This window comes from Phascolarctos cinereus, unplaced genomic scaffold (assembly GCF_003287225.1).
Source record: "Phascolarctos cinereus isolate Bilbo 61053 unplaced genomic scaffold, phaCin_HiC Scaffold_726;HRSCAF=1367, whole genome shotgun sequence".
NCBI classification, from domain to species: Eukaryota; Metazoa; Chordata; class Mammalia; order Diprotodontia; family Phascolarctidae; genus Phascolarctos; species Phascolarctos cinereus.
Window position 1 is genome coordinate 393,841,473 of NW_027556098.1, and position 144,179 is coordinate 393,985,651.

Consider the following 144,179-nt stretch of genomic DNA (forward strand, 5'->3'; position numbering starts at 1 on the left):
GGTTCTGGGGATAAGAAACTAAAGGTTAAATAGTCCGTGAACTTACATTCTAATTGGGCCGTAGGGGGGGAGAACGGAAATGAAATATATGCACAGGGAAGTATGTGATTATTTGAGCACGGAGAATGTACCAGTAATTCTGGCTGAGGTTATTTCTGGCTGAGCAAGCCAGCAACAAGAACCAGACAGGCCCCAGTTCTGCCATGTCCCAGAAACGAGAACCTGAGGACAAGCAGGACAGGCAGAAGGATTGTCCATAAAAGAGCTGAAGAGGTGAAATTGAAGACCACAAAAGCGTGGGGTCTGTGGCTTCCTCCAGAAAACGCTGCAGAAGGGGCAAGAGTCCTTTGACTTAGGAGACTACAACATTGGGGTATCTACATTGGGAATGGGTCCAAGTTGGCCAAGCTTCATTCTCCTCTGGCTAAGGTTTTTGTCACTCAGCTGCCCTTTCATGGAAGTTCCCTCAGTGCCTGGGGCTTTCTTACCCTGGAATATCCCTCTACCATGCTTGCCTCTTTCTCCCACTGGTGAGTTCCTTTTGGGTTCTCCATTTTGGGGATGGGCCCAAGATGGGCCATTCCCTGGTGGGAGGAGATTAGAGAAAACTTCCTGAGCTGAGCCTTAAAGAAAGACACAGATTCTAATAGGTAGAAACGGGGAGAGAGCATATTTCAGGTATGACAGAACAGCTTATACAAATACACAGAGGTAGCGGAAGAAATGTTCAGTGAAGGGAACATTACATTTCCTCCAAGGTGTGGGGGGGGGAAGGAGTGGTTTCCTGCCCAACAGAGCCCTGCTTTCCTTTGTCCCCAAAACCCCATTTTGCCCCCAAGCCCTCCTCTCTTCCTACCATCCCTCTTTCTGACCATCCTTCCAGTCACTCAAGTTTTCAGACTTGGAACCATCCTTAGACTCTTCCCTCTCAGTTTACATCATTTCCTTGCGTTTTAATTTCTTCCTCTGCAGAATGAAGAGGTTGGACTACGTGATCTCTAAGGTTCCTTCTAGCTTGAAATATAAGATTCTGTGATCCCACCCCACCCACGTTTCCCTTTGTCAGAGACCGTCAAACAAAAACCAGATGATTGTATAATCACAGATCCCTAGAGGACATTGTCCAAATCCCATTCTACAGATAGGAAAACTGAGATCCAGAGAAATTAAGTGACAAGGTTACTTACATAGGTGGTAAGAGATAGGGTTGGGATTCAAACCAGGGCTGACTGCCTGTCAGATATGCTTTAGAGATAATAACTATTTAGGTGCTTCTTAGACTAGATGGCTACTGAAATCCCTTCCAAATCCAAAATTCTGGGATTTCTTGAACTCAGGTCTTCCTGAATCCAAGACCAGTTCTGTGTGTACTATGGTGCACTGACCTCTCAATACTTTGTGCATTTCTCCTAAGGTATAAGTGTATAAGGAAGAGGGGAGGGGGAAAGTGAGAAACCTTTTCATTTTATAGATAATCTCTAAAAGCTCCCCTTTGTGACTGACATTCCATGATTCATTCTAATATGCTAACGACAGTAATGGATTGCTAAAGGTCAGATGAGTCACAGAACAAGGTGCCTATGACAAATCCCAAAACTTTAGGGCTAGAAAGTACCTTGGAAATCATCTACTCTTTTGAGTGAGGAAACAGGAACAGAAAGGTCCAGGGAACTGGCCCAAAGTCATTCATCAGATTAGAATCAGAAACTGAACTTGAACTTGACTCTTATCCCAGGGTTTTTGTTTTTCCAACCCCAAACACTTCATCTTTACCCATTTCTGAACCTTTTCTTGACAACATGGCATTTCTGGACCACTTCAATGATACAACAAATAGTGTGCTTTTTCTTCACGTTAAAAAAAAATAAAGTTACTAAATCAGCCCATTCCAGTGACAGCAGAAATGATATGTAAAGCTAAATTAAGGAACAGAAACTTCTTGTGGTACAAAAATAAAGCAACCTCACCCAGATCTATTTTTCAGATTAGTTTTTTTTTATCTCAGTAAGAAGGGCAAATGGACTTGCGATATATATATCTGAGGCTTCTAAATTAAAACTTGCAAAATTAGCGGTACTGTGGGGTAATGCTAAGGAAACAGACCTTCCTCCTCTCTAGAGAGAAGAGAGGACTACAGATGTGGAATGTGGCATACAGTGGTCCAACAAGGTCCCCATGGCTTTGTTCAAATGCTTTCCTTTGGTATGAGGAAAGGTTCAGCAGGAGTTGGGGAAATTTGTTATTGTTGTTATTCAGTCATTTTTCAGTTGTGTCTGACTCTTCATGACCCTATTTGGGGTTTTCTTGGCAGAGATGCTAGAGTGGTCTGCCATTTCCTTCTCCAGCTCATTTTACAGGTAAAGGAGCTGAGAGGCAAATGGGGTGAAGTGAGTCCAGAGTCATATAGCTAGTAAGCGTCTGAGGCTGGATTTAAACTTACAAAGAAGAGTCTTTCTGACTCCAGGCCTGGCACTCTATCCACCTAACTGCCCCAAAGGATAGCTGTGGCATAAATGTAAAGTGCAACAATAAAATTAAAAAAAAAACTCATACGGTGAAAAATTTCCAGTTGTATAATTGTCAAAGAATTTCAAGAGCAAACACCATCTCTTTGCAATACATTTATTTTAAGAAGGAAGAGCAACAGGACCATTGGAAAACATTCAAGGAGTTTAAAATATTACCAGCACCTTTTCTAAAGGCAATGCAGTACTACATACCATCCAGATGAAGGACAGACACACACATGCTACTTGACAGAATGGGTTTATATGTTCAAAATAAAATAAAATAAAATAAATAAAATCTTTTTGTGTATGTCACCCATGTCAAAGGCAATCAATCGTCCAGGTGCATCTTGAGAGCAAATTACTCCATGCAAATATTATGTTACACTTTGGGGTACTCTTTGACTCATCATACTCTTCAGCCTGTAATTCCTGGTAGACCTCTCTAAACTCTTTTATTTGAAGGGAGTAGTTCTTGGAAGGATCTTGTGATAAAAAAAAATCCTGGGTATTTCTGTGACCTGTCTCCTTTTAATGATCTCTTCTTGAAGGAGATGTGCCACATGATGTTTGTTATTAGAGTCCAAAGAAAATCAGATTTTTCATAAAGCACTAAGGTCCTGGTCAGGCTTCTGGACTCCAGCTTCTTCCTAATGCCTCTAGAGGTCATTCCTCTCCTTCCCACTTCAGGCTCAGTTTCCTTCAAGGTTCAATTTTCTTCACAGGAACTTCTCCTGATCTTCCTAATGCTTTGCCTTCTTCCTTGATTTCTCATGCATCTACTTCTCTGTGTATAGGGCATACAGTTATTCCTTCCACATTACAATTTTCCCCATCATGGTTTTGATATAGTATGGGTCAGCATAAGAAATTAAATAGAAATTTATTGAGAGTTTTGCTGAAGCCATAGCCAACATGCACAGGCCAGCAGATGACACTGAGCCTGAACCGAATAACCCAAATTTTACAATAAAGTACTGTAACTACCCCATAAAAGAAAAAGACAAAATCCAGATTTCTTCTCTGTTACAAATGGAGGGCCAAAAAGTTTTATGTGGATTTTCCAGATTATGGGGGTACCATGCCCCTAACCCCTACCCCTACCTCCATTCCCATGAGGAAGGGATAACTGTATTCCTCCCACAGAAAGTAAACTTTTTAAGGTCAGGGATTGTATTTTGTTGTTGTTATTTTGCCTTTGTATCCCCTCTGCCTGGTATATTGCCTTTGCATGTAGCATCCTCTTAATAAATACTTGTTAGATTGAACTGGCTAGTTCCATTCTAGGTTAGTCTATACTTTGTTCAAAGTACAAACTTATCTTAAAATTATTGTTCCATATACAGGCATTTTTTCAAAGACTATGAGACACACGCGGGCACTTGACTTCCTATTTCTGTTCATAGATGGGATTTCTTCAACTGAATTGTTATTGATGCTACTTTCTGGTAATAGGAAATCTGGAGCCCAAAGTAGCCAGGAAATGGATTTATTGAAGTGAGTACAGTTTCCAATTTCTGCTCTTGGGTAATGTGTTTCTCGCTTCCTCCCTGTACTCAATTTCATTTTCATTTCCTAGAAATATATTTTCCAAAAAATATAACTAGCACAAGTTTGGCCAAAGTGAAGAAACACCAGCTCTGAGCTCCCTTAAAATACACTGAGGAAATATCTGCATGAAGCACAAGGCATTTAATTTTGTAAATGGTGCGAGAACTAATTTCATATAGATTTGTGTTTCTAGGAAATACATAGGTCTTACTTACCCAGTCACAGAGATAACTAGAGGAAAGAACAACATGCATAGAATAATGGGTATCAGTGGGGGTATAATGGGTAATGGCTAGTTCCCATATTTTTTCTTCCAGGGGTACAGCACATTTATTATTTAAACCTTTATAGTTTTCACACAGTAGGTAACTAATGAATGCTCATTGGTTTGAAGGATGTTTGATAGAAAAGTCTATCGGGCAGCGTACAAGACCACCCACCCCTCTGAGGACTTTTTAGTGAGTCCCCATATTTTCATTGACTTCTTCCTTCAAACTAGACTAATACGCTCTGAAATAGACATATGGTCCCCAGAGCCTCCTGATGACTTTGGAGTTCAGTGCTAGAAGAGAGAGAGAAAGGTGCCATGTTGTATGCAGTATTTCAGTGGAAGAAACCAGGGAGAGGATGGTTTACTAAAAGAGGCGCCATGTTCTTTCAGTTAAGTCCTCCACATGGCACCAGGATGATTTCACTCCCATCTAATTTATGAAATCCTCTGCCACCCCTAGCCCCATAAATCCAAGATCAAGAACTGCTTGACCTTTGATATTTTTAAAGCAAATATGTCACAGGTAAAAAAAGAGAGAGAGAGAGAGAGAGAGAGAGAGAGAGAGAGAGAGAGAGAGATGACATCTTCAAGAATAACAGAAGCATTTACATACAGCGCTTTAAAGACAATCCCAAAAGGTAAGTGCTATAATGATCCCATTTAACAGAAGAGGAAACCGAGGCAGGTAGAGGCTAAGTGACTTGCCCAGGGCCACACAGCTAGTAAGTGTCTGAGGCTGGATTTGAAGTCAGGTCTTCCTGATTCCAAGTCCGGTGCTCTATCCACTGAGCCATTAGCTGCCTCTTTATTCATCAAAAGCATTTTCCAAACACACACACACACACACACACACACACACACACACACACACACACACACATATACAAACAATAACTTAGGAATAAAGGTGTCCCAATATGGCCATGAGGCATGAAGTCATTGAAGGACATGGCAAAGTAGTTTTTGTGGTCCAGGGTTTGATCCAACATGAAGTCTAACTAAGTCTCCCTTTGGGGAGGGGGAGGTTGAAAAGGTGACAGGAGAGGAGTAGGGGAGGGGGCAGAGTGGGGAGAGGGAGAAGCTTTGTCTCACTGTTGCTTGCAGGCTTCTTTCTTGTCTTTGGTTTTCTGTCGTCCTGACTGACGCTTGGTGGGTGAAATAAAGGCTGCTTCGGGGCTCTCCTCGTTGTACTCAAAGAGTCCCTCCACTGGAACTGTATGGGCAAGAGCTAAGAGTAGGAAAGGGGAAATAATGAATGTAAAAGAATTAGCCAATGGTCAAGAGTGCGTCTCTATGCATCTGTCATGTATGGATGGAGCGCCAGTCTTGAAGTTAGGAAGTTAACAAACTTTTTTTTGGGGGGGCTAGGCAATGTGGTTAAGTGACTTAGCCAGGGTCACACAGCTAGCAAGTGTTATGTGTCTGAGACCGGATTTGAACTCAGGTCCTCCTGACTCCAGGGCCGGTGCTCTATCCACTGCACCACCTAGCTGCCCCCTCAACAAACATTTATTAAGTAGCTACTATGTGCCAGGCACTGTGCTAAGCACCAGAGGCACAAAGAAAGGGGGGGAAAAAAGAACAAAACTCAAGGAGCTCACAGTCTAATGGGGGAAAAGATGAGAATGACAATAACTAACATTTTTTAAAAAAATTAATTAATTTATTTTTAGTTTTCAACAATCACTTGCATAAGTTTTTCTGTAAGTTTTAAATTTTCCCCCCTCCCTCCTCACCTTCCTCCCTAAGACAGTGTTCAATCTGATATAGACTCTATGTATACATTCCTATTAAACATATTTTCACATTAGTCATGTTGTAAAGAAGAATTAGACTCAATCGTAGGAACCAAGAGAAAGAGGAAACAAAACAAAACAAGAAAAAAAAAAGAGCAAATAGTATGCTTTGATCAGCATTCAAACTCCATAGTTCTTTCTCTGGATGTGGATAGATAACTAACATTTATATGGTGCTTACTATGTGCCAGGCACTGTGCTAAGCACCAGGATTACAAAAAAGGGGGAAAAAAAACAGAACAAAAGTCAAGAAGCTCACAGTCTAATGGAGGAAAATAATGATAATAATAATAATGATAATAGCTAACATGGATATGGTAGCAAAGTAGAGTGCCAGGCCCGGAGTCTGGAAGCCTCATCTTCTTGAGTTCAAATCTGATCTCAGACGCTTGCTAGCTATGTGATCCAGGGCAAGTCACTGAACCCTATTTGCCTCAGTTTCCCCATCTGTAAAATGAGCCAGAGAAAGAAATGGCAAACCACTCCAGCATCTTTGCCAAAAATACCCCAAATGGGGTCATGAAGAGTCGGATATGATTGAAAGAAATGACCAAAGAACAATATGAAGGATAAAGACTGTGTGTGATGATTAAAAAAATAGGAGGAAGCATAAGGATGACGATAACAGCTAACATACGGTTACAAAATCAGGAAAAAAATCCAATTCAATGGTCACTTTGATTAATTGATCATTAAGGTCCAGTTTACCCTGGGAGAAGATAGAGATACAAAGATAAAATGAAAAATAATCCTTGTCCTGAAGGAGCTTACATCCTACTGCAGAGACACAGATTGTAAATTAGTTAAAATGTATGCTTAGTTAAGGAGGGGGGAAAGTACGAACAACCAGTGGACTGGAAAACGCTTCCAAGGCAGGAGGTGGCACGTGGACTGAGCCTTGAAAGATTCTTAGAAGCAGAGGTGAGGAGGGCAAGCATTCCAGGCATGGGAGACAGCGTGAGTAAAGGCAGGGAGGTGGGAGTAACTTCCTCTATTGTGGTGTTATTGGTTTTAATCATCACACATACACTTCATCCTCCAGGAGAGCCAGACTATTGGTCTTTTTTATATAGTGTCTCTCTGGTTGCCTTTAAGAAGAGGAAGAGATAGGGACAAGTACGTGGCGCTAGATGGCGCAATGGACAGCACTCCAGCCCTGAAGTCAAGAGGACCCGAGTTCAAATCCGCCTCAGACACATGACACTTACTAGCTGTGTGACCCTGGGCAAGTCACTTAACCCCAATTGCCAAAAAAAAAAAGGGAGGAAGAAATAATGCCCAGCTCAGGGAACAAGAGCAAATGGGCCAGTTTGGCTGGAAGTAAGAGTATATGAAGGGAAGTAACAGGTAAAAAGGCTGGAAAGGAAGCCTGGAGCCAGATTGTGACAGGCTTGAAATGCTTCACACCTAGAGTTTTACAAGAATGGAGAAGGTCATCTGGTGTGGTATGGGATGCCCAATCACTGAGGGTTTTCTGAAGAGGCCAGACTGACACTGAGGCTCGGAGGGGGCTGGACCAGGTGACCTGGGTTGTGCCAGGGCATGGGCTGCATGCTGGGCTGTGGATTATTTCACTGAGTACGGCAGAAAGAACATACCTTGAGAACTGACATCAATGGGCGGGTCTGCCCCACTTGACTTAAATGTTGGGTCCAGTTCTTCAGCAATATTCCGAGAAAACAGTTGTCTGGAAAAGTGTTTAATAGAACAGCAAGTGTTATCAGTCTGATTTTCTAATCGAATTCATCTAATTTTCCTTCTGCTAGGACATTGATTTGAGGGGGCTTTGCTGCTGTTCTTGTTGAGATTGGATCTCCCTAACTCAGCCAGGTTGGCATGAAGCTTTAACCTCCTCTGGGGAAGGAAGGAAGAAAGGGAGGAAGGAAAGAAGGCAGGAAGAGAGGGAGGAAGGAGGAGAGGGAGGAAGGAGGAGAGGGAGGAAGGGAGGAAGGGAAAGCAAAGAAGAGGGTAGAAGGAAGAAGTAACGTGGGAAGGAGAAAGAGAGGAAAGGAGGAAGGAAGGAAGAGAAGGAGGGAAGGAGAGAAAGAAAGAGAGGGAGGAAAGGAAGGAAGGAGGAAGGAAAGGAGGGGGAAAGAAAAGGAAGAAAGAAGGACTTTTCTTGTTGGTTTTGAAATGAATTATTATTACAAAGGGAAGACAGTAACTTGGAGAAGATTTTTCCCTATCCAAAATACCCTTCTACCACAGGAGCACAAAAATATAATCCACCCCCCCCCCCAACATAGGAAAAGAGTCTGTGAATGAGTCAGGGGGAAGAAATGTGAAACTCTGGTTTGAATAAGGCCACCTACTTTGCACTGTGTCCCTCCGATCCTTGGGCTGGGAAGTCGGAGCAGGCCAGAACTGGATCTCTAATAAGGGGCACAACCTCAGAGTCCGGTGGTACTTGAGTCTGTCAGAAAAAAGCAAAAGATGCTTGTGACGGAATTATGGCATAGCGGACATACAGCATGGCCTTTGCCATCCAGAGGGATCTGTGGGTGAGATCAAGAGTTAGTTATCTAATCCCCGCCAGCCTCGGTATTCAGGCTATCTAACTCTGGGTCCAGAGTGCTTTCCCACTGTTTCAGGCTACCTCCCCTCTCTGCGTCTCAATTATCCCACATGAGACCCTCCATCTTCCAACTCCAAGAATTTTTCCCTGGCTGTCTCCCATACTTGGAACGCTCACTCTCCTCTGAGTGCTGAATTCCTGGAGAGCGGGGACTGTCTTTTACCTTTCTTTGTATACCCAGAGCTTAGCATGGTGCCTCACACCTAGTAGGCACCAAAAATTTTTTGTTGATTCTTTTTGCTCAACCGTATATTAACTGTATCTATTTATTATAAGGCTCCCATTCTTCCTTCAGGGGGAGGGGGAGTGGAAGGAAGAGAAAAATCAATTTTTATTAAATGAAAAAATGAAATTTGATTAAAAATATATAAAATGCATCCTCATGCAAAGAATTCAACGGAGAAATAGTAGGCAGGAAGTCCACCACCCCACCTTCCGCTGTCCAGGGGACTGCTGATGATTATGATAAAAAGCATTGAAGGAGAAATTTGTCAGCAATGTTACTGTAAATGAGCATGTAGAATCTGGAGAAGTCCTTCAGCTAAGGGTGGTCAGGGACGTAACACCAGCCAACCCTCCCTGAGATGGGGCTGGCCAAAACAGGAAGGTTCATGGATCTTAAGTGCCTGGGACTCGTTAAAGCTCAAGTGAGTATTTCCTTTCAATGAGTGGAAAAATGTCCTCTCTCTTGTCACAAGTTTAGAAACATCTTGGCATGTATGATTTAACCATTTGGGGTCCGCTGCTTAGCTTGGACTAGCTCAGTCATGAAATAAACTGAAAAAGACACCCTTCCCCACCCTCTTTCCCCCCACAAATCATAGAAGCTTATCCTAACATTCCAAACCTTTATATAATCAACCCTTGAGCTGGAAGAGACCTCAGGGACCATGTAACTCTACACCCTCATTTTATAGGTGAGGAAACTGAGGTCAGGGTGGGGGCAGTGACCGTCAAGGTCACACAGTCAGCATGTAGGCTTGAAGATTTAGAGCTGAATGGGACCTCAGGGGGATATATAATCCAACTAATCAACCCATTTTACGATGAGGAAACTGAGGCTCAGAGAAGGGACATAACCTGCCCAAGACCACATAGGTAGCAAGTGATCAGGCCACAGAATTCGAACTCAAGTCTGGTGATTTCGAATTCAATGTTATCATTCCTATCATTCTTAAACTGCTGGGGTTTTTTGTTTTGTTTTACTTTCTTCCTCTAGCTTTAAGGAAGTGGTTTACTTCTGTATTTGATTTAGCCACAGGAGTGAAAAAGCAATGCCTGAGAGAATTTTTTTCCCTAGAGATATCTAGAGATAGTTATTCTATTTTCATTTTCAAGCAGTAATACTGCTTTTTTCACCAGAGCTAACAGTACGTGTGACAGCCACATATTTGGTTAATGAGTAAAAGTTATAAAAGAAAAATAGGAACATAGAATGAGTCATCCTCCCCCAAAGAGCATCAGTCAGCAGTCAATCAAAGCTGATTAAAAAGCCCCCTTCCTGTTAGTTTACAAAATTAAATAATTCATTTTTATTACAGCAGCATAAAATCACATCAAGAAGGAATCTCACTGCCCAGCCCATGCCAGGAAAGAAGTTCCCTGTGGTATGCTTGACCAGTGGTCATCCAGTCTCTGTAACACCTCCAAAGCGGGAAGATTCACCACCCCATTCCGCTCAGGGACAGCCCGAAGCAGTGGGAACCCTGACGTAGAGCCTGTATTTGCCCCTTTGAGATGGTTACTCGTGGCTTCTGATAATGCCCTCTGAGCTCAAGCAGAGCAAGTGAATCCCCCCCTCCCCCCTTCAGTCTATAACCTCCATTGGCTTCCTATTATTTTTAGGATTACATATAAAATTCCCTTGTTTGGCTTTTAAAGCCCTACATAATTTGGTCCCTTCCTACTCTGTCCAGTCATCTTCTTCTTCTTCTTCTTCTTCTTCTTCTCCTTCTCCTTCTCCTTCTCCTTCTCCTTCTCCTTCTCCTTCTCCTTCTCCTTCTCCTTCTCCTTCTCTTCTTCCTCCTTCTTCTTCTTCTTCTTCTTCTTCTTTGTTTTTTTGGCTAGGCAATGGGGTTAGGTGACTTGCCCAGGGTCACACAGCTAGTAAGTGTCACGTGTCTGAGGCGAGATTTGAACTCAGAGTCTCCTGAGCCCAAGGCTAGTATTCCATCCACTGTACCACCTAGTTGCCTCCCTTTCCAATCTTCTTAACTTTACTCTTCTCCACCTAGTCCGTGATCCAGTGATGGTGACCACCATGCTGTTACCTGCATAGGACACCCTGTCTCCGGATTCTACCCATTTTCACTGGCTCTCCCCCGTGCCTAGAACTCTCTCCCTCTTGTCTCCCCCTCCCCTTCTTCCTGGTTTTCCTGACTTCCTTCAGGTCTCAGCTAAAGCCCCACCTTCTGCCACAAGCCTTTCCCATTCTTCCTAAATCTTAGTGCCTTTCTTCTGGACTGCCCCCATTATCTCGTAAATATCTTATCTGTACATGGTTGTTTACATGTTGTCTCCCCGCAAAGATTCTTGTCTTTTCCCTTTTTTTTTCTCCCCCCAGGGCTTAGCATAATGCCTGGCACATAGTAGGTGCTTAATAAATGCTTGATTGATTGTCCGACCCCTTCACAGCTTGGAAGACTCATACTGGAAGACAGTTATCAGGTTCTCCTGGATATAGCCTGATTCTTCTCTAATCTAGGATAAGACCCCTACTTCATTCAAACCATCCTCAAACAGTATGAACTAGAGACCCTTCAGCTTTCTGGTAGTCTCCAGTTTGTTAACAGCCCTTATCTTGTGATGTCCAGAACTGAACGCAGTATTCTAGATACGGTCGTTCTAGGGCTTCTTACTCCTGGAAGCAATGTCTTCTGTGGCAGCTAGGAAGTGAATAATAGGATTTATCAAATAAGTCACTTAATCTCTTGAGCCTCAGTTTCCTCATCTGCAAAATGAAAGGATTGGACTTCACAGCCAGGTTATTTCCAGCTCTGGATCTATGATTCTATGATCATGGAGATGCTTAGGTTGTGCAGTGGAGAGAAAATGGAGCGTGGAGATAGGAAGACCCGAGTTCAAATCCAGCTTCAGACACTTACTAGCTGTACCACCCTGGGCAAGTCACTTACCTACTGCTTACCTCAGTTTCCTCATATGTAAAATGGTGATAATAACAGCACCTACCTCCCTGGGATGTTGTGAGGACCACATGAGATAATATTTGTAAAGTGCTTTGCCTGGAGCATAATAAATGGTATACAAATGCTAATTATTATTATTATTATTATTGTTAACTGTGATAATATTTGTAAATGCTTAGCACAGTGCCTGGAGCATAACAAATGGTATACAAATGTTAATTATTATTATTATTAAGTGAGATAATATTTGTAAAGTGCTTAGCACAGTGCCTGGCACATAGTAGGTGCTATATAAATGTTAGCTATTATTAGCTATAATAATAATTATTATTATTATTACTCCTGGAAGCAATGTCTTTCTTAATGTAGTCTAAGGACCCATTCAATTGTTCTGTTTGCCACCTCACTCTACTGAGTCAGAATCAACTAGAATGTGTTAAGAAAATATTTATATATCGTTTGAAACAATTAGTGTAAGTTGGAAACCCGAACTCCTTTAACTTCTTGAGTGGAGATGTGGTTGCATTTGAAATTCTCTGACACCCTTTTCTGGTGGAAGGTCTCACTCTCTAATGGAAACTTCTGTAGGTCTGCAGCACACCTTCACCAAAGGCCCTGGTGAGTGACTTGGGTGCGCGTCTACCCCACAGCAGAAAGGAAGTAAACATTTCCACTCGTGGGTGGAGTGGTACAGATGCCGCAGCCAAGGTGGGTGGGCATATTGAGGGGGCTTAAGAATCATCAACGACATTAACTAGGAATCAAAATCAGATTGAAACTGATCATTTTAATAAAGTCTCTAAAAATAGCATGACTGTTTTTGGAACCAATTTTTTTAAATGTTCTTTTTGGTGTCAGCTTCAGCATCACCAGGCAGAAAAATAAAAATGAGGGAGAAACCTTTAGAAAGAAGAGAGGATTCATAGGATAATATGATAATAAATTACATTATATGTAATTATATAATAATAATAATTTAAAGCTAGAAGGGACCTTAGAAGTCATTGATCCAACTTCCTTGTTTGACAGGTGAGGAGAGCCAGAGCTGGAGAGGTGAGTGGTTTGGCCAACGTCACCCAGGTAGAAAGTCAAGCAGCCAGGATTTGAACCCTCATGGCCTCTGATGCCAGACTCATTGCTCCTTTCGTCCACTCTTAGCTGTCTTTTCCCAATCAAGGACTTCACTGCTGCCCACACATGACTAATGGACATGCACATTTCCTTTATCCTAAGTGACCAGTCCCAAACAGAAGCAATAGACAATTTTTATGCTTTGGTGACTTCAGGGATAAAGACATGGGATGAGATGGCCCAGTAAAGAGAGAGCAAGATTGGTAGTTAGGAAGATTTGGCTTGGCCAAATCATTTAAACCTTCCATTGCCCAGGACATACTGTGACCTGATGATGGAGGGAATTTCCATGCAGAGGAAATCACAAATACCTGGGTGAGCTGGGGCGGTATTTCTGGACCTCAGTTTGCTCCTCTGTAAAATGAGGAGGTTGGCTTCTAAGGTTGCTTAGCTGTCATCTATCAGTGGATAGAATGTAGGACTTGGAGTCAGGAAGACCTGAGTTCAAATCCAGCCTCAAGACACTTACTAGATGTGTGACCATGAGCACTGCCTGCCTCAGCTTCCTGCGAAAGAGCACCTACCTTCCAAGGTTGTTGTGAAGGTCAAATCAGATAATATTTGTAAAGCACTTATGCACTGCCTAGCACGTGGTAGGCACTCAAGAAACATTTGTTTAAAAATAAAGTTAAGAAAAAATCTAGGCCAATCCCTCTCTTTCAACAGTTGGGAGCAGTGAGGCTTTGACTTCTCCAAGGTCACAAAATAAAAAGCAGAGCTTCTGTCTCACCTAGTCCAGCCTCTTCAAATGACCAAGAAGGCTGAGATGTTGGGCAGAGTGCTAGACCAGAATCCAGAGGGCTTGGCCTCAACCCCAACCTGAGACATTTCCTATCTGAGCCTTTTGCCTCATCTGTAAAATGGGGATAAATGTACTTCTCAGCCTCACTGTTAGGAGGTTCAAGTACAGAATGTTTCAAGCTCTTTGCAAATTGTCTTTTGTTGTTCAGTCATTTCCGACTCTTCGTGATCCCATTTGGAATTTTCTTGGCAAAGATACTGGAGTGGTTTGCCATTTCCTTCTCCAGCTCATTTTATTAATGGGAAAACTGAGGCAAACAGGGTTAAGAGACTTACCCAGGGTCACACAGCTAGTAAGTGTCTGAAGACAGATTTGAACTTGGGTCCTCCTGATTCCAGGGCTGGTGCTCTATGTACTGCCCCACCCAGCTACCCTGATTTTTAATGCTCATCTTTATGTACTCTGAATTCCAATCAAACTGGCCTATCTGTGGTTCCCTGTACATGAGTCTATTTCCTATCTCCAAACTTTTACACGGGAAAATCCCTATGTCTGGAGTGCACCCAATTCTTCACCTAGACCTCACAGAATCCTTTGCTCCCTTCACACTTCAAATGCCACTTTCCAAGGAAACTCATCCTAATCTCCTACAGCAGAGAGGGCCCTATCCCAAGAATTAATTCCATACCTACTTTGAGCAGATTTCATATTATATTTTCTATGCATGTGTTGTTTTCCATCAGTAGGAAGCCCTTGGGGTCAAAGGCAGTTTTCTTTTAGCCTGGCACCCACCATGGCGCTACAACAGGCCCTTAACCAATTGAGTGAAAGTACAAAAGAATACAACTTGTCAGAGTGGAAAGAATCCTTCATTTGGCTTTTTTTTTTGTAGGCAATTTGGGGTTAAGTGACTTGCTCAGGGTCACACAGCTAGTAAGTGTCAAGTGTTTGGTCTGAGGCTGGATTTGAACTCAGGTCCTCCTGATTTCAGGGCTGGTGCTCTAGCCACTGTGCCACCTAGCTGCCTCTCCATTTGGCTTTTAAAGCCTTTTTGCCCTTGTCCCTTCCTGTCTTTCCAGTCTTCTTATACCTCTTACCCTCTCTATCTCTGCCATCTGGTGACACTAGTCACTTTCCTGTCCTTGTACAGGACACTCCATCTCCCAACTGGGAACATTCTCACTGGCGGCCCCTCTCCCATACCTAGAACCCTCTCTCTCCTCCTCTCTGCCTCCGGACTTCCTTGGCTCCCCTCAAGTCCCAGCCAGAGCCCCACCCTGTATCAGAAACCGTTCCTATTCCCCTTTAAACTTCATGCCTTCAGTGCAAATCTCTTAAAATTTGGTATTTTGTTTTTGTTGTCTTAAAGCCTAACGTGATAGGTGCTTAATAAATGATAAACTAATTTAATTCAAAAATAAAATAAAATAAACTTAATTCCTTCCCTCTGAGATGAGTTCCAGTTTATCCTGTACATATCTTGTATGTTGTCTGCACATTGCCTCTCCCACTGGACTTGGAGATTCTGGTGAGCAAAGACCGTCTTTTGCCTTTCTTCATTATCCTCAATGCTTAGCAAAGTACCTGGCACATAGCAGGTGATTAATAAATGCTTGTTGACTTGACTTCATCTATAGGTTCTGGTTTCCTGGGCAAACACCGGCGGTTTGGGAGAAGACTGAAGATAATGAAAGAAAAACACCATTACCCACCTGCTTGCTCCTGTTCTGCCTTTGTTCGGAAAAGCTGAGGCTTCTGTTTCTGCTTTCCCTTCTTAGCTCCCATTCTCGCACCTCTCTCTGATGGTACTTCAGCTCTTCATCTTGCATGTACCTGGCAATCTCCTGAAAAAGGAAACAGGTTAGGGGCATACCTTCAGGATCAGAGATGTTGAATTGTTTCAGTCATGTCCAACACTCCGTGACCCCTTTTTTGGGTTTTATTGGCTAAGATACTGGAGTGGTTTGCTATTTCCTTCTCCAGTTCATCTTACAGATGAGGAAACAGAGCTAAGTGACTTGCCCAGGGTCACACAGCTAGTAATTGTCTGAGAGTAGATTTGAACTCAGGTCCTTTTGACTATAGGGCTGGTACTCTATGCACTGCGCCACCTAGCTGCCCTAAAAAAAGGACCTGAGATGTCATCTGTTCCAACCTCTTCACTTGACAGACAAGGAAACTGAAGTGAATGGATACTACAGATGCTACTGAAGAGGAAATGAAGTGATTTCCCCAAGGTCACAGAGCTGAGATTCGAACCCAGATCCTCTCACTCCAAGCATTCCTTCCACCAAACCATATTATCTATATACTTTTTCCTCCAGCTTGGAAGATACCGCCAGAGTTGTTGACTATCTGACTTAGAAATATACATTAAGATTTTCTGAAGCACAGATAGGGCAAAATGAATATACCTCATTGCGGTAGATAATTTCAATGTTTTCTTTGTGTTACCCTCTCTACCGGTATTTAGGTCAGACATATGATGTCATGCTTTAGGGAACTCTCAGTACAGAAACTCCCTTAACTGATGCAGATCAGCAGTTTGGCTGTAATTTATAATCTCAGGGACTTACTTGCCTGGGTTACTGAGAAGTTAAATCATAATGAAGATTAAGTCTGGCCCTGCTCAGTTCACTAATAGAATCCCTTTTTTTTTTCTCTCCTTTTTTTGAATTGAATTTTAAATCGAATCTCCAGGTACATTTTGTTTTGACCCAATTCTTAGACAGATCTCTGGTCTTTTTTTAAAATTTATTTATTTATTTTTAGTTTTCGACATTCACTTCCACAAGATTTTGAGTTACAAATTTTCTCCCCATCTCTTCCCTCCCCCCACGGATCTATGATCTTACTGAGGTGGCTATTCCCTCTTGATGTTAATTCCTCCCTTTCCATCCTGTCCCACTCTTTTCCTCATCCTCCGATAAATCCACCGCAGAGGGCCCCACTCAACATGGTGGAGGCTTTTACTTGGAAGTATACTGGAAAGTATTTGTTGGGTCTTCCTCTAAATGATGCAATAGATACTTCCCAACAAACAGACAAAGAAATACCTTTACGAAGTATATTGGATGAAAAGAAATGGGTTGTTCAATTGCATTCAATAAGCAAATATTAAGCTCTTCTTATGCACTGGATTCTGGGTATATAAAAACAAAAAGGACAACAATCTTTGCCCTTAGAGAGTTTCCATTCTACCAATGCCTTTGCACTGGTCTTCCTCTGTGCCTGGAATGCACTCCCTCTTCACCTGCCCCTTATAGAATTGCTGTCTTCCAGACTCAGCTCAAGCACCATATATATATTCTACATGGAGTCTTTTCTGAACCCCTCTCCCCAATTTCTAACACCATCTCCTTGGACAGCCCAGGAATAGCCTTAACTGCAAAATGGGGATAATAATAGCACCTATCTCTCAGGGGTGTTGTGAAGATTAAATGAGATAGTATTTGTAAAAAGCTTAGCACAGTGCCAGGCACCATTTAAATGCTAGCTAACATTATTGTTGTTATTATTGCCCTGACCCTGACTCTTCTCAGGTTGAAGATGGCTCATTCATCCCACTTGAACCAACATTGGCAAATTGAGGTGGCCCCACAGGGTGGTTGCCATGCAACTAGTATTCTAACTCCTTCTGAATGACCATCACCATCAATACTGTATCTTACAGAGTCCTTTTCATCGGTGTACTTTTCATGAATAAATCAGTAGTAATACTCAATCTTAACTAAAACATTTACTGAAAATGCAAAGCAAATATATATAATTCTTACATGGCATTTTACTCATACACCTCAATTATACTCTCCCATCAATGCACACAGAGTCCATTCAAAGAGTGGACACCCACCTAAAGTCCCAAGGTTAGTAAAAAAATATATGTAAGAGGAGAAGCTAGGTGGCACAGTAGATAGAGCACCAGGCCTGGAGTCAGGAGGACCTGAGTTCAAATCTGACCTCAAACCAGAAACTTGACACTTACTAGCTGTGTGACTCTGGGCAAGTCACTTAATCCCAATGCACTTACTAATAACTTTCCCTTCTATTCCCCTTCCTTCCTTCTTTCCTTTGTTCCTCTCAGCAACAACAGGTACCGATGAGGAGAATTGTTTTCTTCTCAGCAACAAATCAGAGTATTATCTTCTTCTTCTTCTTCTTCTTCTTCTTCTTCTTCTTCTTCTTCTTCTTCTTCTCTTCTTCTTCTTCTTCTTCTTCTTCTTCTTCTTCTTCCTCTTCTCCTTCTTCTCCTTCTTCTCATTCTTCATCCTCTTCTTCCTCTTCTTCTTCTTCTTCTCCTCCTCCTCCTCCTTCTCCTCCTCTTCCTCTTCCTCCTCCTCCTCCTCCTCTCCTCCTCCTTCTCCTCCTCCTCCTCCTCCTCCTTCTCCTCCTGCTCCTTCTTCTCAGCAAGTCACAATACAGACGTCTATTCCTTCTTCTCAGAAGCACATGGCAGAAGAGAGCACTTCAGCCTCTTACTGGCTAACTAATCATTCCAGCAACAAGTGACAATGAAGAGTTACAGTCTTTTCTTAACACAGCTCTGCAATCTGTCTTCCTCTTCTCACCTTTCTTGGGTCAGTAGCTAGTTCTCCCTACCAATAGCCAACCCCATATTAGCTTATGAATAGTAACCAAAGTTCATCTTCAATCTATAATAAGGTAAATTACATTTGTCCCATAATCATAAAACTGTTCTGGTATTCGTGTTTCCCAAGTTATTAACAGAAAAGATCTCCAGTTTTTCATATGTAAATCACTGAAGTAGACTGTTTTCCATTTACTCCAGTGTTCTACAGTTTGTCATAGACAAATGAGCAACTGTTATCTCAGAACTCTGAGTTAGATTTAATTTAGTAACTGCTTCTTTTAGAAGGCAGACATGCCTCAAACAATTGAACTTTCAAGGGTCATTCCCTAATCCTTATATTTTTTAAAAAACTATGTTCGTTTTGAACATATTTCTTATTGTCATCCTTTGTAATCAAAGAGGACCAAAATGACAACATGATGTCAGAGTCAATGTACCATGTGTCCAACTGTGGCTGATCAAACTAATACAAGCTCAGAAGGCTCTACCACAGGTCAGACACAAATAGTCCATATGAACATTTGGGAAGGAGATGTCTCTAAATTTGCATTATTCTATATACTTTTTTTTTTTGGCTAGGCAATAGGGTGAAGTGATTTGCCCAGGGTCATACAGCTAGTAAGCATCAAGTGTCAGAGGCCAGATTTGAACTCAGTTCTTCTTGAATCCAGGGCTGGTCTCTATCCAAAAATACAGGCACTTTTTTTTTATCCCATATACTTTTACACGTGTGTGTTGTATATGAGCTTGCTTCTTCTGTATATATTCATATACATATACGTTGTCTCCCCAAAAGAATGTAAGCTCCTTGAGAGGGGAGGTTGTTTAAATTTTTAAATCTTTATGCCAGTGCTTGGTACAATGCTTGGCACATAGTAATTGATTAATAAATTCTTCTCGATTGACTGATTCTGTTGGAGAGAAGCACTGTGTACACAGATTAGTAAACAATAAACACAAAGTAATTTTCTTTATAAGGGAACATGGGCAATGGGAGGGGTAGAGAGAAGAGTCTTATATAAAAGGGGCCACTTAAACAGTACCCTGAATGGATCTAGAAATGCCAAGGGGCAGATGGGAGATGGGAGAGTGTTTCAGGGACAGGGGTAATACTCTATGTGGGGAACAGCTTTCACATCCACCCTGCTCACACGACCACCATCGTGGTTAAGCCTTTCATTGCCACCTGCCTGGACTATTACAATTGCCTCCTAATGGACCACCCTACATAAGATCTCCCTCTCATATCCAACTCATCCTCCACACAGCTGTTTAGGTGATTTTCTGGAAGCATGGGTCTGACCATATCAGTCTGCTCTCAGTAAGCTCTGTGGCCCCCTGTTATCTAAATGTTCAAATACAAAGTCCCTGTTTAACATTTAAAGCCCTTTCATAGTCCCAAATTACCCTTCAAGCCTTATTTCCCTGCTTGCTCTCTGTGGTCTAGTCAGCCAGGCTGGTGCCTCTGCCCTGGCTGTTCCTTTGCCTGGAAGGCCCTCCTTCACCTGTACCTCTTAGAATTCCCTACTTTCTTTTCATACTTGGCTTAAGAACCACTTTCTGAATAAAGCCCTCCCAGATCCACCCTGCTGATGGTCAGGATCACACTCTGTCATGCCCTGCCCACCAAAATCATCCCTTTTGGAGATACTCACGTTTGTGCATGTTGTCTCCTCCGACAGAATGTAAGCTCCTTGAGGACAGGAGCTGTTTCACTTTTCTTTTTGTACCCTCAGCACAGTGGCTGAAGCATGGTGAGTGTTTACAAATAAGTGTTGGTTGACTGACTATGAGAGGGAAGAATTTGTAAAATCAGACTAGAAAGATAGAATGGACCAAGATTGGCTTTAAGTGCCAAACGAAGAGTTTTTATTTTATACAGTGGTCAATAGGGAGCCAGTGAAGGTCTTTAAGCAGAAGAGTGACCTCATCAGACCTGTGTTTTAGAAGTACCCGTTTTGATGATTGTCAGAAAAGAGGAATATGCCCCCTTTTATTTTGGGCATGATACCAACCATACTAATAACTGCATTGGGCACCAGTTTTGCTGTCTCTAGAAACTGTTTTTATTGATGTTGTTATGGTCACTGGGCATACTGTTCGTTGGGTTCTGCTTTACGTCATGCAAGTCTTCCATGTCTCTCTGAATCCTTCATATTCATCATTTCTTACAGCCTAATAATATTTATTGCTTCCACTTGAGAAAATAGGCTATGGTTCCCATTTAGAGGTTTCTGATGATGGTCCAAGATATTCATGCTAAAAATTCTTAATAGTGACTTAAGCAGTAAATAACTGTAAATAATATTATGAATTGTAGATTAAATTACCCTAGAGGTTCACAACACATTTTTGTTGTTGTTATTATTGAAAGGGGTTCCTGGTACAAAAAGAGTTGGGAACCATTGACCTAGGCCAGTATCTTCTCAGCAAGACATCCCCCTCGTCGGTCTTCTTCAAGAACAAAGGATGGTAGGGCAGCTAGGTGGCACAGTGGATAGAGCACCGGCCCTGAAGTCAGGAGGACCTGAGTTCAAATCTGGCCTCAGACCAAACACTTGACACTTACTAGCTGTGTGACCCTGGGCAAGTCACTTAACCCCAATTGCCTTTAAAAAAAAAAACAAAGGATGGACAATAACATTTTCTCAGAGTAGATCCCATCTACAGAACCATAATGTATAAGAAAAATTGGCAGCTGAAGTCTCTGCCCTCACCTCATCCTGGGCCACTTGTGCGGTCCGATAGTCATCATTGCGCTCCCGATTCCTTCTTGTTCTCTGCCAAGAAATGAGAAGTTACAGTTAGTACTACTTTCTTTCTCCTATTAGTTACATCTTGTCTACTGAGCACATGAATTCTTCACTCCAGCCTTCCATCAAGGTCTGTTTGAAGCATGGTGGTGAACCTAATATTCTTGAAGGCTCTGTCAATGAAGCATAAGACCTGAGGTGGGGGATGGGGACAGGCACTTTGAGTTGGAATGACTCAGAGTATAAGCCCAGAAACACAGTGTGTCTGCCAAACTGGTATCATCCTGGTGAGGCTGAAAGAATTTAAATAGAGGGAGTTTGCGACAAGGTAATGAATTTTGGAGGCAGCTAGGCGGCACAGTGGGCTTGGAATCAGAAAGACTCATCTTCATGAGTTCAAATCTGGCCTCAGACACATAGTTAGCTGTGTGACCCTGGACAAGTCACTTAACCCTGTTTGCCTCAGTTTCCTCATCTATAAAATGAGCGGAAGAAGCCAGTATCTTTGCCAAGAAAACTCCAAATGGAGTCATGAAGAATCAGAAATGACTGAATAGCAACAAATGAATTTTGGAAGCCATAGCAAACACGGTAGGCTGGAAGAATTGGATATGGAGTTAAGAAGAAATGGGTTTGAATCCCAGGTCAACCACTGTCACCTGTATGACCTTGGTCTAATCACTTTAGCCTTGATGGTCAACTAAAAAACCACAGGGTTGGATTAGACAGTGTTGTGTTGGTAAATATTTAACAACCAACTCTCCCCTCCCCTCCAAAATCCAAAATATGCACAAGACATACTTTTAAATTTAATCTGCATTTTAAACATTTCCTCCATCGCTTTTTAAAGTCTCTACAATCAACAAAACAACAAGTCTGATTTGCATTTGTCAATTTCTGAGCTGTAAATGCTCATACTGAAAATTTAGTTGAGCTTCCTTCAGCACATCCCTAATTAGACGGTCACTGAGGTCCCTTCTAACTCTACGTGGTTCTTTTTCTTTAAAAAATTTTTATTTATTTATTTGTTTGTTTTTAGGCAATTGGGGTTAAGTGACTTGCCCAGGGTCACACAACCAGTAAGTGTCAAGTGTTTGGTCTGAGGCCAGATTTGAACTCAGGTCCTCCTGATTTCAGAGCCAGTGCTCCATCCACTGCGCCCCCTTGATACCCCCTCTACATGGTTCTTAACCTGAGACCTACGAATTCGTTTTAAAAAATATTTTGATAACTATCTTTCGACATCATTGGTTTTCTTTATAATTCTATGTCTATTAAAAATCTTTTGATAACTATATTTCAGTATCATGTATAGAAGATTTTTATGACTAGATTTCAATTTTATTGGGTTTCTTTGCAATTGTAGGTATAAATAAGATATTTTGGTAACTATATTTCAATGTCATTGGTTTCCTTTGTAATTCTATGTCTATTAAAATATTTTCATAACTATATTTCAATATCATATGTAAAAGATTCTTATAACTATATTTCAACATTATTGGGTTCCTTTGCAATTGTAGATGTAAATAAAATATTTTGGTAACTATATTTCAATAGCGTTGGTTTCCTTTGTAATTCTATGTATTTTTACACATTGTTTACGCATTTAGAACCACAATTCTAAGAAGCATCCCATAGGCTTCACTAGACTGCCCAAGGTTTCCATGACACAAAAAAAGATGAAGAATTCCAACTCTGAATCTGTGGTCTCTGGGCTCCTTTTCCATCTCTAAACTTATAATCCTTTGACAACTGAAGCAAGGATGAACTGTGTTCCCCATGCATGGAAGGAGACTCAGGAGGGACGAAATGCACGGTAGGCTGGAAGAATTGGATTTGGAGTTAAGAAGAAATGGGTTTGAATCCCAGGTCAACCACTGTCACCTGTATGACCTTGGTCTAATCACTTTAGCCTTGATGGTCAACTAAAAAACCACAGGGTTTTTAAAAATATGAAATAAATGAAAATACATTCAGTTTCCATGGTTTCATCAGCAAGGGAAATTTCGAGGATAGAAAGTTCTGTCCATCTCTACCGACAGATTACAACCTATTTATGACTTCATCAATAAAAGAGCAAAAGAACCTGAAGCCCAAAGACCTTACGCCAGCGTCCGCAGAGGGTGCAGAAAGAGGAAATGGAAGCCTCAGACTTCAGTTACATGAGAACGCGAAGGCCCTCAGGCCCTAGCTGAGCCAGAATCCAAGCCATGACAGCCACAGACTGAAGGCTGAGCTTTGTTACCAAGAGTGTGCGAACAGGAAGGTAGAAAAAGTGCACCACGTGAACTGAAGGCTGCTTGTTCTGAGAACATAACAAGTCATTCAAGAGCGTTTTAAAGCCTGCTGCTGAGAGAGCGTTCTTAACTGAGGTACACAGAACCCCAAGGTGTCAGTGGAGAGATATCAAGGATTTGTAAACTTGGAATAAAAAAAAAGACATTTTTATTTTTGCTAAGCTCCAACCTTCTTTGTAATCTCATATATTTTATTTTATGCACTTAAAAACATGATTCTGAGAAGGAGCCTATGGACTTCATCAGACTGTCCAAAGGGGTTCATGGCACCCAAAAGGTCCAGAATCCCTGGTTTAGAGATTTTTGTGACTCTTAAGATCTCTTGGGTTACCCCCATTGCCTTCAGATAAACATTCCATCTTGATTTATAATCCTAAGGCCTTTTTCCCCACTCAGTATCAGAATCGAAGGTGGGACTTGAACCCAGGGGTTCCTGACTCCAGTTCTGCCCTATAGCTCTACTCAGAATCCCTGTGATCTGGAGTCTTGGGCCTTCTAAACTGGAATTCCTTCTCTAACCACCCTGGTCAGTTCTTGCATCTTCATCCATGTTATACTGTTTAGCAGCTTGGCTACCATCATCTGTGTGACCTTAGCCCAATCATTTAATTTCTCTGGGCCTTAATTTCCTCCATCTGTAAAATGATAAGGCTGGATTAGACCCAGGGTTGTGCTGGTCAATATTTAACAAACAACTCCCCCAAAACAAACAAACGAACAGGTATGTAGGACATGACTCTTAAGTGTAATATACATCATTAGCATTTTCTCCATCACTGTTAAGTCTCTCTAATCAACAAAGTAATAAATCACACCCTGATTTGTAGGGTTTGTTGATTTCTGAGGTAGGAAACTGAAGAAAATGATTTCCAACAGTTTAAAACTGATTGGAAATTATCTCCTCCAGCCTCTTGGTGGTCACACAATGGACAGGTTGAGGTGTGAAGACTATAACACACTTCCATGCCTATTTACTTTTTGTTGGTTGTAAAAAAAACACTTGAGATGGTAGAGTCAGATGCAGCCCTAAAACAAGGCATCTCCCATGTGCATTTATAAGACTCTTGGTAGAAATGAATTTGTTCCACCATCCTTTGATTAAAACAAGAGAACGTAACATCTGAGAATGTCATAAGTAATCTAAGAGCGTTTTAAAGCCTGTCGTTGAGAGCAGGGCTTCTTAGCCTGAGGTACATAGACCCCAAAGGTGTCAGTGGAAAGATTTCAAGGGTTTGTGAACTCAGATGAAAAAAATAGGTGGGTGCTTGCTAATATCTTCACTGCTAGAGTAATAACAGTAATAGCTGATAATGATAATGAAGGCTATTCCCCTAAGAGTACAAATGGAATTCAAGTCAGTCAGCATTATTAAGTGCCTATTGTGTGTCAGGAAATGTGATAGGTAGGCACTAGGGAGGCAAAGAGAATATAGAACAGTCCCTCAACCCTGGAGATTTGGGTAAACTGGGTTTTTAAAAAAATGGTTAAAGCAAAAATGGTAGTAGCCAAAGTGAGGGTGATTGCCTGACCCCAAGAAAGGTGCGATCAATACATCAGAGTGGGAAGAAGGGTCACATCCCACTCTCCTTGCAATAGACACTGGTGGGGCTTGTCTCTAACACAACCAGGCTTCATGCTCATCTGTGCCCCCTGAAATCCTCCTCTATTCCACCTCCAACCTCCCTGGGCATTTCCCAACCAACCCAATTCTGAGTTGGCTGTTGGCTCTTTGGGTCAGTTTAACCAATCTACTGCCACCATGGAACCCACAGCAGTAGTGACAGAGGTACTGATGGGAAAACCCCCAGCATGACCTTTTTCTGTACCATTTCCTTTTGGGTTTGGGTGGGCTACAGTGAGTCATTTAAAAAGGTCTAGTATGGGTGGGTTATGAATTATATCACAAGCTTCATTTTACTCTTCCTTGTATGTCTACCTTTCTTCCAAACTTCCCTATTTCTTTTTTTTCTTTTTTCAAATTTCTTTTATTTTCTTTTCTTTTTGAATTTTTATTTAGCATTTTATTTTTCCCCAGTTACATGCAAAAAATTTTTAAACATTCATTTTTAAAACTTTGCAAACTTCCTCTTTCTATCGAGGGCACTACCATCCTCCCAATCCCCCCAACTCACAGGCCCCATGCCATCTTAGATTCTTCCCCTCCATATCCAATCGGTTTTGACCTCCATAATCTCTCCCTCCCCTATACGTAACACCCTTCTCTCTCCTCACAGCCACCACTCTAGTACAGACCCTCATCTCTTACTTGGACATACTAATAGCCTCCTAATTTGATCCTCTGCCTCAAGTCTATCCCCATTGAATCCACTCAACTGCCAGAGGGATTTTCCCAAACACAGGTCTGACCATGTCATTCCCCACTACTCAATAAAGTCCAGTGGCTCCCTAGTGCCTCCAGGATCAACCACTTTGTTATCTTTGTCTCGTCCTTTAGAAAATGTTATTCTCACAGTTCTATAAGGTTCAGGATTATTAGTATATGTATGCAATTTTCTAATAGGGAAACATATGAAAAAAGTTTGGAGATTGGGTCTAAAGAAAGAAAAAATTCCACCTTTTGTCTGAAATGATCAAGAAAAATGTGTGGGTCAAGAACTTTTCTGCACCTACTATGTGAGTCTCCTCTTCTTCCTGCAATCTCCAGGCCAATTCTTCATCTTGTTGGAGCTGCTCCTGACTCTGGAGTTCCAATTCAGCCATCTGCCAGTTGATGGAGTCTGTGCTGTCATGTTGGGGGTGATTCACATCTAAGTAAGAGGAAGCAATCACGTCCATCAACTTCAGCTCAGATTGAAGAAAGGATTTCTAGAGCGGAGGTATCAAACACACAGCCAAGGGGACCCCCTAGTGCTGCCTGAGCCCAATTAAAACGTAACTGGGAAGTATTTAACAAAATAAGTAAAACCACAATAAAACATAGATAACGTTACATTTTAAAACTAAGTCAACATGTGGTCAATACGGGGAATCCTTACGTCCAGTTTAGTGGCCCCTGTTTGACCCCAGCTGGGTATCTTGCTCTGATTTCTATATCTGAAGAGCGGAATTTTTTAGCTATAATTTTTTAAAATATCCATGACATGGTAGGTAGAGAGCCAGCCTTGGAGCATGGAAGACCTAGGTTCTAGTCCTCTCTCTGACCCAGACAAGCTGGGTGCCCTTCAGCCACACGCTCTGCACTCTTTGATCTGCAGAAGGTCTTATCTTCCTTCAGATGGCAACAGCTTTCTGCAATGGGACTTGGACGCCATAAGGAAACGGTCCCCAACCAAGAGAGATGAAATCCTAAGCCTCTAAGGCCCGCATGAAGAGCTGACCTACTCCAACAGAGGAAGCTCCCTTACTGGGAATTCCCTCTGTTGATTGAATCTTAGGTCCAACCCTTCAATCTGCCACGACCTCCCTCTTCCCCAAACCACATAGGCTTTAGAGAGCCTGAGGGTAAGGAACGGTTCTCCTCAGGGCAAACAGCTCTCTCTTTGGAGTCAGAGGACCGGGTCCCATTCTGATGCCATCTTTCCCTTGGGTGACTTTGGGCAGGTCTTCACACCCCCGGGCTTCAATTTCCTCTTCTGTAAAACCAGAAGACCCGGAGCTTCCTTCCGCCTCTAGACCTACGATCTGTGGTCTAATCGTTAGGGAATTCTTTCTCATAACAGGCCGAAGTCGGCCTCTTTTCAACTTTCCCCCATTGTTTCTGGTTCTGCCTTATGGGGCCAAAGGGGAAAAAAAAACCCTAACCTTTTTTCCATGGGCAGCTAGATGGCTCCATAATGCACAGAGCACCATCCCTGGAGTCTGGAAGACTCATCTTTATGAGTTCAAATCCGGCCTCGGACACTTACTAGCTGGTGACCCTGGGCAAGTCACTTAACCCTGTTTGCCTCTGTTTTCTCATCTGTCCAATGGGCTGGAGAAGGAAATGGCAAACCAGTATCTCTGCCATTAAGAAAACCCCAAATGGGGTCATGCAGAGTCAGACTGAGCAACAGCACCTAACTGATAATACTTCAGATATCTGAAGACAGTTGTCACGCTCCCCCTCACCCAGCCCACTCTTCTCCAGGCTCATCATCCCCAGTTCCTTCAACCTGTCCTCACAGAGCACGAACTTGAGGCCCTTTGCCATCCTGGCTGCCTCCTTTGGAGAGTTTATTGATGCTTTTCTGGTGTCCCAGCTGACCACAATACTCCAGAGTACAAGATTCCACCTCAATGCTCTCAGGGGCTGAAATATAAACTTTTCCTCTTTATTTCCTTTGAGGAAAAACAACGATAATCTTTGTGAAAAGACTTTCTCCATTTTATCTTCTTTATTTCTTGATGTGGGAGACATACCACTACTTTTTCTTGTTTTTCTTTGGTATTTTTTTTTTTTTGGTGGGAGAAAGCAATTGGGGTTTGAGTGACTTGCCTAGGGTCACACAGCTAGTAAGTGTCTGAGGCTGGATTTGAATTCAGGTCTTCCTGACTCCAGGGCTCTATCCACTGTGCCACCTAGCTGCCCCAACATATCTCTATTTTTGCTGTGAGATTAGAGTGAACAGGCAGTATGGTATATTTGTTGTTCGTTTATGTCCAACTTTTCATGACCCCATTTGGGGTTTTCTTGGCAAAGATACTGGAGTGGTTTGCCATTTCCTTCTCTAGCTTATTTGGCAGATGAGGAGACTGAGGCAAACAGGGTTAAGTGACTTGTCCAGGGTCACACAGCTAAGGCTGAATTTGAACTCAAGACTTCCTGACTCCAGGCCTGCACTCTATCTACTGTACTACCTGGCTACCTGGTATGGTAAATACTGATATAGTATTACTATACAAGGGAGTGTAGGCATGATTAAAGGGAAGGGAAGAGAATAAGCATTTCTATAGTGCCTAGTATGGTCCAGGCCCTATGCTAAGTGCTATACAAATACCTTATTTGATCCTCATAACAATCCTGGAAGGTAGGTCCTATAATTATCCCTGTTTTATAGTAGTAGGTAGGTGCTATTATAACACCCATTTTACTGACGAGGAAACTGAGACAAACAGAGGTTAAAGGACTTGTCCAGGGTTGCTCAGCTAGTGTCTGAGTCCTGATTGGAAATCAGGACTTCCTGACTCCAGGCCCAGAGCTCTCTATCCACTGTGCCACCAGCTGCATAAATCATAATTGGTGAAATATGTGTGATTTTAGATGGCATTCAGTTTCCCATCTTTTGGCATCTTTGCCATTTTTTCTGGGTGTGAGGTGAAGGCTTAGAGTTGTTATGCTATACATTTCTCTTATTATTGTTTATCTGGGACAATTTTTCACATGAATATTTCAGAATACGACACCTTTGTCTGAATCTTAAGAAGAAATATGAGAAGGCATGCCCCTGCCCACCCACTGGTCCCGTTTTTTGAAGAGGTGGGGACTATGGGTGCGGAACACTGTGAAGACCGTTGATCTTTTTCAAAGTTTTTGCTAATTTTGCTGAATTTTTTTTAAAATCTTTTTTCTTTTTTGTTATAAGGAATAACTTATGTTGGCAAATATCAACAATGGAAAAGACAGAGATATCAATAAAAATTGATGGTGAAAAAGAAACCACCACCACCACCAGTCAGGGACTGGATTCATTTCTGCTCTCCTCCTCGGTTCTATACCTCTCATGCTGTGGGAGCTTGGAAGGAAAGACGCCTCTTCTTCTAACTCTTGCAATTTCTTGGCCATTTCCTGTGACAGGAGAAAAACAAAGACTTCTCAAATAAGCAGGAAAAGGGATAAACCAAAACACTCAGAAAATAGCCCTTGGGAGCCCTCTTAGGCATTTGAAGCAGGCTGGTGAAACCTACCCATGCCAGTCGACTTTGCTCTGTACACCACGCACTTGTAAAAAGTTGGGTATTCCTGCCTCCTGACAGAGAGGCCACAGATACAACATGTACATAGCTATTACAAGGTTTTTACCCTTCCTTCCTTCCTTCCTTCCTTCCTTCCTTCCTTCCTTCCTTCCTTCCTTCCTTCCTTCCTTCCTTCCTTCCTTCCTTCCTTCCTTCTTTCCTTCCCTCCTTCCCTCCCTCCCTCCCTCCTTCCTTCCCTCCCTCCCCTCCTCCTCCCTCCTCCCTCCTTCCTCCTTCCTTCCTTCCTTCCTTCCTTCCTTCCTTCCTTCCTTCCTTCCTTCCTTCCTTCCTTCCTACCTTCCTTCCTTCCTTCCTACCTTCCTTCCTTCCTACCTTCCTTCCTTCCTCCTTCCCTCCTCTCATTCTTTCCTTCCTTTTTTCCATGGTAGAGGGTAAAGAGAAAAGAATAGAGAAAGGATGGCCAAAAAAATAAATGAAAGAAAAGAGGTTCACAGGAACATTTTTAAATGCACTAAAAAGAACAGAAGGAAACACAGACAAATATGACACCTTTGAAAGCTGCATGCTATGTTATATATGTAACAGAAAAAGTAAGCTGACCATAACTGAGGTTGGCAGTTTCCTGTACATCTTATTTATCTGCTATCCATTGTGCATGGAAATGTTCATTTTAGGTGGTGTTTGCTAAGTTCAGAATAAAAATTAGAAATTTTAAAAATAAATAAAAATTAAAAGTTGGTTATTAACTTCCTCTTCCTTCTTTCCGCCCTACCCCGCCCCCCAGCTATGCTACCCCATTTATGGTAGGATATAATTTTTCCATTGGTTTCTATTGTCAATTAAAAGAAACACCTGCATGAAAACATTTTAGTCCCTAAGAACTGTGCCCAGTTCTGGGTGCTGAACTGTAGGGTCATAGCATCATAGATATTGAGCTGGAAGGGTCATCTAGTTCCGCCCTCTCATTTCATAGATCAGGAGACTGAGACTCAGAGAAATTCAGCCTCTTGCTCAAGTCACACAGATAAGTAAGTGACCGAGTCAGGATCTGAACCTTGAGCCTTTGACTTTCCATTGCAATAGGGAAGACACTGATGAACTGGATCCTATTCAAAGGAAAGTAATGAGGCCAGCACTCTTTGGCTCCCAGCACCAAACTCCCCAGTACAGCTGAACCAAATTAAAATATGATCAGAAAATGGTTAACAAAATAACTAAAAATATAAAACAACATAGATAATGTTAATTTGTGGTTTTCCAAGTCAATATGCTCCCACCATATTTGTTTTTGGACATGGTAAACTTTAGGAACAAGAGACTTGCAGTTATAGGAGAAAATCATGGTCTAGTGCTATCTAGCTATGTATCTAGGTAATCTGTGAACCCTCCAGAATTACAGAGTCCTTGAGAGATAAGGTGGTATAATGATTAAGGCACTAAATGTGAGGTCAAGAAGCTCTGAGTTGAAAACCTGCCACAGACACCTGTGTGACCTTGGATAAGTCACTTGACCTCAGTGAACCCCAATTTCCTCATCTGTAAGATGAGGGTATTTGCCTCACTGACCCCAAAGTTTCCTTTCAGCTCAGAATCTAAGGTCCTTCTAACTGAGAATCTGAGATGTCATGTTTACAGATCACAGAGCTACAATGTCCACTCCTAGGGTAGTCAGATTTTGCTGGTCACCTGTGTGTGGGGAGCAACTGTCAGGCAAAGCTCTGAATGACCACTCAGCCACGAGAACAATATGGTCATGTGAATTCTATTTTTTATTTCTCTCTCTCTTTTTTTTTAGGCAGTTGGGGTTAAGTGACTTGCCCAGGGTCACACAGCTAGTACGTGTCAAGTGTTTGGTCTGAGGCCAGATTTGAACTCAGGTCCTCCTCACTTCAGGGCTGGTGCTCTATCCACTGTACCAACTAGCTGCTCTGAACTCTATTTTTTTTCTACAGTCTCAGTTTAGGGTAACCAATTCCCAGATTTATGTGGCCAGCTGTACCCAGAAGTGCTGGATGTAATACTGATAATAATAGCCTTCCTATTTATCTAGCTAGCATTTATATAGTTCTTTAAGGTTTGCAAAGTGCTTTATAAACACTTTCTCCAGGTAGGATACACAACAGCCCTAGGAGGTAGGTCCTATTATTATCCCCATTTTACAGATGAGAAAACTGAAGCAGACAGGGGTTAAGTGATTTTCTTGGGGTCAGAGAATAAGTGCCTGAGGAAGGATTTGAACTCAAGTCTTCCTGACTCCAGGCCCAATGCTCTATCCATTGGGCTGCCAAGGAAGGGGGCAAAATCACATGGTGCAAGAGAACCCAACTGTTCTCGCTGTCTCTAGGCTCAAAGATCCTCAAATCCTTCTGTAAGAATTTACTAAGGTAGAATTAGAGAAACATCAATCAATAAACATTTATTAAGCACCTACTACGTGCTTAATTGTTCTGGAGCTAAAATACACCTGGGTTCAAATTCCACCCCTACTACTTAAGTACCTGGATGACTTTGGATAAATCTCTTTACTCTCTGGGTCTCAGTTTTCTCATCTCTATAATGGCAATGGTTCCAATTCTAAATCTTGGACCCTTTCAGATTTCTTTATGAAAGAAAAAACAATGAGAGGAGGAATGTGAAGGAAATGAGGGCTCTAAAGAACCTTCACCACAAGGGGGCAGTGAAGACCAACTACCAGTAGGACTCTCATCTCCAAAGTCTACCATGTCCTAAAATAAATATGACGATTCATACAGTGGAATCCAAGGTACAAGATGATGGCTTATTATTGTTTTTTCATTTTGTCACTGTAATTCATGAGGGGAAAGGAAACGCGTGATCAGAGAGGTATAATCAAAATCCCTCTTAATTCCAGTGCGTTCTATCTTTAATCCCCATTTATACTGTGGATAGGTTGGTACATGTGTGTATGTGTATATATATATATATATATATACATATATATATATGTATATATATATATGTATATATATGTTTACATATATATGTATATATGTTTACATATATATGTATATATGTGTGTTTGCATGTTGTCTTTCCCATTAGGCTGTAAGCTCCCTGAGGGCAGGGATTGCTTTTTCCCCTTTTTTTGCATCCCCACTGCTTAGCACAGTGCCTGGCATATAGTAGACACTTTAATACATTAAATAAACATTAACTGTTTATTGAATTAAATAGAATGATAGGTGTAGAGCTGGAAGGGATCTAGGAGGCAAGGCCATCTAGTCCAATGACCCTGATTTTACAGAGGAGGAAACTGAGGCTCAGAAAGATCAAATGACTTTCCTAAAGTCACCCAGGTGGTAAAAATAAAAAATGAGATTGGAACCCAGGACTTCTTAAACCTCTGTACCCTCCTACCTCCAAGAGGAAATAGAGATCCAGAAATTATTTCAGTAAAGGCCTCACCAGAGGCTGGATGTCTTTGTGAATAGAGTGCTGGACTTTTGAGTCGAGAAGAACTGGTTTCAAATCCAGCCTTGGATACTTACCAGCTGGGCAAGTCACTTAACCTCTGCCTGCCTCAATTTCCTCAACTGTTAAATGGGAATCATAATAGCACCTCCTTGCCAAGGTGGTTGTGAGGATAAATGAGACAATATTTATGAAGTGCTTAGCACAGCATTTGGTATATAATAGGCACTTAATAAATGCTTGTTTTCCTTCCTAAGATCCTCCAAGTCATTTAACCTCTCTAAGCCTCAGCTTCTTCATCTGCAAAACAAGGATAATGTTGCTATAACGCCTACCTCACAATGTTGTCATGAGGATCAAGTGAGATAATGTATGTAAAAGTTTTTGCAACTGTTAAAGCATCCTATGAATTGTTATTATTAAAAATAATTCAAAAGAGTCACGACCTTTCAGGTTGTTAAAAGCACAGACCTCTTCAAGCCACAAGCATTTGTTAGATCTTTCTATGTCAGAGGTTACAGGATTATAGATTTAGAACTAAAAGGAATCTTAGAGTCAGCCAACAAGCATTTATTAAGTACCTACTATGTGCCCGGCACTGTGCTAAGCAATGGGGACATAAAGAATGGCAAAAAACAGGCCCTGTCCTCAAGGAGCTTACAATCTAAGTCTCAGAGGGCCTCGAGTTTGATCCCTTCATTTTACAGATGAGGAAACTGAGGCCAAGGAAAGGGAACACAAGGGGTATCTGATTGCCTATGTACTGCGCTGGTAGCCCATAAATTCAACATACACAAGGGAGGCTCTCAGAACCCAGGATGGACCCTCTATGGCAGATTTATGGGAGGGTATGGACAAGCTGCACAGGAAGGGCTGAAGTCTCCACCAGTAAAGGGAGGACCTTCCTCAAGGACATCAGAGATAGATTGATCTTGACACTGAAATGGGCCTTTGAGAAATGACTGGATTCACTGGAAAAGACCCTGGTGCTGGGAAAGATTGAAGGCAGAAGGAGAAGGGGATGGCAGAGGATGAGATGGAGAGATGGTGTCACGGAAGCAACAAAGGTGAGCTGGAACAGCCTTAGAGAGATAGTGGAAGACAGAAGAGCATGGTGGGCCATGGTCCTTGGAAGAGTCATGCATGACTGAATGACTGAACAACAGTAGACAAAGGAATTACAAAGGACATTGTCACTGTCCAGCAAGGGATTAGAACCAGAAATCTGAATGTTACGTCATAGGTTTCAGGGAGTGCTCTAAATGCTTGCCAGCTTGTTAACCTCCTTCTGACACCATGGTGCCTCAGCAGGAACCCAACATTCCCCACTCAATCTGGGCAGGGCCAAAGCCCTGGCGCCATCCTGCCCCACACCTGGTCGTCTTCTTCTCTCTGCCGACACTCCTCTGCTTTCCGGTGAATTTCTTCCTGGATTGATCGAGCCAGCTTGGAGTCACTCTCTTCCCTAAATATCAGTGAGAAGAGTGAGTAAGCGGAGGACAAAGAACATCCTATTTTATGGTAGGTTCAATTTTCAACCTTGGTGTGCAAGGATGGGGAAATGGTCCTGCTGGCCCAAAAGGAATAACCCAACTTCTAGATCTGCTTCTAACCATTAACAAACATTTATTAAGCAACTACTACTGGCCAGGCAGGGCAGCTAGGTGGTGCAGTAAATAGAGCACTAGACTTGGACTTAGAAAGATCTGAGTTCAAATCTGGCCTCAGACACTTCCTAGCTGTGTGACCCTGGGCAAGTCACTTCATCCTGTTTGCCTCAGTTTCCTCATCTGTCAAATGAGCTGGAGAAGGAAATGGCAAACTGCTTCAGTATCTTTGCCAAGAAAACCCCAAATGGGGTCATGAAGAGTTGGTCGTAACTGAAATAGCTCAACAACAACATGGCCCAGGCACTGTGTGCCTCTGGAGATACAGGGACAAAAATGAAATGGTCTCAGTTTACATCTTATTCCGCAATCTCTGAAAATATGTTGTGTTTTATAGGATTGTAGGTTTGGAACTGGAAGAGCCCTCAGACATCATTTAGTCCAAACCATTCTTTTCAGGTGAGGAAACTGAGGACAGAAAGGTTAATTGACTTACTCTGTGTGCAGTGGAGGAGATAGAGAATATTTCATTTTTGTCATTAATCAGATCATCGGATCATTGACTTAGAGACAGGAGGGACGTTGGAGGTCATTTGTCCACGAATGGCCCCTTATTTAACAGATGAAGAAACAGAGGCCTAGAGAGAAGTGACTTGCTCAAGGTAACGCAGAAAGCAAGAAGAGGATTTAAACCCAGGTCCTCTGATTACAGGCAGCTAGGTGGCGCCATAGTGCACAGAAGACTGTGAGTTCAAATCTGACCTCAGACTCTAGCTGTATGACCTTGGGCAAGTCATTTCACTCTGTTTGCCTCAGTTTCCTCATCTGTAAAATGAGTTGGAGAAGGAAATGGCAAACTGTTCCAGTATCTTTGCCAAGAAAACCCTACGTGGGGTCATGAAGAGTGAAAGACAACTGAAATGACCAAACAATAAAAAACCTTTGATGACAAATCCCCTTCTCTTTCCATTTCCCCAGGCTTCCTCCCCTAGTAGGAGTTACAGAAACAAAAATGGGTGGGGGCAGTTCAAAGAATTTGTGGAACAGAAAAACTAGGGGTGAAGGATGCAGGCTCAGTGTTCCCCTACATTTTTTTCTGTTGGTGAGATTTTCCCAGTTCGCTTCCCTGGTTTTCCACATCTTGTAGTTTCCGGGCTATCCGAATGTCCATCTGAACAAGCTGACTCTTCTGCACATTGGATGCATAATGTTGTTCGACTGTATGAAAAAAAGGAGGTAGAACAGCCTGATTAGACACTCTATTTGCAACAAAACGCATCTGCGTAGTTCTCGACCTGCCTTCCTGCTTTAGTCGTTCAAGAAATATCCTGAGGCTTTTAAAATAACCAGCTTCGGGGAAAATTGTCATAAGATCAGAAATTTAGTGCATGGAGGAACCTCAGAGGTCCGATGACCTCATTGGACTGATACAGCAGGCAGGCAGACATGGTGCTAAGTGCCAGGGATGCAAAGAGAGGCAAAAGCCAGTCCCTGCCCCAGGGAACTCCCAATCTAACAGGGGAGACAAGTCACAGACAGGATGAAGTGGTGATAAGTAAGAGAGGGGAAGCATTAGACAGAGATGAGGAGACAGAGCATTCTAGGCGTGGGGGACAGCCGGTGAAAATATCTGGGGTTGGAGCTGTGTGACCCTGGGCAAGTCACTTAACCCCAGTCACCTAAAAAAAAATAGGTGAAGAAAAGAGGCAAACATCATTTATGAGGAAACTTCAAAAGAAATCCAGAAAGATGGATGTAGAGTGGTTTGTGGGAACAATTCAATTTGACAGATACTAATTAAATCCCTGATGGAAGGAAGGCACCAGACAAGCCCTGTGCTGAGCAGAGCTGGGCGAACAAATCCTCTTTGTTGGGCAGTTCACCCTGGCAGCATCTAAACTGCAGAAGGCTAGGGGCCCCTAGGTGGCGCAGTGGATAGAGCACCGGCCCTGGATTCAGGAGGACCTGAGTTCAAATCCGGCCTCAGACACATAACACTTACTAGCTGTGTGACTCTGGGCAAGTCACTTAACCTCATTGCCTAGCCAAAAACAAAAACAAAATAAAAATAAACTGCAGAAGGCTAATATGGCAGATCTTTAATAAACTTTGTCTTTGGCTCAAAGAAGGCTTGAGTCGAATTCTTTCAGACAGGACCCACGTGTCATGATCTCAGGGTCCCAGCACCCCTAAACCTCTAGACCACATCATAGGGTCAGGCTGTGGTCCTAAGAAGAGGCCCCATACCCATACCAGGTAATGCAAGAATGGGTGCCAATTGGTGGCTTTGTTGCCCACTGCCCAATTCCAGATAACAGGTCCAGAATAGACTGAGGAGGGGACCTGGGTCCAAAGTGGGTGTTCCAAATAAGGAATGGCAGCAAACCTGAGGCTCTGTAGGGACAATTCAGAAGCACACAACAGTGATGTCTTTGACCTCAGGAGCAGAGCAGGACATTTCAGTTCTAGCTTTAGTCAAACCTGAAGCCTGCAAATAGAATAACGGACCTGTCTTGACGGCGAGAGATTGCAGAAGCCCATTAAGGGCCACAGAGGTGATGCTTAACCATGGATTTAGTAGGTGGGGCGGGGAAAAGGCTGGGGTTCCCCAAAGACTCGGAACGCCCTCTAGTGGCGACTCAAGCTGCAGCCACAGACAGGGACTGAGGAGGGAGCAACATTGAGGTCACACATCCAGGGGTTAGGACTGTCAGAAAGTGATTATAAATAACAGTACCTACCTCCAGGGCAGTTGTGAGGATCAGATGGGATAATATTTGTAAGGCGCTTAGCACGGTGCCTGGCACATAGCAGATGTTATTAAAATGATTATTATTATTTTTATTATTAATCTAATAACTGGCTTTTTGATGTGTAAAGACCTGCCTTTGTAATAATAATATTAATGATGATGATGATGACGACGATGATGGATGTTGTTAGAGAACATTAAAGTTCACAGAGTGCTTTCCCTACATTATTTCATTTGAGCCTCACAACCAACCCTGTAAGGAGGGCTCTGTAGTATAGGTATTATAACCGTTTTACAGATGAAGGAAAGAAAGCAGTGAGAGATAAATTAACTGGTCTGTGGTCTCACAGCTGAGAGGCGTCACAAGTGGGATGTGAAGCCAGCTCTTCTGACTGCAAGGCTTTGACTCTGCACTGGCGTCACTTCTCTCTGATCTCCAAAAATCTGTAGCAAAACTTGTAACATCATCATGAATCACATTTTCATAAGGCTTTCATGGTTTTCAAAGCAACATGGCCTAGTGGATAGACAGCTGGCCTTAGAGGCAGGGAGACCTGGGTTCAAGCCCTACCTCCAACAGCTACTGGTTTAGTGACCCTGGACAAGTCACTCAAACTTTCAGTGTCCCAGAGCGTGCTCCAAACAGAGAGTCTTAACCTGGGGTCTGTGAATTAAATTTTTTTAAATTTTAAATTAAATTTTTTTGGTAACTCTATTTCAATATAATCAGTTTCCTTTGTAATCCTTTGTACTTTAGTTTTTGCATCTAAAGACATAATTGTAAGGGTAGGTTTCCCCAGACTGACTGCCAGAAGGGTTCAGGACAAAAAAAAAAGGTGCAGAATCTCCTGTTCTGAGACTATTGCCTGCAGAAAAGCCTTCCTTACTCCCTCCTTCCCTCCATCCTCCTTTCCTCCTCCTTTCCTTCTCTTCCTCTTTCCCTTCCATCCCTCCTTCCTTCCTTTCTCCTTCCCTCCATCTCTCCCTTCCTTCCTCCTTTCTTCCTTTCTTCTCTTCCCTCCTTCTTACCTTTCTTCTTTCCTTTCATTCTTTATCCCTCCTCTTCCCTCATTCCTCCCTTCTTCCCTTCTTTCCTTTCTTCCTCTCTCCCTCCCTCCCTCCCTCCTTCCTTCCTTCCTTCCTTCCTTCCTTCCTTCCTTCCTTCCTTCCTTCCTTCCTTCCTTCCTTCCTTCCTTCCTTCTTCCCTTTCTTCCTTCCTTCCTTCTTTCCTATTTAGAGATGGAAGGGTCTAGGAGGTCATCTAGTCCAATCCCTTCATTTTCTAGATGAGGAAACTGAGGCGAGGACAGAGAGAGTGATTTGCTCCAGTCACAGGGGATCACAGAGAGGTTGGCTGTCCCAAGAGGCCATCTCTATGCCATTCTTTTAATGGCCCTTGTCTATAAAACCTTGATGTCAGCCTGCTTTCCATTAAGTCCTAAAATGGGAACCATTAAAAGAACACTGTCCATTAAAATAATAATAAAAAAAATTCCAGTGGAGAAGTCAAAGGATTAGGCATTTGGAGAATGAGGCACCACACATTGATATCAATTTTCCGACTTTAAGTAGGGGGTAAACATCCCAATATCCATCTTGAGACCTTTTTAATTGGTTAATGGTGCCAAAAGCTTGAAAAATAAAGGGTTTTTTTTAAAGTGCCAGAAGGGCTGTGTTTGGAGTCAAGAAGACCCGAATTATTAAGCCTTACAATGTGTCAGACATTGCAGCTAGGTGATGCTGTACATAGAGAGATGAGCCTAAAGTCAGGAAAACCTGAGTTCAAATGTAGCCTCAGACACTAACTGTGTGACCTTGGGCAAGTCACTAAATTTCTGTTTGGCTAGGTGGGTCAGTAGATAGAGCTCTGAGCCTGCAGTCAGAAAGACCTAAGTTCAAATTCGCCCTCCTACACTAGCAAAAGCACAGTTCTTGCCCTCAGAAAGCTTCTGTTCTAATGAAGAAAATAACATACACATAATTATGGACATATAGGCTACATACCGAGTGGATGGAAGGTAATCTCAGAAAGCAGCTAGGTGGAACCATAGTGCATAGAGCGCTGAGCCTGGAGTCAGGAAGACTCATCTTCATGAGTTCAAATCCAGCCTCAGACACTTACTAGTTGTGTAATCCTGGGCAAGTCACTTTATACCCTGTTTGCCTCAGTTTCCTCATTTGTAAAATGAGCTGGAGAAGGAAATGACAGACCACTCCAGTATCTCTGCCAAGGAGACCCTAAATGGGGTCAATAAGAGTCAGGCATGACTGAACCACAACAAATATGCCAGAAACTGTGTGAAAGCACTGGGGATACAAATAAAAAGGGGAGATGGTCCTTGCCCTCAAGGAACAACAGATCCAGGGGACTCATGGCTGGGCAGGGGTACTTCCTCCTGGGAAGTTCCAGGGGCATTTACTGTCTGTAATTATTGCTCTTGTTGATATATAAGTATATTTTTTTTAAATGTAAAAGTTGATTATTTTTTAAACCATCTCCAAAGTGGTATTACAATTATCTTGTTTGTATTGACCAACTATTTGATGATTAAAATTTGTCATTCAGAAAAAAAAAGGAAAAGAAAAAAGGAAAAAAACCAAAAAAACCCCCAAAAATTTGTCATTCAGTCATTTCAAACTCTGCGTGACAACATTTGGGGTTTTCTTGGCAAAGATAGTAGAGTGATTTTGCCATTTCCTTCTGCAGCTCATTTTACAGATGAGAAAACTGAGGCAAACAGGGTGAAGTGACTTGCCCAGGGTCACACAACTAGTAAGTGTTTGAGGGCAGATTTGAACTCAGGTCTTCCTGATGTCAGGCCCAGAGCTCTATCCACTTCGTTGCCTAACTACCCAAATGATGACTGAAATCCTAGATGAAAGACTAGCAAGGTATTTCATCGAGCAGGGTGGCATATGATAGGAAGGGCAGGGAAGCACCCTGCTTGGCCTGAGAGAGAAGCAGATTTATTTATTCATCCATCCATCCGTCCACTCATTCATTTATTTGTTTGTTTTCATCCACTTATTTTCATCCTGGCTTTTATTTTTTAGTTTTCTTTGATTTAGTTATTACTTTTATATTTTTCCTTCTTTCATTTAGTTTTTGAAAATCTTTTTCATTTATCTTTCATTTATTATTTTTATACTTATTTATCTTTATTTTCAGAAATATTGAATGTACAAGTACAAATAACATTCAGCTGAGCAAGAGTTAAAGGAGAGAAGCAAGCCAAGGACCAGTCGGACAGAATCCCAGTCCTGGAAGCAGGTTGAGCGTCGATTCCTAACCTTACCGCTCTTTGTGATCTGTGCGCAAGAGGAAAGTCTCAATTTCACAAAGTTCAATCAATTGCAAAAGATCAGGAAAGAATTCTCGTGCCTTACTCAGAGATGCCGCTGCTGGGCACAAAGAGGAAGCGAGGAATCAGGCTTTTAAACATTGAGACAAGCATTGGCTTTCCGAGGAAACAAGAGATATGAGTGAGAATGCATTTTTAAACAGATGGAACCACGAGAAGAGCATGTGCAATGACTCCTGTAACATAAATAACAATAATAACCAAAGTGCAGAAGAACTCGGTTGAAATGCAACGCCCAATCTTGGCTGCAGAGGACATGTAATTAAAACACCCCCTCCCCTACATACACAAGTTGTCCATCATTGAGTTGATTGGTTTACTTGTGTGTGTCTGTTTGTAAAATAGAGACACCTGCTGTGTCTTTGGACAGGGAGCTGGGGAGAATACCAGGTGCTGGGAAATATTTGTGATGTGAAAAACAAGATGCTTCAATGAGCTTTTTTTTTTTTCCATGGTGCTGCCAGGATAATTTTGGCTTCTAAAGACTTACTTTTGGCAGCCCTAGAGTCAGGAGGACCTCAGTTCAAATTCAGCCTCATACGCTTGACACTTACTAGCTATGTGACCCTGGGCAAGTCACTTAACCCCATTGCCTAGCCAAAAAAAAAAAAAAAGACTTACTTTCTTGTTTCTGCAAGCAATGAGCCAAGGCTCCATCTTCAAGGATAGCAAAATCTTGACGAACTGTCAAAAAAAATGTAAGATAACAATTAATTGGAAGAAATAAGGCTTCCTTTTGACACTGTACAAGTGTCCAGTGAATGAATCTGGGCCTTTGATCACATGAGATTTTTGGACAATCAGAGAAAGCAAAAGGTCTCAATCAGTCATTATTCAAGGAATACTCCCTAAGTGCTCCAGACCTCGGGGGATACAGAAGCAACCATATGCCACAATTCCTGCCCTCAAAGACCTTACAGTCCAGTTGGAAGATGGGCCACACCTGAAACAGAGAGGCTCTGAGTTGGAAGGGCTTCTTACCTGTGTGACTGGATTGCCTTAACCTGTCTTGGTCTCAGTCTCCTTAGCTGTGAATGGATGGGGTTGACTGGGTCAGAGATTCTCTAAGGTTCCTTAGGTTGTGATCTGGTGAGGTCATTTGGAGGTCATTTGGTTCAACTTCCCAGTAACACCCCCCCCCCACCACCACACGCACACACATAGTCATTCAGCAGCTGGTTAACCATTCCAGTGATACACTGACCACTACTTTGCAAGACTGCCTCCATCCCATTTGGGGACATCTCTCATTTTGGGAAGCTCCACCTTACACCGAGCTGCCATCTTTTACGTACAACTACCACCCACTGCATCTAGTTCTGCCCTCCCCTGGGATCAAACAGAAAAAGTCTGAACCTTTTCTGAGTGTCAGGGCTCCCTCTGGTATTCTAGTAAATCTGATGCTACATGGTGCTATGGATAGAGGGCAGAGGCTGGAGTCAGGAAGACTCATTTTCCTGAGTTCAAATCTGGCCTCAGACACTTACTAGTTGTGTGACCCTGGACAAGTCACTTCACCCTGTTTGCCTCAGTTTCCTCCTCTGGAAAATGAGCCAGAGAAGAAAATGGCAAACCACAACAGTATCTTTGTCAAGAAGATCCCAAATGGGGTCATGGAGAACAACTGAACAACACTGATGGACGCCTTATCTGGATAAAATGAAATACAGAGGAGCAAAAAAGGAAACTCATTCTACTGAAATACAGTATAAAAAAAGTGTTAAAATCCAAGTTTATGGGTTGTAGGTTAAAGAACCTCTGGTTTCATCTCTCTTCCATTGGACATCCCTTCACATAACTGAAGGCAGCTGTCATGCCCCACTCTTGCCCTGGTCTTCTCCTCTTGGAGGAGAACTTTATCCCCGGTCCTATCAAGTAGTCATGATGTGTCATGGTCTTCAGAATTCCCAATATCCTCATCATCTTCCTATGGAATGTTTGTGTATCAATGTCCCTCTTAAAATGTGAGCCCTGGAATCAAAACACAAAAGTCCTCATGTAGCAGGGTAAAGTACAGTGGACTCATTCCTTCCACTGATTTAGACAGCGGTTTCCTGCTGCTTCTAGGATGAAGTACAAAAATCCACAGCCTGACAGGTGAAGCCCCCCACAATGTGGCTGGTAAATGGGTGTGTCCACATCCAGCTCTTGGGGGGAGTATAGGAGATGGGAGGAGGAATATAAGCAGAACACATTTTAAAGCTTAATATGCATTGTTACCATTTTCTCCACCTTTTCCTTAAGTCTAGACAACAGCAATAAATCAAGCCCCAATCTGCAGCATTTGCAAATTTCTGAGGTGCCTAGTGAAAGTTTAATTGGACAATTAATGAAAGCAAGTTGTCTCAATCAGTCTCAGTCACTATTATCATACTATCTCTCTCCTCCCTCTTATGGCTAAACTGGAGGAGGCCAATTACACTGGTGCCTTTACTTGCTCCCCTCCCACTGTCTTCTGAGCTACCTGCAGTTGGGCTTGCCGATCTGACTGAAACTGCTCTCCCCAAAGTGACTTAGGATCTCTTCACTGCCAACCTGGCAGCCTTCTCCCAATCCTCATTGTCCTTGACCTCTCTTCAGCCTTGATGCTGGGTACCATGCTCTCCTCCTTGATTCTCCCTTCTCTTGAGGTTTCCATGACATTGCCCTTTCCTAGTCCTCCTCCTCCCTACTTGACTGCTCTTTCTGCTCTCTTTCAGGTTCTCCATCCAGGTCACTCTCTCCGACTGTGAGTGTTCTGGGCCCTCTTCTCTTCTCCCTCTATACTACACTCGGTGATTTCATCAGCTCCCATGGATTTAATGACCATCTCTATGCTGTTAATTCCCGCCCCCAACTCTGCTGACCTCCAATCTCCAACCGCCTTTCCAACATCTAGAATTGTAGACATCTTAAACTCAATATGTCCCAAACTGAACTCATTATCTTTTCCCCAAACCCTCCCCATTTCCCAACTTCTACATTACTGTTGAGGGCATCACCATCTTTCCAGTTCCACAGGCTCAGAACCTAGATGTCATCCTCAACCCATTATTAACTCTCAGCCCCCATATCCAAGCTGTTGTCAAGGCCTGGTCTTTCTACCTTCATTATATATCTTGTATATTCCCCCCCTTCTCTTCTCTGATACTGTCATCCCCCTGGCGCAATTCCTTATCACCTCACACCTGGACTACTGTCACAGCTTCGAGGTGAGTCTCTCTTCCTCAAGCCTCTCTCTACCCCAATCCAACCTCCACTGGGCTGTCAAAATGATCTTTCTCAAGTACAGGTCAGATCACGTCACTCTCTACCCTTCGACATTCCTGAGATTTATTTAGCTGTGGACATGTGGCAGGACCTCAATAAAATAGAAGACCCTTGAGGGTAGGTATTTTTAGTCTTTGTCCTTGTATCTTCAGCACCTAGCACAGAACTTGGCACATGATAAGCACTTAAGTATTTACTGAATTAAATTGAATTGGAAAAAATTTGTTTATTAGTGTATCTGAGTGCTGAAATAGCATTTTTGGCCACCAATTTATCACTTGGCACACTCAGCCTATTATAAACTAAATCCCCCCATCTTGTACTTGGTACAATTAATTTTCTGAACCTAAACTGAGGACTTTATATTTCCCATGTAACATTTCCCTGATTAAGAGCATTAACTCTTGGCTCAAATCTGACCCTTAGAATTTACTACCTATGTGACGTGAAGCAAATCACTTCACCTCCTAGACCTCAATGTCCTCATTTGTAAAATGAAGGGGTTGACCTAGGTCAACTCAGGCCCCTTCTGGCTTCTAGAAGATGCCTGGAGAAGTTAGCTTGCTTGTCCAGGTGGCAAATGTCAAAGCCAAGATGTGACCCCAGGTCTCCTGCCTCCAAATCTAGTACTCTCTCTCTCTCCTGGACCACACTGCCTGAGGACATACGATCATTAAAGGCCTTGAAAGTCAGGCAGACAGACCTTCCCCAATGGATAATTGATCCAAGGATATGAATAAACACTTCTGAAAAAAAATTACAAACTATTAAAACCTATATGAAAGAATGCCCCAAATCACTACTAACTGAAAAAATGCAAACATCAAAACAGCTCTGGGGTTTCATCTCATCCCCAGCAAATGGGCAAAGATGTCAAAAGATGGGAACAGTCAGTGATGGAGGGCTCATGGAAAGAAAGGTCTATCGATGCACTATTGATGGAGCTATGAATTGGTCCAACCATTCTGTAATTGCAATTTGGAATTATGCTTAAAAAGCAATTAAAATGTTTCATACCCTCTGACCCAGAGATTTCACTGCCAGGCATATATACCTCAAGGAAGTCACAGAGGTGTGTCCCCATGGAGGGCCAATTGTTAAATTTTCAGTGTGAGCTTTTATACTGTAGAAATTAGCAAAGGCCACAAATTATTGTTTGATTTATTATTTTGTTTACTGTCTAGACTTAATAAAATGATGGAGAGAATATTAATGTAGATAAAACTTAAAGATGTATCAAGTACACCTCTTTTTTTTGAGAACCAGTTGTTAAACATTTACCAGCACATTCCTTATATCCCAACATATTCACAGACTACAAGTGGAAATAAAATAGATGCCCTTTCAATGGGAAATAGCTAAATAAGATGTGGTACATGAATATAATGGAATATATCCTAAGAAACAAATACAAAGAATTCAGAGAAACATGAGATTTAAATTAACTGATGCACAGCAAAATAAGCAGACCCAGGAAAACAATATAGTACAATAATTTAAATGGGAAAAACAAAAGCCCAAACTGAATCATGCATAATTATAATGATCCAGAAGGCACGAGAAAATGTACCTGTTTTCATTTTTGCAGGGTGGAAAACATACAGACTTATTTGATGTTTTGGTAAATTTTACTGAATTACTCCCCTCTTCCCCGCCCCCCCCGCCCCACAATTTTTAAAAAATCCTTTGTTACAAGGACTGGGAAGAATAGAAATACATTAGGAAATGAGGGTGATATAAAAACAAAAGGGCATTGATAATTTTTTTTAATCGTGCAAGAAACTTAACACATAACAGTGGAAAATAGTATTGAAGATTTTTTCAGCAGGAAGGAAAGAAAATGATGAAAATCCTGCCTTAGTTTAATCTGGCAGTGGTGGGAGATTCTGATTAGAAAAGGTAGAGTCTAGTCAAAGAGATTACCAATGAAGCTGCTAAAGAAATCCAGGCAGTGATAAAAAGGTTTTGATCTCAGAGGGTGGTGGCAATGAGCCCGGATGGGAAGAGATGAATAAGTAATATTTCACAGGAAAAACGGAGTAGCTGTCGGGAGATGGGATGAAGAAGAGGGAAAAATCAAAGTGGAGTACAAGGTGGTGAGTCTGGCTGACTGAGAGAATGATTTTACGCACGGACAGAGGCAGCCAATTGGGGAAGGAAAGCCGGGGAATGGTGACTGGTTTAATTTTAGACTTGAGTTTGAAGTGACAAGAGGAGTCTAGGGGAAATGTGTAAGCAGTTGGAAAAACAGAACTGGAATGTGGGTGTGAGGACAAGAGATATTATTTGGAAGACATATGCATGAAAGTGAACTTCGCTGAGACACAGCAATGAACGAATGAATGAATGAACAAAATTGATTAAGCAGTTTACTATCAACCTGGCCTGCATTATACTAAGCTGGGAATACACACACACATAAACATATACACATACACATTATATATATATATATATATATATATATATATATATAGGGGGAGAGAGGCAATCCCTGCCTTCAAGAGGCTTACATTCTAATAAGGGAAGACAGCACATACAAGGGAATGACAGCCAGGGAAGGAGGAGTCTGGGGAGCTACAAGAATCCATAGTGTTTCTGTTGTTCTGTCATTCCCGTTGTGTCTGACTCTTCATGACCCCATTTTGGGTTTTGGGGTGGTTTTTTTTGGCAAAAATACTAAGGTGGCTTGCCATTTCCTTCTCTAGCTTGTTTTTACAGATGAGGAAACTCAGGCAAACAGGGTGAAGTGACTTGCACAGGTCATGCAGCTAGTAAGTGTCTGAGGCTGGATTTGAACTCATGAAGATGAGTCTTCCTGATTCCAAGACCTAGCTGTCCATCCGTAGTGTAGGTCAACAAAAGAAACTCAGGAACTGATGTAACAGCTAAGGTCTTAGTCTTTTCACTTAACGGAAAAGTCTAAAAATTGCTAGCAAAGCAATGACCAGTTTACTATACAATGCATAAATTTACTCATTTTTTCCTATAATAATAATTCTAACAATAGTTGATATTTATACAGATAGCCCTTTAAGGTTTTCAGAGTGGTTTACATTTATTATCTCTACTATTGAAATTGCCTCCTGATTGGTTTCCCCGCTTCCAGTTTCCAAAATAATGATCATAAAACACAGACTACCTCCCTTCCTCAAAAATCCTCCATGGTTCCCGATTGCCTCTAGAACAAAATTACAGCCACTCAGCCTGGCATAGAGAAGCCCTTCTCTATGGGGTGGTCCCCTTTTTTCTAACCTCCTTTCATCAGGCCCCATCATGTATCTGCTGTTGGGATGACACTGGCTTTGCTAGCTGTTCCCATTACTCAACATTCCTTCTCTGTCTGTACTTTATACAGGAGGGGGTCTTCCATGGCCAGCACGTACTCTTTCCTCATCTCCCTCTCTTGGACCCTTCAAAGCACAAAGTGCCACCTCCCACCCCTTTCCCTCTCAAAATTGCTTTGTGTGACTTCGTATATAATTTGGTTTGGCTTACACGGCTCTGTCGATCTAATTCTCTCTCCCCACCCTCTCCGGTAGAAGGTGAGCTCTCTGAAGGCAGGGTCTATTTCATTTCTGTCTTTAAATTCCTACTGCCTAAACTTGGTGCCTGAAACAAGCAAATGTTGAATAAGTTTCTGTTCAACTGAGTCCCTGTGGGAGTGTCTCCGAAGCAATCTGGACCATCCTTCAAAGGAGGCATTTTTTCCACAGAGAAAGACAATATTGCTTCTTGGATTTTGTCTAGAAATTGAATACAGTTGTGGCTCTTTGAACCTGGCAGAGATTCAGTTCCATAAAAGGACAGTGTAATGAAATTCTTTAAATTTAAATTAATTTAATTTTAATTTATATAATTTTTTTAAAGTGGCATTCAAATGCATTCCAGAACTCAATACACTCCTGCCTGCTGAGGGCAGGGACTTTCTCAGGTTTGTATTTACCATTCACTGGGAGTTCCCCTTTCTCCCCTCCCCCTCCTCTTCCTCCTCATCTCATATCACTCAGATGTCTTTTTCAACTATCTTCTTTACCCTTGTCTCGTGTCAAAGAAGTGGTTATTTCTCTTTTCAAGGCAATAATTTCTACATACGGCCCAGTGCCAGGTACATAGTAGGCCCTTAATAAAGGCTTGTTGATTAATCTGTATATTTACAATTGGATTCTGGTCTCTCTCTGGACCGCGCTTTTGTGTCTACAGCTAAAGGCATCACGGTGCTTTGGAAGGCCTACCTACTGAATTTGAAGCTGGAGGAACTGAGTTCAAATCCAGCCTCAGACACATAATACTAGCTGTGTGACCTTGGGCAAGTCACTTAACCCCATTGCCTACCCCCTCCCCCCCAAAAAGAAACTCAGTTCTTTATCTGTAAAGTGTGGGAGGTAGGTCTTTGAGATCTCATCAGGCTCTGAATCTAATCCCATCTCATCTAAAATGTATAAGCCTCTGCCCAGTCAAGCTTCAGAGTTATTTGCTGATGATCTATTTCCTTGATCACTAGCAGGGCGGCCAGCTCTCATATATCAGCTAAACTATATCGGGAGGTGATGGAAAGGTCTGCCCGGCTGCCAGTTGGAGAGTCCATGATACCTCCTGGGGAATAAGGGAAAGAATAGGGTATTGTCTAAGGAAACCTAGTGAGGGGAGAGGTGGGGAGTCTCCAAATGGAAAAGATTGTGACCTCAGCAGCTTGACCTTTCAATGGAAATTCCTAATGGCGGGGTAGGAAGGGGAGGGAGGAGAATGAATGACGGCCAGTGATGCCTGTATGCAGCATGGAATAATACTGGAGGGGAACTGACCACATATTATTTGGCAGGAGAAAAACAGTGACATCACAGATAGGAACAAGCCCTAGCTGATGACCAAAAAGAAGGCATTGTTTTATTTCTTCATTGATCTTTTCCAACACAATTTTAAATGGTCCCCAAAGGTCACCATCTCACTGGGCTTCGGGATTTACAGGAAAAAAGGAAGTCTACTACGAAACCAGGGAATGAAGGTCGTCTCTAACCCAGGCCAGGCATGGGTGGTAACGAAAAAATACCATAGGAGTTGGAGTCATTCGAGACAGGGCTCAGCCATTTACTAACCTATGAGTCTTATTTTAGGCATTGAGACTCAAAGGCTTACTAACTTACTATCTAACATGATCTTGGGGAGAATCATTTAAAACTCTCTGGGCCTCATATTCCTAATTTGTAAAATAAAAGGTTTGGACTAGATGGTCTCTATGAACCTTAGGGGCAGCTGAGTCGCACAGTAGACAGAGTGCTGGGCCTGGAGTCAGAAAAACTCATCTTTCTGAGTTCAAATCCCACCTCAGACACTTACTAGTATCTAGACCCTGGGCAAGTCACTTCATCCTGTTTGCCTCAGTTTCCTCATCTATAAAATGAGCTGGAGAAGGAAATGGAGGACCACTCCAGTGTCTTTGTCAAGAAAACCCCAAATGGGGTCATGAAGAGTTGGAAACCACTGAACAACAAATGAACCTTTCAGTTCTAGATCTTGTTGTTTTTGTTCTAATAACCAGAAAGTGTGAAACACGTGTTCCTTAAGTTTGAACCCACTCTTGCTAGAAAACTGGTGTGTGGGACAGCATGCCCCCTGACCTAGGGGGAATGCTTTACACCAAGGGTTCTTGCTATAGCAACTGAATATATAACCCTTTGTAAAAGCTAGTTGATATCACTTGGCTAGTTAATGTTGGGAAGCATAATGGATGGAGGCTGATGAGCAACAGTACCAGAAAAACCCAACTCCCTCAGGGTTATTGCTAGAACCCTGAGAGAAGCAGTCAACTACAGCCTGGAGACCTAAAAAAAGTTTGAGTAAGGTTTGGGAGAAAGCCCACAAGAGGGCCAATATTCTATGACTCTCAGTTGTATATCATCACCGAAAGAGAATTGGAATACTTAGATCTACTGGTCTTAGTTAAAGCGTTGAGACCAGCATAGATCTCAAAGGTGATCTGATTTTTCTCCATTTCAAGCAAAGAGCTGGTAGCCAATGGTTTCTCACTAAAAATGTGTGTTTCTCAAAGTAATAAAAAGCTACTGGTACAGACAGGGAGAGACACAAAAATGAGTCCTTAGGCTTCAAATGAGAGGCAGCATGGTGCAGTCCTGGGCTCAGATCCTCTTTCTGGCACCTACTCTGTGACTGTGAGCAAGTCACCAGTAACCGTAACCTTTGCTTCCTCACCTGTAAAATGGAGGTGATAGTTGTGGTACCTTCTTCAGTGACGGAGGTTACTAACATAAATGTTAAATTTAGACCAAACACTTCAGGGAATCCAATAGAATATAAGCTCTTGAGGATATGCATCCTCTCTCCCCTCCCTCCCTCTTTTCCTTCCTTCCTTCCTTCCTTCCTTCCTTCCTTCCTTCCTTCCTTCCTTCCTTCCTTCCTTCCTTCCTTCCTTCCTTCCTTCCTTCCTTCCTTCCTTCCTTCCCACCTTCCTTTCCTCTGTTCTTTCCTTCCTTTCTTCTCTTCTTTCCTTCCCTCTCTCCTTCCCTTCCTTATCTGTGAGAAGGTGATGACTGTCAGATGGGGGGGAGTTGCAATCTTACGAGTTGGTTTGAGAGCAGGGATCTCTCAATCAATTTCATGGAGTATTAGATCATCTTCCTGGTCAAAATCAAAGGTGGAAAGCCAAACATGGCATTAAATGGAAACAAAACTGATTATACACAGACAATCCTGGCATATATTTATTTATACTCTTAAAGCAACCAAGCAAACACTGAAACATTTTTCAAGAAAGCTCCTAGGTTTCAAAGGGAGGCTTAGTTTCAGGATATGTAATTTGTTTTTTTCTCTCTCCTTTCTTTCCTCTTTTTTCTTTCTTTCCTTTCCTTTCTTCTTTTCTTTTCCTTTCCCTTCCTTTCTCTTTTCCCGTCCCTCTCTTCCATTCTTCCCTTCCCTCTTCTCCTTTCCTTTCCTTGGGACCAAGTTCCCTATACCTCTCAAGCTGGAGGTACAGTGGCAACTCATGGACTGATTCACACTATTGATCAGCAAAGGAGTTTTGATCTACTCCATTTTTTACCTGGGAAGGGAACAAGCATGTATTAAGCACCAACTACATATCAGGCAATGTGCTAAGAGCTTTAGAAATATTATCTCATTCGATTCTCACAATAACCTCTAGAGGCTGGTGCTTTCATTATTTCCATTTTACTGTTAGAGAAACAGAGGCAAACAGAGGTTAAGTGATTTGCCCAAGGTCACACAGCTAGTAAGTATCTTAAGCCAGGTTTGAACTGGACCAGTTCACTCCTTCTTAGACAGCCTGGTGACCTCCCACTTCTGTGTGCTCACTATATTGGTGCCACTGAAGCTCAAATCTAGTTTACAGTAGCTTCAGCCTCCTCAGCAACACAGATTACAGGTGAACTTTTTTTTCTTCTAAAGAGTAATCAAAATTTTAAAACTCTCTAAGAGATCAACCACACTTAATCTCCATTAACCTCTTGGTTTAATTTAATTCAACAAGGATTCATTAAGCGCTTATTACATATAAGGCACTATGCTAGGCACTGGGGATACCAAAACAAAAATTAAACAGTCCATCCCTGCCTTCAGGAAGCTTACATTCTACATTTTGGATGGTCGCCTGGGGCATAGAGAGTGACTTGGCCAGGTTCACAAAGCCAGTATGAATCAGAGGCCAGCCCTGAACAGAGGTCTTGATGAATATCCGGCTCCCTAGACACTAGGCTGCCGCCCAAATTGGCGACATATTTGCTAAATAAATAGTTCTGCTATAATGCTTACTTTGAAAAAGTCAATTTGTTCCAATGACAGTGATATATTAGGGAACAATTTGAGCATAATTTTAATTTCCCGTTCGCTTATGAGTGATTTTGTCCCCAAGAAAGTGAGTAATGGGGTGAGGGAAAGTGAAGCTCCAACTGGAGAGATTAGGATAAGGAAAATGTCGGAGGCAGCCTCTGAGAAGGCTTCTAAAGAACAAAACAGTCCCTGCCCTCAGAGAGCTTACTCTCTATAGGGGGAAAACAATAGGTATGCACGTACATCAGTAACTCCGGGAATCAAAAATGACCTCCTGTAGGAGAACACAGATACTGACCCAGCCTCGATGTGAAGGAAGCTAAGGATTCTCAGAGGCCAAGGGGAGGAAGGAGGTCACTTTGGCTGGAATTTAAGAATTCACAAGGGGAGAGGAATGTGAAACCAGGCTGGAAATCAGGGATAAAATTGTGACGTGTTTAAAATGCCAAGCTAAGCGGTTTGTATTTTACAATAAGAACAATATTGACAGCTAGCATTTCTAGAACACTTTCAGATTTACAAAGCACTTTACAAACATAATTTAATTTCATTCTCGTAACAACCCAGGCAGGTAGGCATGATTATTATCTCCACTTTGCCCAGGAGAGGTTACGGTGACTGGTCCAGATAGAGTAGACAGTTAGGAAGTGACTGAGGCCATATTTGAATTTGGACCTTCTTAACGACATGCCTAGATCTCTATCCACTATGTCACCAGCTGGTTTTTTTTTTTCAATCCCTGGAAGACTTCAAACAAAGGCTAGAAAATGGGTATGTTATCATGGGAATTCTTTTTCAAATATAGTTTGAACTAGCTAGTCGCTGAAGTCTCTCCCTACTCTGAAATTCTGGGACATAGCTGCAAATGTATGACAAACTTTTTAAATGACCTACTTGTAAAAACTCGGTGATGGTTCAATTCAAAGATGTTAGTAGATACTGGTAATATTAACCACTGGCATTTACATAGCACTTTAAAGTTTGCAAATCACTTTCCATACATTATCCCATTTGATCTTCAAAAGAGCCTGGTGAGGTAAGCACTACAGATATGATTATTCTCATTCTACAAATGGGGAAACTGAGGCTCACAAAGGTTAAGTGACTTAGATGGCCACTGAGGCCTTTTCCAACTCAGAAATGCTCTGATGGTCTATCAGCCAATAAGCATCAATGAAGCGCCTACTACGGGGCCAGGCAAAGTGGATAGAGCGCTGGGCCTGGAGCCAGGAAGACCTGAGTTCAAATTTGGACTCAGACCTTACTGTTCAACCCTGGGCAAGTCACTTGACCCTGTTTGCCTCAGTTTTCTCATCTGTAAAATGAACTGGAGAAGGAAATGGCAAACCACCTAGTATCTCTGCCAAGAAAACTCCACATGGGGTCACAAAGAGTCAGACATAACTGAAAAATGACTCAACAGCAAAAGAAATGGCTAGTTGTTTTTGATGTCATTACTATTATTTCCACTATTCCCTGAACAACAACAATAATAACAACAACGTGGGGCCAGGCAGAGGGCTAAACACCAGAGGTTAAAAGGAAAGGCAGCACCACAGTCCCTGTCCTCAAGGAATTCATAATCTCATGCAGGAGAGAGGAGGAGGGAAAACTGTACATCTAAGCTACATGCAGTATAAATGGAAGGCAACTGTAGATTAGGGGTTTTTAACCTGGGTTCTTGGTTTTTTGTTTAAAAAAAAATGTTTTGATAACTGTGTTACAATTGATTTTCTTTGAAATCCTAACAGGGTGGGGAACGTGTAGCCTTGCAGAGGCAGGGAACCTGAGGCCTTGAGGCCATGTGGCCACATGGCCTCCAGGCCACAAGTTCCCCACCCCTGTTAAAGATGGTGTAGTGGAGAGAATGCTGGACGTAGAGTCAGGAAGACCTGAGTTCAAATTGGCCTCAAACATTTCCTAGCTGTGTGACTCTGGGCAAGTCACTTTATCTCTACCTGCCCCGGTTTCCTCATCTGTAAAATAATAGCTTCTACCTCCCTGGGTTGTTGTGAGAATCAAATGAGATTCTATCTGTAAAGCACTTTGCAAACCTGGAAGAGGCTTCTCTTCTCCCTCTCTCCTCTTTCCCTAGGTCATCTTATCAGCTCTCATGGACTTAATGACCATCTCTATGCTGATGATTCTCAAATCTACTTTGCTTGCCCCAATCTTTCTGCTGATGTTCAGTCTCCCATCTCTAACTGCCTTTCAGACAGCCCAAGCTCCATGTCCAGTTTATGTCTTATACTTGATATGCTCAAAACCAAACTTATTATCTTTCCCGTAAACCCTCCCCACCTCCCATTTTCCCTATCACTGTAGATCTAGGGCAACACCATCTTCTCAGTGTCTCAGGAGTCATCCCAGACACCTCAATCTCTCTCACCTCTCCTGTTCAATCTGTTGCCGAGGTCTGCAGATTTCACCTTTTAGACACCTCTCAAATACGACCCCCTCTCTCCTCTGATTCTGGCGTCACCTTCATGCAGGTCCTCACCAGCTCACAAGTGGTGATTTCTCTAAAGCACAGGTCCAATCTTGTCACCCCCTACTCAGTAAAGGCCAGTGGCTCCCAATCATCTCCAGGAATAAATACTAAGTGCTCTACTTGGCATTCAAAGCCTTTCATAACCCAGCCCCCTCCCATCTTTCCAGTCTTCTTAACACCTTACTCCCTGAACCTTACATATTCTTTGATCCAGAGACACTGGCTTCCTGGCTGCTCCTCCAATAAGCCCCTCAATCTCTGGGTTCTGGCCATTTTCTCTAGCTGTCCCCCATACCTGGAACCATCTACCTCCTCATCTCTACCGACTCACCAACCTGGCTTCCTTTAAGCCCCAGCTAAAATCCCACCTTCCACGTGAAGCCTTCCCTAATACCTCTTAATTCTAATGCCTTACCTCTGTTAATTATTTCCTATTTATCTTGTATGTAGCCTGCTTTGTATATATTCGTTTGCATGTTGTCTCTCCTATTCAGTTGTAAGCTCCTTGAGGGCAGGGACTGTCTTTTGCCTATTTTTGTATCTTTAGTGCCTGGCAAGTAGTACGCACTTAATAAATTTTTATTGAACAATGATCCATGATGATTCCAAAAGACTCATAATATAAAATGCTATCCACCTTCAGAGGGAGAGAGAACTGATGAACTCAGTGCAGATTGAATTTTTTCAATTTATTTTTTTTGCTTTTGTTTTCTGCAACATAGTTAATGTGGAAATATGTTTTTCATGACTTCATATGTATGTTGGATATCATATTTCTTTCCTTTTCAACGGATAGAGGAGGGAGGGGGTAGAGAAAGAGAGAATTTAGAGCTGAAAATAAAAAATTTTAAATTAATAAAAATGTTTATTGATTAATTGAAATGCTAGAAATTATTATGATTAGTAGTAGTACTAATAATGATTTTATACAATTAAACACATGTTTTCATGAAGGGGTTCACAGACTTCACCAAATTGTTAAAGGGGTCCATGACTCCAGAAAGGTAAAGGACCTCCATCATAAAATGTGTGATTCTGTGACTTGCCCAAGGTCACACAATTAGTATCAGAGGCAACATTCTAATTTAGGCCCTTCCTGACTCCAAGCCCCCTCTTTCCACCGTAGCTCAGCACCTCCAGGAATGTGGAGGACAGTCAGCACTTTTTTGATTAGGTAAAAGATGCCATTCTCTGCCTCATTTCTTACCTAGCCTTAATCACTGAATGGGTGTTGCCTCAGTCAAACTGAGACCTGGGAAAGATCTTAGCTTAAAAAGACCAAGGTCTCCCACTGCATCCGGGGCCATCTGTCCTCATCCTGATCTATATCTTGCCACTGGACCCAAATGGCTCCGGAGGAGACAGTGAGTCTGATGACTTTGCACAGCCCTCCGTCGCTAGGATCACTTCACTTTCAAGTCAAGGCATCACCTTCTTGATGTCATGGCCCTCTTTAAGAATAAAGGATGAACAATAGCCAAGCCTGGGTCTTTCTTAGGACAAAATACACACATTTTCCAAACAGCTGAGCACTCATCCAAATCCACACCTTTCATCTATTAGCAATCTCAATTACATCCAATCCAACAAGCATTTATCAAGCGCCTCCTGTGTTCCAGGCACTCAGCTAGAAACCAGGAACATAACAATAAAAAATACTGCCGAGGAATTTACAGCTGGCTCATGAGAACTACTCAAACAGAGACCTAAGGGAAGAGACGTCCCTGTAAGATAATAGAAAACACAGCTTCACGTAAGGCAGCCCGCTCAGACAATTTCAAGAATAAGCGGATGAAGCCCCGGCCCTGAAGTCAGGAGGACCTGAGTTCAAATCTGGTCTCAGACTAAACATTTGACATTTACTAGCTGCGTGACCCTGGGCAAGTCACTTAACCCCAATTGCCATTAAAAAAAAAAAAAAGAATGAGTGGTGAGTTGATGAGTTGTAGAAAACTGGAGATGACAGCAACAATGGACAGAGACTAGCTGGCTATAACCACCTCACACTGTCCGGGCTCATTTTGGGTCAAGATGTTGACATTATTATTGTTATTGTTGGCATTAATTATTGATGATATTCATCAGTTATTTAGATGAATATTAATCATATTACATGTACATATGTATATATAGATGTATGAGTATTTATGGGTATGTGTATATATCTATACACATATATGATTATACATATATATCAGCTAGGTGGCACAGTGGATACAGTGCGGGGCCTGGAGTCAGGAAGACTCCTCTTCCTGAGTTCAAATTCAGCCTCAGATACTTACTAGCTGTGTGACCCTGGGTAAGTCACTTCACCCTGTAAGCTTCATTTTCCTCATCTGTAAAATGAGCTAGAGAGGGAAATGGCAAACCACTCCAGTATCTCTGCCAAGAAAACTCCAAACAAGGTCACAAAGAGTCAGATACAACTGAAAATGATTGAACAACAAGATATATTATTAGTTATAACAGTAACAATTAACAACCCCTCTTCAAAGCCTAACTTATTGTCCACCTTAACGGAAGTGGGAATGGGTGTGGTGCAGTAAAGGAACGGGTGGTGGGGGCTTTGTGTCCCCTGAGTCTGCTACAGTAGTTGTTAAAAGCTTGCTGGTCTTCAACTTGAAATGTGGACAAATTGGATTCTAGCAATACCACTGATTGGGTCAGAACCAAGGTGTGCGCTGCTAAATTTTTAACTGACTCTCTGAAGGAAAAAACATAGGCATGATGCCTTTTTGAGTTTAATCAGCATCATAAACTGCCCCCCCGCCTTTTTTTTGGTGAGGCCATCAGGGTTAAGCGACTTGCCCAGGGTCACACAGCTAATAAGTATCATGTGTCTGAGGCTGAATTTGAACTCAGGTCCTCCTGGCTCCAAGGCCAGTGCTCTACCCACTGCTCCATCTAGCTGGCCCTTCCTTCTACTTTCTTGAGTCTTGGTTGTTGTTCAGTTGTTTTAGTCACGTCCAACTCTTGGTGACCCCAAAGATACTGGACTGGTTTGCCAATTCCTTCTCCAGCTCATTTTACAGAGGAGGAAAAGGAAACGGAGGCAGGTGGGGTGAAGTGCCTTGCCTGGCTTCACACAGCTAGGAAATATCTAAGGCCAGCTTTGAACTTGTGAAGATAAGTCTTCCTGACTCCGAGCCCAGCGCTCTGTGCACTATGATGCCACCTGGCTGTGCTGTCTAGACAGCCAATAGAACGATCAATCAGGACCTGATTTGCAGTGTTTGCTTAGGTGTGAATGCTCACACTCGCAAACAGACCAATCCTTGTCACTGTAGCACACCAAGCTGTGATGAGAACCCCAGCCTTCAAGATAAAACTCTTAGGATTCTAAGAAAGGTGCAACGCAGGCCTGGGATGATGTGCTTGCTCGGTGGGCTACCAGAATTGTACTATGTCGAGTCAACAGACATTTGCTGTTCGGAGCCAGTCACCCCATTCAGCACTGGGACACAAAGAAAGGCAAAAATCATAGTCCCTGCCTTCAGGGAGCTCACCTTCTACTGGGGGGAACCAATATGTAAGTACTATACAAAGGCATGAAGATAAACAGCTAGGTGGCACAGGAGGTAAGAGGACTGAGCCTAGAGTCAGGAAGAGTTGAGTTCAAATCCAGCCTCAGACACTTACTAGATGAGTGACCCTGGGCAAGTCACTCGACCCCTGCTCGTCTCAGTTTCCTCAGTTGTAAACTGGAGATAGTGACAACACCTACTTCCCAGGGATGTTGTGAAGATCAAACGAAATAGTATATATAAAGCACATTGCAATCCTAAAAGCCCTACAGAAATTCTAGTTATTATTAGAAGCTTATATCCTGACACTTTTATTTGATGACAAAAAGCAGATATTTTATCTGCCTGTACAACAGTCCACTTTATTTGGAAAAAATAAAATCAAGATAGTGACTTGTCCTAGGACTGTTTCTATCTGAACCCCATCCAAAAAAACCAGAAGATTAATAATAATAATAATAATAATAATAATAATAATAATATTAACTGTAGCAGGATGGTGAGTTGTCCCAGGACTCTTTCTATCTGAACCCCATCAAAAAAAGAGAAGATAATAACAATAACAACAATAATAATACTAACTAGCAGGCCGGTGAGTTGTCCTAGGACTATTACCAATTGAATTCCTTTGATCAATTTATACTAATACTAACAATAGCTAACTTTTCTATGTGCCAGGTACTGTGCCAAGCATTTCATTTGATCAAGATAAGAATGATTTTTCAATATTAGTAATAGCAACTGATATTTATGAAGCACTTTAATTTTTCCAAAGTGCTTTGCATAAATTATCTCATTCAAGCCTTATAAGAACCCTGGGAAGCAGGTGCTAATGTTGCTAATTTGACAGAAGAGGGAACTGAGACCCAGAGGATTATGGGGTCTATCTATTCTCCTTGGCCACATCCGTAAAAGAAAGAGGCAGGAATAGGCTCTGAAAGCTGCGGACCTAGCATTCATGAAGTTGGATCCTTCGTTTTCCGGTACTGAAAATCACACAGATGTAGTCTGTTATCCAGCCTGATGTCAGCAAAGGAATCTTTGCAATTTAAAGAGCACAAGGCAAACCTCTGTCCCTTGGCCCGTCATCGTTGAAATGGGATTGCAAAGCAGAGGGTTCAAAATCCCCTGAAAAGTGGGAAGGCTGAGTCTGGGGAGGACCCGGCGGAGGGAGGGGTGTGGCATCTACTGATAAAGTAGTCCGGAAAGAAAACACTGTATGGATAGATTACATCGGAAACACAAGGACATTGGCCATTTCTCAAAACATTCACAACAAAGAAATTGCTTTCTGAACAAAAGCATACTGAGGGATATTTTCTCCCAGAGGAAAAGAGCTGGCATTGTTTTTTTTTTTTAAAATGCCAATACCCTTGAGTCGCATGTATTCCTTACAAAGGAATGTTGTCAGATTTAGTGTTCTCCCTGGAGATTTACTGTCAATACCAAGAAGGCCCTGCATAGGTCTGCCTGTACCAAAACCCAATAATTTTTTTTTTTACAGGAGACAAATACAGGATAAAGGCACCCGCGGAGCTAAAGCCGTGTTTTTTCTGTAACTCCATCTTGCTTTGGGGAATGTACAATTTCCTCCAGTAATGCCTTAATTTCTTTCCTTGAACTGAGTCAAAATGCCTGGTTTTCTTTCTTTTGATTAACTACAAGGCTAGATGCCTGTCCATTTGTTAAAAGGCATACTGGGCAAATAACACATCCCCAAATCTGCCCTACAGGGATAACCACTATTCATGAGGCTTCCCTTGGATGGGTGGCTTCCTGTTTGAATAAAAAGACATCCTATGAATCCCAAGAACTGGACAGAACAGAAAGATTGTTTTTCTCTAAAGCTCTTTGTTACTGGGAATGTCCCATTAATAATATGAAGGGGGGAGAATACTCCTCTCCAAAGTTTTGCCTTTTGCTAAAAATTATACAGCATTTTCTGCAGTTCTTAAAAAGAAATGTAATACGTAAAACACCTATCTAATGAGCTCTCTATTGTACAAAAACACAGGGTGCTTTTATTTGCTTCTTTTTAAAAGCAAAATCTACTCCTAACCCCTTTGTCATCCCAATAGTGAAATTAGCTGTTTCTGATCCTTTGCCTTATACAATAGAGACTATAAAGGAGTGGGAAGTGTTTGCTAGTTAACTTCTGTTAAGAAAAGAAGAAAGGAATTTCACAATGCTTGTTTTTTTCTTCTTCCAAATTTGTATCAAATTTATACCTTTTCAGTTTCTTGACAATAAAAGGGTGAATTTTTAAAAAATGAAATCCTAAATCTTAAAAACACGAACCTCATCACAACCAAAGTCACTTACCTGGAGTCCAATATTCTTTGATACTTTGAAAGATTTGTAAGTCCACAATCATTGACGCAGATCACAACTCTTCTAAACCTTTCCATTCCATACAATCTTTTTTTTTTTTTGGTGAGGCAATCAGGGTTAAGTGACTTGCCCAGGGTCACACAGCTATTAAGTGTCAAGTGTCTGAGGCTGGATTTGAATTCAGGTCTTTCTGACTCCAAGGCCAGAGCTCTATCCACTGTACCACCTAGCTGCCCCAATTCCACGCAATCTTTGTCCATGTTTTCCCATAAATCTTCTAAAGGGCTAAATAAAGATTACTTCCCTCCAAATCTAATGCCACCATAAAAGGGGGGAGGGGAAGAATAAGCATTTACATAGCACCTACTATTATCCCTATTTTACAATTGAGGAAACTGAGGCAAATAGAGGTTAGGTGACTTGCCAATGGTCACACAGTTTGCAAATGTTTGAGGCTGAATTTGAACTCAGGTCCTTCTCCCTCCAAATCCATCAGTCTCTCTATCCACTGTGCCACCAGCTGCCTCAAAGCCAGACATGGCCTGGATGGCCTAACAGCTGTCAGCCCTGTTCTGTGACATCATTATAAAGGGGTTCTATTATAATTTCTTGAGGAAGATTATTTGTAATTAAAGTCACAGGAGTCATAAAAATAAAACTGGGGCTGACTTTTCAAGCTAGACAACCAAGGAGTCTCCAGACACTAGACAAAGTTGTCTACAAATGACAGTCTGCTTTCTTGATTTGGACAGAGCAAAGACCCTTGGAGGTGGATTTACAGACAGGGAAACTGAGGCTCAGAGAGATGAGGTGACTGCTGGTTAATGGCAGAGTGAAAACCAGAATTCAGGTCTCTGGAGGTCTCCATAGCACACAGTAGGTGCTTAATAAAGTTTACTGACCAATTTTTTACTATGTTTTGTCCTGTCTTTAAGTATCACCCCGCCCCCATCCTTTAGTACACCATTTTACTCACTGGATCATAAATCGAGGGCTAAAGGGACTTTCTAATACAATACCCCCATTTTACCTGGAGGACAGAGATGCAGTGACTTGACCATGGTCACACACATGGTCCCGCAATAGCAGGAAGCCGGGATCTAAATCCCAGCTCCTCTGGGTTCCAACAGTCTTTCCACTGTGCCATGTAGATTACTTCTAAGGGGCTCCAGCTTACAGGTTCACTGTAACAGTAAGCTAACTTTAGCGACAACCTAGTACAGGGTAAAGCGTGCTGGACCTGAATTCAAATCCTCCCTGCCATTTATTTGCCTTGTGCTCATGGGCAAGGCACTTGAAGGCGTCTCCTTGGGCCTCAGTTTCCTCATCAGTAAAATAAGGGGTTGGGCTAGATGGCCTTTGAGGTACCTTCTGTCTCTAAATCGTTGAAGGAAAGGGCTGTTTCATCTTTGTCTTTTCATCCCCCAGTGCCTGGCACGCAGTAGCTGCTGGGGGAATGATTAAGCCTCAGATCCACGCTGGGAAGGGGAGGGGCCGGGCAGCAGGTATTTCTACACTAAGGGGAAGTCTAGGCTACCTGATGGCCCCGAGCGACACACCCTGGCCCCAGGAGGGTTAGAGCTGAGGCTGGAGAGAGGGGGACCTGGGCTCTGTAGAGGAATGGCCCAGTAGGGCGCAATGTCAGAGGAGGAAATAGAGGGGACCTTTGAAAAGGGGTGGAGAGCCAGAAGGAGGTGGAAGGGACAAAGGCTGGGGCGCCGGAGGCAGCCGAGCAGGCATCCACCCAGGAAGAGGGGACGCCTAAGCCCAGCACCCTGCCCTAGGCAGCCCCTTCCTCGGGAGATGCCCTGCACAAAGCTGGTTTGTTTGGCATCCTCCTCACCCCTCCCCGCTCACCTGGATGGTGCTTTACCTAGGTCCCTTCCCTCTTGTCCCCAGCGACCCCGCCCCTCGGACAGGGGAGGGTGCCCGAAACTGGTCTTACCTTCCCGCACTCCGGGCAGCCGGGCGCGGTCAATGTGCAGCCCGCTCATCCTGGGGTCGGAGCTGTCTCCGCTGCCGCTGCCGCCGCGCGCTTCTCTCCCGAGCTCCAGCTCCAGCCGCCGCGCGCCTGCCCGTGCCTTCCTGCCCGCCTTCCTGCCTGCTTGCCTGCCGGAGAGATGTGGGAGTCGGAGAGGCAGCGAGCGAGCAGGCCGCGGAGGCTGCGGGGTCCGGGTCCAGCCCCGGCTCCGCCCGCCGAGCTGCTCCCCCGGGCCACAAAGAGGTTCCCACGCCCCGCCCTCTGCAGTGCTCCCCGGTGGTCCAGTAGCCGCGGGAGCTCTGTTCCTCCGGCCGAGCCCCCTCTCTCCTGAGACCCCCACCCCTGCCCCCAGGATCCTGCCTGACAAACTAACCCAGCTGCCAGTCCCCTAGACACCCCTGGGATCCCAACGTCTGGCCGCACCTCCTTCCCACCCACCCCTTAATGCTTGGGTGGCTGCTGAGAATTTTTCTCCCGAAGTGAGGGCTTCCAAATGCTTGGGCACTTCAGGCCTTAGGGATGTCAGGCACCCGGTGTTTGCCAGCCCAAGTCCCCTCCTGCTGTTTCTCAGGCCCGTTAGGACTTTCCACCCAACAAAGAGAAAGAGGACTAGAGAAAATGCAATTTATGTTGATGAACAATACAACCAACCTGGCGTTTGTGGGCTGCTGCTTTCTGGAGGGAGAGGAAGCCAATGAATAGGGAAGGAAGGGACAGGGGGAGCTTGTGTGGGGAAAATGGGAAAGATCACCATTGTCACATTTTTCTAGAAAACTTTTACAATGTAAATGATTTTTTAAAAAATCATACCGCCCATCTTCCACCCACCAAGCCTTCTCCAGAGTAAAGATTCCCCAATTCTTCCAACGATTCCCTTGGAATGGCCTTTGTAGTTGTTGAATTGTTTCAGTTGTGTCCCACTCTTTGTGACCATATTTGGGGTTTTCTTGGCAAAGTTACTGGAGTGGTTTGCCATTTCTTTCTCCAGCTCATTTTACAGGTAAGGAAACTGAGGCAAATGGGGTGAAGTGACTTGCCCAGGGTCACATAGCTAGTAAGTGTCTGAGGCTGCATTTGAACTCAGGTGTCCAGGCCCATGCTCTATCCATTATGCCACCTCGCTGCCCCTAAGAAAATCTAACCCCACCCCCTCTCATTTTACCAGCGAGTAAACTAAAACAAAAAAAAAGCAATATTTCTTTCCCCTCCTCCTGATTAAAAAAAAAGTCTGAAAAGATGAAAAATAAGAAAGTATTTATCACCCTGAAAAGTCAGTCTTTGTCTGATTTTTTAAAATATACAAATAAAGCCTAGTCATTCACAAGCCCTATCCCTTCCTTCAGCTGTTCCTCAGGTCAAACAACAACAATAAATTCTCAGGCTTGTATAGCTTTAATGTAAATAAACTGGTTACTTCCTAATTTGCTGCAGTCCAAAGAATTGGGAACCCTTTGATCCAGCCAGTCAGGCATGTGCAGATCTGGTTTTACATAAGGTCACAATTAAATTATTTCACTGACCTTTGCAGTGGGAACATTACTTCCTGGTTAAAAAAAATCCCATAGAGATAAAAGTAAAATGCAGACTGTTTATGGGTGGTGGCTGATATAAAAATTAATCTGCATGACTGTAGCTTGTTTCACTTTCATGTGAGCAAAAACAAATTAAAAATAATCAGTCAATAAACATTTATTAAGTGTCTACTTTGTGCCAGGCATTGTGCTAAGCACCGAAGATACAAAGAAAGGCAAAAGACAGTCTCTGTTCTCTAGGAACTCATGGGGGAGACAATGTGCAAACAGCAAACAAGTTGTAGAGAATCCACAGAGGGAAGGCATGAGAATGAAGGGGGAGTCAGGAAAGGCTTCCTGTAAGAAGAGGCATTTTTAGCTGGGACTTGAAGGAAGCCAGAGAAGCCAGGAAGAGGAGAGAAGGAGGGAGAGCATTCCAGGCACAGGGGACAGCCAGAGAGAATGGCCAAAGTCAGAAGACTGAGGGTCTGGTGTGAGGAACAGCCAGGAGGCTGGTGTCACTAGATCTCAGAGTCCATGGGAGGGAAAGTAAGAAGACTGGAAACATAGCAGCGGGCAGGTTATGAAGGGCTTTGAAGCCAAACAGAGGGTTTTAATTTTGTCCAAGAGATGATAAGGAGTCACTAGAGTTTGTTAAATAGGGCAGGGGATAGTAAGAGAGATAGCTGAGTGGGAGAGCTTGTGGCAGGCAGCCCAAGCAGCAGACTATTTCAATAGTCCAGGTGTGAGGCGATGTCAGGGAATGTCAGGATGTGTCAGGGAAGAGAAGGGATTATATTGGTGAGATGTTACAAAGGTGAAATCGATTGGCTTTCACAACAGATTGGGGCAGCACTTGGGTCTGAGTTCAAATTTATTAGCCATATAACTTTGGATAAGTCACTTAAATCTCTATTTGTCTCAGTTTCCTAAATTGTAAAATGGGGATAACAGGGTTGTTGTGAGCATCAAATGAGATAATATTCATAAAGCACATGGTGTTACATAAGTGCTAGCTATTATTGTTAATTGTATGGGGGAAGGGGCAAAAGAGGAAAAGGAGTTGAGGGTGACTCCTAAGTCATCAGCCTCTATGCCTTTCTCAGAGAATACAAAGAAAAGTCAGCCCTTAGCCTCAGGGAACTTGCCTTCTACTAGGGGGTAGGACAGTATTTGTAGACAGGTCAATATGAGAATATACGCAAATAAATATACAGTGGTCGGAGAATGCAGAACCGGCGGAGTCTGAAGGAGTAGAGCCTTGAGGCTAAAAAGAGGTTCTAAGAAGTGAGTGTGTCTGGGGATGAAATACTGTGTATCAGGAACATAAAGAAGGTCAGTTTGACTGGACTATAGATTGCACATATGAAGCAGATTATTCTGTAAAAAGTCTGGAGCTAGATCGTCAAGGACTTGTATTTCCTTCTAAAGGCAACAGGGAGCCGTTTGGGAAATAACAGGGTCAGATCTGTGCTTTAATTTTAGCAAACAAACACTGGACTGAAATCCTCTCCCATGTTTCCTATGTCCTGTTAATTAAGATCACTTGGTCCTAGGTTTAAAGCTAGGTTACCGAGTTACAGGTCACCGAGTCAGATTAGATGAGCAATCCCCAGACTGCTGGACTGGTTATTAGATTAATTAAGAGACACAGTTATACCACACTTGGATTCCAGAAGTTTTTGACAGTCATTCATGCTATTTTCTGGGACAAGATGAGATGTGGGTTAGATGATAATACTACTGTAATACAGACTGCCCCAGCCCCCATTGCCTGAAGGCCAGCTATGTTACATTTCCGCCCCCCTCCCCTAAAGGTTCTTCAACACCCTTAAAGGAGTTTTGGGGTGTCTAAGCTCTCTGTAAATGGCTCCAGCCCCTGCTGATGGTGTTTCCTCAAGTGTAGAGGTGATTGCCTGTTCCATTTAACTACTAACAGCTGTATTAATTTTTACAAAAAGATTTATATAGAGATAAAATGAGGAGTTAGAGCAAAATCTATTATGCTTTAGCTGAACTAAAAAAAAAAAACCCAAACCAACCCTCAACTAAACAACAAAGTCGAAATTCTGAAAACTAAAGGAAAGATTAATAAAATTAAAAACAAAACCCCAAATGATAAATAAATCTAAGAGCTGTTTGTTTTTTGGGAAACTAGTAATATAGATAAACAGTCTAATTTTTTAAAAGGAGAGGAAAACCAAATTGTTTGTATTAAAAATGAAATGAGAATTCACAATATCTGAAAAGGAAATAAACAAATCATTTTGCCCAATTATATGCCAACAAACTGCTAATTTAGAAGATATACGTGAATACTTAGAAAACTATGAAATGTCCAGATTAACAAAAGAAAAAATAAATTATTTCAGAGAAACTGAATAAGTCATAAATGAATTCCCAAAGGGGGAGGGGGGAAACCAGGACCAGATAGATTTTTTGCACTTTAAATATTCTAGTTTTTAAAATTACATGTAAAAATGTTTAATGTATATTTTAAAATTTTGAGTTCAAATTCTCTCCCTCTCTCACCTTTGACCTCACTGAGAAGGCAAGCAATTTGATATAGGTTCTATATGTGCAGGCATGAAAAACATATTTACATATTTGTCATGTTATAAAAGAAAACAGACAAAAAAAAAACCCCAACCCACAAAAAATCAAGTTAAAAATAATTTGCTTTAATCTGTATTCAGACTCCATCACTTCTTTCTCTGAAGGTGGATAGCATTTTAAACTATGAGTCCTTTGGAATTGTCTTGGATCTTTGTATTATTAGAATAACTAAGTCATTGACAGCTGATCATCATACTGTATTACTGCTACTATGTACAATGTTCTCCTGGTTCTGCTCACTTCACTTTGTATCAGTTCATGTAAGTCTTTCCAGGTTTTTCTGAGAGCATCCTGTTTGGCATTTTTTTACAGCACCATAGTATTTCATCACAATCATAAACCACAACTTGTTCAGCCATTCCCCAATTGATGAACATCCCCTCAATCTCCAATTCTTTGCCAGCACTAAATGACCTGCTATAAACATTTTTGTACATATAACCTTTTTTCCTTTTTTTAAAAAATGTCTTTGGGATATAGACTTGGTAGTGGTATTGCTGGATGGAAAGGTATGCATGGTTTTATATCCTTTTGGACATAGTTCCAAATTGCCCTCCAGAATGGTTGCATCAGTTCACAACTCCACCAACAGTACATTAGTTGGACCAGATAGATTTAAAAAGTGAATCCTATCAAGCATTTAATAAGTAATTGCTTATTCCAATATTACACAAACTGTTTGCCGTATAACAAAGGAAAGCACCCTTCTAATCTCTTTCTATGACACAAATATGATCTTGATACCTAAACAAGAGAGTCAAAGCAGAGAAGGAAAAGTTTAGAAAATATTCCCAATGAACATTGATGCAAACGATTTAAGTGAAATATTAACAAAAAGGGTGCAGCAGCATGTTAGAAAGATTACATATTATGACCAAGCTGCATTTATACCCAGAATGTAGGTTTGTTTCTACAAAATGAAGATTTAAAATAGAATAAATCATCTATATATAAAAATATAGAAAAAGCACATAAATAGGTTTCATATATTTGTACATTATAAATATATAGTTCATATATAAATATCTTTAACATCGTGTATATGTGTAAATAACAAAAAAACACATAATTATATCAAAAGATGCCGAAAAGGTTTTTGACAAAATCCAACAACCATCCTTGTAAAGTCAACAAGCACTTATAAAATGTCAGCTATGTCCAGGCAATGTGCTAACCACTGAGGATACAAAGAAAGGCAAAAAACCAGTCCCTGTTCTCAGGGAGATCAGTCCAATGGGGGAGGCAACACACAAACAACCATGTACAACCAAGATGTATACAGCATAAACTGGAGATAATCCACAATGGGGAGGCACTAAGATGAAAGAAGACCGCAAAGGCTTCCCTTAGAAGATGAGATTTTAGCTGAGACTTACAGGAAGCCTAGAAAACCAGAAAGGGGTCGGGGGAGGGAATTCCAAGTCATAAAGAGTCAATCCCCCAAATTGAATAAGACAATTAATAGTTTTAGTGAAGCTGCAGAATGTAAAATAAATTCACTTAAAGAACCAGTGTTCTTGTATGTTACCAACAAAACCCAGGAGGAAGAGCTAGGAAGAGAAATGATTACAAGAGATATAAAATGTTTGGGAGTCTTACGTATCAAGACACATCAAGGACCAATATGCATCCGACAATAAAGTACTCCTTGCAGAAACAAAACCAAGCCTAAATAATTGGAGAAATAGTAGTAGCTCCTGGGCACATCAAGACAATTTGATAAAAATGACAATACTGCCTAAGTTAATTTATTTATTCACTACCCTACCAATCAAACTACCGAAGGATTATTCTAGAGAGCTAGAAAAAATGATAATAAAATTCATATAGAGGAACAAAAGGCCGATAATGTCAAGAGTAATAATGCAAAAAGTGGCAAAGACTGACTCTATCAATACCGCAAAGTAGAGATTATTAAAAGAATTTGGTTACAAAATAGAGAAGTCCGTCCGTCAAACTCCCATTTTCTCTAGCCAATTGTTTCCACTATCATCCCATCTCTCTCTAATCTTGTTTCTTCATATTTACTGGTTTCTTCTTTGCGGCCTTCAAACATAACCAAGTCTTCCCCATTCTTGAAGAAGCCAGCTAACTTTTATCTTCCTTTTCTTAGCCAAACTCCTTGGGAAAACAGCAACAGCAACAACCTGCCCGCACTCATTTGTTCCACTTTTTCTCTTATCATTCTTTTCATAGACCCCTGCAATTTGGCTCCTGGCTTCACCCCTCTGCTGATACAGCTCTCTCCAAAGATACCCAAAATCTCTTGATTTGGCAGATTAAATGGTCTGTTCATTCATCATCCCTAACTCTGTGTGTACCCCAAGGCTATGTCCCTGGACCATCTTCTCTCTTTTTATTCTCTAACTTGGTGACTTCATCACTTCCTATGGGTTCCATTACTATCTCTACACTGAGGTCTCATATGTACTATGAATGCTACTGAGTCTCCAGTCCAATGGTATGGAACTTTCTCCTCATTGGTGGAGATCAATGCCTTGAGCATACATAAACGAGGGTGGGAGAGAGGAGAACACCAGGCTCTTCCAGTCTTCTCATTTCTTCATGCTCTGACTTCCAGTTTTGGGAGAGAAGGAAGATGATGCCAACCCCACTTCAGGTTGCTGAAGGGAAAATTAAACTCTTGGAAGAAGCCAACATGAGAAGAGTTGGCCATCTTCATTATGTCCCTATCCCCAGTTTGCCCTACTAGAGACTTGGGGGAGTTTTCCCTCTCTTGATTGAGCTAAGTTACCTTGCTCCCAATGGGAGAACTCCTTCTTTCTGTACTATATTTTAAAAATTTTTTTATATTTTTATTTATTATTTTTTCTTCCTCCTCCTCCTCCTCCTCCTCCTTCTTCTTCTTTTTCTTCTTCTTCTTCTTCTTCTTCTTCTTCTTCTTCTTCTTCTTTTTCTTCTTCTTCTTCTTCTCCTTCTCCTTTTTTCCTTTGTATGCTTTTCTGATTTATGTTTTGCTATCAACTTGGCTAAATGGAATTCTTTGCTAATGGCTTTATGTATTATGAAACTGTATTTGGGGGAAAAGAAGTCAAGCCTTGGATATAAAGCTTGGGTCCTGCTTCTCTCATTGATGAATAGTGATCAGAAATTTATCCTGAACCTAAAAACCATATCCACTGGATTAATAATATTTAAGGGAGTGGATAAATATAATTCTAGTCTGGAACCACCTCTCTTGTAAGGAAAGCAAAGTGGCCAAGCTTCTGGCCCCAACCTCCTGCTTCCTTCCCCTCCTGGCAGGAATTAAAGCCTCCCTTGGAGAAGAGTGGAAGGAGGAGGCTGTAGATGTCTGTTCTGCCTCCCTTGGAGCCGCACAGTGATACTCTCATACTACATGTGCAGGGACAGCCTCACTACATATATACTCCCATATATACATGTATATACACATGTATATACAAATACCTATTTACAGAAATGTATTTATTGACATTTTATTTATACATTTACATATTCATGTATACATATTTATATATACATATGTGTGTGTAGGTTTGTGTGTAGCTTGATTCTCTACAGGTATATTACCTGCCTCTTGGATATTTTTAACTGGATACCCTATGTCTTTTAACCTCAATATGTCCAAAACAGAACTCTGTTTCAGACCCGCACCTTTTCTGAATGTCCTTATTACTGCTAAGGTCCTATCATCCTTTCAGTCTCCCAGGTTAACAACCTCAGCATCACTCTTGACTTCTCCCTCTCACTCACCGCACACATCCATAAAGTGGCCAAGTCACCATTTTCTATCCACCGCACCACCTAGCTGCATAAAGACATAGGCAGGACTTCCATTCTAACAATAGGCATATATTACACAGAATGGCTTGTGTAGGGTGTTCAGGGATGACCAGCACCTCCAGTGGGAGGGCTTGGGAGACCTTTTCAGGGCTGTTCATCTGCCTTTGGCTCCACCAAGCCATAGCATATACAGCTGCCACACCCTGTAAAACCATCTCAGAAGATAGTTCTGTCAATTTCTTAAGAAAGTCAGATTTTTCTGCATAGGCCTGTGGATGTCCATAGGTGACTTTTCCTGAACTTGGAAGACTCATTTTCCTAACACATCCTATTTACATTTCTGCCATCTGGAAGGTCATTTCTGTTGAGAAGATTGATCTGTAAAAGAAATGATGGCCAGAGCTTGGATCTCATCTGTGCCAGGATGAGTCATGCTTAGAAAGAATGATGATGATGGCAAGTGGGCGAGAAGGGTAAACCATTGACATCTAAATAATTAATTGATTGGATTCATCGGGAATTGCTTTGAAGGAGATTTGAGGAAGAGACTTCATCTGAGTGATTAGAAATGGGGGCTCAGTTACTGCTACCATTATTGCAGCTGGGAATGAGAAGCTGGAACACCAGTATGAGCTTTGGCTCTTATCTACTTCACCCTAAAAACCTCTTAGTAAGAGAAGTAGGGGATCATAGAATTATAGATCTAGACAGAGGTACCTTGTACAAGGTCCTAAAACTAGAGGAAAGTGAAGTGACCTAGGCAAGTCACACCTTAGCTTGAACAGTAGAAAGTGCCAGAGGTAAGATCTGAACTCAGGGCCTCTGACTTCAGAGCCACTACTCTTTCTACCATACTTTGGTGCCTCTGAGGGGCTCACCTTCCAGAGGAAAAAGCCTAGGCCCAAGGAGACAAGGCAACCTGCCCCAGGTCATATAGGTAGATAGTAAGTAATAGACTCAGGATTCAAACACAATTCCTCTGATTTCAAATTCAAGGCTTTTTCTCTCACACTGTGTAAATAAACTTAAAAGGAGATTGGCCTGAGTGGCCTGGCTGAATGTAAGCTACTTGAGGGCAGAGGAGGTTTGATTCTTGTCTTTGTCTTTGCATCTGGTCAAGTCACTTAATCTCTAAGCCTCAGTTTCTTCATCTGTAAAGTGGGTACAATAGCACCTATCTAGGCCTACTTCAGCTGCTGGAGCAAATTGTTCTCATCCACCCATTCCACTGGGAAAAGTCTTCACGTGCTTAGAGTAGACATCTCCCTGACTCATTGACAGGTTTGAAACCCTTGGGTTACCCTCAACCTGGCTTAACCTGTCTGCTGACATGGTTACCAGGGTGTGGCCGACGCTCATGCTACAGCTTCTTGCAGCTATGGGAGAAAGTTGGGTGACAGGTGGACACCAAAAGTGGATGAGTAGCCCCGAAAAGGGCTCAGCAAGTCCTCATACCAGAGGGGTGAGTCCTCCCTGAACACTCATACACCCCACATGGAAAGTAATCTCAGAAAGAAGGCACTAAGGGCATTGGGTGGGAAATGCCTCCAGTGCAAGGTGGGAGTCTTGAAAGGAGCCGAGGAAGTTGGGGTGGAGATAAGGAAAGAGAACATGGCAGGGGATGGGCCAGCACAGAGATGGAAGACAGAGCATTGTGTTTGAGGTGCATCACTAAAGGCCAGAGTAGCTGAATTGTAGTGTGAATGGGAATAAAGTGAAAGAAAATGGTGAAGGGATTTAAATGCCAAATTGGGTATTTTATATTTTATCCTGGATGTAGTAGGGAATTTATTGATTAAATTGGGTGGGGTGGCATGGTCAGATCTACACCTCAAGAAAATCCCTTTGTCAGCTGAGCGGAGAATAGAAGAGAGTGAGGAGAGATGAGCCAGGAAGACCAACCAGCAGACTTTTGGAATGATCCTGACATGAAGTGAGAAGAGCTTAGACCATGAAGGGGGTTATGTTCATGGAGGTGAGGCGGCATATACAAGAAGGTATACACACATGAAGGTAGAGACAAGATTTGACAACAGAGTGCTCATGTGTTGAGGAAGACACTGAGGTTACTAATTAAGAAATCTAATTAAAAAAATCAAGCCCTGTCCAGCCCTAATAGTTTATGAATCTAAAAGTAATAATCAGTTCCAATGGAGAAAAAGACCTTGCGTGAAATCCATCTCTTGACTCAGAGCATTTTCACTGGTGGTTCCCTCCGCCCAAAACTCTCTCTCTCCTCATCTTGTGCCTCCTGGCTTACCTGACCTCAATCCCTTGTGACCTTGGGCAAGTCACTTCACCTTGTTTGCCTCAGTTTCCTGATGTGTAAAGTGAGCTGGAGAAGGAAATGGCAAACTACGCTAGCATCTCTACCAAAAAAACCCCAAATGGGGCCATGAAGAGTCAGACATGACTGAAAAACACTTGAACAACAACAAAATCCAACCTTCTACAAGGAGCCTTTGCCCCATTCTTTTTAATTCTGTCTTCCCTCTGTTAATTATCTCCAGTTAATCCTGTCTATATGTTGTTTGCACATAGTTGTGTGTATGTTATCTCCCCCACTAGACCAGGAGTCCCTTAAGGACAGGGACTGTCTTTTGCCTTTTTTTGTATTCCAAAGGCTTAGCACAATTCCTGATCCATGCCCATCTCCTGTCCTTTGTTCGGGAAGAGGACCACAATGACATTGCCATGTTGGAGTCAAGGTACGGTAGGTCCTCCTGTGGCTGGTCAGACCAATACCACAGGCCCTGCACAAATAGTCCATATGAACAGCTGGGGTAGAGATGTCTCTAAATTTGTGCATCTCATGTTTCTTCTGAGCTACTGCAATTGTGCTTTGCTCACAGAGTACGGTGTCTTCTTTGATGTGGGCACACCACAGTGAGTGGTCTTTTGCCAGCGTCTACCATCTTACACAATCAATTGCTGGGAGAGTAGATGTTTAATAAATATATATTGACTGGCTGATTGAATTTTTTCAGGAGAACCAAGCAGTGCTATTTCCCTATTGCCTGATAAACCATACTCAACCCAACCCACTTTAGATGGGGGGCTCTGATGAGAGACCCTAAGTCCCAGTAGTAACAGATGTCTCAATTTTCCCATCTTTGGCTTCCCCAGGTCACTCCTTCACCTTGCTGAGCTCCATTAAGGCTCTGCATGTGAATTTCTAGTTTGTTGGGCCAGGTGGACATGCCTCTGCTGGAGAAGACAAGCCCACAAAACATCTGCCCACCAAGCAGCATTTCTTCAAAGGAAACTTTTCTCAGAAATCAGCAAAGGGAATAAAAATGTCTATAGCCCCTACTGTGTCCCAGACACTGTGCTAAGCGCTCTACAAGCACCTCATTCATCCTCGTGACAACACTACAAGGTAGGTGCTATTAATTATCTCATTTTACAGTTGAGGAAATCAAAACTAAAAGAGATTAAGTGACTTTTCCGGGGTCACACAGCTAGGAAGTATCACAGGCTGTATTTGAACTTAGGTCTTCCCAATTCAAGGCTCAGCCTTTCATCAGCTGCACTACCCCAAGCTGCCTCGTGAATGAACCTCACCTCCAAGATGGTGACATTCTCAGGCAAAACTGTGCTCTAGCAGTTGTAACCTGGTGGAAACTTAGAATCACAAAGCTGGCTATTACCAGTAAGAGGAAGCAGGAGCAAAGGGTTTAGTGCTTCGTGCTTCATTTTTGTCTGTATATCCCAGGACCTGACACACAGGTGGTATTTGATGTGCGCTTGTGAATAACTGAATGATGTGTCCCCACTGCTGTCAATTCACAAGGAAATTTGTATATGCAGTGTGTGCATACACCCATGCCTTCTTTATCATACTAAGAAGCAGCTGGGCACAGCAGATAAAGAATAGGCTTTAAAATCTCTTGACCTGGTGACCTTGACCTGGCCAGACCTGGCCTTTAATGCGTACTGGCTAAGGGACCCTCCATGACCCTTTCTTTCAATGTTCTCAGCAACTTTTTGAAACGATAAGTTGTAGAAAAGGTGTTGACTTGTACTGGTGGAGGGAATTTCCTTACCTGGGAGTTGCCTATATCAATGAAATCATAGGTACAATCGCTAGTCCTATCTTATTTACATTCACATAGTATTGTACAATTGTATATAAAGTATATAGTATATAATATATATAGCATATAAAGGCGTATATATACAGAGAGAGAGAGAGAGAGAGAGAGAAGAGAAAAAGAGAGAGAGAGAGAGAGAGAGAGAGAGAGAGAGAGAGAGAGAGAGAGAGAGGGAGAGAGAGAGGGAGAGAGAGAGGGGCATATAAGCATATAGGTCATCCCACTTTTTAGGGCAGTGGACAACTCTCCAAAATTATAAGTTGTCAAGAATGTATCAGTTTAAATAAGTAGAAGGAATTTCTTACCTTGAAATTTCTTATGCCAATGAAAGCATTATCCCTATCTCTTATGAACAGAATTTAATCCTAATCCTTGCTCATATTTCTGATATTGCAAGAGGGAAACACTCTCAGTTAGAACAGGTATTGTACACATCATAGTTTTTCTCCTAGTTCCCACATGTGTTGACAAGTCAGGACCTAGAGTAAGACTCAGGATTTTATGGATAGCTCTGAAAGGATTGTGATATCTTTCTAGTGCTATAGCTCATGAAATTCCCTCATTAATTAGCAGTTGATATTAATTAGTCAGGGGTCAGCTAGGTGGTGAAATAGAGCGCTAGGCTTGGAGTCAGGAAGACTCATATTCATAAGTTCAAATCCAGCCTCAGACACTTACTAGCTGTGTGACCCTGGGCAAGTCACCCTGTTTGCCTCAGTTTCCTCATCTATAAAATGAGCTGGAGAAGCAAACAGCAAACCACTCTAGAATCTTTGCAAAAAAACAAAAACAAAAACAAAAACACCCAGTCCCCAGAATGAGGTCACAAAGAATTGGACAGGACCGAAATGACTGAAGAACAACAAATTAATTAGCCAGACGGATTTAATTAGTTTTCAGAAGGGTCATTTGCTAGAGTTGCAGAGTAAGAACAGTTGGTACAAAACATCTCTCCAAAAGACTAGGATACACTCTCCCACAAGTACACATAGCGTCCAGGAGAAAGTGGGCTCCAGCTTAGAGAGTTCACATGGTGAATATTTAATTTACACCTCCCGGAAATCCTTTTTGTGGGAGATTTCAAGATGTTCCCCTTAAGTGTGGTGTAGTTTTTATGTCTTCAATCTGCCTCCTCAGCTCCCAGTGAGGACATTGCCACCAGCTGCCATTGTCCCAGTGACAGTACTCAGACCTCAGTGGGAAGATGGGGAGGGCAAAGTCCTCCAGGTTCCACCTTCAAAGGTTACAAGGTTCTCGTCTAACTACGGGGGGAAGGGAGAAGACCAAGGCTGAGGCTCAACTGCTCTCGTCTTCCCCCAGGGACCCCTTCTCAGGGAGTCTGCTGGAACTACTTGCCTCACGATCAAATTTCTGGGTCCTGGAACTAATTTGCTATTCAAGCTATAGCTTGATCATTTCACTTGAAGATTATGCCCATCTCCCAACAAAGAAGTAACAGGTAACAGCTGAGGTAACTCTCAACCCACCTCATTAAAATGTCTACATCTGGTTTGTCTTACTTTTGCCAAGGGGAGGTCCAAATGATCCACTGTCAGGCCAATCGGGAGGAAGATACGCCTAGGTTTAAAAGGCCCTGGAAGAGCTGGAAGGATGAGGACTTCATCCACAATGCACTAGGGATTCACATTTGTTTACTGGCTTGCACTCCATTTCCTATGAAGGCAGCTAATCACTCAATAGTGACTTGTGGGATAACCGCATGTACCTACAGATGTTATTACGATCCCTGTTTTACAGATGGGGAAACTGAGGGAGATAGCAGTAACATGACTTGCCTGCTCAGGGTCACATGAGTAGTGGTGACTGAGGCCAGATTTGAATTCAGGTCTTCCTGTCTCCAGGTCTAGTACTTTATCCACTAGCCTAGTTATACAAAATCATTCATAACCAAATTCTAAGAAACATTTTTCAGCGGAGAATTCTCTTCTTCCTGCCTCTTTGTCATAAACTCCAGCTTTAGGAGCCTAGGCTGACTTTACCCCTTTCCTCCTCTGCCCTTCCTCCTTTGTCTCCCCCTTCCTCCTCTCCCCCTCGCCTTCCTTCCCTCCCCTTCCCTTAATTGCAGCAGTCCCAGACTTCTGGGCCCAGCCTAGCAGTGTCAACTGTCAACAAGCACTTATTAAACTCTTACTTTGTGCTATGTTGTGACGCTGGACAAGTCACTTCACCCTATTTGACTCAGTTTCTTCATCTGTAAAATGAGCTGTAGAAGAAAATGGCAAATCATTCTGATATCTTTGCTAAGCAAATCCCAAACAGGGTCACAAAGTTTAAGTTCAAATCTGGCCTCAGACACTTACTAACTGTGTGAACCTGGGCAGGTCAGTTCAGCCTGTTTGCCTTAGTTTCCTCATCTGTAAAATAAGCTGAAGAAGGAAATGACAAACTGCTCCAATATCTTTGCCAAGAAAACCCCAAATGGGGTCACAGAGAGCCAGACATGGCTGGAAATGACTAAACAAAAGGTGCTAAGTGCTGTGGATATAAACTGAGGCAAAAGTCAGTTTGTCATATCGCAGTCAAACAGGAGAGCCAACATGCAGATAATTACGTAGCTGTGCAATACCCAGGCCCTTTGAACTCTAATATTGTATAGCTGAGATAGTGGGAGACATCCTGCCTGGGACCTGGGGAAAGAAAGAGGTGGAGGAGGGGAGAATTCATTCTAACAGCCAGTGGAAAATGGAGACTCAGGTGGGGTAGGACAGGTAGTGGGTGGTTCCCAGAACTTGAAGTAGCCCTTTGTTTGTAGGGTGGGGCTCTGGAACAGAAATAATAAACAGCCCACAGCATTCTGGGAGTCCCAGAACCTGGTTTGCTTATGCAGATAGTAGACCAGGGCAAATAGCCCTTTCCAACTCCCCACCCCTACCCCGGAAAAAAAAATGGAGGTGAAGGAGGAGGGAAAAGAATAGCGCAATTCTAGAACTAGGTGATGAGTCACTCCAAACTAATCTTATTTCCTTTCTGATCGGCAACTAATCTGTGAGGCGGTGAGGCAGGAAGGGGGGAGAAGTAATACTAGGTTTATAATTTACCTATCTTGACTTTCGTGTAATAAGGAGACTGGCCAATGAGGATAGAGCATTTGGACTGTGCTCAGATTTGCCCTCTGGATGGGTTCTAGAGAGCCTTTGTACTGTTCCCTGACTGAGGCACATCCAGCAGGAGGACCTTTTGGAAACTGGTTTTGACCAGGATGACTCAGTTAATACCGTGTGATGATGAAAATCCTTCTAATTGGCTTCAGAGATGGAAGGACTGATAACTGAGGAGAGGCATAGCCAGAATGATGTGTACATACAGAAAGTTGTCTCCCCTGAGCTGAGTGTGCACACAGAAGGCTCTGTCTCTTCCCCAAGCTGAGTGTGCACACAGAAGGCTCTGTCTCTTCTCTGATGGTTTTTGAGTGAGGACTTCCATGGAGGCTGGTTGAGTTAAGAGCAGGCAGTTCTGTCTCCCACCTGGCTGCCGGGTGTTTCTCAGTATAAGACACCATTGTTCTAACATGTTTTTACTTTCCTGAGCTCATATGAATGAGTATTCTGAGATGAGAGTGCCCAGGCAATTGGAAAGATTGAGAAATCCATTAAAACCAGCTAAGGTTCCACCAACAATCAGAATCCTGAGGCTAGTAGTATCAATATTTAAGTCTGACAAAGGGGCCACCCAAGCAGCTAGGTAATCTGCTTGACCTCGGTCAGTACTGGGTGGACTTGTAAACTGAGATATTAATTCCTGGAAGGAGCTAACCCAGCTGAGCAAAGTAACAAGTCACCCATTTCTGACACCATTTGCTAACTTGGTGGGGATTCCTCAAAGGGAGAAAATAGGACCAGGAGTAGCAAGATACCTCTCTGTTGTCATCATCCTCCTCCTCATCATCATTGTTGTTGAGTCTTTTTTCAGTCATGTTTAAACCTCATTTGGGGTTTTCTTGGCAAAGATACCAGACTGGTTTGCCATTTCCTTCTCCATTTCATTTTACAGATAAAGAAACCAAGGCAAACAGAATTAAGTGCCTTGCCCAGGGTCACACAGCTAATAAATGTCTGAGGCTAGATTTGAACTCATGAAGATGAGTCTTTCTGACTCCAGGCCCAGCACTATATCCTCTGTGCTACCTCTAGCACATACTTTAAGTGAGATCCCTTCTTTGCAAGGGCAATGTGAGTGTGTACAAAGAGAGAATGCATTTCCCACTTTGCTGGGATTATTATTTTTTCTATTTATGTGATAACACCATAACATGTAAAAACAATTGACTTTTTTTAAAATTTTGAATTCCAAACCTCTCCCTCCCTCTCTCCCCTCCCCCTCATTGAGAAGACAAGCAATTTTATAGAGGTTATATATGTGCAGTCATGCAGAACACATTTACATATTAGTCTATTGTGGGGGGGGGGGAAACAGACAAAAAAACCCCAAGAAAAACAAAGTAGAAAAGTATGCTTTGATCTGCGGCAGTTCTTTCTCTAGGGTTGGATAGTATTTTTCATCATAAATCCTTCAGAATTGCATTGGATCATAGTATTGTTGAGAATAGCTAAGGCATTCACAGTTGATCATTATACAATATTACAGTTACTGTGTACAATGGTTTCCTGGTTCTGCTCATTTCACTTTGTATCAGTGCATGTAAGTCTTTCCAAGTTTTTCTGAGAGCATCCTGCTTGTCATTTCTTATAGCAGAATAGCATTCCATCACAAAGAATTTGTAATTCTTTACCACCACAGAAAAGTTGCTATAAATATTTTTGTACATATAGGTCCTTTTCCTTTTTTATTTTTGGAACACAGACTTAATAGTGGTCAATGGGCATCCATGGTTTCATAGCCATTTGGGCATAGTCCCAAATTGCTCTCCAGAATGGTTTATCAGTTCACAATACCACCTACAATACATCAGCTACTCAATTTTCCCATATCCATTCTAACATTTGTCATTTTCATTTTCTGTCATATTAGCCAATCTGATACGTGTAAGGTGGTACCTCAGAGTTTTGATTTGCATTTTTCTAATCAATAATGATTTAGAGCATGTTTTCATGATTATAGATAGCTTTGCTTACTTTGTCTGAAAACTGCCTGTTCATATCCTTTGACTATTTATCAATTAGGGAATGACTCATATTCTCATAAATTTGATTCAGTTTGAGAAATGAGGCCTTTATTAGAGAAACTTACTATAAAAATTTTTTCACAGTTACGATTGTTAACTGTGTATTTTCTTCCATCCTATTTCCCCCCCTGTTTATCCTACCTTCTCTCTCTCCTTTCACTCTGTCCATTCTTAAAAATGTTTTGCTTCTGCCTACCACCTCCCCCAATCCACTCTCCCTTCTATCAGCCCTCCCCCCTTTTCTCTCATTCCTTTCTCCTCCTATTTTCCTGTAGGGTAAGATAGATTTCTAAACCCAAATGAGTGTATATGTTAGTCTCTCTTAGAGCCAGTTCTGATGAGAATAAGGTCCAAGTGCTCCCTCCACCTCTCCCATCTTCCCCCCTATTGTAAAAGATCTTTTGTGCCTCTTTAATGTCAGATAATTTACCCCATTCTACCTCTTCCTTTCCCATTCTCCCAATGAAATCCTCTTTCTCATTCCTTAATTTTATTATTTTTAGATATTATCCCATTATATTCAACTCACACCCATGCCCTCTGTCTATGTATACTCCCTTTAACTGCTCTAGTGATGAGAAAGTTGTTAGGCATTACAAGTATCATCTTCCCATGTAGGAATGTAAACAGTTTAACCACATTGAATCCCTTATGATTTCTCTTTCCTGTTTAACTTTTTATGTTTCTCTTGAGTCTTGTATTTAAAAGTCAAATTTTCTATCCAGCTCTGATCTTTTCCTCAGGAATACTTGAGAGTCCTCTATTTCACTGAATATCCATTTCCCCCCCTGAAGGATTATACTCAGTTTTGCTGGGTAAGTGATTCTTGGTTGCAATACTATCTTTGCCCTCTGGAATATCATATTCCAAGCTCTCCAATACTTTAAGATAGAAGGTGCTAAATTTTGTGTTTTCCTGACTGTGGCTTCAAGATATTTGAATTGTTTATTTCTGACTGCTTATAATATTTTCTCCTTGACCTGGGAACTCTGAAATTTGGCTAAAATATTCCTGGGAGTTTTCATTTTGGGATCTCTTTCAGGAGGTGATTGGTGGATTCTTTCAATTTCTAATTTATTGGGCAGTTTTTCATGATAATTTCTTGAAATATGATGTCTAGGCTTTCTAATCATGGCTTTCAGGTAGTCCAGTAATTCTTAAATTATCCCTCCTTGATCTATTTTCTACTTCAGTTGTTATTCCAATGAGATACTTAAAATTTTCTTTTATTTTTTCATTCTTTTTATTGTTTTATTGTTTATTGATGTCTCATGCAGTCACTAGTTTCCACTTGCCCAATTCTATACAAAAATTCACTGAAGAAAATAATTCCTTAAAAATTAGATAGTCTCTGTTTTTTAGTATGCTGTCCAGAGGTGCCATAGTTTTCCTTCCAAAGAGCAAGTGTCTTTTAATTTCATGGCTGCAGTCACCATCTGCAGTGATCTCTGAGCCCAAGAATGTAAAATCTGACACTGCTTCCATTTTTTTCTCTCTCTAGTTGCCAGAAAGTGATGGGATCAGTTTGCCAAGATCTTAGTTTTTTGGATATTAAGCTTCAAGCCAGCTTTTACACTCTTCCTCTTTCACCCTCATCAAAAGGCTTCTTAATTCTTCACTTTCTGCCATCAGAGTGGTATCATCTGCATATCTGAGATTATTGATATTTCTCCCAGCACTCAATTCTGCTTTGGATTCACCCAGCCTTGCATTTTGCATGATGAACTCCACATATAAATTGAATAAATTTGAATTGAATAAATAAAAGGTTACAATATACACCCTTGTTACACTCCTTTTCTATCTTGAACTAATCAGTTGTTTCATGTTCAGTTCTAACTGTTGCTGCTTGACCCACATACAGATTCTTTGAGAGACGAAAAAGATGATCTAGTACTCTCATCTCTTTGAGGAGTTGCCACATTTTGTTGTGATCCACACAGTCAAAGGCTTTAGTGTAGTCAATGAAGCAGAAGTAGATGTTTTTCTGGAACTCCTTTGCTTCTCCATAATCTAGTGAGTGTTGGCAATTTGGTCTCTAGTTCCTCTGCCTCTTTGAAAACCAGTCTGCTCCTCTGGTAATTCTTGGTTCACATATTGCTGAAGCCTAGCCTGCAGAATGTTAAGTATAACCTTGTTGGTGTGTGAAACGAGTACAATTGTTTGGTAATTTGAATATTCTTTAGCAATGCCCTTTAGGATTAGGACATAAACTGATCTTTTCCAATCCAGTGGCCACTGTTGAGTTTTCCAAATTTTCTGGGATATTGAGTGCAGCACTTGAACAGCATCATCTTTTAGGGTTTTAAATAGCTCAGCTGGAATTCCATCACCTCTATGAGCCTTATTGTTAGCAATGCTTCCTAAGACCCACTTGACTTCATTCTCTAGGACGTTTGGCTCTAGATCAGTGACCACACCATCACGGTACTATCGGTGATGCTAAGATCTTTCTTGTATAGTTCTTTTGTGCATTATTGACACCTCTTAATTCCTTCTGCTTCCGTTAAGTCTCTATCATTTTTGTCTTTTACCAATGCCCATTATTATGTGAAAAGTTCCTTTGATATCTCTAATTTTCTTGACGAGATCGCTTGTCTTTCCCATTCTATTGTTTTCTTTTATTTCTTTGCATTGCTCATTTAAGAAAACCTTCTTGTCTCTGCTGTTCTCTGGAATTCTGCATTCAGTTGGGTCTATCTTTCCCTTTCTCCCTTTCCCTTTCCTTTCCTCAGTAAAGCCTCATCAGACAGCCATTTTGCTTTCTTGCTCTTCTTTTTCTTTGGAATCGTTTTTGTTGCCGCCTTTTCTACAATGTTGCAAAACTCTGTCCACAGTTCTTCAGGCACTCCACCAGATCTAATCCTTTACATATATTTTTCACTATATCTGTCTATCTATCTACACACATATATGTATATCTATCGATACGCCTCAAAGCACTATATGAACGTTAACTATTATCATCATCATTAATAATAATAATAAGTTGTCCTTTATCATCTGAGGCATGCCTTTGCTGGTCATCTCTTTAGACCTGTCTACCTGGTAACTAGGAGAGTTAGGGGGAGTAGTGGTTAGAGCATTGGGCCTGAAGTCAGGAAGACCTGAGTTCAAATCCTACTTCAGAAATGTCTTAGCTGTGTGACACCAAACAAGTCATTTAACCATACACAAACTACAGGGAGAGAGCCTGGGTCTGTGATTTCACTGACATAGAGAATTCCCAGATGAGGAATATCCCTCCACCAATGCAGGTTGGCACACTCTCTACAACTTAAAGTTGTAGCAATTTCCAGGTCACTCAGCCAGTATATATCAGAGGTATTACCTGTACTCATGTCTTCTTGGCTCCAAGCCTAGCTTTCTATCTGTTAGGCAGCTAGATGCAGAGGATAGAAGTCTGGGCCTGGAGTCAGGAAGACCCAAGCTCAAATCCAGTCTCAGAAACTTCCTAGCTATGTGTCCCTGGGCAAGTCACTTAACCTCTATCTGCCTCAGTTTCCTGAACTGCAAAATGGGGATACTAATAGCATCTACTATTGTGAGGATAATATTTGTAAAGCACTTAGCCCAGTGCCCGGCACATATAAATACCGGCTATTATTATTAGGTCAAGTATACACAAAACACAGACAGGATAATATTTTGGAGGAGACACTCACAGTTGGGGGAGGGGGCCAAGAAAAGTTTCTGGTAGATGGTAGCTGTTGAAGAAGATGGGGAACAGCCCATGCTGAGGGACAGAGAAGGAAAATGGAATGTCATGAGGGAGAAATAACAATTAAGAAGAGTGGTTTTAACCTTGGTTCAGGGAGACATTAAATATGGTGAGTAAAGGTGCACTTTACATGGGAGGTGGTCACCAAACATATGTTCATTAGTGCACATAGCCTTCTTGCCTAATGAGAAAATGGATCAAGGGCACAGACTCCGAGAATGGAATGCAGATTTCATTTACATTTCTGGGAAAAAGTGACATTGTCTTTGATAGCTAGTGAAGGAGAAGAGACTATTCTATAGGCTAAGCTTCCAGGATTAATTGAATTAGGGCATGTAGTAAAGCTGGCTGTGCCACTTCTTCAGGAGAGAAGGGCCATGAGTCACTCAGATAGAAAGCCAAAGCCGGGGGTAGACTGCCCTTTCCAAAGGGCGAGAGGGTGGTGGTGGAAATTGTTCTGTTAAATACTCACTTGTTCTACAAACCCTTTTCTTTTCTCCATGGTCCTAAGTAAAGGTATGAATTGTAGCAAGTGGGGCTAAGTTACTTAAGGATAATAATAATAATAATAATAATAATAATAATAATAATAATAATAATAATGAGAGGCATTTGCACAGCCCTTGAAGGTTTGCAAAGTGTTTTATATATATTATTTCATTTGATCCTTACAACAACTGTGGGAGATAGGTGCTATTATGACTCCCATTTCACAGGTGAGGAAAATGAGGCTGAGAAAAGTTAGATGATTTGAACCAAGGTCCCACAGCCAGTAAATGTCTGAGATACAATTTGAACCCAGGTCTTCCTGACTCTAAATGCTGTGCTCCGAAACCTACCACTTATCCAATTTTCAGATTGGCAGACTCAAGATACAGAGTTGGACAGAATCACAGAATGTCACAGTTCTCCTCTAGAACAAGACAAGAGAACAAGAATCCCTTTGACTTTCTGCCTGAGAATCGGTCACCCTGCCTTAGACTGAACACTTCCAGTGAGGAAGAAAGTCACTATCTCTGGAGGCAACCCATGCCCCTTTGGGACAACTCTAATTTCTAGGAGCATTTCCTGACTCTAAGGTTCCGTCTGCACTCCCGGAAAGTTCTAGCCATCACCCCTCAAAATCGAATCCCTCTTCCACTCAAGGGGTCTTTCTCTTTTGCATTATTTGGCATCTGTCCAACCTTTGATCTCATCACCATGGATTAGGAAAAAAAAAACCATTCCTGCCCAAGGGAGAAGAAAATTATTCTCCCTTGGGCAAGATGGGAGATCCATTCTGATCACTAAGGCTATATATATATATATATATATATATATATATATATATATATGAATCCAGTTACATAGGTTGTCAGATTAATGAAAAAAATCAGTCTTCTTGATTTTGTCAAGATAGACAAAGGTCTACAAGCTCCTCTTAAAATACACACTACATACTGACCTAAAGAGAAATGGGTCCTGGTTGTAAAGGAGAGAAGGTTGGCAACAAGGTAGCCCAGTGGATAGAATATGAGACTTGGAGTCAAGAAGACCTGAGTCTGAATTATTCTTCCTATACTTACTATTCTTTACCATCTGTAAAATGGGGATAATATTAACACCTACCTTACGGGTTATTGTGATGATCAAATGAATGTAAAGTGATTTGCAAACTTTAAAGCACTATATAAATATTATCTTTTATGATCATCAATAATCATGTTGTTACATTCAATCATTTCAATTGTGTCTGACTCTTCATTACCTCATTTAGGGTTTTCTTGGCAAAGATACTGGGGTGTTTTGCTATTTCTTTCTCCAGCTCATTTTTACAAATGAGGAAACTGAGGCAAACTGGGTGAAGTGACTTGCTCAGGATCACATAGCTAGTAAGTGTCTTGAGGCCAGATTTGAACTCAGGAAAATGAGTCTTCCTGACTCTAGCCCAACACTCTATCCACTGTGCCACTCAGCTGCCCCTCATTAATAATGTCATCATCATTAATAATAATAATAGCCAAAGTTTTCTTTGTCTTCTGGGGCATGCCTTTGCTGGGTATCTCTGGCAACTAGGAGACAAGTGGAGCCATGGTTAGAGCACTGGACCTGGATTCATGCAGTTGTTCAGTCATTTTCAGTCATAGCTAACTCTTTGTGACCCCATTTGGAGTTTTCTTTGCAAAATACTGGAGTGGTTTGCCATTTCCTTCTCCAGGAATCATGAAGGCTTGGGTTCAAATCCTGCCGCAGAAACTTACTAGCTGTGTGACCTTGAGCAAGTCACTTGACCTCTTTCTTCCTCAGTATCCTCATTTGTAAAATGGGGATAAAATTGTTGTGAGGATAAAATGAGATAATAATTGTTGAATGCTTTGCAAATTTTAAAGCTCTATATAAATGCTATTATTAGGAGAAGTGAAGAAGACGGAACCTTCCTCAAAGGTCCATCAATGATCCATATTCTTGGAGTCCATCCCTACTCTTGGAAAAGGAAGTCAAAATGTTTGATGGAGATGGGATGCATTATCTTTGCATGTGAAGAACAGCACATTCTCTGTTCTCTCTCTCTTTGAACAATGGGGAGTCCTTATATGAGACCTGTGTTGAATGAATGAATGAATGAGAAGGAATGAAAAAGGATTTGTTTATTTATTTACTCTGTGCCTGGCAGTGGAGATAGAAAGGCAAGAAGTCTCTGCCCTCAAGGGTCTCACCTTCTATTGATGATTTATGCAGAATTCTTTATAAACTTTAAAGCAATTATCAGTCAGTATTATTATTAATATGAAGCATCTAGGCGGCACAATGGATCAAAAGCTGGGCTTGGAGTCAGGAAGACCTGAATTCAAGTCACTAGCTCAGTAACCCTGGGCAGATCAAAGGCTCTCAGCCTCAGTTTCCTTACCTATAAAGTGGGAATAATAATAGCATCAAGTTCACAGCATTGTTGTGATTATCAAATAAGATAACACGTATAAGCATGTTTCCCAAACTTTAAACCTCATATTTAGATAGCCATATAATATTATTATTAGCTAAATAATTGCTAAGCTATTAATAATATCATATAATAATTAAATATATTGTTATAACATAGAATATATCATATCATATATTATATTTATAATGATGTCAAATGCCACCTTTATAAGATGCTTTTTCTGTTCCCCCTCACTGCTGGTATCTTCCCTTTGAGATTATCTCCAATTTATCCTGTATATATCTGTACACGACAGCTAGATGGCACAATGGATAGAGGGCTCATCTTCCTGAGTTCAAATCTGGCCTCAGATAATTACTAACTACGTGGCCCTGGGCAAGTTACTTAACCCTCTCTGCCTCAGTTTCTTCATCTGTAAAATGAACTGGAGAAGGAAATGGCAAACCACTCCAATATCTTTGCCAAAGAAAACCCCAAATGGGGGTCACAAACAGTTGGACACAGCTGAAAAAAGACAACAACAAAAAAATCTGAATGTGGTTGTTTGCATGCTGTCTTCCCCATTAAAACGGAAGCTCCTTGAGCTTCTTCTTATCTCAAGCTCTTAACATGGTGTTTGGCACACAGTAGGTACTTAATATATTCATGTCGTTGCTGCTGATAATGATCAGTCATCTTCCTATTATTTCCTCTTCCTAATGAGCTACAAAGCAAAACCTAGATCTCTGCACAAGAGAAATAAGTGAACAGAAGAAAAGTAAATTCCCTGTTGCTAGGAGAGTTTGCAGCCCAGTCGAATCTACTGGTCGCAAGTTTTGATCCTCATATTTTAATTCTTCTGACACCAAAGTCCCGAATACATTTGACAAGTCATCCATCCACCTTGTAAAAGGAAAAACCCCAGCCCCCCCTCGTGTCATGCTGTGCGTCAACCTCCCTAGGATTCATTCATCAGCTGTCTCACTGCCATAGTCATTTCGACCAACGTCTGACCCTTCCTTTAGGTCATGATTTAGCTCAGGAAGTTACTTTTTTCATGCCAGATTTATAAACTTTCCTGTTATTCTCCTTTGATAAAATATCCACTCTGTCCACTAGGCAATACAACGGTAAATTTATTATCAGTCCGTCCTGCTGTTTTGAAGAATGACATCAGTGCAAAATGGCTATTTGGGCATCATGGCCAATAAAGTCATTTTGGGAGTGGGAGGGAAGGATGATATTTACGAGGTTATGGGGGGATATATAAAGTGTGGTATCAGGAGGGAAAGAATCTTCAAGTTCAGATTCCTCTCCTACAAACGTCAAGGAGGACGAGTCCTCTTTTCGAAGTCACCATGTACAAGCTAATATTCTGCTGCTTATTTTTTGCCGGCTTCTTAAACCCCTTCTTGTCTCTTCCCATTGTCGACTCCAGTGAAGTGGCATATCGGCTCTCAGGTAAGAGGCATTTTCTTTTCCTTAGCTGTGGCATTTCTGAGGTCATAAGAGCAGCAGAGAGAAAAATGGAGAAATTCTTGTTATTAAGGAGTCTTCTTCCAGCTAAGTTTCAGCTACCAAAAAAAATGTTCTTCTAGGTTCTTTAAATGACTACTTTAAAATCAATAATGGAGTGTAATTTCTTCACAGATTCAAGGAACAGAAGGGTATCATGAGTATTTCATTTCATCTTCATGTTAAGCTTTTTTTTTTTTGCTTTGGCAAAGTAGAAATAGAAATGAATGAATGAATCAATCAATCAATCACTCATTTATTCCTAGGTACCAGGCACTGTGCTCAGCTCTGAAGATGAAAAGAATGAAATGATCCCTATACTCAAGGTGTTTACGTTCTCCATTCCAACCCTAAAGACCTTAGAGGTCATCTGGTACAACCCCTTCATATAACAGATGAGGCAACTGAGGTCCAAAGAGATTGGAAGGGAAGGCAACAAAGGTGTATATAAATACACAAAGAATAAAAATAAAGAAAACAAACACAAAATAATTTACCTTCTATCGATGATTCACGTTTATAAACGTTAAAGCAATAGATCAGTCAATTTTTGTTATTAATATATGGCAGTTAGGTGGCACAGTGGATAGAGAGCTGGGCTTGGGCTGGAGGGCTCTAGCAGACAAAGTGTTACCTGAACTGCAGCTTGAAGAACAGAGGGGTTCTATGAAGTGGGGATCAGGATTGCATTAATAATAGCTAACATTTATGAGCACCTACTATGTGCCAGGTACTTTACCACTATCCCATTTGACCTGAGAGGTAGGTGTTATTATATTATTATTATCCCCATTTTACAAGTGAGGAAACTGAGGCAAAGAAAAGTTAAGCCCGGGTCACAAAGCTAGTAAGTGTCTGAGCCTGTGGTCCCCTTCACAGAATGTTTTCAAATGCATAAAATAAAATACATACGATTACAAAGGAAGCTAATTATATTGAAATACTACATATGAAAAAAAAAAAGATCACAGACTCCAGGTTAAGAACCTTGCTTTGTTCCAAGTTTTTTATTCTGCATATGAGAAAGGAAATCACTTACTGTCACACAGTAATATAGGTTGGACTAGTAACCAAGCTGGGATTTGAACCCATGGTCTCTGACTTCAAATCCAACCTTTCTCAGTCTCAGTTTCTTTATCTGTAAAATGGGGATAATAATAGCTCCTATCTCAGAGGGATATTGTTAGGATCAAATGAAATAATATTTGTAAAAGCATTCATAAAGTTCTTTATAAATTCTGTTATTCTTAGTAGGAGAATATCATTATTATCACTCTAATCGAAAATAATTACTGCAGTAGCTACCAGAATGCATTATTGGTTGACTCATCTGGAGGTTTACCATAATATGTTCGTTTTAATTTGAGCTAAAAATTAACCAGCTGAAAATGAAAATGTATCTCTGACTACGTTCACTTTTACCTGTGGATTCACATTTCTTATGGAATTTAATTCTGACACAGAATCATAGAATGGCAGATATATGACAGACTCAAAGATCTAACCCGCTCTTCTTACAAAAGAGGAAACGGAGGCTCAGAAAAAAATGAAGAATCAGTGTCAATTTAAAATCGAGAGAAAGCTGGGTCTTTTCACAAACCACAGATTTTGCAATTCCTTGTTTCCCTCTCAACCTCTGGTTCCCAACAGTCAATATGTAGCTGCCACGTTACTCACACAGCATCTATCAGTTTCCATAGGCATTTATCTTATGCCTGGCAGTAATTTTAGTGGCTTGAAACAAGCATTAAGCTTATTAAATCTCCACTGTTAAAAGAGGAACAAAGACCGTAAGAGTAGATCAAAAGAGAGCCTCTGACTAAAACTTCCATTTCAAATCAAAGACATGCCTTTTTACAATGATGTAGGCAGCCCCAGACTCTCAGATAATGTGTGACAAATGGACAAATTTTAACTAGGTAGAAGCTCATCTTAGGGGTGGGTTAAAAAAAAATAACACACAAACATTTTCAAGTGTGCTCCTTCCAAGAGTAGTCATTTATATTACGGCTGATGAAATTTTTGCAAATCGAGATAGTTAACCAGCGAATAAGCATTTATTAAGCACCAGTGCCAGGCGCTGATAGGTGCTGGAGATATAAATACAATAAAGAGCTTACATTCCAATTGGAGAAGGCATAAGGGCATATGTAAATATGTGAAAAGTAAATATAAAGAGAACAAACACAAAATAGTTGAATACTGATGAAGTGGGGAAAGACTTTATGTCCAAGGTGATGCCTCAACTGAACCCTGAAGCATTTTTATGGAATATTTATAAAGCAAGTATCTGAGCCTATGGACCCCTTCACAGAATGTTTATAAACGAATAACATAAAATACATAGGATTCCAAGGAAACTGCAGCTGTCAAAATATTAAAAAAAAAAAGTTCACAGACTCCAGGTTAAGAACCCTTGGTTTGGTCCAAATATTTTATTTTACATATGAGAAGGCAGCCCCAGACTCTTAGATGACATGTATCTCATATCAGTAATGTGAATACATACTAATAATACCTAATTTTTAGTGGACTATCCAGGGGTGGGGAACCTGCTATCTCTAGGCCACATGTGGCCCTCTAGGTCCTCAAGTGCAGCCCTTTTCCAGGCTGCAGGTTCCCCACCCCCGGTACGCTGAAAAAAACAAGCTAACATTTACATAGCACCTACTGCATGCCAGGTGCTTCACAAATATTATCCCATTTGACTCTCACAACAATCCTGCCAGGCATAGGTGCTGTTAGTCTATCTATTTTGTAGGGGAGAAAACTGAGGCACAGAAAAGTTAAGTGACTTGCATAGGGTCACACAGCTAGTAAGTATGTGAGCCTGTGGATCCCTTCAGAAAAATGTTTTTAAAGGCATAAAATGAAATACATAGGATTACAAAGGAAACATATTGAAATAGTTATAAAATATTATATAAAAATATCTGTATATGTAAAATACACAAATGCATAAAATGAAAACACAGATTACAAAGGAAACATTGAAACAGTTATAAAATACTATATATACTACTATATTATATATAAGTATCTGTATATATAAAATATATATAAATGCATAAAATGAAAACAGATTACAAAGGAAACATTGAAATAGTTACAAAATATTATATATATAGAAATATCATCAATAGTAAACCACTGATTAGCTTCCAAAGCTTTCCACATATTTATTACCCCCACGCCCTCTGTAGAAAACACACACACACACACACACACACACACACACACACACACACACACGGCAAACACCTAATTTGAAAACTCCATGTTTAATGACAATTTAGAAAGACAGAGTCAGCTGATACCCATCCCTCCCTTTTTACCTTCTCTCTCTAGCAGATGACGAGGATGCAAAGCTAACCTTGGAAGACCTGGACAGAGCTTCCCTCTTGCAAATGCTGCCAGAGATTTTCGGTGCAGAAAGAGATAAAGTGTCCAGGAAAGCTGGTAAAAACAAAACAAAACAAAACAAAAAAAAACAAAACACAAGTACACAGACTTTGTACTGACTAGCAGATTAATGTTGTCAGTAGTTAATATGGTCCCTTGAATTTACTGGTTAGTTCCATGTACTTGATGGGATGAGGTAATTTTTGAAAGAAAGCTCAGGGAGCCAATGTGCATTCATGAAAGCTACCCTGCCTGACCTGATGGCTCTCAATACCATATTCAGCTCTGTCCCTGACCCTGACCCCTAGATTCTGCTCCCATTCATCTGTAAACATCACTTTCGTCTTCCTACCTTACCTCTTCCTTCTAAAATGGTTTTCTTTGTGAAAAATAAGGGAATTTGATGGTTATGATTTAAAAACAACTCGATGGCCAAATAGAACTTGTGCTTTCTTATAAGAAAGACATGATATAAAGGAAATCATAGGTGTCACGTGAAACATTTTAATTATGTTATTAGTTGGGGAGGCAGCTAGGTGGTGAAATGGATAAAGCTTTGGGCTTGAAATCAGGAAGACGCATCTTCGTGAATTCAAATCCGGCCTCAGACACTTACTAGCCTTGTTGCTCTGGGCAAGTCACTTCACCCTGTTTGCCTCAGTTTCCTCATCCAATATCTTTGCCAAGAAAATCCGAAATGGATTCACAAAGAGTCGGACATGACTGAACAATGGTTGGGGAAAATATAATATTATTTAAAAATCTGGAAAAATTCAATTTCAAAGGAATATAGGTAGACTGTCAGAGCTCTCAGCTGGGAGGTCATGTATCATATGACAGATGGGACAACTGAGGCCCAGAGACAAGAAATGAGTTGGCCAAGACCTTTAGACTAGACCTCCAAAAGGGTCCAGTTTCCCTGAATTTTACTTCAATTGTTTCTTTCCTTTCCAAAATTAAATGTTTTTTTTTTCTTTTACATTTCTTTCTTTCTTCTCTCCTTCCCACATAGACTCTCCCTTTGGAGTTCTGATGCCACATATAAACATGGCCTACATATTAATTAGTAATAGGGAAAACAAAACTTATCTTGAGTTTCTCCCTCTAAACACTGGCTCAAGATGAATAAATATTCAGAATTTTTAGGAGGGGCGGAATCTTTGAAATTTGGGGGGCATTTTAATAAAATAAATATTTTATGGGAAAATGAATAAAATTAAATCTCTTTTAACGCAAAGATCTTTGTGGCCACTGCTTACTAAGGAAGATAATATTAATAATAATTAAAAATAGCTAGCATTTATTTAGAGATTTAAAGTTTGTGAAATAATTCACGCATATTTCTTCTTATCCTCACAACAACTCTGGGAGATGGGTGGATGATGATGATGATGCCCATTTTTTTAGATGAGGAAACTGAGGCAGACAGTGGCAGATTTTGATGCCAGGTTTGTTTGGTTTTTTTTTTTTTAAGTGAGGCAGTTGGGGTTAAGTGACTTGCCCAGGGTCACACAGCTAGTGAGTGTCAATATCTTAACTCTTAAAAGAGCTCGGTAGACAAGAGGCTTAAGATATCCACTGTCATTTGAGGACTCATCTCCTAAATATATTGTTTTTCAGACCTCAGTGCTGACATTTTTGATCCGCAAGAAAATGTGAGAAAGGTAAGTGGCTCTGTTTGAGAAATTCTCAGTCAACATTTAGTAAGCACCTACTATGTGCCAGGCACTGTGCTAAGTGTTGAGGAGTACAAAGACAAAACACAGTCCCTGCCCTAAAGGAGCTCGCAAGATAACATGTAAATAATTAGGCACATACAAAATATGTCATTGTTCAGATGTGTCTGACTCTTCACAGCCCCATTTAGGGTTTTCTTGGCAAAGATCCTGGAGTGGTTTGCCATTTCCCTCTCCAGCTTATTTTACAGATGAGGAAACTGAGGCAAACAGGGTGAAGTGACTTGCTTATGGTCACTCAGCAAGTAAGTGTCTGAGGTCAGATTTAAAGTCATGAAGATGGGTCTTCCTGACTCCAGGCCAGGCACTCTGTCGTCTGCATTACTTAGCTGCCCCCAAACTGAGCAGTAGCAGCTAACAAGTAGGATGTAGGAGCTATCATGTGAGAGGATTGTGAACCAAAGGTGAAGTAGAGGCGTTGGGCCTTTGAATTCTGAGGAATGTGATTTATCAAAGAGGCAAAACTCTTAGAAAATCTTCTAAAACCAGTGACTCAGTGGGAAGTTAAATATGGCCACTGGAGATATGAACACAGCACTTATGTTGTCTTCAATGAAAGAAAGAACAGAAAGAGAAAAAGTCAAGAGAACAGTCCCTGAAATAAACCAAGGGATGGAGTAACTTCTGAGTAAGATTAGGCTTGAAATTAATAGAAATTAATGTCTGTTTAGAAAAAAAATTAGGGATGGGATTTAATTGAGATCTGTGGATTCATGAAGAGCATAGAATGGATGTTGGAAGGGGGGGCTACCCTTTGACATAGGTAAATTTAAGACAAGTAAAAGGAAGAATTACTTTACATAGTGGGTGGAAACTTAGGGAACTTGTTACCCTAGGGGCAGCTGGTGTGGTGATATGAGTTTAAATCTGGCCTCAGACACTCAGTAGCTGTGTGCTCCTGGTCTCTCTGCCTCAGTTTCCTCATCTGTAAAAGAGGGATAATAATAGCCCGTATCTTCCAGGGCTGTTGTAAGGACCAAATGAGATGATAATTATAAAGTGCTTAGCACAGTGCCTGGCACATAGTAAGTGATATATAAAGTTAGCTATTATAGCTGTTATTACCTTGACAGGTCATACGAGCTAAAATAGAAATTGGTCTAAGAAGAGTTTAATCATAGAGAGATCCATGTCTTAACAGCCACGTTAAAGAGATTGGATGCATCTCTAAACTTCTGAGGTTGGCATCAGATGGGCAACTGCACGATTCTCCCCCTCTTCCCCCATTCTTTGGCGACATTAGTTTGATTCAATTAAACTGATGTAATTCTTTCCAAATAGAACTGTAGGACTAAAGATAGCAGCAAGATAAGGTAGATTGTCCCTTCAAGCACAACACATTTGGAATAGACAAAGGGATTGTTTCAAATATTTTTAAAAATAAATGTATCATATACCATTCCAGGATATTCTGCTCTCCATGTCATTAGTAGTGGTATCATTGGGGCGTAATTCCAAATTGTTTTCCAGCATGACTGGATCAATTCATAGCCCTACCAACAATGAGTATCAGTCAATCACTAAACATTTAAGAACTAGGGATGCAAAGAAAGGCAGAAGACAGTCCTTGAAGAGCTCACAGTTTAAAGGACAGCTAGGTGCAGACAAGCACTCCAAACGTAACACTTTGTATAGGATAAATAGGAAATAATCAATGGAGGGAAGGCATTCACATTAATGGGGATCCATAAAGACTTTCTATAGAAGGTGGCATTTTAGCTGGGACTTCAAGGAAAGCAGGGATTGAAATTTGCCCATTTCCTCGCAGCCCCTCTGACATTTGTCATTTGCCTTTTTGGGCCATCTTTGTTAATCTGATGGGTGTGAGGTAGAATCTGGGAGCTGCTTACATTTTACATTTTTCTAAGTACTAGTGATTTGAAACACTTTTTTTCCATATCGCTATTGGTAGCTTGTATTTCTTCTTTTGAAAATTACCTATTCATATTTTTTGACCATTTATCAATAGACACATGGCTCTTAATCTTACTTCTAAAGAAACTGCAAGTTGAACAAATAATTGAAAATTTTGGTTGGTTTTTTCTTTGGTCTATGATTTCTTTTACAACATGACTAATATGGAAATAAGTTTTGCCTCACTACATAGGTATAACCTTTATAAAATTGCTTGCCTTCTCAGTGAAGGGGGTGCGGAGGGAGGGAGAGAATTTGGATCTCAACATTTTAAAAACAAATGTTGGAAATTGCTTTTATGTGTAATTGGGGAAAAATAAAATACTAAATAATTTTTTTAAAAAAAGAAAATTTAGGTTTTAAAGGAGTTCTATGAGAAAAAGTAGACTTACCTCAACACTAATAATAGCTAGCATTCATATAGTGTTTTGAGGTTTGCAAAGTGCTTTACATGGTTTTTACTTATTTGATCCTCAGAACAAGCATGTGAGTGTAGGTACTGTTATTATCCTCATTTTACAGACAAGGAAACTGAGGCACAGAGAGGTTAAGTGACTTGTCCTGGGTTGTGCAGGTAGTGTCCGGGGCAGGAATCAAAGTCAGGTCTTCCTGACTCCAAATTTCAAGCTCTATGCACTGTACCACCTAGTTGCTTACTAATGTACCTTGGTTTTTTTTTTTTTAATTTCAGGTTTTTTATGGAAAAGATCCCAAAATCTCACTCCTGAGTCATCTGGCTAGAACCAGGAAACAATTTAAGAAACGTGGGACCCCTTCCGAATGTTTCTGGAAGTACTGTGTGTAAAATGAGATTTAGTCTTCTTCCCCTATTGCTTTATTATATTTATAACCCTCTTGGAAAATGTAAATAAAGCTGTTTGATTTAAAAGTAATGGCTTAAAAAAAACCCTAAGCAAACAACATTCATTATTATTTAAAAATAAATCCTCTATGTTTTGCAAGTAATTATGTGAACATCTTTTCTTTAAATACAGTCTACATGTAATTTCCTTCATAAAATACTTGTGTCTCCTCCTGCTATAACGTCCTGCTATAATGATGTCTCCTGGAGTTGTAAAGGTGACCTTGGGTCCTCAAGGTCTAAGCCAGCAAATTTCAAGCTCTAATAGGTTTGATCATTGGGCTAGAAAGGCTTAGAGTTTGGGTTTTAGCAATATACTATATGTGTCTTATCCAAGGATCAGAGACTCATTTCCAGAAAACTGGCTACAGAAATTTGTTAAGATGGTGTATTAAGGTGTGGAAGGGCTGCAACCCAAATGTGAAAAAATACTCACATTGAGCAGAACGCCATCTTTTTATTTTTTTTAAGGGTGATGGAAATAAGTATTTCCTATAATGCTTTCTCTCCTCCCTTCCCTTCCTCCACCATTTTTCAGTTTCTCAAAAATGCATTTCATTTAAAGGTTGACAGGAACAACTTTGAACACAAAATAAAAACCAAGAAAATGGGGGAGGGGGAAACCTTAATAAATGGCAAGTGTATCAATTTGGCTCATTTGAGCACTTCCTGCGGATGAGTTAAATTGAGTTGATTATAAAAATGAACATGTGCTTCTATTAGACAGAATCAGGAATCTACCCAGGATCCCACAGTCCTTAGATTCTAGCCATACAGTAGCAGCGCTGTCAGAACATTCATCAGGTGGCAGGGTGCTAAGTACTGTTTATGTTCACTGTCCTGGCCTAGGTGACCAGAGAGAAGAACATGGGTAGAGGCTTTTCATCTAATAAGCAGTATGAGTTGACCCTAAATACTTCAATCAGGTCATAGCACCAGAGAACAGTCTAATTGGGACTGTCAGGCACTGTAGTGTGACCAATCACAACAGGGAAATCCAGTCTAATGCTTCGATTGGGGCAGCTAGGTGACACAGTGGATAGAGCACTGGGCTTGTAATCAGGGAGACTCATCTTCATGAGTTCAAATCTGGCCTCAGACACTCAACAGCTATATGACCTTGAGCAAGTCACTTACCCCGGTTTGCCTCAGTTTCCTCATCTGCAAAAAATGAGCTGATGAAGGAAACGGTGCACCATTCCAGTATCTCTGCCCAGGAAACCCCAAAATGGGGTCATGGAGAATTGGACATGACTGTAACTTAACAATAACAAATGGAGAGACAAAGTGATACAGGTTAATAAGACCTTAAAAGAAATCAATCATATTTCTCACCTCTTTGGGGATTTTTTTTTTGGTATAAGTTTTTTTAGGTGGTTGTTTTGCTACGCACTCATGTTCAGTGTAAGGAGACCTGGAACAAGTAGGTAATCCTTTTCTCTGGCTAAGGTCACTAGGAAATCAGACGTTTAATCTAAAAAAATATGGCAGAGTAGGTACCGAAACCAGACTAATATTCAAGGGTCTATAGTTACATTTTGTGTACATACATATGTATATATACACACATACATATATATATATATATAACATATATATATATATATATGTACACACATATATACACATACACATGTAAAGTTTTATCAAGGATCATAAGAAATTGAAGAGTCAAGATTTTTGCACTGTATCAAATTTGGGTTCTGTCAACCCCCCCTTCAAACTGATAATATTTAAGTTTTAAGTCAATAAAGAACCAATTAATGTGAATATTATCCTTTTTTTGTTTGTTTTCTGAGAGGCAATTGGGGTTAAGTGACTTGTCCAGAGTCACACAGCTAGTTAAGTGTTATGTGTTTGAGGCCGTGTCCTTCTCCAAAAGGCACACAATTCACAGCCATGAAGCATTACTAAGCAAACTAAATTGACCAGTCCTGGTTAGGTCTTTTGAACTGCTATAGGCAATTACAAGAAAAAAGCCAGTAAGAAACAAAAAACGTTACCCAGAAAATTTTAGTTAAATGGTTTCCTTTTGGTTAAGTGATCGGGTCAGACTCCATCTAGTCCCTTTTAACCTTTAAAATCCCATAATACTACAAGAGCTAAAACACAATGATTGTAATGAAGTAGACACCTTAGCTAAGCAGGCCTCTCAACACATGGAAAAATCACAAAGAAAATCTGCATTTGTTTTCCACTGGAGTTTTTGCGGGGATAAAAATCGACTAAGGTCCACTTTTGACACAGGGCAGAAGACCTGGGCAGTCTAGGGGCTGGTGAGCTAGAGTGTCCTGTGGGAAGGGAGATTATAGAAATGGAGCTCAGTTTGCCCCTTAGCTCATAGGTCCCAAGCACCTGAATGCTCTCATTTAGCAGCAATCGATAAAAACAAAAACTTGGCTATCTCAGGCCGGGATCTCCCTGGTTATAGCATTTTGGGACAAAAAGCCTCTTTAATCTATGGAGGTGTTGTCCCTGATTGCTGGTTTACAGAGCAAGACTGGGGTCTGGCCTTGCCTTATGGAACGCTGGCCACAAAGGGAGGCAGAGACAGAGTGAGTTGCTGAAGACAGCTATATCTAGTACAACTCCATGGATAAACGGGTTTTTGAAATGGGCAAGAGCCTAGGACATGAATTTATATTGATGTTGGCAATGATCACCATAAATCTGTTACGGGACAGATGGAGGGGTGATAAATCTTACCATTCTTCTCACATCTGTAACAATTCAGGAACAAGTCTACGGCAATCACAAATGATCCAGACTCAAGGGCCTGGATGGACACTAGGGAAAAGGCTGCCCCTAAGACCCCGTAATTACAGGTAACTACATTTCCTAGGGCTTACACTAACGTCGAATGCCGCGAAGCACTCCCTTCTGACAAGCCCAATGTTTTCTTTATACAAATCAGGCGACTGGACCCAGAGTTCTGTGTCTCATGGTTTGGTACCATGGAACTAGATTTCCCTCTAAGACACCAAGCAGCAGGGCCCTATTCCAGACTCCTGCCTTGGAGTCATAAGCTCAGGTATCGTTTTTTCCCCAAAGACCTTGAGCTTGGCGAGAAAGGTCAAAGAGCCACACTCAGCAAAGCACTTCCCAGTTCGGAATTTCACATTTTTAGTAGTTCAGATTTGGCCACTGTCAGATTACCGACCAGATTATTTGAGGTTCCAATCAATATACCAGGTAAATTTCATAAAACTGATAGGCCACTACTATGTAGATACCAAAAAGACACGAAGTGCCCTTCACAGATACCTTAAGGCCTAAGCTATATTTCAAGAAAGGCTTAAATACTTGTACAATTTTCAATTTACAAATAATCACTCCATAGGAATATCATTGTTTAAAGACGTACTCAGTGCCTGTGAAAGAAATCTTCTGAAGTCTTAAAATAGGTTCACTGCTGGTTTTATTTATTTTTACTTAAAAAAAAAATCCAAGACACCTAGTCAGGATATTCACATACAGTAAAAACAAGTAAATTCACACATGGCTAATTACAAATTTGGTTGAAAAATTTAAAAAAAATTCAGTTTCTGATTTGCCTTGCGATTTATAGTCAAGCCTCATCTTAACCCTAGGATCATCTCATGTATTAGCATTTTTTTTTCTTTTTTTTAAAGAAATTCTCATAACACATCTGAGAAAAACTGCTGGAGCAGCAACATTTGTGTAAACACTGAAAGAGACAAGATGTACTTTTTTTCTGACATGAATTTCTGTAGGCGAAAATGTAACAATTTCATAAAAACATCAACCACAAGCTTGAGATTGGGTAGAGCCCCCTTGGGGGGCGGGCAGTAACCACATCACTACTGAACCGACACACCGCTCACTTCCAGCAGTAGTAATTTCACAGAGATAAAAAAAAAAACCTAAAAATACTATCTAGCCTAACACTGAAGTTATCAAAATGTGATCATTTATAAATGGTTGTAAATATATAATATATATATATATATATGCTCTTACGTCTGATGCTATACTTCTTTCAGAATCTCTCTCACACTCACACACACACATACATACACACACATCCAGAGCTCTCAGTGAACTGTGTCCTAAGGCAAATAAACTTGCAAACTTAGACAAAAGTGATCCAGGAAATAATAAAAAGGGAGAGATTCCTATTATTCTTAGAATAAGATATTTGGCTTTTTTTTTTAAACAAACTAAATTCTGTGGAATGAGTATTTGACAGTGCTCAAATGTGTGTTCATCGCCACAAGGAAATCCTACAGCGGGGGACACTTCCCAGACTAATTTTTTTTAGTGAGAAAAATTTACATAATTTTACAAATGGAATGTATGTTTCAGAAACCATCCATCCAGTTCTAGGGCACTGTGGAATACAAATATTCTCTAATAACAGCTTTAAATGGCATGTGTTTAATTTACTCACAGAGAAAAAAGAGCTAATTTTACCTAGCAATCGCTCACTAAAAATGAAAAACTTCCAAGTAGGATTTCATTCCCTACTAAAGGACGGGGCTTGGTGGTCAGTCCCAGGTGCCACGCTATTTGTGCTGTTGGAAGTCACACGCATTTAAAATCAGAGAAGGAATCACTCTATGGAGCACCAGGGAGTAAGTAAGCATGAGAATGAACAATATTTAAGACAGGAGCAAAAAGCAACCTAAGCATCATTTTCCTCTACTATGCATCCCTTCACTTCCACTGTGCTGCCCTACAATGCTAAGCGGAGGACAGCCCAGTGGACTTCGGTGCCCAGGGCAGGGTGGAGGGGCTATGCAGATAGACTCCCTCTAAAGTCTGGAAAAGCTAAAAACCAAGAGGATGGAATCTAAACAATGCTGACGTTCAAATTTCCGCAAGGACAGAAAGGCCTATGTCTACTAAGGCTTATGAATGTTGACTTGACTTTTTTATTCCTTACTGAACAAGGCAAAATTGGAGTGCAAACGTCTCATTTAAGCACAAACTTCAGCGGAAGCACCTCTGTGGGATGGAGGCAGACTGTCCAGGATGGAGCCTGGATCCACTGAATTCATAGGAACAACTATCCCAGCTCCCAGTTCAGCCAGAAAGGATGGATCTAATGCAGGTAAGGCTCCGGGCTCACTGGAGTCATCCTCTTTATTACAACCCTGCTGGGCAAGACTGACCTTGTGCTCTGCCATCCACTGCTGTGATCTAGCCTCTTTGGAATTGTGACGGCTGAAATGGGGGCCAAATGCAACTGATGGTTTCAAGATTCTAGGAACACGCTTCAAATTTAAGGATTTAAGAATAAAAGATTCTATTTAGAAAGTCATTCTGTTTGGAAAAATAAAAGTCTATTAAAAATCGAGGAGAAAACTTTTGGACAGCTCTAAGCATTCACTGATAACTGCAAAGTCATTGAAAAGGCAAGAATTTTAAAAGATATGCAAGGCTTCAGAAGAGGGTCAAGTGTTCAAAACATCAAAGTTTTCTGTCTTGAAAAGGCCGTGCAGGTGCATCTTCATGGTCAGTCACCCAACTGTCTTCTTCCAGACTCTTCTCATAAGGCAGAGCCCCAACACCCAGCAAACGTTTGCTGTCGCACGTGACACAGCCCTCCAGAAAGGAGAAAGAGCAGGGCCGGCAGGTGAGATTAACACCATTCTGGTCAGAATGTCAAAACAGCAACGACCTGATTCCTCCCCCACCAACCTGCTCCATTGTTATATGAGACTATGCATCAATTTAATATCGATGTAAACAAACTGTACCTATTTTATGACTCATTTTTACCGTCTAGAGCATTTAGAAGAGAAGAGCTTTTAGCGATTCTAATGGGAAAAAAGTAAGACTATCCTGTTTCCAGACAGATCTGTACCTGACGATGCATATCCACCCATTTCTTGATAAACAGAAGGGGATTTCAGGGACTTTCCAACCTCAGCCTCTCATGGTATAACTGAACTTCCCTGCCTGCTCATCTTATGAGACGACCTACCCAAAGCCTGTTCACTTGAGCAGCCCCAGGTGGCCAGGCTGGCACACTCGGACAGGCTGTCCCAACAGAAGAAAGGAGGCCCTCCTGTCTGTGTGAGTCCTCCACCTTCTCCTCCCCACCTCGGGCACACCATCTGAGAGGTCATGCCAGGTCCTCTGCCTCCCCCCACCCCTGCAGGACTCAGAGCCGCTTACCTGGGTGTCTATCTCTCGAGGGACCGTCTGGCTCTGAATCCAAGGGTGCACTTCTGCCAACTCCTCTTTCTGTCCATCCGTAAACCAAGGCTGATGCTGCCTCATACTTGCCAGCTTCTCTAGGTCCTCTTTTAACACATCTTCTTTAACCCTTCAAGAAACCCCATCACCTTTAATTTGCATGTCTTCTGATAGGAAAGGCTAATTTATTCCAATAAGGTAAATAGTTTTCACTTAGGGAAGGTGGGACATATGCATTCGTCTCAGCCCTCGAGGCCACAGACTCCCCACCCCTGGCCTAGACTTTTTAATATGAACAAAACCCTGATGATACTTCCACCTCTACTACAATGTAAAGACTGATTCCTAAGCTAGAGGGGGTTATCCTCCTTGGGCCCAAGACATCATTTCTCCCCTTTCTTCCAAAGAATGCACTTGATACACTAAGAGTTATGATTTAAAATACTTTGAAACCAACAAACACAAATGATGCTGTAAAATGATATCCTTCCATCCAAGTCTTAAAGAGCCAGAAGTCCCTAAGACAGCAGAGTTCTTTATCGCCTTACCTCTCAGGGACCTGGTATGTCATCCAGATGCACTCGGGGGTCTGCTCTACCATCCCCCAGATGGCGTCTCTACCTGATTTGTGGGGTGCTTCTTTTTCCTCTGATTTCTGCTCATTCTGGGAGGTTTCAGAGGAATAGTCGCTGCTTGCAAAGTATTTGCTGCTATCACCGCTTCCTACCAAAAACCAAAAACAAAAAAATAATTTGAAAGCACTTCTCAAGATCTGATTTGGTTGAGTAGCCAGGCAGGCTGTCCGACTGCCTTCTCTGGACAAGGCATGGCTGCTGTAAGCATAGGAGTCACTGCACAACAATTTTGGCAGAAAATCTACTTCTCGCTTCTTACTCTCCTCTTACCTACCTGTGCCACAACCGGACATGCCGTGGGAGAGCGAGCCATTGGCATCGGAGCTCACAGACCCACTACCCGATACCGCAGAACCAGCCCCCGCTGAAGAGTCCTCGTGAAGTAACAGACCAAACAGCTCCTCTGTCACAGAATTACGGCTATTTTCATTACCACCTATCTGACGTGGCTAGGAAGAAAAGACACAAGAAAACACACCTTAACTTCTGTATTTCCAGCACTGTGTGACAGCATGCTTTAATCTGACAACTGAATAACCTCATCTAAAAAACAGGACAAAGTACAGAAATGAGAATTTTTCTTCCTATATTGCAAAGTTTCCTTTTAACTGAATCAAACATTTCTTTGAGGTCTCGGTCATAGTAGCTCACCTTTATATGATAGTTGCATGTTTACAAAGTGTTTGTTTCATCCGTGACCTCGTCTGGTCCTCACAATACACTTGTGAGGTAGGGAGGCAGTGCAAGTATTATTGTTCCCACTTTATAGGTGAAGAAATCGAGTCTCTGAAAAGTGATATGACTTGCCCAAGCTCACACAGGTATAAGTGGTGAAGATAGGATCTGAACCCAGATAATGTCATACGGTATTTTTGCTTTTAATGCCTGGATTACTTTTGTCAGGTGAACTAAAAAACTGGGATGCAAAAAAAGATAACATTCTTGTGATTCTGATGAGACTTCATCAGTCAGCATGGATGTATACTACAAACACGGGAAAACACTGAAGAACAACTGCTACAGTCCTCACAGTCCTCTGAGAACCTACAGCTGAGGAGTTCATGCTGCTACAGACTCTGGGATGCCAATGCTCCCCTTGCTCTGACTGACCCTGAGCTCTCCAGACACCTGGCCATGCAGAAAGGAGGCCCGTACCCCAAGATGAGCACCGCTGAGGAGTGGGTGAGAGAGTCTGCCCACTGCAGCCAGCTGCCCACAACTATCTCTGACTCGTAAAGCCCCGTACACATGGGTACGTCTGGTGGTGGCCCTTCCCAGACACCCCCATAGGTGTGTAGGCATGTGGCAGGGACACATTTTAATATCCGTTTCAATGTCTGATAACAGATCCTGTGACCAGAAGACGCCCTTCCTCAGCGGAGACAGAAAACATGCCGTCCCCCACAGGCCCCCACGCTCAGCCTGCCTTAGTGACACTGGTGGGCTCCATGCACTTGTGCGGCCATGGTCAAGCATGGGCCCGAGGGACCCGTCTGGGAGGAATCACCGTTACTCACGTCCTGCACTCCTGCGTCTGCCTCCTGTCCCATGTGAGACGGGTTTTCAGGACCCCCCGGCATTTCTTCCTGAAGCAGGTTCAGTTGTAGTGGGGAGCTGCTCCTGGAATGACTAAATAAGGGGTGCTCCTGCTCACTCTGGAGCATCCACTCCTCTTCAGCTGACCTCTGGCTGGAGGCTGGGGATGGCAGCTCTGGAAGGTTCTCCTGCGGCAGCAGGGGCGATGAGGAGGGCGGTGGCGGTGGGGCTATTTTAGAGCCACCAGGCACACCCAAGAACGGAGAGGGGGAGGAGAATGGCTGGCACATCTGGGGACAGGCAGGGGGGTCGTGCAAGATAATGGTCATAAAAGCACCCACGTAAGGAGAAGGGAACACCGGCAGCGGCTGCAGCCCACAGGCAGGGCTCGGCCCCAGCTGAGGGCCTGGACCAGGCATTGATGCTGCACACTGTGCTCTCAGAGGGGACACTGGGGGCAGGCCAGGAAAGCCAGTGACTGGGGAAGGGGCCAATGGAGGGTGCAGAGACCCACAAGAGCCAGGGGTGGCCACGTCTGAAGGCGACCAGGGCGGTCTGCCTGGAGATGGTGTCCCCAGCAGAGAAGGCAAGTTCTCATGAGAGCCGCTGCTGCGAGAGGACACCGGGAGCTTCAGGCGCTTGTGTTTTCCCTTTTTGCAGCTGGCTGACGGCGCCTGCTTGGAAGGAGCGTCTCCTAAACAACGATGACAACAAACATGGCAGTGGATGCCCAGCAAGTCCACCAGGCCAAGAGAAGCCCACTTCCAGGCACGTTTACAAAGCACACGCGCAACAGGAGAAAGACCAAGAGGAAAAGGCGTTACACCAAAAGGTACTGGTGGCTCATGACTAGGACTATTTTTTTTTTAAGGAAACCCCCCCCCCCACTATTAAAAAGATATCTGACTCCATCTAATAAAAGGCTGGCCAATGGTGGCTCCTAGAAAAGGGACCCTGGCACGTGGTCCAGAGTCTCTGCAGCCGAGGCCTGATGCCTCCATCTGCGCTGGCCTAGGGATACCCCCAGCACCCAGGAATTCCTGCACACTCATTGTATGTGAGATCACAATGTCACTAGGTATGTGACCTACGTAAAAAGTAACTGCTTCAGTACCTTGGATGAGGGGATGTCTCATCCTGCTTCTGCCATCTGGCTGAAGATAGGAGCAGTATGGAGAGGACAGGATCTTCTCCCGAAATCTGTCCACGTAGCTCCTCTCTTCCTTCTGCGTGTGAGCGGACAGCACTGCCTTTGTGAGCCCAACCTGCCTGAAGCCCTCTGGGGCCACAGGGAATGCCTGGAGGCTCAGGCTCCGGGCCTCAGCCGGCTCGGTGCCCGCGGTAACATCATCTCCAGCAGTCACCTCTGCCAAGGGAAGGGAAAGGAGTCTTTACCAGGACTGTGACTCTAGAAGGAGACTTACATGGATTCTTTCATTTTTTTTTTGTTTTTTGGGTTTTTTTTGCTAGGCAATGGGGTTAAGTGACTTGCCCAGGGTCACACAGCTAGTAAGTGTTATGTGTCTGAGGCTGGATTTGAACTCAGGTCCTCCTGAATCCAGGGCCAGTGCTCTATCCACTACACCACCTAGCTGCCCCTTACACAGATTCTTTCAGGGGCAGAGAATAGATTATACAAACTACTCTGATGCAACCATGAGGATGTAAAACTAGGGAAATGACTTCTAAAAAAAAGTATCTTTTTTAAAAATGTCATTTTTCTCACTGATACTGTTTATGGTTGAGCCCTTTGGTCTGAGAATACTAACTTCACAAAATCCACGTTTGCATGCAATTTGAATGTTGCCAAGACATATACAAATGCCATTAGAAATGTGGTAACATTTTGTGGTAATACCAACAAGTAAGGTTAATGATATGCCCGAAATAGTAAATATGCTACAGGTAAAAATCCTATCTCACATTCAAATCATCTGTTAGGGAAAACATTACTAAACTTCAGAAACATTGGGAGGAAGAATTCAAAACTGAAACATCAATCCATCCAACCTCTTTGTGATGACGTAAGAAATCTGAAGCCACTTCACTGAGCTAGAAAATGGGCCAGGAGCAAAGTGCAAGTGTGTGCCTGGCTGTGCCAGCAAAGGGAACCAAGTGCTGCTGCTAAGCCAGGCTCCCTCAGCTTCTCCTAACTGTGCTCTAAGTGAGCATCAGCCCAGCACTCACGTCCCTCTGGACAGCGCTGCCAGCACCTTGATGAGATAAAGCGGATCTGTGTTTCACTCCACCAGCCTACTACACAGGACGCCCTCAGCCACTGGACAATGATCGCGGTCTATCTGGCCAATCTGACCATCTCTTCACATCCCCACCCCCGCTCTGCCCTCGTCAGATGTTACCCAGGATGCAGTGTACACGTGCTATGCCACCAGAGCCAGGCAGAAAAAAATCAAATCTACAGATGACTGAGAAACTTCATTCTAGCCATTAGCCTCAATAGCCTCCCCAACCCCAAATTTTTTTTTTCCCATTTCTCAGACCGTCCTCCAACAAAAGCAAAAAGCAAAAAAGCCCAAAAGGAATGCAGGAAGACTTAGAAAACTGGTCCCCCAAATAAATACTTCTATTGTCAAAGGAGGAGTGACTTTTTCATTTGTTCTCTACATGACCACCAATATCCTGTCTAAACAAAATGCATTTTAAGCTGCTTGGCTAAGGGGCTCCACCTGACCTTTTCTTTTTTTTTTTTGGTGAGGCATTTGGGGTTAAGTGACTTGCCTGGGGTCACACAGCTAGTAAGCGTCAAGTGTCTGAGGCAGAATTTGAACTCGGGTCTTCCTGACTCCAGGGCCGATGCTATATCCACTGCACCACCTAGCTGCCCCTGACTTGCCCCTTTCTTTAAAACTCAGTGGCATAAGCAACTCAAACCCGCCCCATCAATAAGAGGACTAAAAAAAAAACCCCGTAACTAAAATGAATGATCATGCTTTCTTAAAAACCCTTAAAAGTCAAGGACAGGGGGCAGCTAGGTGGCGCAGTGGATAGAGCACCGGCCCTGGAGTCAGGACGACCTGAGTTCAAATCTGGCCTCAGACCAAACACTTGACACTTACTAGCTGTGTGACCCTGGGCAAGTCACTTAACCCCAATTGCCTAAAAAAACAACAAAAAAAATCCAAAAAAAAAGTCAAGGACAGGAAAAGGTTCTTATAATCCAGAGGGCTATAAGAAGAAAACACAGGAAGGCAGCAGCTTCAGGGCCTGGGGGCAGCCTGTGGGGGTCTGTACCTGATTCCGGATGGGGGACGTGCACCAGGGTGCTGCGGTAGCTGCATTGGCTTGTGGTGGAGAGCACACTCATGGGTTTGGGGGAGAGCGCCAGCTCTGTGCCATTGTCTTCAGCGCCCCCAGGTGCGGCCTGGACTGGAATCTGGGGAATGGCTAGTGAGATCAAAGAAACACTCGTGAAAAGAACACCAATCCCTCCCTTTCCTGGGTTACATCCTAATGAAACCAACCCAGCAGCTGGCACCAAGCGACCACCCTGGGCATGTCAGGATACAAGGAGAACAAGAAACAGGTCTGACCCTCAAGTAGCTGACCTTTCATGATGGGTGGGGGGAGGAGATCCAAAAAGGCCTCACGTAGGAGGTGGTACTGTAACTGAGCCTCGATGGAAATGAGGGTTTCCAGGACGTGAGGCCTCCACTATCTCCGGCAGTGAGTGGAGAGAAGGGGTCGATGTGAGAGATGTGAGAGGAAGAACTAACTGAGCCTGGCTATGGGGAGAGTGGCCAGGAAGGATGTTGAAGTCTAGTGAGCTGTTCTGGACACACTGACTTTGAGAGGCTTCTGAGACCTCTCACTTATGATGAGCAGTGCGAGCTGCTGACGTGGGACTGGTGCTCTGAAGAAAGGTGACGCTGGGCACAGAGAGGGAGTTTATCTGAATCACAGGAGCTGCTGGGGACACAAAACAGGGTGTGAAGAGGAAAGAACACTGGGGCACCCCTGCAGTTGGTGGGCATGATATGAATGAAGATTGAGTGAGATCTGTAGATGAGAAAAAATGGTTGGATAGTATGAGAACTGAGAGAGATGCCATGAAAAGAGGGAAGGATGGTGGGAAGGCCGGTCCACAGTGTCAGAGAGATCAAGAATGAAGACTGAGAGAAGGCCACTGCACCGGCAGTTAAGAGATCATTGCTAATTTTGGAAAAAAATACGTTCAGTTGAATGAGGAGGCAGGAAAACCAACCAATCAATAAATTACAGGCCTACTGTGTGACAGGCACCATGCAAAGCACTAAAGATCTAAGAAGAGGCAAAAGACAGACCCAGCACTCAGGAGATCACGACCCAATGGTGGAGAAAACAAAGAACCAAATACACACACACGAGGTCTACACAGGATAACCAGGAAATAATGACCAGAGGGAAGGTGCTAGAACGAAGAGGGGCTGGGAAAAACTTCCTGTGGAAGACGGAATTCTAGTTTGGACTTAAAGGAAGCCAGCAGGCAGAGAGGAGAAGGGAGAGCTTCCCAGGCATGGGGAAAGGAAGAAAATGCTGGAAGCCTAGAGACAGAGCATCTTATTGGTAGAACAGCCAGGAGGCCAGTGTGGGTGGGGGAGGGAGTAGGTTATGAAGGGCTTTGAATGCCAATGTCACACAGTATTTTTTATTTGATCCTGGAGAACACAGGGAGCCAAGAGAGTTTACCGATTGAGTGGGGGGAGGTGTGATGTGATCAGGCCTGTGTTTTAGGAAAATCGCTTTGGTGGCTGAACGGAGGATGGATTGGAGTGGAGAGAGACTTGGGGCAGGCAGACCCCCAGCAGCTGCTGCAACAGTCCAGGCACGAGGTGATAGGGGTCTGCACCAGACTAGGCACAGTGTCAGAGGACAGGAAGGGGTGCACTGGAGAGATGTTGCAAAGGTGACTGGCCTTGGATGTAGGGGGTGAGGGAGAATGAGGAGCCCAGGATGACTCCTTGGCTGGGAACCTAAGCGAATGGGAGGATGGTGTTGCCCTCTACTGTAACAGAGAAGGTAGGAGCGCGCAAGAGTTCTGGGGGAAACACAGCAAACTCAGTTTTGGACATGTTGAGTTTAAGATGTCTACCGGATGTCCAGCTTGAGATGTGTCAAAGGCAGCTGGAGATGCCAGACTGAAGGGCAGCAGTCTGGCGCAGGAAAGGTAGATTTGAGAATTGTTAGCTAGGATGATAAGCCAAAGTACAATGGGGCTCAGAAGTGAGTAAAAGAAAAAAAAGTGGATTTAACATACCAAGAAATACAAAGAATCTGTGAGTTCTTTTCAGTGTGGGAAACTCCCCCCTCTCTGATTTAGTAATTAAATCCTAAGGTAGATACTAAGCAATTACCCAAGGCCCAGGGTCAACAAAGCTGTCCAAGGGATAGTTAGGATCTGAACCCAGTTTTTCTTGACTCCAAGCTCAGTACTTCATTCATTATGTTGTATTACCTATATAAGGATGTACTATGTACATCAAAATCTTAACTTATATTAGCAAAAACCAATCCCACCAAAAAACCTTCCCCAGCATGACAGAAGCTATGTGAAACAGGGATTATTTTATATACAAGGAAATTTAAGAGAGTTAATCCTCTAAACCGAGTCACATGTACTGTCACTGATGCTTCCATTTACCGTCTAGCGCCTGGGCACCAGCTGGTCTCTGGCTGATGTGCTGGTCTTCTTCAGAGGACGAGGAAGTTGTGTTGGTGCAGGAGACACACTTCCTCTTCAAGGCAGGGATGTTGTAGCTCTCGAGGTACCTGCATCAGGAGGAGGCCACACACCCCCTCTTACCGGGTACAGGCTCACACATACACACACAGGCACATACTCATCATCATAACATTTCAAAATTTAACCCACAAAACCCTGTTGATGTGACACAAACATGCTTTCTCTGCAGATCATCAGTCACTACTCTGAATTTAATAGCTGTTTCTCCATATTAGTACAGTTAATACTTTTCCCAAGAAAAACATCTATGGGATACCAACAGGGTCATCTTTAAGCACTTTTTCCTAATACGAAAGAAATACTAAAAGTAGTAAAGATGACCTAAAATATGGCAGAGGGCTAGTGAGTGGGGCCAATAATCAAACGTATCCTTGTATAGCCCTGTCCAGACAGAAAGTCTAGGACTCCAGGATAAGCAGCCCTCTCCCCCAACCACACCTGCCATTCTCTTTCAGCACTGATTCACCCTCCCATCTACCCCGTCTCTTGCCATAGGACTCACACACTTTTCACAAGCCAGAGCAAGGACCACGTTTTTCATCACCTCCCCTGACTGCCCTGACCTGATGTGGGCTCTAGCCCCTCAGAGAATGGGGCAACAAGCAACACCGCCCTGGCCACGCCAGACAGCTCGACAGGACCACGTGCTCCCCTGCCGCGCCTTTCTTTCAGTGTCACTTTGGTTTTGCAGTGTTTAGTTTTTCATGTCTGTCCCATCTCCCTGAACTAGACCATCAGCCGAGTGGAACCTTGTTTTAGGCTACTTAGATTCCTCCGGCATTCATCCAGGAGACTTCAAAGTGGACACAGTGATTTGTGGTTGCTTGATAATGACATTTAAGGCAGAATGTATTTAGAACGCAGGGAGCCTACAATGACCACTTGGTTTTACTTTTCTTCCACACCTGATAATACTGTCCACACAATTGATCTGCTGATAGGATGGAATGTGCTGGTCTTTTCTCAAATCGTCACAAGAATCAGTGCCCAAACTACTATTTCTCAGCTCCTGAAATGAAGGATGAGAAGACGTCTTGTTGCCTAGAAAAGAAAAATAAGAAATTTCCAAAGGATATGTTAGCAAACTTTGATCTGGATGAGGCCACACCTCCCAGAATGATCAAATAATCAAGGCAGAAGCTTTTGGTCTCTCAGATGGTCTTGCTGAACCAGGTGACGGGAGGAGTCGCATCCTGGTAAAGTGGTCAGTGGTTTGGACGGTGGAAGGGGCTCTGCTGGGCTGGCTAATAGCACAAGACCAAGAGTTTGTCTAGCTGAATGGGAAAATGTCCTTTAGATTCTAATGGACCATGGAATGAGGGTGAAAGCTATCAAGAAACAGAAGAGCTAGTTTGAGATTTGCAAAAAGGAGGAAGAAGTGACGCCATTAATCAGGTTCAACAACATATTCCCCACCCCCGTCACAGTCCATAAGCTCCAAGAGGGCAAGGAATGTGCCAGAACTGATCTTGTCTTCATATCTCCCCTTGCACCTAGTCTAACACAGCATTCTGCCGATAACAGGTATTTAAAAAATGTCTGTGGAATCAATAAGAGTAAAGAGAAGCTAAATCTCGCAGGTGGGGAGAGAGTTTATCATGAGAAATACAGGAGTCAGGCCAAACTGTGATTGCAGAGGCAAGTCTGGGTGATGACAGTGAGAGATGAGGCTGAGAAAGGGATGCTAATGTGTGATGATGAGGAAAACTCAGTAACTCTGAGATCCAGAGAAGAGCTGCAACTGAGAGATGCCTTCTTGCCAATGGAGCCTGAGAGATTGCTGGGAAGGAACTCTCTTGCCTGGTCACGACAGGATGTGGCCAGAAAGTCAATTAGATAGTTCTCGTGGACACATGCTGCCTCAAGACGCTGTGACAAGACATACAAAAGGCTTTCTGTCCATCGTGACGTCCTTGAGTCTTTAGAATTTTTTTAGAATTTATTTTTATATTTTATGTCTAGGCAATTGGGGTTAAGTGACTTCCCCAGGATCACACAGCTAGTAAGTGTTAAGTGTCTGGTCTAAGGCTGGATTTGAACTCAGATCTTCCTGACTTCAGGGCTGGTGCTCTATCCACTGCACCACATAGCTGCCCCCGTCCTTGAGTCTTTAAAAAACAGAACAAAAAACTCACCACTGAAAACAAATGGTCCACCATAGAGTGCTGAGCAGTTCATGCAAATAAAGCAGGAGGACAGTCCTTCTAGGGGAAGCAGTAACATGACTGTCAGCCCCGTCAGAGGGGCACAGCCTCTTAACCATGTTGCTGTTCAGTCATTTTAGTCAGACTCTTCATGACCCCATTTGAGGTTTTCTTGGCACAGATGCTGGAGTGGTTTGCCATTTTCTTCTCCAGCTCATTTTACAGATGAGGAAACTGAGGCAAACTGAGGGTGAAATGACTTGCCCAGGGACACACTGCTAAAAAGAATCTGAGGCCAGATTTGAACTCAAGAAGAGAAGTCTTCCTGACTCCTGGCCCAGTGTTCTATCCACTGCACCACCTCACTGCCCCTTTCTAACAATGTCAGGTCTTGATAAAGAAAAGCTATTCTTGCTATCTGGGCTGTCAGAACCACTCAAAAGAAATAATGACTGTAAAGCACTTTGCTAGACTCTGGGCGCCATTTTATGGTGTTCTTGCTATTATTTTAACGGCAGAAAAAAGAATTCACTCTTGCAATTTCTAACATGAAAGTTTATGTACCATGCAAATAGGTACCAAAGTTAATGTTTAGAAAGGCAAAAACAACCCAACGCCCAGAGCTATTAACCCCCAGGTCAAACAGAAGATTAAGGGAAGACAAGACCATGAAAATCAGAGACGGCACATGGCCTGCAGAGGGAGCTCCATGTTTTAAGGTTTTCTGGTGCAGTGCCAGTGAACTGCAAGAGCCATTCAAAAGAGGAGGCCCTCCCAGAACTGATCCACCTAAGCAGGGTCCACTTTACACGTCCCATCAGCATGATGCATTTCTGTACAAGAAACAGCAGGGTTTCCTCCCAAATGACGGCAAAGATATACATTCTTTGTGGGAAAGGATCGCTTTATTCATTTTGTACTGAATATGCATCTTTTTTTTTTTTGACTAGGCAATGGGGTTAAGTGATTTGCCCAGGGTCACACAGCTAGTGTTATGTGTCTGAGGCCGGATTTGAACTCAGGTCCTCCTGAATCCAGGGCCGCTGCTCTATCCACTGCGCCACCTAGCTGCCCCTGAATATGCAACTTTTAAAAGTGTTTTCTTAACTTATTATCTGAAGCATGGTCGAAGAAAACTGGGTTTTACAGTGTGTAGTGGGTAAATTATCAGAAATACAGTTCCAAACGTTCTATGAATTCCTTGGCATTAGACTAATTATTGGCATTAAGTTAGTTAATTAACTAAGTTACCAAGATTACAGAGAAATATTATTAAGAAATAGACAAGGGGCAGCTAGGAGGTGCAGTGGATAGAGCACTGGCCCTGGAGTCAGCAGGAGCAGAGTTCAAATCCGGCCTCAAACACTTGAGACTTACTAGCTGTATGACCCTGGGCAAGTCACTTAACCCTGACTGCCTCGACAAAAAAAAAAAAAGAAAGAAAGAAATAGACAAGTTTTTAGCCATATATTTTAAAAGATTCAGAAATACATACGAAAGTAATCTGGGAAATAATGCTGACTCACCTCCTTGTCCATCTGTACCTGATCCTACAAACTGTTGTCTTGATAATTTGGTCCTTGATTCAATATACAGTTGTTGACCCAAGTTTTTGATTCTGTTGACAGTGGCACAGACCTGCTGCAATGTCATCTTAGGAGGGAAAGGAAAACAAAAGCAAAATGTATCAAAATATATGACAAAAGAAAATGTCACAGGGTCATAGTTTGATTTAGCACTAGAAAGGTTCTCAGTCCAGCATCCTCATTCTATAGATAAGAAAGTTGAGGCAGAGGCGAGGTGCCTTGCCCAGGGCCACACTCATCCCCACCTACACTCAAGCGCCACTAAGTGTCTGACGCTGGCTGTGAGCTCACACCGTCCTGCTCCCAGACTGGACACTGTCTAGCCTGGACCGCCTATCTACCACTGATGACCCCCCAAGCACACAGTCGTACTGGCCCAAACCAACTCTGACCAATCTAGTTGCAGATATGCCCGTCTGTGGAAGGAGCCCCAGCAATCAGGCCAAGCTTGTGCTATACTGGGTTTTACAGGGACATTGCCAAGTCTAGGTTTGCCCACGGAGGTCACTAGTCACGAGAGGGTGTCACAGAGCATGGGGCATAGAGTGAGGGGCCTGGAAGACCTGGGCTCAGATCCAGCTTCACACACTGACTGGCAGGGTGTTCCTAGGCAAGTCACTTCCCCTCTGCCTGCCTCACCTTCCTCATCTGTAAAACAGGGATCACAATAGTCCTTACCTTCCAGGACTGTTGTAAGGATGGAATAAGATAACATTTATAAGGCTCTCAGCACAGCCCCTGGCATGCAGTAGGCAGTTAATAAATGTTAGTTACTATTCTGAATTGACTCAGCTGTTTCAGCAAGTGCTGGGCTCAGAACTGACACTTTATCAGGGCCACATGTGGCCTGAAGGCCACAGGTTCCCTACTTCTGCTTTAGTTCATTCCAATTAAATTTACAAAAATAAAGAAAATTGCACTCAAAAATAACTTAGGAACTTACAGGCTCCTTCTGTACGTCCTCAACACAGTTTCCGCTGGATTCGCTGGATGACGCAATGCTAATGTAATGTTCCTGCGACCCATTGCTTCCCAGGCTGCCGTAGCCACTGGACCCGGTGACATGAACAGGCTGCAAGAACAAACGTCTGGTGAGCTCCAAGAAGACGTGTCCGAGGGCCTCTCAGAAACCAGGCCTCCCTTGGGCTTCCCTCCCTAGCTTGGTACACAACTCGGGGAGCTTCTAACTCTGTTGGCTGAATGCCAAGATCTGGCCTAGAAGACCACTGGGGACTCAAAGTGAGGCAAGAACTCGCATCAGCAAGAAGCTCCAAACAAGAACACAACCACCCTCAGTGGCTCTTAGCATGCTTTCTATCTGCTCAAACCAGGGTTTTGAGTCTTGTTTTCTTCTTCTATGGCCTCAACTCGACTGTGTTACATGCTGGTGAACTACTTTTAGGGAACGTCCTTTTGACTTATCGATTCTAAGGACATGAGACCAAGAAAGCCCCTTTCTGCTGCGATGTTCTTAGGGCCACATTCTAGTCCGCCATCTTGTTTGATGAATGAGTGATCCTTAAAACGAGAGCCTTAGGCTCATGAGACTCTGCCCAGTCAAACCATCTAAAAGGAGAGAGTTGCCCAACAGAGGGCTTTCTAAACACTGAGGTTATATAAAGCTCTTCATTACACAGGCCCTTCCTTGACCCTTTAAGCTACATTCAGGGAGAGTTGAGAAGTGAACAAATCAAAACATAAAATGACTTGAGATTTCAAGCACCTCAGGGACAGAATCTTCAGAGCTGGAAGGGATTGTAAAGGGGATACAGCCTAACGCCTCCGTTAACAAACAAGGAAACTGAAGCCCCAGGGAGGTGAGTGACTTGCTCCCAGTTACACAGGCGGCAAAGCTGGGATTCAAACACGGCTCAGGCTTTCTGCTTCCAAACCCACGGAAGTCCTAGGAATCTGGAAAAGTCTGAAAATCACCGGGCTGGCGTAAGGGCTTACACTGTATAAATATTTACACCTGAGTACACCCTACAGAAATAACTCTGTATTTCAGGAAAGTACTGAAATGACTCTAGAAATAGCCACTTTTAATACTTCATTCCACAGCCTAACTTTACCTTCAACCTCTCAGTGGCTAGAGAGAATGTGGAATTCCATATTCCCAATGGATTGTTTTTCTCTTGGCATCGTTAAGATATATTTAAGTAAAATCCAGAGGTTAAATGCATTGGTATGTCTGGGAGGAAGAGAGAGAATGAAACAAAACCTCTAAGGAATACAGAGAATGAAAAGTCTACAGCTTACTATTCCCCAGTGAGGTTGGAACATCATCAGTTCTCACAGATATAAAGAGGCACCTGCACTGACCAAGAAAAAGGGTCAGAACTATCTACCCCAACGAAAAGAGTGAGATGCGAGGCTTTTCGGGGATGGACAGAGGAGGGCCACTTCTTTACCATGCATGCACCAGGGTGGACAGCTCACCGGCACAGAGGAAGGCTGAGCTGCGCTGGGCTGCGCCGACCAAGTCTGCCCTAGGTCAGTTTGGGAGCCCCTGGGAGTGGGGGGGCGACCAGGTCTCCCGGGGAGAGGCAGGCAAAGCAGCCTGGGCCAAGCTGCCTGTACCTGAGGCCACCACGGTGGGGTCACCTTATGTGCGCTGAGAGAGGCTGTCTCACACCAAACCAAACCAAACCCTGCAGGGCCTTGGAGGAGGGCACATTTTTAGATCTCATTTTACCTGTAAGAAAAGTTTGTAAATCTGATCTTGTAATTCCATTATATCTTTGTCAATACGGCTCATCTTCTTGATTCTGGCAGCAAAAACATCTTCATTTAATGGGCTCCTGTGAAATGCCAAGTGAAAGACAGTGTGTGCCAAGTTGGATGGAAAACTCACTTAAAAAATACATATATATGTAAAGTATTTTATACAACAGATTCTTCTGAAGATGACCTATACGCTTTCTTCCAGAAGACTCTGTTCTTTGACTCCAGGAAAAAAAAGAGGAAGCACCAATTCCACATGAGGACACATACAGAAATACTAAGAAGCTGCAGTTTTCTCTCATTTCAGTGATTCATGAGGGGAACCTAAGGTGTGAGGTCTCACTCCCAAAATTCAGTCCCTGAAAATCAGAGTCCAGCAGACCAGACCGTGGTCCCTCTGGTCTTGGTCTGTGCATTTCTAAAGGAGCCCAAGCTCTCTTAGCAATGACAATAGCCAACATGTATTTTACAAAGTGCTCATGGGACCCTCCGGTGATGCAGCAGACAAGGAAATTAAGGCTAAAAAAGAGGCTTAGTGACTTTCTCAGAGACACACAGCTCGCAAGTGACTGAGGCAGGAACGAACACGGACACTCCTGCTGCCACAGCCTTCTCTCTCTCTGTTGGGCCAGTGAGCTGCCAATGCTATGAGAATCATGTGAGAATTGGTTACCTGTTATTTAGCTGAAATACAGACCATACTTGCATCTTCTCTGAGTCATCCATGTTAAAGTAAATGCTTTAAAATATTTTAAAAACAGAAATAATGGTTTTATTTCTGTTAGAAAATATTAGTTAACTATTCTACAGTTAGTCATGACTCCACGGTAATGTCAAAAACTCTGGTCCTCAAAGGAAAAATAACAATCACTTCATATTTCTAGTTTGGAGACACAGGAAATTAAAAGAAGGAGGACTAATTCAGAAGACTGAGGAGCAAATTCTCATCGTTCCTAAAAGCAGAAGCATTTCTTTATCGAAAGCTGACTGGAAGCCGAAATGGCCATGAACTGGATAACCCTTGTGAACACTATCACAGTCCCCAGGAGGAAAGGCTTTGCAGAAGACTCAGCCATCTTCAACTGACTTACGTCCGGACTTTGTGTCGGCCAATGATGAAGGAAACTTTCCGGCTCCATGGGTTCACAAAGCTGGACCAGCTGGAATCCAATACGACATAATCCCCATTCTGAGTGCAAAATCTAACAGGTGAATGTTCAAAGGGAGGTTGGCCTGCATACTTCAAGACTACAAAAAACAGCAAAATGGATGCACAATTAGTATAACATAAAGACACTGGCCAAGAAAAAGCATTTATGTATCTATTCTGAAGTTACTTATTTCCTTCTTGGGTATTCTAGTAAACTGCTTTTAAAAAGTAAAATGAAAAAGGATTTAAGATCTTTCTTTTTCTTATATAAGATTTATTTAGTATTATTCTTAAAAAATTCCCTGGTTTTCAATAAACTCCAAAACTTAAATTACCTAGGAAAGAGCTCTCTATTCTATAAGAATTGGTGGGAAAATCATAAATCAGTCTAGCAGAAATTATGTTTAGATCAGTATCTAACGCCATATACCATAACAAATTCAAAATGGGTAAGTGACTTAAATATAAAAAAATCACACCATCAAATAATAATGATTAATAATCATATACCTTTGCAAGCTATGGCTGAAGGGTGAATTTGTAACCTAACAAAGGATAGAAGGGATTGAAAAAGATAAGACAGGTAATCTTGATTATGAAACTGAAAATAATAATAGCTAACATTTACATAGCACCGACTGTGTGCCAGGCACTGTGCTAAGTACTTTATAAATATTATCTCATTTGATGCTCACAAAAACTCTGAGAGGTAAGGGCTATTTTTAGACTCCATTTTATAGATAAAGAAACTGAAATAGTTCCAGGTCAAGTGACTGACCCAGGGTCACACAGAAGTATCTCATGCTAGATTCGAACTCAGGTCTTCCTGGCTCCAGGCCCAGCATTCTATCTCCTATGCCACCTAACTGCCTCCCCACCCCCTGGGGGTGGGGGTGGGGAAGCTTTTATATGGATAAGATGATTGCGATTAAGGTAAGACGGAAGTGACTGGGGAAAAAATCTTTATATCAAGTGCTAAGAGGCTTCCATCCAAGACAGAAGAAATACATAAAACCAAAAACTATTTCTTCAAAAATAAAAGGTCAAAGGACACGAAGAAACAATTCTTAAAAGAACGGCAAACAACAATATGAAACGATGTTCCAAATCACTAATTACAAAAGAAATGCAAAAATCAAAACAACTTGGAGGTCTCTCCTCACATTCAGCAAATGAGCAAAAATGACAAAAGATGGGGAGAGTCAATGTTGGGGCAGGTGTGCAAAGGCAGACAAACCAATGCATGGCTGGTAGAATTGTAAAGTACTCTTGCTGTCCTGGAAAACAATCTGGAATCATGTAAAGAAAGTGTCTAGCAGGCCCCCATGCTTTGACCCAAGGCTTCCACCACTGGGCATATGTCCCGAGATCAATGCCAAATGATACCACCACAAACCAACATATTCACTGCACTGATTCCTGTCGTCGCCAGGACGGGAACAACTAATCAATCATGGAGTGAGGGATTGGTACATGAATATGGGGTAGATGGAATGTGGGAGAGTAAAACGTGGTAGATCGGATGCTCCATAGATGCATGGGAAAACCTAGAGAAACTGGTGCCAAGTGAAGGAGCAGATGGAGGAAAACAACAGACCCAATCCCTAGAATGACATCCATGGGAAGAATCACCGCCCTGCAATCTATGCTGCGTGCAGACCAATGGGGATCCCGGCTGCCTTGTGGAGAGACAGGAGAAGGGCCCCGCCGCCTCTTTCTTCAAGGAAGTGGGAGGGTGGGGGTGGGGAGCACTGCAGGCAACATCAGCCTTTTTTGATATTTTGGTTAATTTTGCTGAACTTCTTTCCCTTTCGTTATAAAGGATGGCTCTCTGGGAAGGGAAGAGGGGAGGGATACAATGGGAAATGCAGGTGATATAAAGACAAGCGATCAACAAAATGTATTAAAAATAAGCAGTAGGCTCAAATTCATTCAGTACATTGCTCATCAGGTTGAAAGCCAAAGTCTAATGCTCAGAATTATGAGCTGGGGTAATGAAAATAGTAAATGATGTAAAATGCATGGGAGAAAAGCCTTTTCCCCCGTACAGAAACATTCACCTACTTTTTTGGTGCACAGCAAACATCAGAGGACGGTCTTCTGGATGCAGGTACATTAAGACAGAGGTTCCAATCAGGTCCTGAGGGAGGTAGCCTAGCAAAGGCACAGCTCTGGGATTGACACACAGAGGAAAAATCCAAAAATGATAAGATGTGCGAACACTTTCCAACCAAATCTAATTTCCAGTATTTCCCCCTAAAGGTAATTTCAAGTAGCAAAATGAGTGCACAAAGCTCTTATCTAGGATAATGGCTAAGAGCTGGGACTTGAAGGGAGCCTCCTAGAAGGCTTTGTAAAAGCTAACCATACAGAGGTTTCCTGTAGCTATAAAATGAGAGCAACCAGTTTCTGCAGCTACACAGTTACTGCCCCCCCAGCAGCTCCCACTGCCAGGAGAAGAAGGGATCTTGCTATCTGTGTGACGGGGGCTACATCATATGGCAAACAAACCAAACCAAACCCCAGCCTCAGATCCAGGGCCGGGCAGCCGGTTTCAGCTTCTCCTCACATGTGAAGACCTTTTCAGGTCAATCATCCTCAACCACCATCCTAACTAACTGGGCAGCTGTGAGGTTTGACATTTCCAGTGTGGTCCAAACAGAGCCTTGGGTAAGCCCCTCCTTCTTACCAGGCCTGGGTAATCTCTGCTCTGCCTACCTGATGTGGCTACTGTCAAGATCAGGTAAGATATATAGGGCAAGTTCTTTGTAAAGGGAAAGGACAGCATTTTTAGCTAAGATAGTCACTGGAACAAAATTTTTTAAAATGGTAAGATCTAGTTTAATCAGACAAAAAGAAAAAAAGAGAGACATAAAACACAGTAAAGTCATGTGCTCCAACAACGTAAATCTCAATCTACTGAATGGGAAGCCGTGTTCAGAAATGCATTTCTGCCTTCTTATAGAAGTACCCACCTTTCATCCACTTCAAGAAACACACACCCTGGGGTATGGGTTGTTGTAAAGATCCTTTTATTCACAGGGATCCGGGGAGCTAGGAAAACACACACTTGAGATCTTCAAAATGCCAATAAATACTCATTAACTACATAGTAACCTACTTTGTGAATTTCTCATCTATCTCAACAATGAGAGCACACATATGGAACACAAAGCTCTCTAAAATGAGTGACATAAATTTCACCAGGAAATACCATTTCTCATGCTGACAATTTTCATCAAAATCCCATCAACATTTTAATCTACATGATTTTGAAATGGTGGTGGGAGGAGGATGGTTAGACATAGACCCTGTCTTCTATGCACAAAGTATATAAACAGATATAAAATGCAACTTAAACTCAAATTTTAGATAAAAAAGTACAGTGATATTTAAGAATTATAGAGATGTGAAAAAGTATCTAAAAATCCATAGAGAAACTGAGAAAATTTAAGGACATAAAAATTTTCTAAAAACCCAAAGAATAACCTTCTGAAATGCACAGTAAATAAAATTTGACAATACTACAAAAAGCTTTTTTCTGCATTTGCATTTCCTGATTTGTGTGAATTAAAGTGGTAATGTTAAACAATAGATACTTATTATGTGGGTTTAGACTTATAGTTTTGTCACTAAAAATAACTTATACTTTAATCAGAGATCTTCTAAGTACTTTTAAAGTTAACAAAACATTCCCATCTGTGATCTGTCTCTAGGGAATCTCAGTAGGCAACCTGAAGACCACTGGTGTTCTACTGCTGCAGTCTTCATTCGATATCCTGTATGGAATTACTGCCCCTAGACATAGGCTGCCCCTTAATATAAAGTCACTTTGAAGGGGGAAAAAATAACGTGGACGTGTGTGCCACATATATAGTTGGGCATAAGTATGCAAGTATAGGTTGTACTAGGATTTATTTAAGCCAAAATGTGGGAGGAGGGAGAAGGTGGGATATGGGAGGGAGGAATGTAAGGCCACTATTCTGCTCTTACACCTGAATGCTATTTCATGCACACCCCCCAAACTGTTAGGTCACAGTAACCAACATCCTGAGGAACTTAATCCTCACGATAGAATGTAAGCTCCTTAAGGGCAATTTTGTTTTTTCTTTCGGATCCTCCAAACCTAGCACAATGCTGGGCACATCGCAGGCCCTTAGTAAGTGCCAGATGAATGAATTCATTTGATAGAACTCCCCGGTGAGACACAATTCTTTACCTGCATCGATTTGCATGAGGGAGCTGAACAATTAAATGGCTTCCAGCATGCCCCCCCCCCCCAACAAATCCCCAGCAGAGACAGGAGTAGGGCTCCAAGTTCTTTGTCAAATTCCACTCTTGGATCTTTCTACTACACTGCCCCTCAAAGGAAATGACTAAAGATTCAAGAAAACATCACAGAGACAGGCATGGACAGGAGGCTGTGGCTGCAGGCTGGCCCATGCCACGCTTCTTTTCTTGTCCCAGAGTCTTATTTCAGGGACCAGGGCCTCCACACACCTGTCACAGAGACGCATCGTACAACACACAAACACGCTCGCACAAACACACGCACACGTGCACGCCTAATGGGCTGCTGTCTCTACACGTTGAATGAACAAAGCATTGACTTGCCTTCATAACCAGAGTGAATCTTCTCGACCAGAGTGAGGCAGCAGGGTTCTGACTCTGTGTCAGCAGAACTGCATACATTGATCACATATGGGGTGATCCGGAATGGATAATAATGGGCCTCTTGTTCTCGGTCTTTACCTCCCCTGAGGAAATTTTACATGATTAACTAATTGATGGTGCTATTTAGAATATGGTTGGGCAAAACAGTCAAACTTCTCACAGTGACTTCTCTGAACAGGACAGGCATAAATGTGTTTCTTTTCAAAAGCAGAAGAATGTGCTTAGTCTTGCCGCCGTACCCAAATCATCAGGTCCGATCCCTTTACTTGAAAGATGAGGAAACTGAGGCAGACAGCGATGAGGGCACTTGCGAAGTGCCTGAGACCAGAGATGAGCCTGGTCCTTGTGACTCCACATGCTCTGTCCACTACCCCTGCCACTCAATCGCTCTGTGATGGCGAGGTGGGCAGAACCATCTTAGATCCCACCACCATAACAGAGCTGCCTCACTTTACCTCTCCATCTCCTTAGCACTCAAACTACTGCTTTTGGCCCTTCTCACTTCTGGGGCTGCTGCTGCTGCTGTGACTCTACTGTAGGCCTCAGACTACTTTCAGGATTCCATGCACTTCATACTTTAGCCTGTGAGCCTAAAGCATTTTACCACACCCTAAACTGGATCTTCTCTTCCTCCCTAACTCCTCTTCTTCTTCAAGGCTAAGATCTCTTCGTCTTAGACTTCTTTCTACATGACTCTCCTTCCCTCACCCACCTCCCAGGGGTAGTCTGTGTGGGAGGGGTCCACTCGAGGCTGCTACACTTACCTGATCCTACAGAAAAAGGGCTTCACTTGAGAATATTCGTACTGGGAGGCTGCCAGAAACAAACACAAACAGATTGTAAATGACCACCTCAAACAGGAATGCCATAAAAGTTCTTCCTTCTCCTTACCCCATCTATGCTATGGCCCTGCTTCTGTACTGCCAGTGAAGAAAACAAAATGACTTTCAGAAAAGTATACCCATCCTTTAGATAGACGTGTATGTTATATGTGATATATGGGACACACACATGCACTCTTCTCCTGTACTCTGGGGCCTAATCACCTCTAGAAGAATTTCCACCCAGCAGCAACAATTCTGCTTAGTTAGACAGTGATGGCTTCACACAACAGCTCATACATTAACGATGATAAATTAGATCCATTAAAAAGACACTAGAAATGGACAGAACACAAGAACTCTAAGATATCAGGATATTGTCTGCTGTTCTAATCACTGCATTTCAAGCAACGGGAAGATTTGGTAGAGGTCTAGAGAAAGGGAGATCAAGAATTCAAAGAAACACAGAGAATTCTGAATAAGGAGAGGCAAAAAAGTTAGGCCCCTAGTTTGGACAGGTAAAGGGGCAGGGAAAAGGATGTGACCAAAATTTAGAACATTATGAGCGCTACTGATGAGCACATTTAGACTTGCTCACAGATCCCATTCCTTAAAATCAGAATGAGGCAGAGGAAGGATAACAAAAGGAAGAACTATGTTACAAAAGAGGGGCTAGGCTAGAAGATATAAAGAGCTTGCTACCTCAATACACTGGACAAGCAGAAGATAAAGAAGTTTCAAGAAGGTCTTTGATCATCAATCCATAAAAAATTATTCAAGAAAAACCAAGCACATCTGTGATATAACCTCAAACTTTTTCGAGGCAATGTTACAGAGAATAGCTACACAAAATACCATATGGTGCCACTGAATGACCACTGGTCTGACCTAATGTCAAAGTCCTGTTAAATTTAAAGTTTTACATATTCATAGAGTTCACATTTATTTACATAAACATAAATATATTATCTACAGTCGAGATTAGGAGATTTGAGACTGTTTGGACCATACTATTACATAAATACCATTAAAAATGAACAATACCTTCATTATGATACAGATTTACAAATACGCCAAACTGACCCCTGCTACATGATACATAACACAGAACAGAAAACAAGTCCTATTTCCCAATATCAGAATTATGAAGGCGCTCTATTGCAAAATAAACTTTCCTAAGTAGAGGGCTACTTCAAAGTATCCCAGAGTTCCAGAGTGGAAGGGACCCCAGAGATCCCCTAGACCAGAAGCTTCATGGTGCAGATCTGGAGAGTGAGGTGTGGCTGGTCCTGACATCCACAGGTCATCAGCAGTGGAGCTGGGCTTTGAAAGGCAAGTGTCACTCAGACTGGGTTTTCAAATCCAGAGTTTTACTATAGTCACACTGGTGATATCCTAGGGGCTCTTGATATTTTCCTCTATAAAGTTACTTATACTTTCATGAAATCATGAAAATGACTTAAGGGCATGGACTTGTGCCCCAAGTCCCAAAACACTCAAATTTGCAGCTATTCCTTCAAACACGAATGAGAGAGTGGAAGTCCAACGAAAGAAGAATGATTTTACATCAAGGCTGGTAATTCACTGCTTAGGCCAGAAGAAACCAGGAAACAAGGTCTAAGTCTAGAAATGTGCAGAGGAAAGGACGTAAGCGAGATGAATATCCCTAAGGGAAGTACACACAAGTACCCCAGAGCAGAGACTCAAGTAGGATGACAGAAGGCACAGACTTTCAGCCCGTCAGAGCTTTGAGGATTGAGTTCCATGAGGCAAAGGGGTAATCAATGGTAAAGAAAGGAAAATCAGAAAAACTGGGGCATATAACTGAGGAACAGACATGGAAGAGAAACAGACTTGGGGAAGAACATGAAAACTATAGAGCCTTGAATCTTAATGTAAGCACATATTCAAAGCACCCTGATGAAATGTACCATGCTGGACTCTGAAGACACCAAGATAAACAAAGAAAGACAATCCCTGTTCTCAAGAAGCTTTTGTAATTGACTGTGAAAGGACACCAGAAAATTACTGATGTTGAAAAGAATGATTAAAAAAAGAACGCAGGGAAAGAGTGGAAGAGCAATGAGATGTCACGGAACACTTTAGAATGATGGCAGGAACTAAGAGAAAGTAGAGTCTTAGCCTGTAAAGAAAAGAACAACTTTCAAATAATGATGTGATATCAGACAAAAGACTGGTTACAAATATCTATAACTGGAAGAGCAATTTACTGGCTCAAGGAAGGGAACAGTACTGCTGAAAAAGAAGGAAACAGGAACTTGGGGAGAAAAAGAAGACAATGAATCCCTAAAGTGCTTGGGAAGAAAAACCCTTTACAAAGACAACAGAAAAAAACACCTTTTAAGGATTAAGCAATTACTAATATAAAGGTACGAAAAAAAGGCCAAAAGAAACCTTCTAGTTAGAGATTTCTAAAACAAGAAAATAGGTCTGAGCTTAAAAAAAAGTCAGATAGCCCTTAGAAGTTCAGAGACAAGAAAGAAAATAGAGATTTCACATGCGTTCATGTGGATTCACAGAATTTACGTGGGATTTAAAACCTATTTGAATAGAAACACTGTAGACAAAACAGAGGAAAAACATTTCAACTGTACTAACTAGATATATGAGAGCCAACATTTATGCTAGTTACATTTACAATGTACATGCGGCCATCCATAAGCTAACATTTGTATTTGTGTGTGTGTGTGTGTGCGTGTATGCACGTGCAAAATAGAATTAATCTAACAACAATCAGAACAAATTTACTATCAGATTTTCACCACACGTTCTCATGCCTGGGTATTGCTGGTCTTAATAGCTGCATTTTATGTTGAACATGTTCAGTTCTAAATTAATTAAAGACAAACGAATTCTTTTTCATTGGAGTTGAAGGGCACGGCTCTTGTCACCTGTTTGGGTGCTGACATTCCAGAATGGAAGATGGGCCTGGGCCATGTGTGTGTAGAACACCCTCACGTCTTGAGGGGCGAGCAGCTCGACGAATGGGGAAGATGCCAAGGAATTCTTCTTACAGTTCAGAATAAGAGTGGCCTGCTCTGAAACATGGACCAACTTTCCCGACAGAAATGAAAAAACTGCCACAAAGGTATCCTATCAAAGACATTTTAAAAGTACAAACATTTAACCTCTACAAGCAATAGCCATCACAGGGTAATTTTCTTTTACAACTTACAACAAAAAGTTACAAACTTAATTTTAGAAAATCCTAAAACAGTACTATAACATTTGGGTTGCCTGACATCTCAATCCTCAAATGGCCAAACCATCATTTTTTGTATGGACCTATGACTTCAATAGTGCAAGGACTCCAGATCTAGAACCTAACTCGCATCAGTAATTCATCCATAAGCTGCTCCCCTGGAGAGTTCCTTTGGGCACTGAAAGGTTATGTGACTTGCCCATGGTCACACCGTTATGTGTCAGAGGCAGGCCGGGTTCTATTCTGTTCCAGAACTGTTGGCCCTTTATCTACCACGTGTCCCTGGCCAAACAATATATCTAAGTTTTAAAGTAGTCTGTCTCTAAATGTCACATCCATGTCCAGATCCCTCCATGTGCCCGGACTGCCTTCTCTTTACCACTTGGCTCAGAGGACTGAGTAACTGTCATCTTTCACTGTTACATCCCTCAGTCACCTCACATGGGCTTGTCTCCCCAGCCCCTACTCCTATTCTTATAATACTCTGTTTAAGAGGCTCATATAGGGCACCCAGTAAATGCTTGTTGAAGGGTCTCTGCTATATTAAGAGGGTAGCATTAAATTGGGCTGTGATTTCAAATCACCATAGCGGTGTTCACCAATTTCTAGACTATCAAACAATGTATAAGGGAAGAGAAAGCTCACGATTTTGTTTAATGTGAAAAGATGCTCTATAAAGAAATACAGTCTCATCTGTTGTCTTTGAGGACACAGTAATAGCTAGAAACTCGCTTGTTCTAGAAACACAGTTTGTAAAAGCCTGAAGAATAAGCTAACTAAGATGGCCATAAATGAAAATGACATAATAACTATGTAAAACCCAAGTGTGAAATGAAGACAATGGCCACCTGGTGGAAATGATTTTTCTCCATTTCACTTTGGGATGAACTGGGGCATAAATGCTATGGACCTATGAACTACACTGTAACCAAAACAAACTGTCCACTGCAAGATGCTCTGGGTGTTTAGACTCTCTCTGAGACAATGGCAGAAGTACCTTTACCTGGCTTTCTCCCATTATCTACCTCAGGTTACAACTCTTAAAACACACAGTTTATTCTACTGTAAAAATCTACTTGTAGATTAAGTCCTGGGAAGGCTGTAGAGAGGGACAGGGCAAATTCTGGGCCACTCACTGTGTTTTTAGACGTGTGTTCTGAAGCGATGGCAGCCACCTCCTCGAGGCTGTACTCAGTCACATCTGCTTGGTGTGCTCCATTTGGTCTGAGAATCTGGAAAAACTCATTGTTGGCTGAAAACAACAGAAAACTGTAAGTGCTACAATGAAGATGTTAACAGTTTTTACAACTGATTCTTTGACTTGTATTTTCTTTTATAAGATAGCTTGTAGTTATAATAACACCATCCTATCACGTGTTAAATTTGCTACATATAGTGATTTATGCATTAGAAACCTATACACCCAGTGATATTATGTTTAAAGCAAATGTACAAACCAAAATTTGAGGATTTCTTCAATAGAAGGATTTCCTCGTGAAAATTTCCTAGATCATACAAAGAATACACCACAAACACATTTAGGTAGCAACCCCACAAATTTCCAAAAAAAGAAAGCAGGCAGTGTACATTGCTAAAAGAGAAATCTATTATTTTTGCTGTCGGAATTAGACAGTATACAGTATCTGTAAAGATGCAAAAGTTATAGGTATAGACTAGGGTGTGTACCTTAAGAACACTTTGAGGAAAAAAACATTAGAGAGAAAATAAGCAAGAGTGGTACTGGCAGCTTATTTTTTATATGATTATTAACTGCAGTTCTAGTTAAAAACAGATTTTGTACTTGATCAAATGTAAATTAAAAATCAGTATTTCTTCAAAAAAGAAAGTATCACTAAAAAAACTCATCTCTTGTCAGACAAAATATTTTATATTAATCATGATCTTACTCTTCCAGTGCGCTTAATGAAATCAACGCATTAGGTTTATTCTGTATGTTCTAAACCCATGGCAACAACTCTGGTGGAGCTGGGGCTTACGATGAGCTGGCCCAACTATTCACTTCTATCTTGAGTCAGCTCTACCTTGAATGCTGTGTACGCAGCGAAGGGCGTAGTTGAGGGCGTCGAGAACACTTGGTTTATGATTTCTCTCAGAGGGGAAATACTTTTTCATTTCTCGGACCACCATCATAAGTTCTTCAGAAGTCTTACTGTGATCTTGCTGCTCACTGAAAGACAGGAAGAAGTAAAGTTCCACCTTTATGTTTCTCTTCCTTGACGAATGGATGTTTCATCACTGACACAGGGGGAACTCACTTTCTTTTTCTCTCCCCTTCCTCCTGGCTTCCACTGTTTTGCTGCGGATCACTGGCCTCCATTTCCTACTATTGACTTTCATGTCTACTCCATATTAGCTTACTTTTCCCAGATCTTCACATCCCACAAGAAGACATTCCCATCTCAATCCCAGGTTTTTCTTCTCTAACAATAAAAACTTGGTCTTTTTTGCTTTTTCTTCTTGGATGATGAATGAAAATTGGTCAAAATAAGCATGAACTCACCTGTTGCTGTTGGCACCAGCTTTGCCTTGCCGTTTGAAGCCTTGTTTCCACATCTCATTGGATTCTTTATCAAGGGAATCCGTCCCACTGGACTCTGGTCCATTAAATTCGTTTCCACTGGAGTCATTGCCGTCAGACTTACTACTCTGCATTTCTAGGCCTTCACAATGGACGTTCTTCTCTGGCTTCTAAATACTGATGGCTCTAAGTGAATATGTTCTCTATTTTGGAATCAGTAATGATGATGATCCAGTTCTCATTTTGATCCAAGCCATCACCTAACACAAAATTGTCTGTCACAGCTGACTGGTGAAATTCGACATGAGTAATTAATTGTTGCCATTCATTGGGAGGAAATTTTTTCTAGACTCACTATTTTCCATAATAAGGAACTTCAGTGCCTTATTGTTCCACTAAAGTGTAATGACTTCAATCTGAAAAAAAAAAATTAAAGAAAAGTTAGGAAGTAAAACGCGCATTTAATACCTAAAACCAAGATGAAAACATCAGCGGCTCCTCTCAGAGACACACACAAGCATTCAGAAGGACCTTAAAGGCCCAATCTCACCACTTTATAAATGAGGAAACTAATGCCCCAAGAGATGCAATAACTTTACCAAGGTCACCTAGCTAGTAAAGAGCAGGTCCTGGGACCAAATCCAGTATCCTTTCCATTGTACCAGAGTGTCTTCTTTCATTAATAGTCCGAGTTTGGACCCAGGTCACCTAGCTCCAAATTCAGAGCTCGTTACACTTACTACCAGTCCCACGAAGCCAGTGTCCACTAAGCACCTCCTATGACACTGTGCCAGAAGGTGGGGATACAAAGATAAAACAGAAAAACAGCCCTTGCCTTCAAAGGGGTGTGTGGGTGGTAATAATTCCATGTGGACAGGTTAAGTATTTGGGGTCTGAACCTGTGACTTTGCTGGCAGAGGCAATGCTTGAAGTTATACATTTAGTATCTGGTCAGTGGTCAAGAGAGCTGCCTGGGGATGCTGCAAGGTTAAGTACCTCGTCAGCACGTCCCACAAACCTGCTGTTGAGTCATTTCAGTCGTGTCTAATTCTTTGTGACCGTATTTGGAGTTTTCTTGGTAAACATAGTGAAGTGGTCTGCCAGTTCCTTCTCCAGCTCATTTTACAGATGAGGAAACTGAGGCAAACAGGGTAAAGTGACTTGCCCAGCTAAGTAAGTGTCTGAGGCCAGATTTGAACTCAGGAAGATGAGTCTTCCTGACTCCAGGCCTGTTGCTCTATCCACTACACCATTTGGCTGCCCCCACTCTAGATGACATGCAAGTACTGTGTATCACAGGCAAGATTTGAACCCAGATCTTAGAATTATAGGATCAAAAATTTAGAGCTGAAGGGGACCTCTGAGGTCATCTAGCACAACTCCTTCATCTTATGAATGAATAATAATAGCATTTATTAAGTACTTCCTCTGTGCCAGGCATTGTGCTAAATGATGGCATACAAGTGTGCTCACAATAGCACAGAAACTGAGACCCATGGCTGTTAAAAGTGTGCCCAGGCTCACACAGGGTGTCAGTGTCACAAGTGTGACTTGAAATGTGGTCACCCAGCTCCAGCATTTCAATATCCTCTACTCCAGTTTGCCAACAGAGAAGCAATTGGGAAAGGCTTCCCATAGGACACCACACCCATCCAACCTTCCTCCTAAGTCCCCTATTTCTGCTGAGGGCCCCTAGTACCTGAGATTTTCAATGTGGAGTCATGATTGTCTTTCTTTCCCAATTCCCATATGCAATTAGTTGCCAACTCTTGTCAAACCTAACTCTACAAGATCTCAGGCATCCATCCTCCTGATCACAGGATCACAGATTTAGAGGGACCTTGGAGGCCATCTGGAGGCAGCTAGGTGGCTCAGTGGCTAGAGCACTGGCCCTGGAGTTAGAAGACCAGAGTTCAAATCTGGCCTCAGACACTTCCTAGCTATGTGACTCTGGGCAAGTCACTTAATCTCTGTTTGCCTTAATCCACTGGAGAAGGAAATGGCAAAACACTCCAGTATCTTTGCCAAGAAAACCCCAGGAACAGAATTGTCGTGCTATGGTCCACAGGGTCAGGAAGAGTTAGACAAGACTGAACAACAACAACAGAGACGATCTAATCCAATACCCTCAGTTTAAAGATAAGCAAAGTACAGAACAGTTAAGTGACTTTGATTTGAAACCAGACCTTCCTGTCTCAAGTCCATCAGGCTCTCTCTATCCTTTTCACTGGCCATCCTCTCTCATCTCCCTGCTCCTGGTTTTCTTCAAACTCTGAGAGCTTTCCTGGTCCTCCCCTCCCCATTCCTTCCTTCTGAAATTACCTCCCATTCACACTGTCTACATGGTGTATGTACACAGTCGTGGGCATTATGCCTCCCTGCATTAGCCTGGGAGCTCCCTGAAATAAAGCCTCAATGCCTGGCTCCTGGACAGTAGGGACCGTTGCCTTTCTTTGTATCCCCGGCACTTAGCACAGAGCCTTGCACGCAGTAGGCACTTAACAAAGGCTCAATGCCTGGCTCCCGGAGGTAAAGGCTGTCTGTTGCCCAGCCTTCAGCGCACCAAAAGCGCTTAATAAATGCTGGCTGCTGCAGACGGTGATCGTCAGACCTCTCCAACATCGGTCCGCAAGTTAAAAAGGGCTGGTTGTTTGTTTAAGTACAAAGTGGCAGGAAGACGCCGGGCCAGGTGACGGACGCAACCCCACCTGGCAAGGCTGGATGCAAAAGTTGCCTGGGCCGTCGGAAAGGACCCGCCCCGCCCTCCCCCCCCCCGACCCCCAGGGGACTCCTCGCCTGGGAGCTGGGTAGCCCGCTTCCCCTCCACCCCAAGTTCAAGGGCAACTTGTTTCCCGCTGGGCTCTGGGGGCGGTTACGTAACCCGCCCCCCCCCCTTCCCCGCCTCCAGGGGGTTCCTTGCCCCGCTCCCCGCCCGAAGCGCTTCGAGGGGGGAGCGAAGCGCTTTGGGGGGAGGCGTGACCGAACTGCGACCCTGGCTTGTCCGGACCCCAGCCCTCGCGCCGAGGCGCTCGCTCACTCACCCGCCCGGCCGCCGTCGCCGCCGCTGCCGCTTGGCTCCCGCGCGCCTCCGCCCTCCCTCGGCCCGGCTCTCTCGCGCCGGCCCCGCGCGCAGGTCTCGGGGCCAGCCGCGTGCCGAGGGGGCCGCCCCCCCCACCACTGGAACGCCCGCTTGCAACGTGACCTGGCCCCGCCCCCGCCGCGCCCCATTGGACGCCGCGCCCAGCCCCGGGCGCCACCATTGGCCAGGAGGAGGAGCCTGCGGGGGGAGGCTCCGGTTACATAACTGGGCCCGAGGCCCCCCAAACCCTATTACATAACCCGCGGGGAGGGGCAGGGCGAGAGGCGCCTCTCGGCCAATCCTGTTAAGCCGGTGGGCGGGGCGTGGGCGGTGGGGTCCGCGAGGGAGGCGTGGTCCTGACAGGCACGAGTCGGGTATCCTGCTGCCGCACGGGGCTTAGACGGTGATAGGCGGAGGTGCCGTGATAGGGCGGGGCAGCTGTCACTCTTAGGTAGAGGGGGATGAAGGACAGGTGAGATCTGGGGTCAGCGACAGGAGGAGACCTGGGTAGGATGCTTTACACCTGAGAAAACGAGGAGAGGATTTGATTTGCGGGCGGAGCGGCTTTCGAGTTCTCCTTTTTTGAACTGGGGCCAGAGGGGCTTGGGCATTGGCACTGTGGATGGTGCTTGGTTGCCTGAGAGGAAGGTGGACGCGTTGGGGGTGGGGGTCAGTGGCGTGGATGAGCCCCTTCCTCCACATATTTCCCCCTATTAAACTGGTTTATTTTTTTTAATAAATATTTTCTTTCTTCCCCTCAATGAAAAGGAAAAAAGAACTTTTTTTTTTTTTTTGGCTAGGCAATGGAGTTGTGACTTGCCGAAATTGAACCCAGGTCTTCCTGACTCCGGGGCCGGTGCTCTATTCACTGCCACCTAGCTGCCCGAAAAAAGAACTCTTGCAGCAAATATCCATATTTGAGCAAAACAAATTTCCACGTTGTTGTCCATGTCCAAAAATATATCCGTCACCTCTTCTGCCAGGAGGTGGGTAACATGGCTTATGTTAAGATCTCTGGGATCTTCTATTCTCTTTTTTTAATTTTTGGCAATTGGGGTTAAGTGACTTGCCCAGGGTCACACAGCTAGTGTCAAGTGTTTGGTTTAAGGCCGAATTTGAACTCAGGTCCTCCCGACTTCAGGGCTGGTGCTCTATCCACTGCACCACCTAACTGCCCCACATGGGATCATTTATTCTTGATGCTAGGTCGGTTGGTTGCAGGCGACCTCATCCCAGGTGTCATGTCCTCCTGGAAGCTTTTTCCCGATTCTCATCTGTTATTAGAGTTCCTTCCCTCATCCCTCAACTGTTATTTACTTATCTGTATTCCCCTTCCCGTCCTATTAGTTATCATGGGGTCCTAAATCTTGAGCAGGAAGGGATCTCAGATTTAGCCCAACTCCTTCATTAAGTGAGAAAACCAAGACCCAGGGAGAGTAAAAGCCTCACCTAACATCACCCAGACAAATGGGAAGGATTTCAAGTCAGGTTCGTTCTTACTCCAGAGCCGGGACTCTTTCACCTGTGCCCACTGCCTCTGGCGCTCCTTCACGATCCTCCCGATCCTCCTACTCCTCCAGCTCACTGCCTTCCAAGTATGGAAGTCCGCCGGTTCTCTGCCACTGGCCCCCTTCTCTTCTGTCTCTATCCTTTCTCCCTTGGTGATCTCATCCCCTTGCTTGGGTTCTATTACTATCAATTGGTATTATTATCCTTATTCAGGTGACTCCCAAATCTATAATCCGGCTCTGATATCTCTCCTGAACACTAGTCCTATGTTCTCCCCCTGCCTGTTGGACAGTTCCACCTGAACATCCGTAGGCCCTTTAGCGTCAACATATCTGGAACAGAGATCATTCCCCTCTAAGAGCCATCCCTCCACCAAATCTCCTATTTCTTTCTGTTCCAGACACCTCTGTTCTTTTTATTACCCAGATTTTCAACTTTGTAGTCGTTTCTTTTTCCTTTGTCCATCAACCCCATATCTGCTAAGTTGCCAAATCTTGTCACTTTCCGTCACACTTCTTGAATACAATCCCCTTCTTTTCACACATAGCCCCTACCCTAATTTAGGCTTTCAGTGCCTCTCCCTTGGTCTCCTGTAAGGGCCTCTCATTTGGCTTCCTTCTCTTCAGTCTCAATCCATTCTTCATACAGCAGCCAAATTGGTAGTGTTAAAGCATAGGTCTGACCATATCATTTCCCTGTTCAACAAGCTTCAGTGGTTCTAGGATAAAAAACACAAACAAAAACCACACAGCTTAGCATTATAACTCTCCACAATATAATCTCCACCTACCTTTTCAGTATATCTATATATAGATATAGATAGATAGATGGAAGGATGGATAGAGAGATGGGTGGATAGATAGATGGATGGATGGATGGATGGAAAGAGGAGTGGATGGATAGATGGATGGAAGGATGGTTAGAGAGATGGATAGATAGATATATAGATAGGTATGTAAGTGTGCACATATATAGATATAGATATGTATACACACATACATGTATACAGATATAGATATATACTCTCCTTTCAGTGATCTCTCTTCCAGTCAAACTGGCTTATTAACTGTTCCCTGAACAGAGCATTGCAGAGCCCACCTTCATGCCTTCGGAAAAGAGAGTAACTTGTCTGGAATGTGCTCCCTGCTCACTTCCACCTTGAGAATCCTGAGTTTGCTTTGAAGCATAGTTCAGGCACTGTCTCTTACACATGGCATTTCCTGATCCCCATTGTTCTGGGAACTCTTTCTCTCTTGAAATGTCTTTGAAGTACTTTTATTTGGAGTACTTTGCTTTTACTTCCTTTTCTAACTGTAGCCTCTTAGTAAAATGGAAGTCCCTGAGGTCTTGGACAGTTCCATTTTTGTCTTTGTAGCCTGAATTGTATCTGGCACATACTAAATAGATCCTAGATCTTGAGCAGGAAGGGATTTTAGATTTAGCCCAACTCCTTCATTAAGTGAGAAAACCAAGACACAGGGAGAGTGAAGGCCTCACCCAACATCACACAGGCAAATGGACAGGATTTGAAGTCAGGTTCATTCTGATGTATCCACCAGTTGAATATAGGAAGGGAACAAGTATTTTTTTTGGGGGGGGGGAATGAGGCATTTGGGATTAAGTGACTTGCCCAGGGTCACACATCTAGTATCAAGTGTCTGAGGCCAGATTTGAACTCAGGTCCTCCTGATTCCAGGGCCAGTGTGCCACCTAACTGCCCTAAGACTCTTCCTGAGTTCAAATCTGGCCTCAGACATTTGCTTGCTCTGAGACCCAGGGAGAGTAATTTAACTGTTTGCCTCAATTTCCTCATCTGCAAAATGAGCTGGAGAAAGAAATGGAAAAATCACTCCAGTATCTTTGCCAGGAAAACCCCAAATGAGGTCATCAAGAGTTGGAAAAGGCTGAAACAATTCAACGACAACAAAATGTGCCAGGCATGGGGTTAAGTGCTTATAAATAGCATCTTATTTGAGCTTCACAACAACCTGTGGAGGAAGGTACTATTATTATCCCCATTTTACAGTTGAGGCAGATAGAAGTTAAGTGTTTTGCCTAAAGTCACATAGCTAATGTGTCTAAAGCAGGATTTGAAACTGTGACTTCAAGTCTAGCGCACATGGTGCTACCTAGCTGCCTCTCATATGATCTTCTTGAGGACAGCCCTGTATAGCGTTTACAGGACAGCATGGACAAAAGGTTCAGAATTGAGTGGCATGAGTTGGTTGCGATCTGCATTATTCTTGGGAACACTCCCATCTTTAAGGTCACAGAAACATCAAAGGAACCGGACCCAAGTCAAAGAATTGTTGTAGACATGGCATATTTAAGATTTTACAAACCATTTGGGAAAAAAAAATTCACTCATTCTTTATGGACAAGACAGAGAGAAGGACAGTAGTACACTCAGATGCACTGGAACTGGTGGGGTGACAAGACCCCAAATTAGCCTTTAGAGGGGCTAATGCCAACTTGGAGCTGCATTTCCAGGAAGGCGTCCCATGTATCAGCTTCTGCTTTTGTGCTGTTGAAGTCACTGATGAGAATGTTAGATGAAGACACAGACCACATGCTCCTCAAATTTGCAAATGATATGAATCTGCAATTTGGAAGGGGGTGGACAATTGGATGCTGAATCTGAGAGTCAGAACCCTAAAAGATCCTGATAGCTTGGGATGATAAAATGTAATAAGAGTAATTAAAAGAGTCTAGACTTAGGTTCAAAAAAATCAACTTAATAATTCAATTCAGGTAAACAAGCATTTATTAAATGTTCGCTGTATGGCAGACACTGTGCTAGGTGTTAGGGATACAGAGATAATAACTAACTAGCTCCTACCCCCAGGAAGCTTACATTCTACTGAAAGAAAACAACATATACTGAGATAAACACGAATAAACATAAATAAACACAAAATAATACTGTGAGAGAGAGGGCACTAAAATCCAGGGGACTTGGGGAAGGCTTTGTGAAATTGAAAGGGATCTAGGGATGTTGAAAGTGTGGCTAAACAATATTTTCCGTGAAAAAGATCTGAGGGCCACAGTTCCAAATTGCTTTCCAGAATGGTTTTCTTTTTCTTTTTCTTTTCCCTCAGTGGGTGGGGGGAAGGGGAGGGAGGCAGAGAAAACAAATCGTTGTTAATTTTTAAAAATGGAAAAATAAAAATAAATTTAAAAAATTAAAAGTTCTTAGAGTTTTATTTGGCTGTAAATTCAGTAGGAATCAATACTGCTGATTTCCTGCTCCATTCTCCTCACCATCTCCTTTTTCCATATCATCTGAGGCTTGAGAGTGATGGTTTCCAGAATTCAGGAAGTGGTAGCACCACTGGATTCTGCCTTTAGTTCCAGGTACCTTATTTTAGAATGGACGTAGATGAGCTGGAGTGTGTCTGGAAGAGGATGATCAAGTAGCTCCCTGTGGTCTCTACAAAGTCCTTTGTTTACATTGAATGCCCTTCATAATAACCAGGTTCCTGTCAATCTTTCCTAGGTTATTACATATGACTTCCTTTCTTGTGCCCTGTCGCCAGGCAAACTAGTTTTCTTGCTGTTCTTCACATGTGACATTCTATCTCCCACGCCTTTGCACAGGCTGTCTCCCATGTCTGGAATGTACCCTATCCTCACTTCTGCCTTGAATTCTTAGATTCTTTCTTTCTTTGTCTTCCTCCCTTCCTTCCTTCCTTCCTTCCTTCCTTCCTTCCTTCCTTCCTTCCTTTTCCTTCCTTCCTTCCTTCCTCCCTCCCTCCCTCCCTCCCTCCCTCCCTCCCTCCCTCCCTCCCTCCCTCCCTTCCTTCCTTCCTTCCTTCCTTCCTTCCTTCCTTCCTTCCTTCCTTCCTTCCTTTCTCTCTCTCTCTGTCTCTCTCTGTCTCTGTCTCTGTCTCTCTCTCTCTCTCTCTCTCTGTCTCTCTCTCTCTCTCTCTCTCTCTCTCTCTCTCTCTCTCTCTCTCTCTCTTTCTTTCTTTCTTTCTCTCCACCACGGTTACCTTGCATTAACTTTTTTTTTTGAGGCAATCAGGGTTAAGTGACTTGCCCAGGGTCACATAGCTAGTAAGTGTCAAGTGTCTGAGGCCACATTTGAACTCAGGTCCTCGAATGAATTTTTTGGATCTTTTGTGTTAAATCTTGTATTCTAGAAGAGAATGTAAGCTTATCAAGGGCAAAACTGTTTCTTTTTTCTCTGTAATTTCAGTACCTGGCATGCAGTTGGAACTCAATAAATACTTGTTGATTGACTGACCATGCAATATAAACATTGGTTAAAGGAACTGGGGGTATTTAACCTGAAGAAGAGAAGACAGAGAGAGTTGGTAAGCCTTCCAATATTTTGAGAGCTGTCATGTTGAAGGAGGGATATCAGACTTGTTCTGGATCAGGAGGCAGAATGAGGAATGAGGGACAGCAGTTTGAGAGCAGTGGGTTTAGACTTGACCTGAGGAAAAACTTCCTAAAAATAATTAGAGATATCTAGAAGTAGGCAGGGCTGCCCCACAGTGAGTTTACCAACATGAGAGTTCTTCCAGTGGGGGTCATGGAATATTGTAGAAGAGATTCCTACTCAGGTACAAGGTAAAATATTTTTTCCAGCAGTGAGGTTCTTAAAAAATAGGGCGTTTTTTTGGTTATGAATTTTACAATTACCAGTGCATGCAAAAATTTCAATATACAAATAGAAAGAATCATGAACTTGCTACAGTCTTTTAAAGTATATTTTAAATTTAACAAGGTAGTATCAAAACTGCTATTTGTGTACCTTTCTGTACTTTCTGTATTCTTTTTGGGCACTGAAAAAAGTTCTGTTGGTGCTTTTCTTTTTGCATGTCTATCACTACCCACTAACTTATACCCTCTACCCCCATCAAAGCCCTCCCTTGTAACCAGTCTATGTCTATACAGTATCTCTCTCCCTCTCCCTCTCTTTCTTCCTTCTCCCTCCCTCCCTCCCTCCCTCTCTCTCTCTCTGTCTCTCCCTCTCCTCTCTTTCTCCCTCTCCCTCCCTCTCTCCCTCCCTCCCTCCTCCTCCTCCTCCTCCTCTCCTCCTCCTCCTCCTCCTCCTCCTCCTCCTCCTCCTCCTCCTCCTCCTCCTCCTCCTCCTTCTTCTTTCTTCTTCTTCTTCTTCTTCTTCTTCTTGTTCTTCTTCTTCTTGTCTCTCTCTCTCTCTCTCTCTCTCTCTCTCTCTCTCTCTCTCTCTCTCTCTCTCTTCTCTCTGTCTCTGATTGACAAAATAACCACACTTGAAATTGCTGTCTCATTTTGTGCATCCCTTTTCTGCCGGAAGGTGGGTGGTATGCTTCATCACCAGTCCTCTGAAACTGTGATTGGTCACTCTTTGGATCAGAGTTCTGAAGTCCTTTAAAATGGTTTCCTTTATATTATTGTGTTCATTGTGTACATTGTTCTCCTGGTGCTTTTCTTTCATACTCTGCCAATCTATGTTTCCCTGAATTCACTATTTCTTACACTGCAATAATATTCCAGGACAGTCACATAAGAACTTGTTCAGCCATTCCCCAATTGGTGGTCAACCTATTTAGTTTCCTGTTTCTTGCTAAAACTGTTGTCCAAAATACTGCCGTCCATATACTTGTACATCCGGATCCTTATCCCTCTATCCTGGACCTCTGATGAGGTAGATGACTGTTGGTAAAATCATTGGGTCATATGGTGCGCACAGTTTAGTGACATTGGCTATACTTTCCAATTTGTTTTCCGGAATGGTCGAATCAATCCACAACTCTACCTGATAGTGCATTAGTGTAACAATTCTACTGTCTTCCTTTCAGAGATCAATGCATTCCTCTTTTGTCGTCTTTGCCAATTTAATGACGTGGAACCACAGAGTTGCCCCAACTTGCATTTTTCATTAGAGAGTTGTAGCATGTTTTTCTGTGGTTGTTGATAGCTTGTGTTTTTTTCTTTCACTTGAGAATTATCTGTTCAGATCCTTTGACCATTTATCCATCGGACGATGGCTCTTTTTCTTCTATAATTGTATCAATTCTTGATATATCTTGGGATGTCAGACCTTATTAGAAAAATTTGCTAGTTTTCCAAATTATTTCCCTTAGAATTCTTTTGTTGTTGCTGCTGTCGGTTTTTGGCTAGGCAATCTGGGTTAAGTGACTTGCCCAGGATCACACAGCTCATGTCCAGTGTTGGAATCCAGATTTGAACTCAGGTCCTCCTGACTCCAGCCAGGGCCAGTGCTCTATCTACTATGCCACTTGGCTGACCCCCCTTTCCCCATAATTCTAACTACATCTATTTTGCTTGTGCAAAAGCTTTAAAAGTTTTTCCATAAGCAAAACTGTGCATGAGGCACTAAGATAGGGCAGTGTATAGAGTGCTGGAACTAGAGTCATGAAGATTTGAGTTCAGATCCTGCTTTAGACACTTCCTGGCTGTTACCCTGAATAAGTGATTTAACTCTTTTCTGCCTCTGTTTCTTCATCTGTAAAAGGGGGATAAGAGCACCTACCTCCCAGGGTTGTTGTGAGGATAAAATGAAATATTGGTAAATCACTTTGTAAGCCTTAAAGCATTGTATAAATGCAAGTTATTACTATCTTTTTAATGATCATCTCTTTCCTTTGTTGTCGTTTATACTTTGTTTTTGAGGGGACCAATGACATCACGAGGAACATCTCGACTTGCGCATGAACACTGTGCTCAACACAAAAGCTAAAGCAATCGCCACCATTAAGGAGCCCACATTCTAAAGGAGGAAGCAAAGCATTTGGGCTTGGTGACCAAGGAGCCTGGTTTTGGCTCAGAAAATTAGAGGAACGGCAATTGGAGCCATCGGGATACAGACGCATGTGCTCTTTGCAGTAGCCCTGGCGTTATTGATTTGATTGTGGTTTCAGAATTGGAGAAGGGAAGGGGATGGAGAATATATGTAGAACAGTAATGCAGCTTTGGAGAGGAACACAGGGGAGCAAAGTGAAAAGGGTGGCTAGAGTCGGCCTATATATAATGGCAGGGGTGGGGTGAGGAGAATGTCTGCCCCAAGCATGTGAAGACTTTCCCTGGCGAAACGAGTGGATGAGAACAATTTGTTCCAAAGGCCAGTAAGGCTGTGGAGCACTTTGAGCTTGGTCTCCATTGTTTAGTTAAGAATTGTCCCCCTGCTCACAATTGTAATACTTCTCCTTCCCTTTTCTATTTCTTAAGGTGACCATTTTTTTAATATAAATTTATTTTTAGTTTTCAACATTTACTTCCACAAGATTTTGAATTCCATATTTTCACCCCATCTTGCCCCTCCCCCCCATTCTGAATACCCCTTCCCCTAGTCTGCCCTCCCTTCTCTCTCTCCCCCCTCTTCTCTTATCCCCTTCCCCTTCTATTTTCCTGTAGGGCAGGATAGATTTCTGTACCTCATTTCCTGTATTTCTTATTTCCCAGTTGCATGTGGAAACATTTTTTTTAAACATGTGTTTTTAAAACTTTGGGTTCCAAATTTTCTCCCTTCCTCCCACCCCACCCACCCTCATTGAAAAGGCAAGCAAGTCAATACAGGCCATACATGTGCAGTTATGCAAAACACTTCCATAGTAGACATGTTGTGAAAAACTAACTCTATTTCCCTTAATCCTATCCTGCCCCCCCATTTATTCTATTCTTTCTTTTGACCCTGTCCCTCCTCAGAAGTACTTCCTTCTGATTACCCCTTTCCCAATCTGCCCTCCTCTCTATCATCCCCCTGCTCTCTTGTCCCCTTCCTCCCCTATTTTCCTGTAGGGTAAGACAGATTTCCATACCCAATTGAGTGTATGTTATTCCCTCCTTAAGCCAAATCCTATGAGAATAAGATTCCCTCATTTCCTCTCACCTTCCCCTGTTTCCCCTCCACTGTAAGAACCTTTTCTTGTCTGTTTTGTGCGAGATAATGTACCCCATTCTACCTCTCCCTTTCTCCTTCTCCTAGTATAATCCTCTCTCACCCTTAATTTTATTCTCCAGATATCACCCCTTCATCTTCAACTCACCCTGTGCCCTCTATCTATCTATCTATCTATCTATCTATCTATCTATCTATCTATCTATCTATCTATCTATCATACATATAATTTTTCCCCTCCCACTACCCTAATACTGACAAAGGTCTCATGAGTTATAAATATCATCTTTCCATGCAGGAATGTAAACAGTTCAGCCTTAATAAGTCTCTTATGATTTCTCTTTCCTGTTTACCTCTTCATGTTCCACTTGAGTCTTGTATTTGAAAGTCAAATTTTCTATTCAGCTCTGGTCTTTTCATCAAGAATGCTTGAAAGTCCTCTATTTCACTGAATGACCATTTTTCCCCTGAAGGATTATACTCAGTTTTGCTGGGTAGGTGATTCTTGGTTGTAATCCTATCTCCTTTGCCCTCCAGAATATTATATTCCATGCCCTCTGGTCCCTTAATGTAGAAGCTGCTAAATCTTGTGTTATCCTGATTGTGTTTCCACATACTTGAATTGTTTCTTTCTGGCTGCTTGCAATATTTTCTCCTTGACCTGGGAACTCTGGAATTTGGCTACAATATTCCTAGGAGTTTTCCTTTGGGGATCTCTTTCAGGGGAGATCTGTGGATTCTTTCAATTTCTATTTTGCCCTCTGGTTCTAAAATATCAGGGCAGTTTTCCTTGATAATTTCTTGAAAGATGATGTCTAGGCTCTTTTTTGATCATGGCTTTCAGATAGTCCAATAATTTTTAAATTCTCTCTCCTGGATCTATTTTCCAGGTCAGTTGTTTTTCCAATGAGATATTTCACATTGTTTTCTAATTTTTCATTCTTTTGGATTTGTTTACTGTGTCTGATTTCTCATAAAGTCACTCTTCCAATTGCTCTATTCTAATTTTTAAGGAAGTATTTTCTTCAGTAAGCTTTTGGACTTCCTTTTCCATTTGGCCAATTTTGCTTTTTAGGGCATTCTTCTCCTCATTGGCTTTTTGGACCTCTTTTGCCATTTGGGTTAGGCTATTTTTTAAGGTGTTATTTTCTTCAGTATTTTTTTGGGTCTCCTTTAGCAAGCTGTTGACTTGTTTTTCATGATTTTCTTGCATCACTTTCATTTCTCTTCCCAGTTTTTCCTCTACTTCTCTTACTTGCTTCTCAAAATCCCTTTTGAGCTCTTCCAAGGCCTGGGATGGATTCATATTTTTCTTGGAGGCTTTGGATGTGGGAGCTTTGACTTTGTTGTCTTCTTCTGGTCATATGTTTTGATCTTCTTTGTCACCAAAGTAAGATAATATAGTCTGACTCTGTTTTTGAGGTTTGCTCATGATCCCAGCCAACTACTTGAGTTTTAAACTCTTTGTTAAGGTAAAAGTCTGCTTCCAATGTGGAGAATGTACTGTCCCAAGCTTCAGGGGTTTGTATAGCTGTTTTCAGAGATACTTCTAGGGACCTGTAAATTTTCAGTTCTTCCAAGGTGGTATGACTAAGGTCAAGGTGTTTACTTTTTTCCTGGCCTGAGCTCTGGTCTTTGAGTGACCGGCCACAAGCAGTCTTTTCTCTCTTGGACCTATGAGGAGGGTTTCCTCTCTGCCGCCACTACAAGCTCCACTGCGCCAACACTCCTCCTCACCCCAGGACCGCCACCCAGAACTGTGACCCAGATCCAAGCACTGGCAAAGCAAGAGATTCCTGCCTCAGCACTGGCAAAGAGATCCATGCAGTCCCCCTCTGATCAGCCACTTGATTCCCCCTCGGTCTGTAGGCCAGAAGTTCAGGAACAGCCCCACCTGGCACCGCGCTCTGTGCTGTGGAACTGGCTCTGACCTAGCTCTTCTCTCACTGCAAAAACAGACATTTCCCACTGACCTTCTAAGTTGTCTTTGGCATTCATGGATTGAGGAGTCTGGAAGCCGCCACAGCTGCCAGTGATTCAGTCCTCTGAGGCCTGCTCCAGGTTCACTGTGGCCTGCATGCCCACACCGAACTGCTCTCCTCTACCTGCCCGGCACGATATGCCTTTCCGATCAACCATCCAGCCTGTCGTGGGCTGGAAATTTGCTTCACTCTGTCTTTTTGTGGGTTCTGCTGCTTCAGAATTTGTTTAGAGCCATTTTTTATGGGTATTTAGAGGGGTTTGGGGGAGAGCTCAAGCAAGTCACTGCTTTCACACTGCCATCTTGGTTCTGCCCCCTGTTCCTTAAGGTGACCTTTAATATTTAGGTTATATATCTACTTTAAATTTATTATGGCATATGGCATAAGATGTTATTCTAAACCTAATTTCTGCCAGGCTGCTTTTCAATTTTCTTAGTAGTCTTTGTGAAATAGGGAATCCTTACACAAGTAGGTAGTATCACTTGTTTTATTAAACATTATGCTCAAAATAAAAAAAAAGGAATGTTAAAATGATCTTTACTTATAATTGGGGAAAAATAAATATTGTTTTAAAATAATTTATAACTTACGTCAATTGCTTACCATTGCAGGTGTGGGGTGAGGAGGGAGAGAATTTGGAACTAAAATTTAAAAAAAAATGAATGTTAAAAATTATCTTTACATGTAATTGGGAAAAATAGAATTTTTTTTTCTCTAGGCAATTGGGGTTAAATGACTTGCTCAGGGTCACACAGCTAGTAAGTGTCAAGTGTTTGGTCTGAGGTCAGATTTGAACTCATGTGCTCCTGACTTCAGGGCCGGCGTTCTATCCACTGCGCCACCTAGCTGCCCCAGGAAAATAGAATATTTTAAAAAAATAATAAACCATTTGGGGCAGCTAGGTGGTGCAATGGATAGCACGCCGGCCCTGAAGTCAGGAGCACATGAGTTCAAATCTGACCTCAGACCAAACACTTGACACTTACTAGCTGTGTGACCCTGAGCAAGTCATTTAACCCCAATTGCCCAAAAATAAAAGCAAAACAACAAAAAAATAATAAAGCATTACACTACTATGTTCAATTGCTTTTGGGTTTTGTTTACCTAATCTATTCCATTAATCAACTTCTGTCTTTTTTTAAATTCAGTACCAAATGGTTTCAATTATTACCACTTTGTTAGTATAGTTTGAAATATGGCACAAGGCCCCCTTGATTTCTACCTCTCCATTATTTTTCTTTCTTTTTTCTTTTTTTGGGTGAGGCAATCAGGGTTAAGGGTCACACAGCTAATAAGTGTCCCCTATTATTTTTCTTGAGGAAATACCCCTCCAGATGAATTATATTGTTTTCTGTGGGGTGTAGAGTGTGTTCAGGGACAACTAGTACCTCTGGTGTGAGGGCTGCTGAGCCCTTTTCAGGGCTGCTTCCCACCTGTGGTGTCTACCTGATCTACCCAACTCTCCCCTGTGGCTCCAAGAACATGCACAGGGGCCATACCTGGGTAAACTGTTGTTGGGCCGATGGGCTAAGCCAGGCTGAGAGTAACCAAGCAGTCTTAGACCTGTCAGTGAGTAAGCATGAGAAGACTTCCCTTGGTAAAATGGGCAGATGAGGACAATTTGTTCCAATGGCCATGAGGGCAGCTGAAGCTGGTGCTGGGGAGCACTTAGAGCTTGGTTAAGGCATTGAAGACACCAAGGTCATCCACTGCATCTTGAGCCATGATGTCATCTTGACTCTGTCCTGCCACTGGACCGTGAGGCCCACAATTTTGTACAACTCAGCCTCACTTAAACCCAATTTATTTACAAATCAAGACAACATCCATGCCACTTTACCATTATTACCTACCTCAGAGAACTGTGGAAAGAGGCAAATGATGAAGCAGCAGG

The 144,179-nt window shown here is 42.4% G+C and overlaps 3 protein-coding genes and 1 long non-coding RNA gene across 6 annotated transcripts; 1 reads left to right on the top strand and 3 right to left on the bottom strand.

The window, feature by feature from the left end:
* Positions 1-2,606: 2,606 nt before the first annotated feature.
* On the bottom strand, positions 2,607-62,565 carry LOC110199803 (uncharacterized). The gene is made up of 12 exons (XM_078146227.1): positions 62,559-62,565; positions 61,713-62,075; positions 40,991-41,053; positions 35,344-35,473; positions 34,023-34,113; positions 29,019-29,088; positions 25,995-26,131; positions 21,028-21,090; positions 15,432-15,563; positions 8,438-8,538; positions 7,724-7,812; positions 2,607-5,557 (listed from the first exon to the last, which is right to left on the bottom strand). The coding sequence occupies exons 1-12, from the start codon at positions 62,563-62,565 to the stop codon at positions 5,418-5,420; spliced, it is 1,386 nt and encodes a 461-aa protein (XP_078002353.1). The 3' UTR covers positions 2,607-5,417.
* A 24,051-nt stretch (positions 62,566-86,616) lies between these two features.
* On the bottom strand, positions 86,617-94,955 carry LOC144454235 (uncharacterized). The gene is made up of 2 exons (XR_013482557.1): positions 90,351-94,955; positions 86,617-86,997 (listed from the first exon to the last, which is right to left on the bottom strand). It is a non-coding gene; the product is annotated as an uncharacterized LOC144454235 (long non-coding RNA).
* Positions 86,832-94,872, top strand: UTS2 (urotensin 2). Its single transcript, XM_078145705.1, has 4 exons — positions 86,832-86,961; positions 90,364-90,474; positions 92,038-92,081; positions 94,759-94,872. Exons 1-4 carry the CDS (start codon positions 86,859-86,861, stop codon positions 94,870-94,872), a joined length of 372 nt encoding a protein of 123 aa, XP_078001831.1. The 5' UTR covers positions 86,832-86,858.
* A 3,375-nt stretch (positions 94,956-98,330) lies between the features above and the next one.
* Positions 98,331-131,014, bottom strand: PER3 (period circadian regulator 3). 3 transcript variants are annotated; one of them, XM_020974774.2, is made up of 22 exons: positions 130,908-131,012; positions 127,849-128,282; positions 127,370-127,515; positions 126,464-126,579; positions 125,017-125,218; positions 122,048-122,096; positions 121,224-121,366; positions 119,585-119,663; positions 118,674-118,780; positions 116,551-116,707; positions 115,431-115,536; positions 113,679-113,807; positions 112,676-112,802; positions 109,911-110,046; positions 108,904-109,031; positions 106,518-106,670; positions 104,380-104,631; positions 103,247-103,959; positions 102,004-102,178; positions 101,643-101,817; positions 101,074-101,224; positions 98,331-100,497 (listed from the first exon to the last, which is right to left on the bottom strand). In XM_020974774.2, exons 2-22 carry the CDS (start codon positions 127,998-128,000, stop codon positions 100,363-100,365), a joined length of 3,531 nt encoding a protein of 1,176 aa, XP_020830433.1. In that variant the 5' UTR covers positions 128,001-128,282; positions 130,908-131,012; the 3' UTR covers positions 98,331-100,362. The 3 variants fall into 3 exon arrangements, 2 of the variants coding, with proteins under 2 accessions (XP_020830433.1, XP_078001832.1); XM_078145706.1 differs by lacking the exon at positions 127,370-127,515 and having other exon boundaries at positions 130,908-131,011; XR_013482558.1 differs by lacking the exons at positions 98,331-100,497; positions 101,074-101,224; positions 101,643-101,817 and adding an exon at positions 102,381-102,645 and having other exon boundaries at positions 102,092-102,178; positions 130,908-131,014.
* Between the last annotated feature and the right edge of the window lie 13,165 nt (positions 131,015-144,179).

Coding starts and splice junctions, on each gene's coding strand:
- LOC110199803 (XM_078146227.1), bottom strand. Junction 29,089..34,022: donor AGAGAGAAGAAGACGACCAG/GTGTGGGGCAGG, acceptor CTCCTGTCACAG/GAAATGGCCAAGAAATTGCA. Junction 26,132..29,018: donor AAGCTCCCACAGCATGAGAG/GTATAGAACCGA, acceptor CCTCTTACTTAG/ATGTGAATCACCCCCAACAT.
- UTS2 (XM_078145705.1), top strand. CDS start 86,859: ATGTACAAGCTAATATTCTGCTGCTTATTTTTTGCCGGCTTCTTAAAC. Junction 86,962..90,363: donor AGTGGCATATCGGCTCTCAG/GTAAGAGGCATT, acceptor TTCTCTCTCTAG/CAGATGACGAGGATGCAAAG. Junction 90,475..92,037: donor TAAAGTGTCCAGGAAAGCTG/GTAAAAACAAAA, acceptor ATTGTTTTTCAG/ACCTCAGTGCTGACATTTTT.
- PER3 (XM_020974774.2), bottom strand. CDS start 128,000: ATGCAGAGTAGTAAGTCTGACGGCAATGACTCCAGTGGAAACGAATTT. Junction 119,664..121,223: donor GATTCACTCTGGTTATGAAG/GCAAGTCAATGC, acceptor GTGTTTTCCTAG/CTCCCCGGATCCCTGTGAAT. Junction 101,225..101,642: donor ACATACCAGGTCCCTGAGAG/GTAAGGCGATAA, acceptor GGTTTCTTGAAG/GGTTAAAGAAGATGTGTTAA.